The following is a 144,179-nucleotide window of genomic DNA, read 5'->3' as shown; positions in this document are numbered from 1 at the left end:
GTCTGAGTGGGGCACGATTAAATGGGGGGCGTGCCCCAGGGATCAGTGCTGGGGCCGCTCCTGTTCCTTGTTTATATAAATGATATGGCATCTAGTATTATAAGTGATTCTAAAATATTTATGTTTGCTGATGACACTAGCTTGACAGTTGTGCAACGTTTTCACTGTTTCAAATACTGCAGTGCAAGATATGAATTCATGGCGTGTAGAACACACAATTCTACAAAACCCAAAGTTTTAATTTGACAGAATGGGCATACACTTAGCGAAACTGAACCGTTCAAATTTCTACGTGTTCTGCTAAATAGTAAACTGTCGCGGAAAGCCCACGTTCTGGATCTTGTTGAAAGACTTAATGCTGTCATTTTTACTATTCGAACGGTATCTGAAGTGAGTGACAGTTCGACACGAAACGCAGTCTGCTTTGCTTAACTTCATTCGCTCATGACGTATGGAATTAGATTTTGCGATAACTCTTCCCATTCTCAAAGGATAATTTTGGCTCAGAAACGGGCGGTTCCGGGAATAAGTGGTGTAAGTTCGCGAACCTCTTGTAGACCCCTGTTCACTAGTTTGGGCATTCTCACATTTGGGTCTCAATATATATATATATATATATATATATATATATATATATATATATATATATTCTTTGCTGTGGTTTCTTGTTATCAGCTTATTCCCACGAATTAGCAGGTTTCACTCAGTTAATACTAGGCAGAAATCTAATCTGTATTTGGAACGCACGTCCTTGACTCTTGTGCAGAAAGGCGTACAGTATACTTCTGTATCCATTTTCAATTAGCTACCACAAGAATTCAAAAATCCTGTCCGTAATTCACGCGCTTTAAAATCGAAACTGAAGAGTTTCCTCATGAGTCGCTCATATTCTGTCGAGTAGTTGCTTGAAGAATTGAGCTGATTCCTGTGCCACATTGTCGATTGCGTTTGCATAAACTTACGGCTTTTATTACTTTTATGTTGTAATTTCATGTACCGACACGTTCCTATGACCTTGTAGATCTGCTCCTCAGTTTGGACCTACGGAAATAGACGTGTAAAATAAAAAAATAAAATAATCAAAGCTGTAGCACTAGCGCAGAGTTTAGCCGCAGCAGTTAGCACCAGGGGGAGATGTATTGCAGCCCCGGCTGCGATTTTTGTGGCCTACTAAATAGTTCAAATCAAATGACAAGATGCCTTCTTTCAAAGACCGCGACCAGTTTGCTTCCCCACCCTTTCCCTGTTAGAGTTTGTCATCTATATCTAATGTTCACGTCGTCTACTGGTCATTAAACTCTAATCTCTCATTTATCTTGCCGCACATGTCAGTAAACGCTAAAAAACTGTTATGCAGAAGCTACTCTCCGCAGCGTGCGACCTGAGACTGCTTGTGGACTCTATACGGTAGAAACTCGAGCCGCGTTGCCGTAGGCGCCTTGAGGGCCTCAGCGTTCCCCGGTTTCCCAGCTGAGGCAACGCCATCCGCCTGAGCTACTGGATATCCCTCAGGTGGCGCGGCCATTGGAAATCTGCGTCTTTGTAATGCGACCGCTTGCTACCTCTGGGTCATTAATCCGGTACCTCCTGCCACAGATGACACAAGACAGAGGTGAACACACACGTGTAATAACACGAGCTCCAGCGCCCACGCCCGCGTTCAAGAGGAGCGTTGCTGGCTTGACGAAATGATCCGTAATGGTTTAAACAGTACCAGAACTGCCACTTCTCGCTTCTGCGCAAACCATTTACTTCAACACCGTTTTTTTACGGTTTTACGACAACCTACATGTTGCCATTGTTCTGGGCATTTACCCCTCGTGATGCGGTGCGTTTTGTTCGACAAGTATGTACGCTAATGCCTATATTCACGAATTCTACATTTATCTGGCTTAGAGTTTGCGTCTAAAACGGGCTATTTTCTGGGAAGGAACAGGGTGTTTGATAAAGAAACTACATTAAACTGTTTAGCTCGCGAATTTACATACAATCCGAAAGTTTAATTTGAAAACGAATTTCCTACGACAGTCCATGGCTTCCACTCAGTAAAGCGCGTCTCATAAAGTGACAAAGAGAGTGCCAAATGAGAAATAGACTGCGGAAACGACTGGAAGGGATATTCCTTCAAAGCCTGAAATGACAATGAAGAGCCATCGGAGGAGGAGGAGGACGGCCTGTGGGGATAAAGTGGGATGGTGAGGGTGGATGGAGATGGTAGGGACGTGGGCCTCCACGGCCTCAGACGAACTCTACTGGAGCCCCAGCAGAGCGCTCGCGCTGCCGTTAAATCCGCGCCGTCAAAGATGAGCAGAAGACAGAGAAGCATCAAAGTCGACGCAAAGATCAAAATGACGATCGATGGAAACTGGCGCCAGAAACGCACCAGATAACAGATGTTATCTTTGTTTTCTTCAGTGTGAATATGGTAATTTTTTTCGGCAGAGTAGCTGATCATAATATATCAAATTCAATAATATACCTCTCTTGTGGATCTTACAATAAAGTGCAGTGTAAAAGTGCAATGAATGTGACACTGCTTCTGCTGTAGTTGCCACCGATTCATTGACGGGCCGCGTGAGAGTTACTGTCCTGTTCCTCTCCACAGTGGGCGTAACAGCACGTATTGCTTGTCTCGGCCTAGCTAGTTTGCGTGGAGAATGATGTGAACCTACGGATGTATTACAATAGAAGCCAGTAAATAACAGCCAGCAAGTTCAGTGTTCATCTGGCGGAAAGCAACTGAATAGCACACAATACGACAACCGTTGCCGTTGTTTTGACAGGAGTGCGCTCCAAATGGAAAACATTGCCCGTTTAATCGGGACTCCGAGTCACTCTGCCGTGGACGTAACGTTTGCATCGTGAGACTCAAGCAGTGCACCTGGAGACCATGATATTTCGCATGGACAGATGACGAGGTCTGTTCATCCATACGCGCACAGTTTCAGACTGATGTCTGAGTTCGATTAACTGAACCCCTCATCGATCGTTATGCTTAACCAAAGTAATCATTGTTATTCACTGCCATATTGGCCGGAATTTGAGCCCAAAAATACTGTGCAATTAGAATGTCACTGATTCAGTGTCAGTGTGATTTCAGTAACTATCCTTCTTCGCTTATGGTTATGGAAATACGGTTCTGCCTAGAGCAAACAGAAATGTTAAAATACCCGAATAAGAATAGTGAAGTTTCTAACAACCCTACCACAACAAAGGTCAAAAATTAATTATGATTGTAGTGTTGCTCATGCTGCTAAATATTGCATTTTCGGGCAACAACAAAGTTATATTATGTGGCAGGTGTCATTAGAGCACAGTTAATAAAGTCTTTTCTTGAAATAATGGATAAACTAGGCACTCATCTTTTCGTGTTTCCCACGCTGGTTCCGTTGTGAACTCATGGCTCAATCGTCGAAAATCTAGGTAGTGATGATTCTAAGCTCGGATGCAAAGAGGCCTAGGTGTTATTCTGCGATATTCAAAAGTTTTATACATGTGTTTCATAAACCATTCTTGAAGATTAAACTTTTGCAAGTTAGGACAATGGTGATGTAAAAAAGTAATCAGCACTCCGAATTTAAGTTAAAATTCTTTTACTTTTGTTGCAATGTCACGTAACTCGTTCCAAAACATCACCTTATAGTGCTGTCAATATCTCACATTAACGTACTTGAAAATATCTTCCTCACTGTTAAAGTTCACATTTCATAAACATGACGACCCAAGCTTGACTCTCTAATAACGGCTTACGCGTCCAAAAATCAGAGTTACAAGTACGTCAAAGATCATAGTGACAAAAGAAAGAATACACATAAGAATAATATCATTGCAATATATACATATCGATGTATCGAAGTACCTCTACATTAATGAAATCAGATCTGAATGTTGTCACAGAAATATGTTAACTATTTTACAGAAACACAGTAATGCTAGTATCGAGAGGTTGAGGTGAGTTGACGTAATGGTTACGTAATTCAAGTACCATTACAAGTTCCACCATCGTCCGTGGGTTTCATTTTTTTCTGTCAAATGACACATAAAGAAACTTTGCATGATAATACACACAGTTTTCAGATGCGGCAGTCATTATTATCATTAGAAATTTATCACTTGATATCATAAACTGATGATTATGTGGTTGCCTGACATCTTCCCTTCCGTACAACTGATATATTGTTCTTATTGGTCGTCTCCAACTGATCAGGGTTTTTCAATATCATTCTATGTACATTTCACAAAACGTACACCTAAAGTGAAACTATTGCAATTTCCCTAATTTAGTAACATTACCTTATAGTACTGTCAATATCTCACATTATGTTGTCAAGGGGATTTTATTTTTTATTTTTTAACAGTTATTTGTTCGTTCAAAGCCATCGATTTAGAATGTTTTGTGGCAATACACTAATTATGAATGAGCTTTCTAAACTGGAGAATAGGGTGGAGGGTATGTAAACTGTGCTTCTAAGAAGCCCTGTGTCTCTTGTAAGTAGGCTGTTTAGGTTTTTATATTGGTAACGCCACGTAGCGCTCTGTATGAAAATCACTGGCTGTGCTGTGTGCAGTCTGTGGCTGGTTGGCATTGTTGGAATATTCGCCATTGTAGTGTTTGGCAGCTGGATGTGAACAGCGCGTAGCGTTGCGCAGTTGGAGGTGTGTCGCCAGCAGTGGTGGATGTGGAGAGAGGGATGGCAGGGTTTCGAGAGCGGACGATCTGGACGTGCGTCCGTCAGAGAGAGTAAATTTGTAAGACTGGATGTCATGGACTTTTGAGCACCATTAAGGTAAATATATTGTTTGTTCTCTATCAAAATCTTTCATTTGCTAACTATGCCTATCAGTAGTTAGTGCCTTCAGTAGTTAATATCTTTTATTTGGTTGGCAGCATTGGCGCTCGATGTATGGCAGTAGTTCGAGTAACGAAGATTTTTGTGAGGTAACTGATTCATGAAAGGTATAGTTCATTGTTAGTCAGGGCCATTCTTTTGTAAGGATTATTGAAAGTCAGATCGCGTTGCGCTAAAAATATTGTGTGTCAGTTTCGTGATGATCAGAATAAGTAAAGAGAGAAATGTCTGAGTACATCCAATTTTGCTCAGCTGTTTCTAAATCAAATAACGTAAGGGGTTTACCAGCACAGTAATTCAATAATTTTTCAAAGGGGATGTTTCACTCTGTTTATGAGATAATCAGCTGTTCCGTGATCTTTTTTTATGTGTCCTGGACGGAAATTTCGAATTTTGTAATGCGTGTGTGTGTGTGGGGGGGGGGGGGGGGGGAAGGGGGTGTGGCGGGAGGGAGAAGTGCGTATTATATGCTTCGATAGTGTTATGATAGTTCTTTAGATCTATGAACGGGGATACATAACGGAGTGCTTGCTATTCATTCATTATTTATTTTCCCTTTTGCTGTGGCTTCTTGTGTATGGTAACTTTCTTCTGTTACAAGTTAATGTGGAGGGCAGTTGTTGTAACTAAGAACTTTTACGTCGGTGATTGTGTCTATTCTTCTATGGATCATATCTGTAAGATCCTTTGCAAAGGTAGAGTGACTTCTCCCATTCTTAAAAAATGGTTCAAATAGCTCTGAGCAGTATGGGACTTAACTTCTAAGGTCATCAGTCACCTAGAACTTAGAACAACTTAAACTTAACTCACCTAAGGACATCACACACATCCATGCCCGAGGCAGGATTCGAACCTGTGACCGAAGCGGTCACGCGGTTCCAGACTGTAGCGCTTAGAACCGCACGGCACCCCGCCCGGCCTCCTATTCTTGAGTGTCCTTCTTTGTTCATTGCACCTAAGACTGAAATTCCTGTCTGTCTCGCGTAAACTGGGCTGCAGTCACGATATTTGCTTCCATACCAGTGCAGAAAATCTTACACTGGCCAGATGTGTCGCGCTGTTAAGGATAGATGCCCTGAACATAGACGTCGCACCAGACTGGGTCAGCCAGAAAAGTCTGATGTGGCTGAACATTGTCTTAACACGAGACACAGCATGAACTACGGAGAGACAAAAATGCTTTCGTCCGCCTCCAAGGTCTGGGACTCGTCATTAGAGATGCAGTCGAAACACGAGTACGGTATAAGTAATTACGTGATCAATAGAGAACCAGGATTTCAAGTCAGCAAGGCATGGGAATCAGCACTGGCGGTACCAGGCATCGCCGGTCACAGACGAATGAATCCGAGTCAACACAAACGGAGAATCAGAGTCCGCACAGTTAAACTGGACGCCAACGCACTGCCCTCGCGCGTGCTGGGCCGCTATTTGCGGGCGCGCTTTTCTCGCATCGCGAACGCGAACACCGTGGCCCGTTTCTCCGGCAGGGGGCACTGGATGTCGCCATGCTCTATACTCTGTGTATGGTGACGTTATAGCCCCACCCCTTGGCGCCTGCTCTTTTCTAGCGAGTCAGCGTATATGTTGTCAAGCCATTGCAGCAACACGTCTCCAAATGCAACACCGCCGCTGGTCACGATTGCAGTACCTACCGTCGCCTCAAGAAATTCCCTCTCTCCTTCCTCGCCGCCCTTGCCACCCTGTACAACACTATCCTCTTCACTGTGTTCTACCCTGACCTGTGAAAGGCTTCACACGTCCTGTTGTTCCTTAAACCTAGCAAACCCCCTTCCTATACATCCCCTACCACCCCATCTGCCTCACCTCCAAGTTTAGTAAGGTCTTCGAGTCCATCCTCTCCCACCGTATCCACCACCTCCTCAATCAACACCACTTCCTCCCTCTTACCCAGTGTGGTTTCTGGCCTTTCTTCACCGCTGACGACCAGCTCCTTAACCTCTCCCATCTTCTCTCCATCCAATTTAACTCCCGTCGCTCTACTATTTTTGCTTCCCTTGACCTACAGAACGCCTATGACTGTGTATGATATTCTGGGCTCCTTTTCAAGCTCCAAGCCTACGCCTTTCCTATCAACTTTATTTGTCTCACTGCCTCCTTCCTCTCCCGACCTCCTTCCTATGTCACCATTCATAATAACAATTACAGTACCTTCTACTGTACCACAGGTGTGCCCCAGGGTTCTGTCCTTTCTCCTACATCTCCTGTACACTGCTGATGTGCCCAAACCACCCCCACCCGTCCATCTACTTCAATATCCTGATGACACCGGCTTCCTTGCTCTCTTGGTGCAAACAGTGGCTCCTTTGAATCAATTCTTCAAAACCCTGGCAATAATTATAGGACATACCACCCACTCCTTCTGGCTCCATGATCACCATCAATGACCACCCTATCCAACGTACCCCCACTTGAAATACCTTGCCCTCACCCTTGACCACCACCTCACATGGATGCCCTATTTCCTTACCATCCAGTGCATAACCCACAGTACACTCCACATCCTGAATCTGCTGTCAAGGCAGACATCGGGATTGTGCCTTCCACCATGCTACATATCTACAAATCCTTTATCCATCCCATCCTTTGTTACACCAGTGTTGCATGGATCTCTGCCCCTCCTAAATTCTATAAAGCCCTCCAAATCCTTGAACGCCATGTGCTCCCCCTCACTTTCTCCTGTCCCCCATGAGGATCCTCTACGACCTCATCCCCTTCCCATATTTCCTCCTTTTCCTTAAACACATCTGTATCCTCTATACTTCTCACCACCTGGTGTCTTCATTCTTCTACACTTCTCGCCTGATCCAGCATCTTTACTGTGTGTTCCCCCATCGCTCCAACTCCATTCCCTCCACCACCTATCCCAAAGGAACTTCCAACATCTCCCTGTAGGATACAGGCTTTGCCCTGATATTTGTCCTTCCTTCTTACTCTAACCCTCCTCTTCCAATTCCCCTCATCCCTTGCGTTCCGTCTCTTTCCCTCCGCCCTCTGGTGTTTCCTCCCTTCTCACCCCTCTCCTCCTCAAATCTCCTTTCCCAGTCCTTACGCTCCCTCCCCATCTCCTACGCCTTGGTGTGCTACTGATTCCACCACTTTCCCCCCTTCCTTCCCCTCCCTCCTCTCTCAACCCCCCTCCCCATCTCTCTTTCCTCTCTCCCTCTTCTCCAACCTCCCCCCCCCCCTTGATAGGTCTTTCAAATTTCACTTCAATTACTTTCTCATGTTTTCATGCTGGCTGTATATGTAACATTAGTGCAGTGTGTGTTCATTGTCTTCATCACATACTATGAACGCCAGTTTTAACTGTGCTATTCGTGCCGCCAGTGTCTTGGTGCTCCGTCTTCATCAAGATCCATTTTAACTATATGTGGAATTCATGTAAATGTGCCACGTCCAACTACTCCTTTTTTATATATTTTAACTCCATTTGCTTCCTCCTTCTGATGTGTACATTTTACCTTTTGTCCCCATATTCGTACATGTAATGTTTCCCAGTGGTATTTTATGTAATCTCTTTGCTGAAGAGCGGCGAATTGTGTCGCTGCCAGCCCACCCCTGCCGCATGGGGCAAGGGAATGACGCGACGCCCGTGAAGCAAAGAAGCAATATTCATCTCCTTTTCGATTCATCACATGCATGCATGTGATGGAATTCACAGATGATGAAACATCTGTTAGACAATTAATATGTAACATAGAGCCAAACATGTATAATAAATTCATCCAAAACCTTAAACAACCAAAGTTGTCATTGACTTGACAAAGTTACCAATAAAAAAGGAAAATGAATTAACATTTAAAGTTACAGGAAGCGAATTATGAAACAGAAAAGCATATACCCGACAAAGACAATCAGAAAAAATTAATCCCTTTACGATAAATCACAAACTGAAGAACACCAACGCAATAGCAGTAATTTCTGATAAGAGCAATAGGGTCATTCCATGCCAAAATACTTTCGGAGATACAGTCACTTGTTTAAGAGCAGAGCACAGCTTTCTATACTGCTTCCTTGAATTTTCAGCAACTTTGAGATGAGATATATCTGTAAGTATATGCATGAAAGAAACAAAACTTGGCCATATTATACAACGTTTAGAGCTCTCTAAAGTAAAATATTAAGAAAATGATTTCTGAGCAATTTTCATATAGATAATTTGAAGCAGAGTTGGGCCAAAAAATAGCTGTTTAAAAAAGATGCGAAATCTAGTTTTTTATATCTCCAAAAGTAATTGTGGGATGTACATGAAACTTTGCACACCATAACTCACCAACACAAGGTCTTACAACATAAAATTTCATTCTCCTATTGCTTTCCATTATTTCACAAATCTAGGGTGAAGTTGACGATTTTTCAAAAAGTTCTAAAAATGGGTATTTTTGGTCAAATTTTTCAAAAAAGTGTTTTCTCCAAGCTCTTCTAAACTATGGTCATTAGAAAGAGCATATTCTAAACTATCTAGAAAAGTGGATTTGGTCTTGCAATGCAAGCATATAAAGCCCTAAAATGTAGCATCATCAAAGAGGCGCACTGGAAGTTTGAACACATTTTTCTGGCATTCAAATTATACCTGAAATCTTTTATTTTGTCTTATACCTGTTTATTAATGTCTGGGATAAGTGAAATAAGAAGTTCTGATGAATAGGACCTAGCTTAAGTCCGAATAGCAAAAGAATAAGAATAGAAACAATGTTATTTCTTAATTGTCACCTCCCCCCCCCCTCTCTCTCTCTCTCTCTCTCTCTCTCTCTCTCTCTCCCTCTCTCTCTCTCTCTCTCTCTCTCTCTCTCTCTCTCTCCCTCTCTCCCTCTCTCTCTCACACACACACACACACACACACACATACACATACACTTATTATTAAGAATGAATGTAAATCGTAAAATTTATTTGCATAATCATCTAATTATTAGTTGCCTCTTAAATGAACAACACCAGCTTACTGATGGAAAAGAAGTGTATAAATGAGTTGCTGTGGTCCATGGTGGCTTAACCACTGCTAGTTTCATTTCACCTGAGATAACCGGCATTCCCATTGCCATAGGGGTCACGCCCGATAGCTTAGCAACAACATCCATCCACGGGTGGGTTTCTTTACCACAGGATCCCAAGCCTGATAAGGGTTTCCTTACACAGGTTCCCAAGCCCGACAGTAAAATTATTTAAGGGCCTTGTGTAAAATTAGAGGGCACTCTTGGGTTTCTTAGATTGTTTCCTCTAACCTATTTCAATTTTTGATATGCTACATTAATTTTCTGATGAATATCAAGAGGAAGGGTGTATTGCTGGCCAGACGAATTTACTGATGGAGCTGGAATAACTGCAATAATGTGGTGTTCCGGAACCCAGCACTTTTCACTTCTTGGTGGCCAAAAATTGAATTTTGCTGGACCATGTGGGTGCATAAAGTTTATTAATGCATCCCTTTGCTCTGTTGAGGTCTCACAGATATTCCCAATACACCACACGTTTTCATAGATGCATGCAAAATATTGTCCTGGTTGGAGAGCAGACATTAATATGCCTCTTTCATTACTGTGATCCATTTTAGCTAGAAAAGATGAACAATCATTTGAAACTCTGCTGACCTGAATTGTTGTTTCATCAATAGGTAAAGAGTGATGATTTTCTCTTGTGCCTGCTACAGTTTGTCCAAGTTTAAACCTCTCTTCTTTTGACACAATAGTTTTTTCAATTTCGTCTTTACTGACGAAAATAAATTTAATTCCGATAATGTTTTCGGAGCAGAAGTGAAACAAATCTAGGGGAGTAAGTATTTGTCCATTAAGTGGCCGTTGCAAGCTTGCTCTTGCTGCTAACAGCTTTGTTGTACCTCTAATTCCATCACAAGGTGATTTCCCGTGACTAGTAGCAAAAATATTACATTTGGCTGTCATTCCAAAATCACTCTTATGATAGCAGAAATTTAGGAAATTCTTGAAATTTTTATATTGAGCACTGGAGCCATCACTGAGATAATGAATGGGGGATATCTGTGCAAACTGTGTTTTTATATATTTGATGAGCTCCTTGATAAAAACGTGAACTGTAATAGAGTCATGCCATAAACAATCACTGATAATGCAAAAACTTAAAGATGCTACTTTCTCATTTTGACGAAAGTAGATAACAAATGGATGAACTGTTGCTTGACTATTGTCCCACTGGAAGCCTTGCACAGCATCCTGAATGATAAAAAAACAATTTTCTGCAAAATCCATTAGGACAACAAGCTCTTCGTCTTTCAACTGACATTTAAGGCCTTTTAGATGCAAGATTTGATGCTTGGCAATGTAATGATGGCATGACAGACTCCATATTTTATTTTTTACATCTTCAATAAATTCATCCACTACCATTTGCTTCGCGTCCAGTCTGGCCCGACCGATATGTATCCATTGCTTAATCACAATAACTTCCTGTGGCTCATGATCTAGGAAATACCTGGCAATTTCAGATGCTATAGCTTCGGGCCCAGGACACCTTTCACTGTTTAGAGTTGAAACTGCAAACTGCCTTGCTGAGAATCTCCTTATAATTTTCATGTATACCAGCTCCACTAAGCATAAGCTTAACATTTTGGTGAATTGCACAGACGCAAACTGCATGCATTCCAGCTGATCCTACAGTTACACACCATTTGAGTCTAAGTTCACAAAACATAGAGAACCCTATTTCTGGAATATTTATATTCTTACAGATAACATACGTTTCCTGTAAATTGCAAAGTAACAATCTTTTCCGCATGTATGTCTTTCTATCTAAAAGTCTAACTGAAATACTATCTTTTTTTCAAGGGTACACCCTACTATACTCATCATCTTCAAAAAAATTTCGCACTCTACTAGCAACTTCTGGTGGTAATTTCCTGCTTTGCCTATTTTCAGGAAGTGCCAGAATACCCTTCTCTGCCTTAAGCTTCCGAACATTCTTCACCATTCTTTCGGACACGCCAAACTGAGCTGCTGTTTGTCTGACTGTCCTACGTACAGGTGCCAAGGTTAAAATTTGCATCTGTTCTTTATGAATTGCATTCTGCATCTTGGTTTTCAGTTCAGTCAGCAAATGTGCATAGTCAGCACAGTTTCCACATTCCTTAATTTCACTAGCATCTTCAATTTGTCGGTTTACTCCCATTGCATTTACAATTCTGTTTTTAATCACTTTTTGAGCCTTTTGAATTATCTTCTTCACATATTGGGGCTTATCTCTGTAGCTTACAGTTCTTATTCAGGGGTGAAATACCGATAGACGATAAGCTACTACTTAATTCTTCTTTTGGTGTCAAGTCCTCATCAGAATGTGATGATGAGGCTGATAAAACTTCGTCCAAGTGTTTATTTAAGGTAGTCCTGCACGCCGGACAAATTTTCTGACCCGTCTTTATGTTATTAACACATTGCTTCTTCAACATATCGGAAGCCTTATTAGCTGTTTCAGTATCAAGAGCGCGAATTCCTGCCTTAACATTATGAGTCACCTTCCCAAATGGATTGCAGCATTTCTTTGGTAACCTCTCATATTGTGTCAAATACAGGGCTTCAAGGTGTAGGCAAACTTGAGAGGAATTCTCCAGCTTTGCTTCAGAACGTCGGATCAACAACTCTTTTTCCTCATCACTAAAATCCGCAAACCATTTTGGCAAAGAAAGTGACATGACACTTTGTTCCACTATCTCCTTGCCCAATTGAGCAGGAAGGTATGCTGTACCCTACTGCATCCATCTCTAATCAGTAACTGATTAATATATTTGGCCTCTAAGTGCAAATTATAGTCTGCTTAAATTTCAGACAAATTGCTACTGAATGAAATTATACACAATGTATAATACCAATGAAAAAATCTAATAAGAGATATATACACAATGTATAATACCAATGAAAAAATCTAATAAGAGATATATATAAAAGACACAATCAAAACAATTTTTTTAAAATTAGATTACAAACTTTGATGGTCTTATGAATCACTTAACAAGCCACACTCAGTCAAGAGAACCCACTCACTATGCTGCAAACACACCATTGAAATACTGATTGTTCAAGCAAGGCTAACAATAATGAAACAATCTGATTGTTAAAGTAATTGTTGCCATTATATTTTCTATAAACAGTGGATCTTCTGAATTTTCTCTGTGAAACTAGTGTTTACGTATTTACCAAGGTAGTAGGCTATATTTAAGTGTGATTAAATACAAAATTAAAACTCTTAGATGTTTAACCAACCAATTTCACATGTTTCCCTAATAACTTTAAGACAAAAATTCACAGGTTACAACACCTAGGTATTAAAATGTCTGCAATATTGATTGGAAAATTTACATCACTTGATACATGATTCAAGCAAACTGATTCTTTTTTGGAAAAATGTTTTATACAATTGAATCCAAAAATTAGGTCTTCATTTTCCACTTGTAAATATTTACAATTTTGAGAACTACAAAAAATATGAAGCTATGATCTCTCTCTCTCACTTTTTTTTTTTTTTTTTTTTTTTTTTTTTTTACAAAAGAGATGAGTTTTACGCAGATGAACACTTACGATAAAAGCAGAAGGGCTATTTCTCATAGTTTTCAAGTTTTTTCTGACAGCCTCATTGCCTATTTACCAGATCTTTTTATTTCAATTATTCAAGGCACTAATAAACATTTATTAGGCGTAATAAAAGGTTTCAGGTATAATTGGAGTGCCAGAAAAATGTGTTCAAACTTCCAGTGCGCCTCTTTGATGATGCTACTTTTTAGGGCCTTATATGCTTGCATTGCAAAACCAAATCCACTTTTATAGATAGTTTAGAATATGCTCTTTCTAATGACCATAGTTTAGAAGAGTTTGGAGAAAACACTTTTTTGAAAAATTTGACCAAAAATACCCATTTTTAGAACTTTTTGAAAAATCATCAACTTCACCCTAGATTTGTGAAATAATGGAAAGCAATAGGAGAATAAAATTTTATATTGTAAGACCTTGTGTTGGTGAGTTATGGTGTGCAGTGTTTCATGTACATCCCACAATTACTTTTGGAGATATATAAAACTAAATTTCGCATCTTTTTTAAACAGCTATTTTTTGGCCCAATTTTGCTTCAAATTATCTATATGAAAATTGCTCAGAAATCATTTTCTTAATATTTTACTTTAAAGAGCTCTAATAGTTGTATAAGATAGCCAAGGTTTGTTTCTTTCATGCAAATACTTACAGAGATATCTCATCTCAAAGTTGCTGAAAATTCAAGGATGCACTATTGGAAGCTGTGCTATGCTTTCAAACGAGTGATTATATCTCTGCAAGTATTGAATTTCTGGAACTAAAGCTTTACCAGTGTTCATTGAGAACATGTGTGAATGTTCATACAAAATTTCATCAAAATCCATGATGGTCATGTGGGAACATTTCTCGATATTAGACCACTTGGCACGGAATGGCCCAATAGCATACATAAATAAAGTTAAAAACCTTCTCGAAGCCGATGACATTGCAAAATTACCAAATAATCCCACCAACAAATACATAGTGCAGAAGAAATGCTTTAAAAATAGTCCCACTACTCAAACAGACTTTGAAAAAAATCCAATTTCATCATGAAGCCAAGAACACCAACGCTATAAGTTCAACCGAAGATACACTTTATTGTGAACTGTATCATTAGCCTAAATTTGCTAAAAGCAAAAATCCCAACACATTACTGACGATAATATACACGCACAATAAAAAATTCAGAATAAACTAAAGTGGAACATTTGTTTTGTAAATAAAACTGCCTTTTCGTGCTGCTAATTAATTTATTTATTCCATATTCGTTGCACCTTATCTTGTTCTAAGGCATCGTCAGTGGGATCTATAACGATATAGTTTTGTTAGTTTTAGATTATTAAACAGTTCACGTCACATTATTTTGCAAAAAAGGAATTACTTACGATTTGCTGATCTGCGTTTCCTCACATCTGACCTCGAGGTCGCACTACCACTTTCATTACTACCTTATAAGCACAACTTTGCGTTCGGACCTTCTTCACACTGTTCACCATGTTTCTAATTCCTTTTTGTGGTGTACTATTGTTCTTTTGCGACTCGATATAACTATTTCACCGGATATTGCTTTCCACAACGTAAATTTGCGACTCCATTAGTGTTTCCTCCTCTTTGACATGTTTACCTACTTGTTGCCAACCTAACGAAGTAGGAAGTATATGTTCAAGGCGAACTTCTATTCATGATGTTTCTGCTGTGTGTGTGTGTGTGTGTGTGTGTGTGTGTGTGTGTGTGTGGTTTTGAAGGCTTTTTTGTGTGTAGATTTGTATATAATTGTCTGTTGTGTATGCAATATTTATTCCCCGTCTTTTGAAAAACCGACAGAAAACAGATATGTACCAGAAAGTAGGTATGTATCAAGTACAGTGTAACTCTTGTGAAGGCAAATACGTGGACAAACAGGTAGAACATTTGATGTCCGGTACAAAGAACACATGAGAACCTGGAAGTATGGGAGAAAGCACTCCATATTTGCACAACACCTGAGAGAACATGACCACAAACTAACCACTACAGAAGATGACATGAAAATAATTAGAATCAACAATAAAAACACCTCCTAACGCTGCAAGAAAATTACCACATACAGAAAACCAAAGCAGAAAGGAAAACCCTGTTGAATGACCAAGTATCCATGCCAAGCAATTAATTATTTATACTAATAGATAAAATAACAGAATATCGCTACCAGAGTGGATTAATATACTACTACTGTCCTATATAATAATAATAATACCATCCAGAATCTTTACACTCACTTATCCATGAACCCCTCCATACAATATAGAAACGAAAAGTCAGATCGGCTGCCATCAAGGCTTTCAAACACTCGCTAACAGCTTAACAGCCAGTAAAACCCCATACAATTCAAACGACCAACCTCCCCCCCCCCCCCCCCAAGAAAAACCTTCGTCGGCTCTCGCCCTCTCTCTCTCTCTCTCTCTCTCTCTCTCTCTCTCTCTCTCTCTCTCTCTCTCTCTCATACACACACACACACACACACACACGACATAAACATCATGAATAGAAATCACTCTTGAACATATACTTCGTTAGGTTAGCAACAAATGGGTAAACATGCCAAAGAGGAGGAAACACGTAATGGTGTCGCAATATATACGTTATGAAAAGCAGTGTCCGACGAAATAGTTATATCTGGTGGCAAAAGAACAATAGTATACCACAAAAAAGAATGAGAAACATGGTGAACGGTGTGAAGAAGGTCAGAACGCAAAGCTGTGCTTATATGACAGTAATGAAAGTGGTAGTGCGACCTCCAGATGAGATGAGAGGAAACGCAGATCAGCAAATCGTAAGTAATTCCTGTTTTGCAAAATTTCGCGAGGTGAACTGTTTAATAATCTAAAACTAACAAAACTGTATCGTTATAGATCCCCCTGATGATGCCTTGGAACAGGAGAAGGCGAAACGCGAATGGAATAAATAAATTAAGTAGCAGCATGAAAAGGCAGTTCTATTTGCAGGCCAAGTACTTATATCCTTGCTGTGGAGGATGGCCACATAAACAAACCTGTTAATGTAGAAAATTCGCAAATACTACAAAGAACCGCAAAATTCGTTCCTTTTTATATCACAAACTTATAAACAAACCTCCTAAAATACAAAAACATGCCTGGCGCAGGAATTTGCAATGCAATAGCTCTCCTCAAACAAACTCTGCCCCAAACCATTACGAACTTAGTCAAGAAACTTATGCTCAATACAGTGGTATGGCGATGGGCAACAGCATAGTTGGCACAATTGTAGACATCTTCCTTAACACACTCAAAGAAAAAGTTTTCAATTCTAAATCGTCACTCCTAAACAAAATCATATACTACTATAAATATGTCGACGACTAGTTAGACCTCCAACTGATCCTTCAAGCACTAAATAACTTGCAGCCAAAAATGGCATTTTGCCAGGGAAACAGAAACAAATAAGCAAACAAATCTATAAACTTCCTAGACTTGAAAATTAACAACAGTAGCAACAAAGATACGTTTCAAATTTATAGAAAACCAACTACAACAGACACCATAATCAGCGGCAACTCTCGCAATCCAAAATCCCAAAAATACACCCACTTCCACTAAATGCCTAATGGTATTGCAAATTTCCCGCTGGAAAAACCAACCGTACAGAAAGAAATAACTGTACTCCAGTCCATAGCCTACAACAACAATGGAACCCAAACATAGTACAAAAATTACATAAAGTAAAAGCAGAACTGACAAAGAACCGGTATACAGTATTGTAGCACTAATAAGACAAACCCCAACCAAACAAGAAATCACATACGAACCAGGAATCTATAAAGGAAAATTGTCAAATAAGGTGAAAAATATACTAAACAAAATACCTGTAAATCTAGCATTCAGGACTAGCGACAACCTAAACAAGAAACTTCACTGTGAAAGAACCGAAACATCAGAAAACATTAATCCAGGCATATGCAAAATTACATGTGACGAAATTTTAACTTCATATTTAGAGAACACGACAGAGACAGTGATAGCAATCGATCGAGTCTTTTAATGCATTTAAAAACCAAAACCATAAAGTCGACAAGCTCGAAACTGCACTTCAAATCTTACACAGAATAGGAATAGGACTTGCCAGGAACGTACCGGAAGAAATGGAAATTTATGCGTGACATGTTAAATGAACTGACCGACTTCAAATAGAAATATTACATAGAGAATTTTATTGCCATTCTGGAACATGACGACAGATAAAATATAAACAGTGACAGATTACACAAACATTTCAATTATTTACAAAATAAACAACACCGCTGACTATCTATAACCGCTTTTTAAACACACAGCATCATTCAGAACTGTCAACTAGCTGTCAGTTTACTACGTAACTTTATTTTACCATCATAAAAACAGCGACAGTTGACAAAAGGATTCGTCAGTGATGTAATATGCAAGTCCCGGACAGCTAGACGTAAGTATTTACGTGCAAGTAACACCATATACAAGTATCGTAAAAATTAATGAAATTTACCAACTGTGATATTCGCAGATGTACTTGGCAATGGCAGTACCTCCGAAACAGGCCTATTGTACGAAATATAATAAAGTTATTAGCAGCTAACTTTGATTGTGTCAATCTTGTGTGTTAGCATTGTACATAGGTCCTCTCTCGAGCAGATTTACTTGTTGTTGAATGAATGTGTGCAAGTAAAGTTGGTTAATCATTTAGGGGGGTTTGTTTGCTACTGTTTCTATCAGTAACTAGTTTGTCTCTTTCCTGATGTCTGCGTAGTTTTTTTTTTTTTTTTTTTTTTTTTGCTGTTTCTCCCCATTTCTTTCGCTTAGTTTTGTATGTTGTTATACATCATTCTCCGTTTCCTGTATCCAGTATACCAAAAACCTTCATTATGCAGACTGCCCTCCGTTAGCTGTCTGCCTCCCATGGCACACCTTTCCCCAATCTTCTGGTCCACGTTCTTCGACTTCTGCTAATTCATGTTGCTGTTATTGCCGTATAGCTGTCAACCGTTTTTGTTTGCCTTGGTTCCTATACTGAGGAGCGTTAATATGTCTCTTATGTCTTTGACTTTAGCATCTTTGCGTAAGTGGCTACAAAATGCTACCCATCTCTGTTTATTCTTCAAAACATACTTGTAAAGGGACTGGTTTCCACGATATCATCTTAATTCGTTTCTCCTTGCCTCAAATGCTGCTGAACATTCTACACCCCACTAGCTGATAGGATTTGTCATTGGTTTCTTCAGTATTACAGGATTTGTCTTCGGTTTCTTCAGTATGCCAGGATTTGTCTTTGGTTTCTTCAGTATCATCTTCATGGTGATCGTTTCGAACACAGTTTTGATTATTAGTTTCATAAACAGTATCTAATCATTCTTAGCGTTGTAGCATATTCGTATGCCAGAAAGTGGATCCTAAGTCTATGTCACTTCTTGCAATTGCACTTCTCTAATCTTCCATTTCTCCCTTACCTCTGCTTCATTGTCTGTCAGTGCAGTTACACCTACTTTAATTTCAAACAGGGAGGTGATACATGTTTCTTTGGTATGAGTCAAATGCCTTTCGGAAGTCAGAAAATGCTGCATCTTCTTGATTCTATAGATTCATGGCTTTCAGGATGTCAAGCGACAGAAGCGCAGACTTTTTTCGGAATCAGTGCTGGCTGATACGGAGCAGAAATATCTTTAAAATACTTTCTCCTCCTCAACAAAAGATCGATGTAAATAAGACTGGACGGTAGTTTTGTGCATTACTTCCGCTGTACATTCTTTAGACAGCTGTGACCTGCGCTTATTTCCTATAACTGGCCACAGATTTTGTTCCTTCGATCTGCGATGTATTGTGGTTAAAACGGGAGTTAACTCAGCAGCAGATACCTTATATAATATAACAGGGACCACAACGAGATAAGATTGTGAAGTCACGTGTCTTTATGTTTGTACGAGATATCATTAAGCTAGCCAGTTTTGTTCAAGTGCGTCATGCAAAACTCGCCTTATGAATTTCGAATGGATTGATTAGTGCGACTTAAATATGTAATGCTGAGATTATTTATTTGCGGTATAGTGGAGTTAGCTGTATAATCGTAAAAATCGAAACCAACAAAGTAAACTGATGGTTTAATCATGGCCTCGAAAACTAATTTCTGCAAAATAGAAGACTGAATACTTTCTAGTGAGATCTGCATGTTGCGAAAGGACAATAATGAAAACAGTGTTTCAGCAACAAAAGGGAATGGTGTCTTTATGTCACCACATGTTCACTATTAGGATTCGTCGTATTGCACAACTCACATTCAAATTATAGCTGCGAGAAAATGGGCCGGCCGCTGTGGCCGAGCGGTTCTAGTCTGGAACCACGCGACCGCTCCGGTCGCAGGTTCGAATCCTGCCTCGGGCATGGATGTGTGTGATGTCCTTAGGTTAGTTAGGTTTAAGAAGTTCTAAGTTATGGGGGCTGATGACCTCAGATGTTAAGTCCCATAGTGCTCAGATCCATTTGAACCATTTTTTGGGAGAAAACGTTCGACAACCAAAATGTGGTGTGTAAAAACTAAATCGTTGTATAGATTGATACCTTGAAACACACCTGTTGTAACTGACAATTTGAAAGTCTTTACAACACAACTTTTAATTACATGAGTCTACATGAAAATGACTGAATAACATCGAAAAGCCACAATCACAAAACCAGTAAGAATTTCCTACTAGAGGTAACAAAAAATAACTTCTACGTTTCCCACAAGAGTCCGTGGTAACACACATACACTTAATTCCAAGTCCTATTTCGATGGCGAAGACGTAGTCTTCTATAGCGACATGTTTGGGGTCGGTATTCAGCTTAAACTGACGCCCGGTGCTGGTTCTAGCCTTTAAACAGTATTGGCCAGATGTTGGTGTAGTAATACTTCGTGCAGGCCATCTCGAACTCCCACTGCAGGAAGTAGTAGCAGAATGTCTGTTTCCAAAACAGCCGATGTTTATCATTGCTTACGCCTTTGGCATAGACAACCTCGGTCCTGTGAGGTGTTACATGTGTTGCCGCCGGCGTAACAATACCATCAACAAATCATTGCAGAAAACCATCAGAAATCACAACTATAAACTATAGGTAAAGTCTGACTCATCCTTTCCAGTCAGAAGAAACAAATTCAAGTAAGCACTGCGTCTGCTGTAAATCTTCAATTCCCTTAGTCATTGCATACTTTTCACTTTATATATGCATACGTTTCTCCCTTAATGGCACTGAAGTTGTGTTTAGGTATTCAGAAAGGATTTACACACCACCCTCGGTGGCCCATCACCGGCAAGGGCGAGGTGGTGGCCCATAATTCATGCAGCCTGGCCGTTTCGCCGAGAGCAGGAGCAGAGCTAGAGAGCACAAGTGTACGGCATCTGCTGCATGATTCATCATGATTACACGCAAACACACCCACACCCACAAACACACACACACACTCACACACACACAGAGCCAGAAATTTAAACTTGGGTACTTTTTTTTGTAGTATATTACTTTTTGGTTGCGGAAAACTGATACAAAAGGTGACAGAGTATATTTACTTTCACACTTAATGCTTGCGTATACTCAAGCAAATATATTAAGAAAATAATAGAAGGAAAAAACATTCATTTTAATTAGTTGACAGATCTGACTGTTCTGCTCCAAAAGCAAAGATTTGCGACGCATTACAGTAAGAAGCTAGTACCGTCACAACACATGTACTACTGTCTAGTGCGACATTATATGGCTTGAAGATGTAGAACAACAACTGGAAAGCTGTGGGGACATTTGGAGTAACGCAGCAAAACAGAAACATATTTTCATACGGAAAGCACAAATCAGGGAATGTGAGTGCCATATAGATCAACTGTAGGTGCCGGCCGGAGTGGCCGAGCGGTTCTAGGCGCTACAGTCTGGAACCGCGCGACTACTAAAGTCGCAGGTTCGAATTCTGCCTCGGGCATGGATGTGTGTGATGTCCTTTGGTTAGTTAGGTTTAAGTAGTTCTAAGTTGTAGGGGACTGATGACCTCAGAAGTTAAGTCCCATAGTCCTCAGAGACAGTAGGCTGATTTGTTAGCTACAGTGGACTTCTCGCTGATGCCAATAAACTGTGAGTCCTACTACCAAGTATTGACCGCAAATTAAAACATTTCCATGTAACTCAATGCCAGGCTTACCATTATGTAGTATAATTTTCACAATAATAATTAGATTTGTCTTTACAGATGATCGTCGTGGCCTAGAGACATTTTGCGGTGTTATAGAACATCAGCACTATATGTTTCCATTGATTAATATGAACAGGTTCTACCAAGTAACGACAAAAGACTCCACAAACAAACACGTGTGCAATTGTAAATATCAGATCTGATAAATGCAATAGCATGGACTGCGGGGGTTATTAAAATACAGTAATTTCAAATCCGGACAAATACTCGTACACTGAGCTCTTCTGTGCAATTATTGCCCATAGGTAACGTCTGTAGCAATTTCAGGAAACATGTGGAATGGTTTTCAGTTTCTTTCAAAATGGTTCAAATGGCTATGAGCACTATGGGACGCAACAGCTGAGGTCGTAAGTCCCCTAGAACGTAGAACTACTTAAACCTTACTAACCTAAGGACATCACACACATCCATGCCTGAGGCAGGATTCGAACCTACGACCGTAGCAGTCGCGCGGTTCCGGACTGAAGCGCTTAGAACCGCTCGGCCACCATAGCCGGCTTTTCAGTTTCGTAATAAACGTCCGTACCCCCTGTTTTAGCATTAAATTCATGCACACCAGAGTCAATCGAATCACTTGACTAATATTTCTGTACATTGACCTTAATCATAATTACATCATATTTATTTGTTCTTTTTCACCTACGTTCTCTCTCCTCTGTACATCCCGTCAATTTGCTTCAACATTGTTCCTTCACATTATTTTCCTGTCCTACTGATACTCTTTCACAGCATCACACATCTTTGACAATTCAGTCGTAAACTTGTCTATTGCCATCTCCTCATTAACTTTGTCATTAATTTATGCATTCTACCTTCACCTCTTCCTTTCGTACATCACATTTCTATCGTAAAGGATATACTTCTTAATTTGGATGTGCTTGTATCTTCTCAAGTGTGGGGCCAGACTTTCATTTCTGGAAATCGATATGGACGCCGAGTGTATGAGACCATGCGTTGCTTAGGACAGAGCCGATAGCACCGGCCTCGTGGCCTCAAGTAGGTTCCGCCCTCGCATCAAGAGGGTCAGAATGGCATGGCAGACACCTCTGCACCGATACTGTTGCTCGCACTGTTCCCTTTACAAGGAACAGTTTACGTTTCTTAACGTTACTGGCACGCTGTTGTGCCTGCTGAAGATGGTGCCACTTATGACGTCTTGAGACAGCAATAGACTCTCTCTGCTCTGTATCTTACCGTGGCAGTATACACAGAGCTTTGTATACAAGCTGGGAACATTGAGTCTGTCTTTATTTTGTGCTTCATGTTAGGAACTGTACTAATTATTAAACGACTATTTCCTTTGTCAAATAACATTATTGATAAGGTATCTCATTTTCTATTTACTAGGTCTCTCCTCCCTGATGTTTATCGATGCGTAATAACGGGAGACCTCCTCCCTACCCCTTCTGTCTGCTCTACCTATCCCATACGTTTATTACTGTTTCCTTGACGGAGCCTTTCATTCTACACTTATAGCTCATACTATTAACATAATATCTATCTACTTCTCCTACCTTTTCAATAATTCTTCGAATCCTTAACTATTCGGTAACATACGCCACGTTTTTAAGCCATTTACGTTCCCTGTCACCCAGTCTATAACAGTGTAGTCGTGAGTGTTTTAATTTCTTTGTTGGCTCCATACAGCCCGCTACATATTGTTAGTGAGGGCTTACCAATATGAGCTGCAACATTCATCACATCAGACTGTCTTGTTTTTGAGGACTACATCTTCAATAACCATCAACTACATTCCTGAGATGTGTCATATTTTTTCGGACAACCTGATTACTCCTCTACACTACCTCCTCGCAGCACACAGACTGTATACTCCTTCTTTCATCTGTTTATCTGTCAATTAGTCCACCAAATCTATTCATCAACCCCTTAGTGAAAGGCGGTCTTCCTTTCGAGGCAAGACTCAGACAATTGAAATTATTTGCTCTGACTTCTGTTTTTACTCTCTTACTATTACCTTATATCTGTGTTTCGTGTTTGTTACGTCACTGCTGCATAGTTTTCTCACCATCATGTATTATGTGACTCTAATATTACGGTGGTCCTTCAGTAAGTAATGCAACACATTTGTTTCTTGGCCAGTTTCGGTTGAAAAAATATGCAGTTTGTTATGGGACATCGTATAATACTCCTGCTTCATCCCCCATAGTTTCATGTAGTTACGATAGTTGGTGGCGCTACACGTAGCATTAAAAAGCCGTCTGTAACGGTGGTGCGATCGAAGCAGAGATTTGTCATTGACTTTCTCTTTCCGGAAAACCAAAATGTCGCAGATATTCGTAGGCGTTTGCAGAATTTGTATTCAGATTATGTAAAAGTGAATGGAATGATGTACAAACTGGCCATGAGACTGGAAACAGACATATGGTCATTAACGGAAAAAAGCCGCCCATACTGTCGCAGGCCAGCACCCAGCAGTATGATAGAAGCAGTGATGTAACTTCCTGAAAACCATCTGAAGATGAACCTGAAAAGATTCGACAACCGGTTCATGGCATTATGGAAAACTATTCAAAAAGTGAATGGTGGCAGTTTTATGTACTTACATTGAGTTAACATTCACAGGCTTTAGAATGTCCGTAATGGATAAGCATAACAGGCATGGAACACCAACCCAGAAAGGGGTGTCCAGCATTTGCACAACACAATGCATGCACGTTTGCATGCTTGCATTCAACAGTCTGCCATCTGATAAATGTACCAGCATTTCGCATTTTCAGTGTCGTATCTCGCACTCACATTAACCTGTGATCTTGAAATGTTTTTTCTTTTCTTTTTGAGTCCAGCCTGCGGACTGGTTTGATGCGGCCTGCCACGAACTTCTCTCGTGTGCCAACCTCTTCATTTCAGAGTATCACTTGGAACCTCAATAGTTTTTGCCCTCTACAGCTCCCTCTAGTACCATGGAAATCAGTCCCTGATGCCTTAACAGATGTCCTATCATCATGTCCCTTTTCCTTGCAGGTGTTTTCCACATACTCCTTTCATCTCCAATTCTTCACAGATCCTCCTCATTCCTCACGTTATCAGCCCATCTAGTTTTCAACATTCATCTACAACACCACTTCTCAAACGCTTCGATTCTCTTCTGTTCCGATTTTCCCACAGTCCATGTTTCACTACCATACAATGCTAGTAGTTGGGCAAGGCATTTCTGCCCCAAAGTACCGTTATCCAAGATGGCGGAAGGGTGGCGTCACACCAGGGGTGGCGTCAGCTCAGGGGTGGTGTCTACCCAAAGCACCTTTACCCAAGTTGGCGGCCGTCACATCAGCTGATGACGCAATTGACGTCACTCAAGATGGCTGCCATCACATTAGCTGATGACGCCAATACCGTCATCCAAGATGGTGGGAAAGAGTCACGCAACCGTTCTGGGATGTTTCAGTTTTGTAGGGAGGATAGGTCAATTGGGCAATCTCTACTAACATAAGAAAATGGCGTGAGAGAAAGGCCCGTTTGGCTGCCTCCACTAACCCTAGTCACTCGACTGCCACTTCCTCCTAGGAACTGGTGGGAAAGGGACTGTGGCTAAATAAATAGTTCAAAAACTAAGTAAAGTACACTCCCTCCTCTCTCCAGCAGCCCAGAACAGGCTGATTCCCTTTTCACACCAATTTTCCCTCCCCTCCAGACTGCTGGCAGGGTGGGTGTTTTGTATCAGCATAATAAATAAACTAGGTGACATCTATCCCTAAATAAATTGTTAAAGAAATAAATAAAGTACACTCATTCCTCTCTCCAGCAGCCCAGATCACTCTGATTCCATTTGCCGGCAGTTTTCCCCCTGGAGACAGCCGGTGGAATGAGGAGGCTGGGGGGGGGGGGGGGGACATGCCGCTAAGGAAAACACCTGATGCCATCATGCTCCTATGAACTGAGCTGCACAATCACGTGACCTGTCGAGGCACCCTGTAGCGGTGAACTCATGAACTAGGTCAGTCCTTTGGTCTGGTGGATTGGAGGTTGTTGTCTCGTGTGTGGTGAGAGTTTATACGTAGGTTTTATAAATGACTGACAATTCCAGCAGAGACAGATGTTTCCATTTGTTGTGTAATTCATCTTTAATGCAAAGCCTTTATTTAGAGGACTGTGTTCTTCCTCTTCATATGTTGAAGCATTAATGCTTGCTTCGATTCTTCATGCAGTGAGATGTGGATGTACTCCTCAACTGAATGGGTGCATGTAATACATCTAATGGAACCCCCCCCCCCCCCCCTGTCTGGCACCAACATCTCGCTAATTGAACACTGAGAGCTCAACAAAACACCGAACTAATACTGTAGGTAGATAATAAATTTAAACAAATTTATACAAATTTAGAAAACTTTATGCAAATTTAAACAACTTATATTATAATTGAATGGCATCATGACCAGCCTCCAGTGGGGACAGCACCATACTGTTTCCTCTCACCTGCAGGAGTAAGTTCCTAGAGTAAATTGCGAAATTCCCGCCCATTCTCCAAGAGGACGACGTGGTGAATAGACTTGGTGGTGGTACTGCCTCTAATTGTTTAAATAAAGACTTATATCCTGCACAAAATGCTCAAATGTGTGTGAAATCTTACGGGACTGAACTGCTAAAGTCATCAGTCCCTAAGCTTACACACTACTTAAGCTAAATTATCCTGAGGACGAACACACACACACATGCCGGAGGGAGGACTCAAACCTCCGCCGAGACTAGTTGCACAGTACATGATTGCAGCGCCCTAGACCGCTCGGCTAATCCCGCACGGCTTATGTCCAGCACAGGCCGAGTCATTTTCTCACCAATTCCTAGGAACTGGCGGCGATCGGTTGACTAAGGTTAGTGGAGGTAACGCAACTGTCCTTCCTGCCCCGCCATTTTGTTATATTAGTAGAGACAGCCCAATTGACCTATGTTCCCTACTAAATTCAAACTTCCAGCCACCTTGGATAATGGTACTTTGGGGTGACACTCCCCTGGGTTACACTACCTCTGGAGTTAAGCCCACCTTTTGCTATCATAGATACTAGTACTCTGGGGCAGAAACTGTTTTGCCCCACTACTAATGCTATGCTCCAAACGTATATTCTCAGAAATTTCTTTCTCAAATTCAGTGCTATGTTTAATACTAGAAGACTTATCTTGGCCAGGAATGCCCTCTTTGCCAGTGCAGGTCTGCTTTTCATGTCCACCTTGTTCCATCTATCATTGGTTATTTTGCTGCCTAGGTAGCAGGATTCCTTAACTTCGTAACCATCAATCCTGATGTTAAGTTTCTCGCTCTTCTCATATCTGCTACTTCTCATTACTTTCGTCTTTCTTCGATTTACTCTCAATCCGCATTCTGTACTCATTAGGCTGTCCACCCCATTCAGCAGATCATGTAATTTTTCACGTACGCTCAGGATTGCCATGTCATCATCGAATCGTATCATTGATATCCTTTCACCTTGAATTTTATTTCCACTCCTCAACCTTTCCTTTATTTCCATCATTGCTTCTTCGACGAACATATTGAGCAGCTGAGGGGAAAGACTACATACATGTCTTACATCCTTTTTAATGCGAGCATTTCGTTCTTGGTCGTCCACTCTTATTATTCCCTCTTGGATCTTCTACATCTTGCATATGACCCGTCTCTCCCTATAACTTACCCGTACTTTTCTCAGAATTTCGAACATCTTGCACCATTTTACATTGTCAAACACTTTTTCTAGGTCGACAAAACCTATGAACGTGTTTTGATTTTTCTTTAGTCTTGCTTCCATTACGAACCGCAGGGTCAGAATTGCCTCTCGAGTGTCTTTACCTTTTCTAAAAACCAAACTTATCATTTTCGTCATCTAACACATCCTCAATTTTCTTTTCCATTCTTCTGTATGTCATTCTTGTCAGCAACTTGGACGCATCAGCTGTTAAACTGATTGTGCGATAATTCTCGCACTTGTCAGCTCTTACAGTCTTCAGAATTGTATGGATGATATTTTTCCGAAAGTTAGACTCATACATTCTATATCCCATTGTGAATAGTCGTTTTGTTGCCACTTCCCCTAATGATTTTAGAAATTCTGATGGAATTTTATTGATCCCTTCTTCTTTATTTGATCTTAACTCCTCCCAAGCTCTCTTAAATTCTGATTCTAACACTGGATTTCCAATCTCTTCTAAATCGTCTCCTGTTTCTTCTTCTATCACATCAGACAAATGTTCCCCCTCATAGAGGCCTTCAATGTACTCTTTCCACCTATTCGCTCTCTCCTTTGCATTTAACAATGGAATTCCGGTAACACTCTTAATGTTGCCACCCTTGCTTTTAATTTCACCGAAGGTTCTTTTGACTTCCCTATATGCTGAGTCAGTCCTTCAAACTATCATTTCTTTTTCGATTTCTTCACATTTTTCATGCAGCCATTTCGTCTTAGCTTCCCTGCACTTCCTGTTTATTTTATTCCTCAGCGACTTGTATTTCTGTATTCCTGAATTTCACTCAACATTCTTGTACTTCCTCCTTTCATCGATCACCTAAAGTTTTTCTTCTGTTCTCCATGGTTTCGTTGCAGTTACCTTCTTTGAACCTATTTTTTTTTCTTTCTAGCTTCTGTGACTGCTCTTTCTAGAGATGTCCACTCCTCTTCAACTGTAGTGCCTACTGGACTATTCCTTATCGCTGTATCTACCGCCCTAAAGAACTTCAAGTGCATCTCGTCATTCCTTAGTACTTCTGTATCCCACTTCTTTGCGTATCGACTCTTGCGGACTAATCTCTTAATCTTCAGTCTCCTCTTCATCACTGCTACATTATGATCTGAGTATATATCTGCTCCTGGGTACGCCTTACAATCCAGCATCTGATTTCTGAATCTCTGTCTGACCATGATGTAATCTAACTGAAATCTTCCCGTATCACCTGGCCTTTTCCAAGTATACCTTCTCCTCTCGGGATTCTTGAACAAAGTATTCGCTGTTACTAGCTGAAATTTATCACCGAACTCAATTAGTCTTTCTCCTCTCTCATTCCTTGTACCAAGCCCATTTTCTCCTGTAACCTTTCCTCTAATCCTTTCCCTACAACTGTAGTCCAGTCCCCCATGACTATTAGATTTTCATCTCCCTTTGCCTACTACGTTACCCTTTCAGTATTCTCGTATACTTTCTCTACCTCTTCATCTTCAGCCTGCGACGTCGGCATGTATATCTGAACTTTCGTTGTCGGTGTTGGTTTGCTGTCGATTCTGATAAGAATACCCCTATCACTGAACTGTTACAGTAACGCACTTTCCTCCCTAGCTTCCTATTCATAACGAATCCTACTCCCGTTATACCATTTCCTGCTGCTGTGATATTACTCTATACGCATCTGACCAGAAATCCTTGTGTTCTTTCCATTTCACTTCAATGACCCATACTATATAGAATGAGCCTTTGCATTTGCCTTTTCAGATTTCTTAGCTTCCCTACCACATTCAAGCTTCTGAGGTTCCACTCCCCGACTCATAGAATACTATCCTTTCGTTGATTATTCAGTCATTTTCTCATGGTCACCTCCCCCTTGGCAGTCCCCTCCCGGAGATCCGAAAGGGGGAGTATTCAGGAATCTTTTGCCAATGGGGATATCATAATGATCCTTCTCAATTACAGGCCACATGTCCTGTGGATACACGATATGTTCTTTAATGTAGTGACTTCTATTGCCTTCTGCATCCTCATGCCATTGATCATTACTGATTCTTCCGCCTTTAGGGGCAGTTTCCAACCCCTAGGACAAGACAGTGCCCTGAATCTCCGTCCGCTCCTCCGCCCTCTTTGAAAAGGCCGTTGGCAGGATGAGGGTGACTTCTTACATACAAGTCTTCGACCACCAATGCTGATCATTATCATGTGTCAAAGACCCTACCTCTTTTTTTTCATTTTGTTCGATGCTGTTCGTTCCATATTGTCTATGCGGACGTCACGTGACACCCGTGGAAGTTCATCGTTAAGTCCTTTACTCAGTTTTTTGTTACGCAGAACAGCCAATCCTCTGACCGACGCGGTGAGCTACCGTGCCGGCGTGTATGTGTCGAGTCAGTTGGTCTAGCAGTAAGGCTCGTGCCTGGAAACTGAGAGGTCGTGGAATCGAATGACGCGGGGGTCAGTGATTTTCCAGTCTTTGTTTTAAGCTAGACTTCACCTCTCAACGTTGTAAAGAGTCATCAGAGACATCACGTGGTTCGGATGCCACGTCACGAGTAAACAGTAGTTTCCCTTTTCACGTTTGGATAGCTGGTGTACGTTAGAGACACGCAAATCGTCGAAGTGGCTTCCAATAGAAAGAACTGGACCAGGTCAATGAGCCACACGAAGCTGTTGTTGTTGTCCATATACGAGGGTCGTCCACAGAATAAGTTCCATTTCTGTTTCTATCCTCGGCAACATTACGATCGCAGTTCCGAGCATGCACGGCAGTTACTCAGACTCAAGGAGAAAACATGTACGCCATTTTCAGATCGCTGCTGCCGACGTGTGCTTTGTAGTGCCTCTTTATAACGTCAGCCGTAATTGAAAATGCCGCCGCGTGTGAAATCAGATCTGTAATTGGTATTCTAAACGCAAAGAAACTTAAACACAAGGAAATTCATCGACAAATCTGCGAGGTTTGCGGTCAGAATGCTATGAGTGATTCAATGGTGAAAAGACAGGTCGAAGGACATGATCAAGCGCATGATGAAGAATGAAGTGGACGCCCGTCTGTGGTTACTGATGAACTGGTTCACACAATTGAAGAGAAGATTAAGCACAACCGCAAGTTTACACTTAGTGCCCTTGCTGTGGAAGTTCCACAAATCTCACAATCACTAATTCACGAAATTGTTACTGAAGAACTGAAATTTCGAAAACTTTGCTGACGTTGTGTACCCAAAATTCTTACTGAAGAACACAAAAAACAACGGATGGGTAGCGTACTTCGGTTCTTGACACACTACAGTGAAGAAGGCGATGATTTTCCTTCTCGGATAGTCACGGGGGGTGAAACTTTGGTATCGTACGGCACCCCTGAAACAAAACGGCAATCAATGGAATGGAGGCGCACTTCATCCCCTACGAAGGTTAAGTCTAAGCAAATCTTGACACCTCGAAAAGTCATGTGCACCGTTTTTTGGGACAGAAAAGGCATTTTGCTGGTTGATTTCTTACCACGAGGCCGAACAATCAATGCACATGGTTACTGCGAGAGCATTAAGAAATTGCGCCGCACAAGACAGAACAAGCGCCGAGCATTGCTGTCAAAAGGTGTTGTTTTCTTTTTCACGATAATGTCCGACCTCACACGGCGAATGTGACCAAACAACTCTTACGGGAATTTCACTGGGACGCGTTTGATCATCCTCCGTACAGCCGGGTCCTCGCTCCTAGCGACTTTCATCTCTTCTTACACCTAAAATCAGTCCTTCAACTATGATGACGAGCTGAAAGAACATGTTACCACATGGTTGAATACACAGGCGGCAACCTTCTGTGAAGAAGGCATACAAAAACATGTGCCACGTTATGACAAGTGCCTACAAAATTTCGGAAGCTAGGGAGAAAAGTAGTTTAGCAGTTGCAGATTTTTGTATAATAAATATTTTTTTCTGTATCTGTACACGTTTGTTTTATATAACCAAACGGAACTTACTTCGCAATCGTCCTCTTTTTTAAACTGTAACCAGTGTTTGATATGTCACAAGGTGTGATTGCTAAGTGACTACCGTAGATGTTTCAGTTATTTCAGTTTGCAATCAGACCTTCCGTTTATTTTACAGCTACATGTAATATCACCGGTTTGCAGTTATTCTCTCCAGCACCATTACTGAAATAATCTTGACAGATAATCTTGACGTAAAGCCTTTGATTAGTTCAATATCTTCTGCTGATGGGTCGTATTTCCCATGTAATCAATAGAAACACAAAAATGGCCATAATATTTTCTAAACGAATTTAAAAATGAAATCTAGATGTATGAACATCGTCTTGAATGTACAAAGATTCTACACAGTATCTAATTGCTGTTTATCTAAGAAACAGCATTAACAATGGACAAGCAAACGGTGAAAGACGCGGATAAATGTAAATATCATTGATGTGATGTTGGCTGCCGTGGAGGGAAAGGTCAGTCAGGTGACTTGAGAGACTCTGGTGAGCATAAATTTAATGCGAAACCAGAGGATAAGGTTGTTTAGTATGAAACAGGAGAGCATTCAACATCAACAATGGTTCATTCTACACAGAATTTAAATGTCATTCCTGACCGCCTAACAGAGTACCACAAAGAGTATTGAAGGACCATCTGTACGGAACTGCTTGCGAGTGACAATTTTTTGTGGAAATCGTCAGGAGCGAAGAAACATGGGTTCATCACATTGAACAGGAAACAAAACCGTAATCCATGGAGTGAAGTAAAACCACATCTCCTCAGAAGAAAAAGTTCAAAACCGCACCTTCTGCCGATGAAATCACGACGACGTTCTTCTGGGACTCTGAAAGCGTTATTCTGTTTGATGTCGTCCCTCGTGGTGCAATGATTAACTTTAAAGTATATTACGTTGCCCACAGGAAACTGAAGAAACGACATCAGCGTGTTCGTCGCCACAAAAAGAAAACGAACTTCTCCTACTCAATGACAATGCAAGGTCTCATACAAGTCTGCACATCCGAGGGGATCTCTCTTTGGTACGGAGAAATGAAGATGGCACATTAGGTCACGCAGTATACCGTAAACCGACACACACGGACTTATACTTACAGGCCACCAGTTGTCACCATCCTTCTCAACGAAGTGGCGTACTTAGGACGTTGGTTCACAGGGCTCGAGCCATATCGGACTCAGACAGCTTATCTAATGAGCTACTCCATCTGCGTACCACTTTCCGACAAAATGGATATTCCGAACGGGATATTCGCCGTGACCTACACCCGAAGCGGGTTACTCAACGTGAGGAACTGGAAGAAGGCTAAGAACAAAGGGGAATGGTCATCAGGTCATACATCGGCGGTGTCTCTTCAAAAATAGGAAGATTATTGAAGAGGCATGAAGTTAAATGTGTCTTTCGTCCCCCGGCAAAACTCAGAGCTCTCTTGGGCTCATCTAAGGACAGCCTTGCCCAAAGAAGATCCGGTATTTGCGAGATTCCTTGTACCTGCGGTATGTCGTACATCGGACAAACTTGTCGCACTGTAGAAGAGAGATGTACTGAACACCGACGCTACACTCGTCTGAAGCAACCAGAGAAGTCTGCAGTGGTCGAGCATTGTCCCAGTACAGGCCATTCTATGAATTATCAACACATCAAAATTGTCGCGTCGACGAGTTCGTACTGGGACAGTGTTATTAAGGAAGCAGTGGAAATAGAGACACGGGCTTTCAGCTCAGTACAGCTTGGGACCCAACAGTGGCCATATTGATGTCGCATCGAGCAGAGAGGAGTACTATCGGTCATACGACGGATGACGATTCGCCAGCAACATAAATATTCTGTTGACAACGGGAGGATAGTCACGCGCCTACGCGGACGCGCATCTTTGCTTGCGGCTTCAGACAGAGGTCGCTGGGGCGGCCGATGGCAGCGCAGAGCAGCAGCGGCAGACTCCGCGCGTGCCCCGACGTCTTTCGTTCTTCATCTTGTAGGTAGCGTAGCTGTCCTTCCAGCTATCGGTTGATATCGTCGCTATTGGCCATTGAATTTGACGACTTCCAAGCATGCGCACTTCCTGCCTAAGATTGACATAAATAGGGGGCTCTAGTCATGCCTTATCCATCTCTCCACTGGATTGTACCCCGACCTGTGGAAGACTTCCCGTGTCCTGCTGTTCCCTAAACCTAACAAACCCCCTCCGATACCTCTTCCTATCGTCCAATCTGCCTCACCTCCGTGTTCAGTAAGGTCTTCGAGGCCATCCTCTCTCGCCGTATTCACCGCCACCTTAACCAGCATCGCCTCCTTCCTCTTACCCAGTGTGGCTTCCGGCCTTCCTTCTCCGCCGACGACCAGCTCCTTAATCTTACCAATCTTCTTTCCCTCCAACTTAACTCCCGTCGCTCCGCTATTTTTGTTTCCCTTGATCTCCAGAACGCCTATGACCGTGTCTGCCATCCTGGGCTCCTCTTCAAACTCCAGACCTATGCTCTCCCCATCAACTTCGTCCGTCTCGTTGCTTCCTTCCTCTCCCATCGTCCCTGCTATGTGACTATCCACAATTCCAACTCCCGTACTTTCTACCCCTCTGCTGGCGTGCACCAAGGTTCTGTCCTTTCCCCTGTCCTCTATCTCCTGTTCACTGCTGATATGCCCAAACCTCCCCCTCCTGTTCATCTTCACCAGTTCGCTGATGACACCGCCTCCCTAGCCCTTTATCCTACCCTTTAACGGTCCCAACGTACCCTCCAAACCAACCTTGACCAATTCACCGCTTGATGCAACCAGTGGTTCCTCTGTGTTATTCCCATCCAGTTGCCGCGCTTTTACAGTTGTGTCCCACCCTCTCTCCATCTCCACACCCTCCGTCTCCTTTCCCAACACCACTTCCACAGTCTACCCTTCCCGGATGATGAGCTTCGCCCTGACATCTACCCTTCCTACCAACTCTAACCCCATCTTCCTGCCTCCTACTCAGGGCTCCCTCTCCTCTCCCTCCCTCCTCCTGAGCGGCTTCCCCCTCCTACTCCCCCTCCATCTCTTGTGCCTCCTTTCAGTGTCTCAGCGCTCCCTCCTGCCCTGTCTTCCCTCTTCCTCTCCCACCCCACGTGTCTCCTGCTTCCTCATGAACCCACTGATGCCCCTCCTCTCTTCATGCCGCCACTTCCCCAGCTGTCCCATGCTCTCTCCTCCTTTTCCATCCTCTCTGACTTTTCCCTCGGCAGGTCCCACCTGGCAGTTTTATTTTTCGTCGTGCATGCCAATTCAGCGTCTTCTCTGTGTTTTAAGAATCGCCAACTGTGTTTTTTCTGGTAACTTTTTTAACTGTCCCAGATGAACGTCTCCATGTCAGTGTATTTTTACCTCCATTTTCTCCCCTTACTCTGTTTTGTGTTCCCCTGTTATGAATAAAAACTCTGTACTCCAGGGGGGAGGCAAGTGCTCCCCTCTTGGCGCCTTCCATCTTCAGTCACCTATGCTACTAATTTTCAATTTTTTAAACAACCATATACCAAGCACAGTGAACGGTGAACGAGTACAAATGAACGGTTCCCAAAAAAGAGCGATCACCAGTGAACTAGTTCTCAAGAATGAACGACTTTGCGCATCTATAGTGGAACGGCCACATTTACTGGGGGATTAACTGGAAGATTCTTCTGGAAGTTTGGTTCAGTCCACGATGAAGATAAGTTATTAAACTGACTAGTACTTGAGTATTGCTTCCCAGGGTGGGACCATTACGAGGAAGATACAGGAATGAAGGAAAACAGAAATGAGAGCAAGAGTAGAAAGAGGGAAAATGTCACGAAGATGGTCCTGCACCGCAAGCTGAAGACGCAACAAGGGAGACATTGTGAGTCATGGAGACGTTTCCTGATATACTTACGAGACGCTACGTTTATCTCGTGATAAGACCATAAGGTTAGATCAAAGAGCTTTAAGCTCGCCCGGGGGCTCATTAGGTGTCGACCTTTCAGCACTCCTTTCGCAACTGCATCAGAAATGGCAGAAGTAATCGTGCACCGTGAGGGTGGTTGCGGACCATAGATGTAGATGTAGATTTATTTCACTGTTATATTTCATATTACCCGCATCGTGAAACCTTAGGTAAATACATTTTGTAGTCCATAGCTCGTACTGAATATATTGTCCGCTCAAAAATATTTATAAGCTACAATTTTTATACCACAAGACATGTGATATTATTTACATAAAAATGTGCGAAAAAAATTTCTATAGTACTTTACAGTAATATTTAAATTTACATTCTGGATGAAAAATTCCAAAATACATGTGTATACTCTATAACACTCCAGTTGCTATTTAAATAAGAAAAGCAAATACGTATCAACATTCATTGCTGCTTCCGTGATAACAACAGCCTATTTTCATTACTGCATTGTTACAGTTTTGTGTGTAAGCATTTCTGCGGACTTTATTACATGTTTTAGAAATTAATTTTTAGTACCGAACGACAATACCTACGACGATGTCATCAGAGCTGAACATAGAGTAAATATCTCTGGAGTGAGCATTGCGTTCTGCGCATGTTGTCAACATTAAACCAGGATTGTCACGCGTTTTCGGGACTTCGCTGTGCGTGTGTGCTTTCTGCAGCGTTTGAAGTTTATAATATCAAGAGTTTTTTTTGTGTTGTTGATAGAGTAACAACGAGGGTGCATTACTGTTGTTGCTACGGATGCAAAGAAAAATATGTGAAAGGAGGGATAGTAACTTTTCATGGGTACATACCATGTAGCTCTAATTATAGTTATCATATTAGTAAGCGACACTGTAAATGCTTAAAAATTTCGAGACGCCTTATAATTAAGGCTTGATTCAGTAGACCTATTTTTCTACGGTTTTATGACTATAAAACAGATATCGGCTCGTACAAAAGCTTACAAACAATCGCTTCCTCTCGTAAATTTGCTAGTGGAACAGGAAAGGGAAAGGTTAGTTGTTTCAGTAAGTACTATCCTCCATGCATTTATCAGTGACTTGTCGATTATGTATATACATTACTCAGTGTACTATTTATTTAATAAACGGGGGGCAAGTACTTCAAATGCGTTAAAAATATCCCTCAAAGTGCCACCAGTAAGAAAAATTGTGCTTTAGGTCGCAAAAACGATTATCACTGCAAAAATGTACGTCAGGCTCTGTAACACTATAAAGTGCCGTATCATAGTGAAAACTACCAAAAATCGAGTGCATCTGAACTATGACACCTATCGCAAAGAAGCAGAATGTAACATCACTTGCCCTTAAAAGTTACGTAGCTGGTTTATTCCCGGTATCAAATGGATACTGTTAAAATGTCTGCGCAACATATAAAAATAATCCACGACACGTACGAAAAGAATCCGTCTGTACTAGGGATGTAGTGACGTTCTAAATATACAGGGCGCTATACGGACAAACACACGATGTCCCGAGATCACGTGACCAGGCCGGCAATGTATGTTGACAACACAAAATCTGTTCTGCGCATGTGAATGCTCACTCCAGAGATATTTACTCTATGGAGCTGAAACACGATCTGTGATTGGACAAAGATGTTGCAGGAAATCGATCGTGTTCTTTCCACGGGAAACGCCCTAGCATTTGTCTCAACGAAAATCGTGGTTAAGATAAAGCTAACCGCCGGATGCAGTGCTTCCGTTGCACCACCGGTCGATGTTAATTTCAGTGCCCCTATCATTCCCTCGGCGATTAGTTCTTACTTGCTGTTTAGCTGCGAACAACTCTGTGAGGAAGAGATGCGGTATTCGCAGGCCGGTTTGCGCCAATGACATTTGGTTAGCCAGTTGATCAGCTGAGCTCCCTGTACTACTAATCGCCTAACGGTCACCCGATCCCACGGGCAGGTTGCTTGACTAACGGCTAACAACAGCAACAAATTTTATTTCGTATAATCATTGACAGAATTTAAAAATTTAAAATGCTGTCGTTACTTATTCATAAAGAAGTATAATTCTACGTTAAACGATTAACACAGTAAGACATGTATTACAATTAGAAATTCTGTATGTACTTGAGGGAGCGTGCAAATCGTATAGGCGATATTTATCCAATATTTGAGCATGAGAGAAGTTACCCAACTCTAAAAGTCTTTGCATATGATTTCAAGCCTTTTAGAAATTTCTGCTTGCTAACACCCAGCACAGAATACTGAAACGAAAAAAGGTTTTGTAGTTTACTATATTGTCGCAGTTTATGCAGTGAAAGTTCAACATCAAGAGTGACGGTTTCATTTATTATTTCTTTACTACTAACTTTCTTCAACACTCATTTTTGGGAAATATCCACATATGTCAATGAATATACCTACAAAATTACGCAGCTGTACGACACGTAATTCATAAGTTATGACACAACAAACATTGAGATGTGTAAGAAACTAGCTTTTCGTGAAACGGAGCGCAATTCTTTGAAGAGTCGGGTTCTAAGTTACTGCTAGCTATTGAAATCTACTTCCTCTCTTTAATTTCTGTTTGACTGGTGAAAAATTTCTTCGTTTCGGTGCCATTAAATCTACACACTTTCAATATGTAAGAGTTAATTGTAATTACCTTTAGTGCACTAACGGGAGACACGATTAATATTGGTACATGCTACAAACGTAATCATAAAAGTGCGTAAAAACGCAGCGCATACATTTGCTGCTCTGTATGAAACGATGGTCCATTGATTCTTCTAACGGAAAACTATATCTTCCGTCTCAATGACAGGAAAAATGTGGTTATTGTACTATACAGCTCTAACAATCTGATGACTATTACCAAAGGATATTGAAGTAATAAACAGCGATACTAAGTCTTTAATTTCAGAAATCCAATTTTAGTATGAACATGACAACACACATACGTGTTTCTCAAATCTGAAGATTAATATGACCAGAATGTACTTGTTAATTTACAGACTTTAGTAGCGTTGACTGAATAACTCTGAAAAATATATATCACTGAAGTTTATGTTTCAGTCATCGTAAAGAAAATCTTTGCTTGACCTCAAACAGTAAATACTCTGCCTCACACCAAAGGAGCGGGAATAAAAACGTTGTTTAGCATTACGTTACTGTCATTACTGATAAATTCGTCGTAGGAAATCATATGTGTTTTAACAATGGCCTCGGAGGTACGTATTATTTAATTAGAGTTCTAATACAGACATTTAACGAGCGAGTAATCTGTCTTAGTTAAAAATAATCGTTAAAGAGGTATTCGTTGTTCTATTTATCCGTATGTCATTTTACGGCACAATCTGCGAAGGCATGTATTATATTTTTATTTAACCATTGTTAACTTCGTTGACTGTTGAATTTATTGTGACATTTATTAGGGCAGACAAGATACGAATAAGCAGCTACCTCTGTACTAGTCCATAAGAAGTTAGTAATAATCGAAAAAATGAAATGCATGTCAAGAATTCGTTTTCGTAAAATGGTTTTACTTTTAAAGCAGTCAACATGAAAGTAGAATAGAGAGTAATTCGAGATTATCGCCCGTAAATACAATTCTGAAACACATGGCATGGTGTCTAGCGTACGCCACATGATATTTAACGGTCAGTTTTGTTTCACAGTGCTGTTTTTATTGCTTTCTCTGACAGTTGTCCTTAATATAAACATTGAATGAAGAGAATGCTACACGCTTGCTTGGTTCCGAATTATTTTCTAAGCAGCAGGTGTAATAGACAGCTCACGAGTTCCCATAAATGGAAATTTTCAATTAACCCATCTTCCTCAGAAGGACAAGAAATAAATTTCACATCAGCAATCAGTCAGTAAAGCTATCTCCACGTGAAATGTGTAGGCAACGATCTGCACGTCCATATGTAAAAGTTAAGGCCCCCAGAATCAGGGGCTTGTCACATCAGTAAAAACAATCTCATAAAATACCAGACCATATAAGAGCTACGTGCCGACGTACAGACAGTCGGTGACACATTTCATGTGGAGATAGGTTTACTTACTGATTGCTAATGTGAAGTTTGTTTCTTGTCCTTCTGAGGAACACGGGTTTAAACCTGTTGTAACCACGGAAAAGGTTAACTGGAAACCTCCATTCTTTGCAACTGGTTGGCTGTCTATTACACCTGCTGTTCTGTAATCGTTGCCGCAGTGCAGCCATGTTCAAAATATGATTTTAGAAGTTTGAATTTCCTACACTTGACATTACGCCACCCTTGTGACAGCTAATTACAATGTATTTTAACCTGATTTATGACGTATTAGCCAGAAATTAATAGGCAACAATACCAATATTACTACCGTATACAACAGTGTCTTACATTACAGTTGGTAACAGTCATGCTTGACTAAATGCCAAAAATTTGAAAATAACAAAACTGCAGAAGTTTTGATCTTTTGTCACAGTCCTTGGTGGGTAAGGATGATCGATTTGGTAATTTCAAAGAATGATTGCCTATCGAAGTCGCGGGGTCCAAACGATACATATAGAATGTGCGATTGTAAATCGATCATGCGACTGGTGGTGGGCGTTATGATCAATTATGTGTGATCATCATTTTTATCTGTTTTCCGTCCTTCCCTTAGTTACTCAAATTTACATACCTCTACGAATTATTTATTAGTCGCTAGGGAAACTCAGACGATTTATGTCGGTAGTGAGTGGGATGTCTGGTGTTCTTGACGTTTCTTCGGCGAATTCTCACACGTAGAAAAATCTAATTCCGTGCTTATACAGCGTAGAAAATTGTTACACATTTTGTCGCAAATATGAAGTACTACCGGACGAGGAAAGGAGAGACCGCGTATACTGTGGTGATGCGAAGTCTGTTAAACATTGTAAGAAGAGTTTCGATGCTGAAATACCGTTACAATTTCACTGCGGACAGTGCGGAAAACGAACCGAGTATCAGGGAGAATACATGGTACGACTCTTCCAAATTATCCATCCAGACCCGCGTGAGTCTTCTATCTTGCTGGATTCGAGACTGCACATTGCAAGTAACAGCATCGGAAACTGACTTATCTGCTACAACCGTGTGCGACTATTTCGGGTTTTTCCGAGAAGTGTGTTATGTGGTAGTGACTAAAGACAGTGTACCTATTGGTGGACCGAGTGAAGTTGTTGAATGGGACGAATCTCACATAGCAAGGAGGAAGAAGCAGAGAGGACGACCTTCAAAGCGCGAAATTGATCATATTTGGGTATTCGGTGGATTAGATCGGGAGTCCCGGAAGTGTTTCGTTGTCACAGTATTGTCCACAGACGAGGTAACTTTAGTGCGTCTGATAAAGCACTTCATACTGCCTTGTAGTAAAATCATTACAGTCAGGTTTCAGTCCTGCAAGACACTAAAAGCAGAAGGATTCGACCACGAGTTCGTCAACCACTCTGTAGAGTTCGTGACTTCGGATGCTCCCAGCACACGCAGAACATCGAGCGGCTGTGGAAACCTGTGAAGTCTTCCATTAATGAGAACGACGTCCAGGACAAACAGATGAACGATACTTGTTTCAATACCTCTATTCCCACAACTTGCGTTTGCAGGGAAAACCAGGCTATGGCAAAAAGGGAATTTGTTTCCGTAGCGTACTCTTCACATGGGCTTTCACATGACGACAACACCGAGGACAAGTAAGGTAAGTCGTCTCCTTTGTAATTGCAAGTATTTTTGTTACACTCTTCTTTTGTCGTTGCTGTAGTGACCACCGTAAACATACTCATAACGCCCGCCACCAGAGTCGCATGATCGATTTACAATAGAACGTTCGATATGTATCTTTTGGACCCCACGACATCGAAAGTAAATCAGACGGAAATTACCATCGATATTGTACTTAAAGTTTAGATTTCATGCTAATCGGCATAATTAATTTTGAACTGTTTAAAGCAATATGTTCTTTTTAAACCACCTTCGTTTTACAGATTTTTTCACGTTTAATTTCATCAGAGGTCAAGTTCATCAAATTATTATCAGATGCCTTTCTGGTGATTCATACACATGGTTCACACGGTAATCCATAGGCCTTCGCGGTTGACATAAGCACTGGTAATTTCCATTATGTATTCCGATATTCACCTTTAATGAAAGAAACTGTATTTCTCACTACTCAGCATAATTATAGAGTCCAACTGCGTCGACAGTGACACACACAGACGCTACTTCGATCATACACACTCGTTTAGTAACGCAATTTCCACAACGTCTACCTTCTAACTGCGCAAGAATATCACTCACCCAACACCCTCGACGTTCCAAACTCGCTAATCAGTCTTAATACCCACCCGTGCCAGTGCGTAACGAATAACACCGTGTCAGGGGTCGTAGAGCTCCTACAAATTCAGTTTCTGTGCCCTTCTTCTTCCATAAATGTTAATTAAGTCCAAAAATCTGTTATAAAAATGATCGCAATTGATATTTCTTCTCATCTTAGAAACATTATACGCAATATTATGAGCACTATATTAGCCGTTTGGAAAGGTTTCCAAATCGAAATCCATCACATATTTTATAATTACTAAGTTGGAGCTGTATGAAAACTATGCCGGGATTAGGAACTTAGAGAAAGCTGCAAAATGTAACACTCACATCAACTGACGTCGGAGTGAATTGTGGTAAGTGGTGGAAATAATTACTTTTCACAAATGTTGTATGTAAGAGTCAACAGTTAACGGAATTTGAATTTTGTAATTTTATGAGGTGGTTATAAACTAGGCACAACTTCGTAGTACACGTTATTGAAAATACAATGATATTGCTAACAATGTGCTAAAAGATATTTTCAGGTTATGGACACCACTTACAAATCAGTGCCCTCTTAAAAGTATGTATTGAGTGTAAGTCAACAACAATTAATGATTTATTATTGATGTAGATAGCAGTACCTCAAATTGGGCAGTTCCGTGTATTCACTGCACCTTACAGTGTAAAACATGCCTCGTCACCCCATAGAATATAGCCCTCCACATGTCACCAACTTCTATCCGTACCAGAAAACGACGAGCAAATTTAGAACGTTGCTGCAGATCATAAGGTCTCCGTTGCTGCACAGTCTGGATATTTACAGATACCAGTTGAAAATAGACAGTACTTTCCGTACTATTGACCATGGGATAGACAATTTTTGTGACGTTGCACGAGCTCCTGCACTACCTGGGGTACGCGTTGCATGGTCAGTTACAGCAACATTCTCTCCCAGGTGCCACACCAAGCGCATCAGTGTTTCCTAATATCATTATGATATTCTTTAAACTACTTAATGGAATCGGTTCTCTCCTCAGACCTTTCAGTCGGCGATACTCTCTAAATGCAGCCGTTCACATTAAAACTGTTTCATTAACAGCGCACGGTCTCTCATGTCGATCCATACGCTTCACTGACGTTATGGCTCCTCAGATGACAACATGGATGTCAAGCCGTTGGAAAAACACCTGTAAAGCGCCAGATTTGCACCTGTTGGACAAAACTGGAACTATTTTTCTCCATAGCTAATCGATTCTGCGTTAAAGCATTAGCGTGTCTGCCATATGATAATTAAAGCCTATCTCCGTGAGGAGCTCAGTCTCCGGCCATCTTCTTTTCTTCTACTTCTTTCTGTCTGGTGTTCGTCTGTACTCTTCTGTTCTGTAGTGTTCGTTGCCTAATTTGTGTTCTTTAGCACCTGGGGGGGGGGGAGGGGGCAGTCTCCTTCCCCTTGGGGTTTTATCTGCTCTGCGACTTTGTCTCGCTTGTTTTTGGAATGGGGGACTGATGACCTTAGCTGTTTAGTCCCCCTTAAACATCCCAACAACCACCACCACCATTTGACATGAGCTTCCTTTCGCCTAAGGAGGTCATTATGCGACCAATAGGTCATAAGGATGCTAGTCCTCGGTAGTATAGTGGTTAGTATCCCCGCCTGTCACGCGGGAGACCGGGGTTCGATGGTTCAATTCCTGGCCGGTGAAGCCTCCCCCTCCCTCCCCCCCCCCTCCACATGAACCATGGATCTCGCCGTTGGTGGGGAGGCTTCCGTGCCTCAGTGATGCAGATAGCCGTACCGTAGATACAACGACGACGGAAGGGTATCTGTTGAGAGGCCAGACAAACGTGTGGTTCTTGAAGAGAGCAGTAGCCTTTTTAGTAGTTGCAGGGGCAACGATCTGGATGACTGACTGATCTGGCCTTGTAACATTAATCAAAACGGCTTTCCTGTGCTGTTACTACGAACGGCTGAAAGCATGGGGAAACTAAAACTGTAATTTTTCCCGAGGGCATGCTGCTTTACTGTGTGGTTAAATGATGAAGGCGTCGTCTTGGGTAAAATATTCCAGCGGTAAAATAGTCGGATCTCCGGGCGGGGACTACTCTGGAGAACGTCGTTATCAGGAGAAAGAAAACTGGCGTTCTACGGATCGGAACGTGGAATTCAGTTATTTCATCCCTGGATGTCTCGCTGCTCTTTTCACAAAATACTTAATGCAGATTGTTTTTTGCTTTTTCTTACTTGTAGCGTTTTTCTTCTTTCTTCTGGGATGATCAGGTGCTGCGTATTTCAGAATGAATGCACCGTGAATCATCTTTTTAGGAACCTGCAAAACACTTCACGGAAGTGCTTTTTATCACGTAGGGATAAGAGATTGCACTAGAAAGCTTCTGTTTTATGATTACACGCTGGAGCTCTAGGACTGCTTCGTTGCTGAGTGCCTACAGTAAAGAATAAAAATACAATCAGAATATAAAGAAACATGCAGTGTAGTAATCATAAGTGAACAGGTCAAAAAATACAACAGTACAAAATACCTGGCAGTTACCTTTCCATTTGTTTTTTTTTGTATTCTGTCCATTTCGTGGTATCACGGATTCTCTTCTTTCCACGTCCTTGCTATACCTCTGACACGTCTTATACCTGAGATTCTATGTTATAAGCTCAGGATAACACACCAAGTCAGTTTGATAAAGGATAGACAATTGAGGATATGGCACAAATGCAGCATAATAATATGACACTGAGCTAATGCGGCATTGTTAACGTTCCCTCCAGTGAAAAGCGCGTAATAAAGGTGTAATGTTACAAACTTCTGTAAAATAAATATCACGTATCTTGTAGGAAGGTGACAAAATGTCGGGTTCTGGAAAACTACATGCTATCGTCGTCCACAATGCAAATGTAAATATCTTACTTTGAAAATAACTCGATATGTTGAGTTTTGGAAGGTCCTCTTACGAGAATATGTAGAGCTCTAGAAATAACTGAATTTCAGTGTTCATTTTATATGAGAGAAGAAGGGTTTTGGAGAGTACACTGGTGTTTTTTAGACTGTTTCAAGATAAAGAAACAGGAAATGGTCGTACCTCGTTTTACCTCGTTTTCGAGTCAAAATGTCAGATGATTTTGGGAACTATACACCTTATATATTAGCGTACAGCACCGTCATTTGAAAGTTAATAATGACGCTTTCAAAAGTTTCCAGGACATAACGAAACACAGGACAAAAACATCACTGACATACGAGCAAAAAGAACTGCAAAATGTGATATTGAAAGAAAAGTTGGCAACGATAAGTCCCGGAAGAAGGAAAACTGATCCGAGTCAACATAGTGGTCTTATGGCCAAAACTAAAAGAAGAGGGGGAAGCACATTACATATGTCCATGTATTACAGAAGACGTTGTCTGTACCTTTATTAGGCAATCAAAGTTTCCCCTTTGAGAAAAGGGAAAATTTCACTCAGTTGCTATTAGAGTGTGCGACAAAATCATCTGGCGGATTTTAACTAACAGTATCTTGACTGTTACAAAACATTTAATAACTTTGTGATACAACATATGAGGGTGTATATGACACTATAAATTCGCATGAAAGAAACCTATAAAGTCTTAGGCTACGATAACGACGTCATCTAAGTAGCGTAAATTTCTCGCTATTCACTCAAGTGTCGTTCTGAACCTGGCGAAACACGCTCCCTGAACCTGGCGAAACACGCTCCGACACCTGATCTGACGGAGATTTCCTTGCGAATGACCGATTTAGATGTGCCAGGTGTAGATAACTGGTATATGTTAATCCTGTATTTAAGAGAGGCAAAAACATGTGGTAAAAGCAATGTGCCTGTTAGGAGTATTTAGGCGACCATTGAATTAAATCATCACAGAATTAACCACGTTGTTGGCTGTGTAAACATTTGCCCCGTCATTCAGTTGCAATTTAGAATTCTTATTCGTAGTTCAGGCACTAATAAAGTTTCCGCCTTTGACAGACAACGCTTTGCAGTCTCCATGACCATGTGTCCGCCATTCCCCTCAAAGAATTAAGGCACATTTACACTCACAATTCAACATCACACTGTCGCTGGGAAGGGCCACACTGATTAGGCAAAGCGTTGTGACCACTTACCTAGTAGCGCGCTGGTCAACCTTTGGGACCCAGGAGTCTGTGTGGCTGTGTCTAAGATTCAACGAGTTCTTGGTAGGTTTGGGGAGGTATGTGGGATCAGATCCCTGCGCACAATTTCCTCAAATTGTAGGCTGGCCTACTGCTTGGTTGGGTTCCAGAAGTGTCCTACGGGGTTCAGACAAAAATGGTTCAAATGGCTCTGAGCACTATGGGACTTAACTTCTAAGGTCCTCAGTCCCCTACAACTTAGAGTTCAGACAGTCGAACTTGGTAGTCAAGACATAAAGCTCTCGTGCCCACTGGAACCGCAATTGACGATTCGTTGGCTCAGTATAGGAACACATAGCGGTCGTCAGCTGCAGGGGTTCACGTTTAACACGGGCGCTGAACTGTGTGCTACGAAGCAAAGCACTTGTGTCTGCACCAGTTTGATGCTATGTCGTCAGTTCCGTCACATATCGCACAGAGCGATCAAGCCTCCGACGAACACTTTCTTTGATGAGCCGTGAACGTCCGTCATTTTGTGGCCTGCTCGTAGTTCCACTGCCCTGCAGGCACTTTTCGCAGATGCTCACGACAGTATGTGTATTGTGTATTAAACCAGGGACCTAGAAAATACGGAGAGACTTCGGCCCGCCGTAATGCTCAGTGGTTCACAACCCACAACAGGCGACAGCAGTCCACCCACCTCACCGCCGCCCAACATCGAACCCAGGGTTACTGTGTGGTTCGGCCCCCCGTGGATTCACCCCCCCTCCCCCCCCCCCTCCCCTCCACAGGAACGTAGGAACGTCTCAAGGTTGCTACATAGAAGGTAGGGCCAATGCGTTCGGCGACGATCGGGCGCTTCCTTGTGACGTCACTGTCGAGAAGCGTCAGCAGCGCGAGACGTTCGCATACGGCACTATTGCGCTTAAACTAACATTAATTTACGAAAAGTGAAGGGCAATATAATGAATTATGGATTCGATCGAAGCTTACCAATACAGGGACTGAATGTCTTATATTGCCTCTCTGGTAATGACAAAAGTAAAACTACAGATTTGTGGCTCCTCCTCAATTTATATTCTATTACTCAATATTTTTTGTTAGATAACAACAATCTGGTATGCTTCAGTAACTTTTTATATATTTTACAATTTTTAATAGTACTGGAAACGCAACAATTACAAGAGCTTTCAGTTTACTAAACACATTTTGTGCATCACAGTCGGCAATAGTGTGTACCATCTTATTCATGCAGGTATTAAGCAGCAACCGTACGTCTAGTTAGTTGAGACATTACTACACATAATGATGCAGAAGCCCGGTTTAATGAACTCACATTCAAAAATTTTAAGAAGAATTTAAATACCATAATCAGATCTGGAGGGGACTGGAGAAGCTCTCCACCTGTGTGCTGCCTTCTGCTGCTGCTGTTTGGCCCTCTGTGCCTTTGCAGATGTGTTGAAGTGCCTTATCCGGATGAAGGTTCAGGTTTTAGCGTATACTGTGATGACCTCTTGAGGAATAGTTGGAAACTTCCCAATTAAAAGTCTCGTCAGGTTTCTGATCACATTTCCGTCTTTACACAGAGTGCTGCCATGAAAATTTAAAAAAAAGCACCTCTAACTGTTTAAAAAAATCAAACCACACATCTGAAGGGATGATTAAGCCACCACGAGACAGTTTCTCAATCCACTCAGAATTTGCGTGGTATTTCGACACTTCGAGTGTCTTACCACTAGGATGACCAAGTGATTTGTCAATGGAGACTCATCTGGAGGCAATATATCCAGCGATGTAGCGGAGACCTTCTAGAGAACACTCTGAATCTTCTATCAAAGGTGGAACAATTAAGTCATGTAGTGTAATGTCCCTCATTTGTTGATCACCTTCTATCATTGACAACGTTTCCTCAAAGCCCGGCACAAGTCCTGTAAACAGGTTGGAAGTCAAATAATTTGTATCAGTTTCCGCTGAGACTGGACAAGAACTGCGTAACTGAATGTCAGCAATACTTTTGTTCATAACTAAAATACGCAAACGGCTTTTAAATTCCACTGGCAAGGGATGATCATAGGCTCTGCCAATTGCTCTTATCTGGGAAAATAAATTTTCAAGGCAGTCTTGGTTGAACCTTGAGGTCAATACATACTTCGAACCGTAGTCATGTTTTAAATCCGAAAAACAACCCAGCAGTGACCGAATCGAGGTGAGTAATCCCTTTTGGAAAGGAAGTAAAGTTTTATGATTTCCCACTCTCATTTTTTCACAGACGGAGTAGAATCTGCGAAGAGCTTCCTACTACGTCTCCTTACACAATCCAAAAGCACATGAAATTGGTCGTTTGCCGACAGGTACCCTCGAATTCATAACATCGAAAGTGTCGTTCACCAATTTGAAGAATTCTGCCGTGTCTTTTTCTTCAGGCATTACAAAAGAAATTGCTTCTGATACAGTGTTGGAAAAGAGTTGGCAAGCAAGATGATCGCGCTGTCGATCTCTTCCACAAACTGTCAGATGATGAGCAGTAAGCTTAGGGCACAGTTTCAGTTCTCCATTATCTTTCGACACTAGCTGCTCGATTACGCGCTTTGTTATCGTTCTTCCGTCACTTAATGAGAAACCATCATCTAAAAGGTAGTTTCTGAGAAGTTTACCATATGTCTTACATCAGCAAATACCCAAACACGTTTCGTTTCATCATCTGGGTTGGTGAAGAACGTGTTTGTGTAGTCGGTGTGGAATTCCTTCCACACTTTCCCATTTTTACCCCCCCCCCCCCCAAATCAGACACTGTACCAACTACGACAGATCCCACTTTCTGCGTCTCTCTGACGATACTAATCAGTGAATCCCGATTCATCGTAGTATCAAAGTTATAATATACGGGCTGCTTCCAGGTTCCACACAAATCACGTGCCATAACAACCTGTACCTGGCTATGTGATCCGTATATGGTGTCAGTTTCTTGGTCGTAGCATATGTGACTGTCCACATTCATTTCGTCAAAGCTTAACACACACAGCTTCTCTGCTTGACTGAAGTTTGTTGCTTGCTTATTCATTAAGTACAATACATCAGTCAAAATTCCAAGAACACAACGAAAGGAATTGAATATCCATCGTTTTAACGTAGAAAATCCAGGTAATGGTATTCCCATTATATTTCTTAAATAAATATAAGTTTTTCTGGACAGAGAGCGCAGAAGCAAGGCTTTGCTTATATCTTCCTGGGTCCAATGGATACTCTTCTTTGATTTCAGAAGACATTCAATTTGTGCGTTCTTAAACACTTTTTTTTAAACTTGGTGTACTTTAGTTGTCACTTTTGTACTTCGTTGATACTGAAGGCTTTGGCATAGTTTTCTCTGTCTGCTTAATGCATGATCCAGTGATTTGTTTCTCGTTCTCATCGTGTTGTTTTTATCTATCAAACGCTTATTTTTTTCTGTCTGTAGCGATAATTCCTTATGAAGCCTCTTCATTTCATCCTCGATGCGGCCTTTTTCAGTTTCTGTGCTTTGATCCACTTTTTTTTTTCTTTGGTGACAGAGAAGCTAGTCTGTTAAGTGCACGTTTACGTGTTTCGCTATCTTTCATTCTGTCATTTCTTTCTTGGACAGAAGACGAAGCAGCGGCAGCTGCTGCAGATGTGGCTTTAATGAGGTGCAATGAAGGAACTGCAGTCGGCTTTAAGACCTTCTTTGGTTAAAGTTTCATTAATTCAGCTTGGAGATCCCGTAAATAATTGTCTTCTTTAAAATGTATGCTACAGATAGTAGCATTTTTAATGAAAACTATCACTTCTTCTACAGAGCTGAACCCACCGAGCACATGTTTCAGGATCTTTCGGAAACTTATGATAGGAAATACTACTCCCTTTACTCTTCTGATTACAGTTTTCACACGGAGCCACGGCACAATTCGGCATTGTTAAAGTGTCGCAGAAAGAATAAACTCGATTCAACACGATAACAAACAGCAACAACACAAAACTTATTTTCTTCAACACATAAGAAAGCGCGCGCGAACTGAGCGAAGTTTCTCGACGCTGACGTCATGCGCAGTACGGCGAAAACTCTGTTCTGCGCACGCATTATGGGCCCCCCCTGGGAACGTCTCACGTGTAACGACACATGTTTGCGTGGCAGAGTAATGATGGTGTACGTGGAGACAGTGTTTGCGCAGCAATCGCCGACACCATGTAACTGAGGCGGTATAAGGGGAACCAGCCCGCATTCGCCGAGGTAGATGGAAAACCGCCTTAAAAACCATCCACAGGCTGGCCGGCACACCGGACCTCGACACTAATCCGCCGGACGGATTCGTGTTGGGGACCGGCGCGCCTTCCCTCTCGGGAAGCAGCGCGCTAGACCGCGCGACTGTCCGGGCGGTGCCACAGTCTGGAACCGCACGGCCGCTGCGGTCGCAGGTTCGAATCCTACCTCGGGCATGGATGTGTGTGATGTCCTTAGGTTAGTTAGGTTTAAGTAGTTCTAAGTCCTAGGGGACTGATGACCTCAGAAGTTAAGTCCCGTAGTGCCTAGGGCCATTTGAACCATTTTTTGCCCGGGTGGGCTCACGACGGTATGATTCGGACAGCCAATTAACTTCGCCGTTTCTGAGTAGTTCGCACTCAGTCGCATGGTCATAAGATTCTACCCTTTGTCGGAGTCGCATATGCCAATGTCTTTTCCGCGCCTGCGGCCTCTGTCGTCGTTAAAATGATTCCCCAGACACTACAATACACGTTTCCTTATGAGCAATTCTTAGCTCGGTAGTGGGCAGGTTTAGCGTCAAGCGCTATTCCTGCAAATCGTGGTTTTGAGAGAACTGACTGATTTGGACAACCTGTCGGATGCTTTGCATCCATTGACTGTTACGAGTTTTTAGGCTCGCAACACGTCAGGCCAACGTGTCGTTGGGCTGCGGTGGATTGAATGGCCCACTGCCTGAATGAGCCAGTTCTGAGACGCTCGGTTTGTTGATAGAAATTTCTTGCTGTTTGACGAAAACGGTCCCTGAGAAGAGGGATTCCAGTCTGTTCGTGTAACTGGGAAGTCGGGTAACGCCATGGCAGTCCAAGGGCGAGCCGAAGGGCGCGGTTCTGCACCCTCTAGAGCTCAGCAACTTGTGTATCGGCAGCATTCCCCCACGCCACGGCAGCAAATTACAGCACTGGACGAACCACTACTAGGTACATGGTGATGCCATGGCGACGGGGAAGCGTCGACGTCGGGTTGAGGAGAGGTTACAGGACATGAAGACGCCCTCCAGCTCTACACTTTAACTCCTGAGTGTGGGGACGCCACGTTAGCCTCTGGTCGGGGGTGACCCCGAGGTATTTAGCGGTTCTACTCCACGGGACGGGGCCTCCTGCGATGGTGACGGGCTCTAAAACTGGTGGTAGCAGTCTTTTCGTGAATATTACTGCTGGGCTCTTGGCAGTATTAAATTTAAGCCGCCATTTCGTGGACCACGTCCCTAATGCTTCTCGCCCTAATTGCAGACGACGTCGCATTTCAAACACGTTCATTCTCCGAATGAGTAGCACACATTGTCGTCGGCATTAAGCGCCAACGACACCCGCGCCACCCGCGTAGCATCTGCAATGTAAAGGGAGTCTAGTAGGGATCCCAGTGTGGACCCCTGTGGCATCCCAGCCTGAATGGGTCATTGCGTCGACAATCCGGCGTCCAGGCCCACGTGGAAAGTTCGATTTTCGAGGTAGGACTTAAGTAGCACCCCGTGTGACGTCGGGACCCCGTGCATAAAAAGTTTATACACGAGGCCGCCATACCACACACAGAGTCGATGCCCTAGAAACGTCCTGGAGTACCCCCCAAAGGTATTCCCAGGTCTCCAGGGCTCACATGGTCTCCTCCACAAGTCGCATGAGTTGATGCCCTATGGAATGACCCTTGCGAAAACCGAACTGCTCATCGGGTAGCAGACGTTCGGCTCCCACGTGCCTGAGGAGCCGTTTGGCGTATAAACGCTCAAATACTTTCGAGAGCGACGGCAGAAGACTAACAGGGCGGTAGTTCGCCGCCAGACGAGGGTCCTTGTTTGCCTTGGGGACTGCTACCACTTCCTCGTATTTCCACACCGTAGGATAGATCCCCGTGCGCAACGCTAGAGAATACCGACGATACCTTCGTCCCCTCCAGCCTTTTTCGGGCAGAGCGACCGCATTTGCAAGGCTCCTTCTTCCACCGAAATGGGTTCAATGTCGTCTCCATCTTCCCTGGCAGCCAGGAAGGTGGGTAGTTGCGCTTCGACTAGGCGAAGTGGTCGTCATCCACATCTTCCGTAGGCGTGAAAGGCGCCCCAAAGTGGTGTGCCAACACATTCGCCTTTTCATCGGGGTGGCTACTGACGTCTCGTCCTACCTGAGTAGGCCGAACGCGTCGCCGACGTCTCAGGAATGATTTGGCAACACGCGATGCATTGCCATCCACAGGATCCAGTGTTGCCACCAGATCTGCCCATTCCCTATTTCGGTGTGCCTCAACCGTGGCCTCGATCTCGCGGCGCATACGGTTTAGGCGAGCTTTGGTGCGTGGCTGACGACTAAGTTGCCACTCACGGATGAGTCGATTCTCCTCCCGAATCGTCTCCCTAATTTCCGGCGGAAGGCGACGGGAGTTGACGGGTGGATGTTGTGGGGGAGGCGGAGAAGCTGCCTCCGCGGCTAAGAGTAGTTGTCGAGTAAGAAACTGCAGGGCAGTGTCAGTGCCAACCACAGCAGGGTCTGGGACGTCGACGAAGAGAGAGAGGACCTCCGCTTGGTAACGCTCGCGGTCCACGCGTTTCAAGTTAGGGCGACGCGGCGGAAGGGCAGCACCAACGATGTCCACGTCGAAGATCACTCGTACGTGATCTGACGACAGCGCAAAACTTGTCGAGGCAGAGATGTGCTGCTCAATATCCTTAATAAGGGAAACGTCCAGGACATCAGATAAGTGGTGCACAGGAAAGATCGTGTGATCAAATCGTCCAAGCGCAATGACACCATTTCTCTGGACAGCCCGGAGTAGGCTTCGGCTCGTCTGTGTTCGAATTATATTGGCTGCTGCACACCGCGTCATGTGACCACGCACACCGCGTCATGTGACCACGACGTCACCAACTGGCTTTTAGTCACAGGTGTCACAGCATTTTGGGCCACCGGTGAGTGCACTTATATGACCAACAGTGAAGATTGTGGCTCTCAAAGTAACTAGATGAGCTTCATCGTACATCGTGAAAACCAGTTCATCTGTCATCACTTGTAGTACTTGTTCTGAAACTGATACCTCTAGTATTGGGCCTTAAGTCGTCAGACTACTGTGATTTTATAATGGTGAAAGTGTAAATTATACCCAGGTATTCACGTTACCCTGCGATAATGGCAGCAGTATGATCACGATGTGGCCGGTGCGGACTCCTCACTCTCCGTCGCACTTCTTACGTCGGATTTCATTATGTTGTGAATGACAGTGAACGGCCAGTTGATACTCATTTCATAGTAGAACCTATTTCTCTGCAGTTTTTCACCCTCGTCAAAAACTGTATTTCGGGTTGAAAAACTGCCTCCTCGATCCACGTTGAAGTGCTGCGGGAATAGTCGTTTAGTTGAAACTTAGGAATCGTGCTTTCTGAAAAATGTTTCCAGGAGAGGTGCACGACGTTAGCTCCACAGTTATCCTACGTGTATTGTTTAGCTAATACAGCTTCACTATGGAGCAAAGAATATGATGTGTAATATGTAGGCTACTATAAATTAATAATTAACTGATATTATTTTCTTTTGCACCCTGTAATTCAGCACTGTGCATATTCGAATTCACACTCGCAGTCGTTCATAATATCAACTCCATTATATCCTAGCAGCAGCAGTGGTTCTCGCAATGTGAGTGGTTCAAGTTAATGGAGGCCAATATAATCGTTGTATGTACAGAAATGTCTGAAACATCGTATCAAGCTATGTTCAACATTTTAAAGAACGCTTTACACAACATATGTATTTTGGATCAAGTCAGATTTTATTTCGCTGCAATAATCCAGTTTCCTGCTAAACATTCACTGTAATAAGCGCATTCTGTACAATGAATGTACACATAGAGTTTGTTATTGTTCTTTTTTCGGACAAAAATTTGTTATTGGCTATCTAAACTGAGAATCGAATCGATGACAATAGTGATCATCATCTAGACTTTCCAATGGTGTTGCAGTCTGTTCAACAGATAATGTGGCTACATATTTAAAACAACACCGTTTTTTATCTTTTCCCAATAGCAAATAGGTAATGGTAGTTTTTACAATTCATCCAAACCGTACTGTGATTCTTCCTTTAGTAATTCGCCCCAACCCCACCCCAACGAACGAAATTATTGTTTAAGTTTTAATGTTTTGTTGGGTATTATTACAATAATGTATGTATGAATCGACGCATGTTATACATCTTCTCGTAAACCACTGGAGCTATTTCAACCAAACTTGTACACCTATTACTTTATTTCTGGAGGTCGGCCCGAATGGCCGAGCGGTTCTAGGCGCTACAGTCTGGAACCGCGAGACCGCTACGGTCGCAGGTTCGAATCCTGCCTTGGACATGTATGTGTGTGATGTCCTTAGGTTAGTTATGTTTAAGTAGTTCTAAGTTCTAGGGGACTGAGACCTCAGAAGTTAAGTCCCATAGTGCTCAGAGCAATTTTTTATTTCTGGAAACAGTTGCTGTGGGGTTAATTATCATCTACCTAGCAAAGGGTTGGGGTAAAAGAACAGGCAGTTTCTCAGAATGAGAATACTTAATGACCTGCAATAAAATTTACACATAATTTCAAAATTTTATGAAAGTTTTTCTCGCTGACAACCCCTACAAAAAGATGAAAGTAAAATAGTTTGTCGCTTACTACCTTTTCGCTCTTCGTGTTTTAATTTGTTCATGTTTTTATTTATTACTTCCTTACTACTAACTGTGTTCGCGACATATGATGTAGACAGTATTCACATATATCACCGACAGTACCAACAAAATTGTGTCGTTATAGACACTGAGAGGCGCGAGAAACTACCACTTCAGGAATGACCTTTTAATTTACTGCCTACCCTATTTGCAAGACATTTCGCAAACTGTATCCGCGTATGTCGCTGAATGTACAGCCAAAGTTAATATCTTTGTGCGGCACATATTTCAGGAGATGCGACGTCATAAACATTGAGCTCCGTGAAAATGAAACTGCAGGGCTCAATCCGCTAGAGATACAGCTGAAATATATGTACAAATACTTGTGAAATATAATTGACTGTGCGTACGCGGCCAAAGCTACGGCCGAAAAGGTTATTCTAACCAACTGGAACGATGATATCGTCGAAATTTGGTACACACATTAGTTACCAACCGCAAAGAAATATTGTGGGGGTAAGATCCACCAGCCTTCAAACGTGTTGTGGGCGATAACGTGGAAAGAAAGTGGGAGGAGAAGGTGAACAGACAGAGGGGGGAGAACGACATGGATGGAGAGGGGGAGGGGAAAATGGACAGAGTAAGGTAAGAGGAGGAGATGCACAGAGAGACGGCCATCAGGAGATGAGCAGAGAGGGTTAGAGGAGGTGGACAGAGAGGAGTGGAAGGAGGAGATGAATAGGGTTAGGGGGAAGGGGGACTGATAGAACAGTGGTATAAACAAATACCTGTGGAACTCCGGGTACTTAGCTAGTCAGCGTAACCCTAAGCCAGTTTCGTAGCGTCGAATTGTTCAAGTTATGAAGGCAAAGTACCATATTCTTCAGATAACTCAGTACCTGCTTTTACTGTTTTTGAGTTCTTTCCAACAATTTAAGTCTTGATATGGCAGCATTCTGAGGTCTACCTTGTCTGAAATAACGTACACTCTCTTATTTGGCCTTTCTTATACGTTTCCTCTGTGCCTGCAACATACTATCGTATTGTCATAATTTGACCTCTGTTTTTAATTACCGTTGACAGTGTGGCGTTAGGAATGGCAAACTATTTGCAGATTTTAAGTTTTGTTCTCTATTTTCTACTAACTGCCTGCAGTTCCATATGCGTTGTAATGGGAATGACGGTATATTTTCTACCCTATTTCTTTATTGGCAAAAATGACCTAGGCAGAATGTGATACAGGAATTAAAAAACTTTTGTGATGGATTCGATACATCGGGCTGAAAATCATTTCAGAAGAGCCACTGAAGTATGAGATTATGGAATCTGCATTATTTAAGATCTACTACTGTCACAGAATCGGAAAATGTGGCCGCGCGGTTAGAGGCGCTATGTGACGGATTTCGCGGCCTCTCCCGCTGGAGGTTCGAGTCCTCCCTCGGGCATGGGTGTGTGTGTTGTTCTTAGCATAAGTTAGTTTAAGTAGTGTGTAAGTCTATGGACCAGTGACCTCAGCACTTTGGTCCCTAAGCAATTCACACACATTTCAACATTTTACATGCTATATAGTTTGCAAAGTCCATGGTTCAACACTCATCATATCGCAATTTTATTTGGTGTGTTTTCACAGTCTCGTAGAATTATTTTAAAGGTTTTCATGTTCTCCATTCACCGCACGTTTGTTAAAATTCCACGACTGCAATTTCAACCTTTCGGTCATTTTCAAGTGGGTAACATCCACAGGCAATACATACACAAGGCTAAACATACCACTATCATCAGCATAGTGCAAATTAATTTGGACAATGCGATTATACTTCAACAGTGCATGTTTTTAATTAGTATATGTATAATACAGTTAGTAGCTTACCGAATATTAACAATTGTTGTGTTCTATTGCTTCAATGAGCTGACATGTCTGAGCAAATGTTTCGAGTTCGTTGTCATGAAACCTTACTTTTATCACATGTACTAACATTCATTCTTTCGTTAAACAGTGCATTTTACCAAGACAACTTATGACACTACCACACAAATTCTTCGTGGGATTTAAGTATGGCGAATTACTGGGCTACTGAAGTACATTAATGTTGTTTTGTTCTATGACCGTCTTGAGTGCTTGAGAAGTGTGGCACGGAGCCAGATCATGTTGAAATGTTCCTCCACCACTCCAAAGATCTGTCGGCATGGCACAAACCCGCGCCCAAGGATTTACATGTATTTCGGTGAATTCAACATGCTATTAACTGGAACTAGCGCTCCACGGCTACTTGTAGTGAAGGAATCCCAAAACGTCTTTGGGAGGGTGTTTTACTGTCTGTTTAAGAGGCACAGCTTTCATTGCCTTATGGGTGCTTCGCCTTACATCCCTTGATATGTATCTTTGAACAATAAAATGTAACTCATCAATGAAAATTATAAATTTCTTGTTATTGGTGGTCCAATATTTAGAAAATAGGGCTTCTAGGTCATCTCCCCTTCTTACAGCATTGCCAATTTTCTATAGTGATAATTTCAAATGTTCGTAAAAATTAAAACAAAATATATTGGGCAACTCTATTTTTAGTCTAGAATGTGATGGAGTACTTTCCAAAAGACAGTTCTCACTAGCTGCTAGGAAAAAAATGAAAACTAACGTTACAAGAAATTTTGGAGGAAAACAATTTTTTACTTCAACCTATGGTAGTAACAGAATCACTAATGTAATAGGACTGAAAAAAATTGTTGACATCCTCAAAGTTTACAGATACATATGCTGCGTCTTTTATTTCAGAAACATAAAAGTATTCTGAGATAAAAAAAAATATTATAAGAGGTGTGAAACTGTGCCGACTGCGTAGCGAAAAATGAAGTTGCTGATGAATTTTCGCTCTGTAGGACTGCGAAGAAACTTCCCGCGAGAAAGTTGTTACGAAAACTACAAAAATATTTTTGGTAACATTTCAGACATCATTATTGTATCGTATCACGTACAGAGGCAAATTACTTCCGCGATATTCCGTGCGCAGCAGCACGCGAGTCGTTGTAGGCCGTCGCCAAGAGTTTTGTTCGGACGGCTCGCTTTAATATGGCCGAGAATATTCCCTACTCCCCGTAAATATTTTGCTGGCTGCTAATACATATTCTTCGTCATTGCATCCATCACTCAAAACACCAATATACTCTACGCAAAAGTAATTATAGTTATGTTGGTTTCAATATTTTCACTGAAGTCGAGCAAAATATTTGTTCGAAAGGTTTTGTGAAACCCAAGTTTTATCCAAATTTGCTGTAAGCCTATTATTCTCAGCACGCAATACGTGCTTGGTACACAAAAACTTCGTTCTTACTACTGCAGCGTCCCTGTCTTGTGTTACAAATTTCGTCCTTCACTACAGTTTCTGAATTAAAAATCAAGTGGGTGGAGAAGACAGTGCATTGAAGTGACTGGCCAGAATAATCAATTTTATCAGGGACGTTACCCTGTATTTCTCTAGCCATCGTATACTGTCCTCTGCCATACTAAAGTAATACAATTCTACGATCTAGCTTTTTGTAAAAGTCGTCAAATATCATAAATTTCTATGCGCTTTTCAGAGAATCTTCTTAAAAACTTCTTTATTCATTTCTCAATGGTAATTGGATTGGCAAGAACTTTTTCCACGACGAAAAACAAGTTTGTCGTCTGGTATGAAGTCTGTCGTTAATGATCCAGCGTGGGGAATGGTTAATCGGCCACCTTGATTGAGGACAAGTTATTCTCTCACCTATTTTTCGTATACAGAAAATTATTAAAGATTTTGTTACAACCTTACGCACCTTGAGCGAGACTCTAGAAAGTTACTGACATGAGCAGACCTTGATGGAGCCTCGTAGGGCACTAAAAGCATGAGGTATTTTTATGATTCTTAGCTTGCAGAAATGGCATGTTGGAAGTTGAAAGCAATTGGCGGCGAGCCCATCCCTCAGTATATCTTGCTGGACAGTCACAGCCATTCAGGGCAGACAGAGCAGCCTCTACCTGAGACAGGTCTCCAGTAGAACAGTGCTGAGCTACCTGCCATGGCACCAGTGGAAGGCTGGGCTGGGGGCAACGGACTGAAGGGATGTGTCTGCACGGTGAAGTCATAAACTGGGTATCATACGCAGAGCCATGCGTAATAAAAGTTCAAAAGTTTTCGAAAACATCTTCCATCTTCCAAAAACTTAAAAAAGCCAGCAGCTGGCAGTTTTCTTTTTTTTTTTTTTTTTCAGAGATGCAGGTTTCAAAACTCTTGCGCCGGTTCGACATGAGTTAGTGCTGTCGTGTAGGAGGGGAGATTTGGCGCCTCTAAAGCCCTGTGATTGGCTCATGGCGGCGTGAAGGAAGTGTCGTTCGTGCACTTTGCAGGAAAATGGAATTTTGTTTGTCTGGAGAAGTGCGATGAACTCGGGTTCTGGACATTAGTCTGGAAGTATCTTCTGGTCGAAGCTCTAGCATGTGTGGTTGGTGCTTGGGACCTGCCCTGAGACTGACTTCACTTGCAAGTAGTTAGACTGGAGAACTCATGGCGAAGTTCTTACTGTACCAATGTCTGACTGTACCAATGTCTCAGACTACTCATTTGCCGAGGGCACACTTATTCGTTTTTGATTTACTACTCTCGACGTTTGGTATCTTTGTGCGCTCTGTCGTATAAGTGAGCCAAATTGGTCCTTGGTATGACCAGCGAATGGGTGTGTCACACACTGAAATCTACCATGATTTCAGGGCTCTGGTAGAGAGTGAATTGCGATCCGTCTGCCTGACAGCTAGACCGTGAGATTTTTGCATTTCTTTCGTGGCTGCGGTCGATTCACAGGTGCCGCCTCCGCGTCCCGCCACCGCCGTGCACTTCTCCCCTTCTGCAATTTACATCGCCGCACAAAGCAAACAGGGTAACGTATTGCTGCTCCGACCTTGTCAGGGCGTACAGATCTCAATCGCCACTTGCTCTCTGCTGCACCTACATTAAGAAACTTATGTAGATTATCAATCAAAGTCCGCTCAGCGTGAGATCAATTCAGACTGCGTTATCCACAATTTTGGGGCCAGAGTACTTGACCCACCTCTGCCACCCAGGATCCCTTGTCCATTGTTCTCTTAACCCAACTGTTAGTTGTTTACAGTATCCAATCAACAACTATAATTTATGACTGCTTTTTCTTTTAAAAAGATAAATGTTGTTAGTAAATTTTACTACATTCTCCATCATTTTATATAGTAAGCACCAGGTGTAACTTTCATTGTGGCGTCTCATGCCAGGATAACTTTCATTGTGGCGTCCCATGTCAGGATAACTTTCAACCTCTAATAGTAGGCACTTTCAAACCGCCGTTTCATTTGGAATAGTGCTATATATACTAATTAATGTGGTTCTGTGAAACGCAACTTTCATCCAAGTACACTACAGGCCTGGTGTCTTCAGCGTGCAAGAAGTGCTTTGTACCCAAAAACTGTGCTCTTGCTGCTGCAATGTCTCTGTGTCCCATTAAGAATTGCCGTCTCTCTTTACACTTTTTGAATCAGAAACCAAGGGAGCGGAGAAGACGAAGAACGGAGGGCTCTGAGCCCGAGTAATTAATTTTTTCACTTAAGTCATCCGCTGGATACTCTTCCTGTTGTAATGTCCAAGTATAGTTCTACGCACGAGCTCTACGTTAAAATCTTGAAAATCGGTTGATTTCCGTGCACGTTCGTATCCCGTTCTTGGAGAATCGAAGCACTCATTCATGTCTGGAGAGTCTGTCAATGACACAAATTTGCCAATATGGCCTAAGTTGACTTGGCGACACTACACGCTTTAGCTGTAAGTTTATGAATTTGCGCAAAATTTATTATCCGCTTCTTCATTGTAGACCAGATCAGTAAAAATTTGAGTACATTCAATACGATAATTTTCGATTGTTTACGAATGTCTTTCCATCCTTTACGCACACCGACCGGAGGAGTACCGCAAGTAGGCCGTTGCTCCTGCATTGCTGTTCGCCACCGAACACACGTCAAAGCACCTTTCTAAAGACTGTGTGACGCTGAGATCAGACATGATCACTCGATATAGCACGGTAACACTGAGCTTTCAGCTGCTCTGGCCTACCACCCCGCTAACGGTACCTGCATGGCAACAAAGTCGAGAGGCGGGCAAATCACTGCTGGCGGCAGGCAGTGGCCGTGACCTTGAGGACTACTTCCGTGCCGGCCACTTTTTTCTTTTCCTAAGACGTTTAGTAAAGTCTGGTTGACTTCGGGTTCCCATTGCCATAATATTAGCACCTAAGAGTAGACTTATCTATGCTAGCAATGGTCGTGTATCAGGACGCAGGCGTGCATCTTAGTGTAGTCTTTGGAGATGGCGATGCCAACTTGAAATGCAAGCGTATATTCAGCACCGCCCAAACACATCGTATCTACGACAAAATGGAACGAGCTTTTCTTCGTGAGCGAATTCATACAACAGAGAGAAGAGACTTGGCAAGAACGGACGAGGAGCCTTAGGACATTTTCTACCAACTAAGTAGAAGAAGACCGAAGATTATGAGCAGAAGGTCCGAGACCTATTAAATTCGACGACGTACCGAAAACTAAGCACAGATCCGACGCAGCGTATCAGACGGAATAAGAATCGGTTAATTAAGGGGTCTTCTCTGCCGGCGGCCATACTGAGAAACCTGCGCAACACAGAAGCTCTACCACCTCAGCTGTATAGATTGACTAAGACCCATAAGAATAACGTTCCACTAAGACCTTCTGTTGGCGCTCCTGGCTCACCGACGTATAAACTGTCAAAATATTTAGCCTCTCTGCTCCAGCTGCGCGTGGGGAAGGGTGACACATACAAGAGCGACTCAGGATATTTAACTGAGAAGCCGAAGAAAATAAAACTTGCAGCAAATGACACCCTGGTCAGCTCTGAAGTTGTTACTTTATGTACGAAAGTGCCACTCAATGACTCTCTTGTGCACATCACTTCCATTTTCCCTCGACACAAAAAAAAAACTTAGAATCACTTAAACCTAACTAACCTAAGGACATCACACACGTCCATGCCCGAGGCAGGATTCGAACCTGCGACCGTAGCGGTCGCGCGGTTCCAGACTGTAGTGCCTAGAACCTCTCGGCCACTCCGGCTGGCCTCAAGACGACACAAAGCTCTCTTTAGCATGTCTCACCACGAACTGTTTCTCGTGGAATGGCAACTTCCACGAACAACTGGAAGGCGTCGCCGTGGGTAGTACTCTCAGTGAACTGGTGGCCAACTTCTTCAAGGAACATTTCGAAACACAAGCACTGGACTAGGAACGTTGTAAACCTAAGGTGTGGTAGAGATACGACGATAATACTTTCGTTGTGTGGAGCCATGGTGAGAAACAGCTCGGTGACTTCCTAAGACACTTGAACAGTCTCCATGGCGACATAAAATTTACCATGGAAATAGGAAAGGACAAAAATCTATCATATCTAGATGTGCTGTCACAAGGGATAATGAAAACCAGGTACACAGTGTGTAGCGAAAATCAACACACACGGACCTATAACTGCACAAACTACCTTATCACCACCCGAGCCAGAAGAGGGGCATGATTAATACGCTCGTAACGCGAGCAAGACGAATATGTGAGCCACATCACCTCAGACGTGAAATACAACACTTGGAAAGTGTTTAAAGGAGCAATGGGTACTCGACAAGTTATATTAGAAGTATAACGGGGCCAAACACGCGGCGAAGTGACAAATCAGAAAAAGATATGTCGGGTACGGCCTTTCTGCCGTACATTCCCAGAGTTACGGACAGAATCGGCCGTATATTGCGCAAACACTTCGTACAAATTATTTACAAACCGACAAAGAAGATGGAAGCGTGTCTCAGATCGGCAAAGGGACCCACTTGTAACGTCGGGAATACACCGCATATCATACACATGTTGTAAAATGTATGCCGGAATAACTGGACGATCAATCAACACCAGGACCAGAGAACATAAGCGACATTGCAGGTTGGGGCAGGTGGAGAAATCGGCCGTGGCAGAGCAGGCGCTGTGTGAGACCGACCACGTAGTAAAATTCGCCGACACGAAGGTCTGGCTGTAGAGAAGAATTATCACATCCGCTTGTTCAGAGAAGCTATTGAAATACAAATACACGGGAATAGCTTCAATAACAAAGAAAAAAGTCTCAAGGTAAACGGATCCTGGCTTCCCGTGCTGCAGCGAACGACCGTCGCAGGTAGCAAGAGAACCGCATCGGAAATGAGCCTGGAGAAGCCCTCGGACGTTGGCCACGGGTTACATACAGTCTGCGGCCGCACGCTCGTCTCCAGCCCATCACCATCGATACAGGGTTAATCTTTGACATTGCCAGCCACTTGTGATGGCGAAACGTCAGAAAAATCATCAGACGAACTTCGCCGAGGAATCCGAGAAGAAGCCAACAGGCAGTTTGTCAACCTCTGTTTAATCTGTTAAGGGTTCGATTGTTATTAAGCCAGTGCCTTGTTTGAATTCCAGACAAAATTTGAAAATTAATAGTAAGTTACAACCTTTTACTAATTCGTATCTTCAAATAACCTTGAAAGAAGGTGTTGTTTCTTGAGGTTTCGTTTTTGGCTGGCTGGCTCTGAGCACTATGGGACTTAACATCCGTGGTCATCAGTCCCCTAGAACTTAGAACTACTTAAACTGAACTAACCTAAGGACATCACACACATTCATGCCCGAGGCAGGATTCGAACCTGCGACCGTAGCGGTCACACGGTTCCAGACTGAAGCGCCTAGAACCGCACGGCCACACCGGCCGGCGATTTCGTTTTTGCTAGACGTTATTTCTCATACTTAGGCCCTAGCAGATCTAATTACGTGCAACGCCGAAAGACTGAATAGAAATATCTCTGATGAGCTATAAATTTCATGTTTACCGTTCCGAGTTTCTTATACTTAAATCGCGTTGGTACATCAAGTGAATGTCCGACCTGCAGCAACAGGAGTAACTACCTCGCAACAGCTGATTCAGAGATATTACGAAAGTTCACTAATCTGTCACTATCTACTGAAGTAACATAAACCTATCAGCATTTTCTCTTTTAAAGATCAAGTTATTCATCAAAATATGAATTATCAGTATACTGTAAGTTTTAGATGTTAATCATCAGATTTTAATAAATTTGAGTTGCTCGTATTTATTTTCAGAAGTTGTCAGGAAGTACTAAACTCTAAGAAAAAAATTGACGTAGCACGAAGAAATTATCAGAATAGGATGGAAATCAGTAGATGTGATATATATGTATAAACACACAAATGATTAATATTTCAGAAAAATAGGATGATTTAGTCCAAAGAAAGAGCTTCACAAATTGAGCAAGTCAACAACATTTTGGTCTACCGCTGGCTCTTATTCAAACAGTTACTGGGCTTGGCATGGATTGATACAGTCGTTGGGTGTCTTACTAAAGGTTATTGTGCCAAATTCTGTCCAGTTCGTGCGTTAGATCGTCAAATTGGTAATAAATGTACTGTCGATTGCGAACATGAAGTGTTTCAAACTGATCTTGTACTTGTAAACTCACACTTCATTTTCAGATTTTAAAAGTTATGTTAGATTAAGTTGTTTTTAAGTCTACAAAGGCAAAGAATGACAGAGGCCACATAGCAGTTCTGAGAATGTTGCTTTTGACTAGAAAGTACATGTATTCCCATTACAATTTCAAGAAGAAAAGGGATCTAAGCCGGGGGAAACTGGGATGTGTTGGATAAATTCATTTATTTCTGAAGACAGCATAGATGTAAAACGATGAAGTCTAAATCGAGTAATACTTGCCTCATCTAATACGCTACACGTGTATCTTGGGTCCTGCCAAATGGCGATCATCTCAGGGAGCTCAGTCTTCGTTACTTGGGTGTGGGTTCGGAAAACCATAGGTTTTCAATGTGGGGGCTAGTGCGCAACACCAGACACCTGTACCTGTGAACTCTGGGTGTTCTGCGGCGATGGAACGTTGCGTGTCACAGGAAACGGGAACCTAAGATTAGCCCCATGGCCTCGAGATTAGTCCATACCTCTGTAAGATGAGGGCACAACCGCAAGGAGCCCTACACGGCGACGTGGTGATGGTCTGTTGAGGCAGTACAGTGATTAGTGAGTAGCGTATGGCATAGCTGCTGCACGGTTGTATGGGCACTCTGGCTCTGGATCTCAGCTTGGTTAAATGTGGGCGCTTTTCTCGTAGCGCCTCGCCGTTAAAAGGTGGCAAACATCTCTCTTACATAAATGCTGTGCAGTAAATCAGGTATTCTGTTGCTTGATATCAACAACCGAGGCAGTAAAAGAGCTCGACAGTCAAGCAGTGCAGAGCAATAAACGGCAGATAACAGCAAATGTCGGTAGTAATGGATAAGACTGTAGCAAAATACTGTACGTTGGTTTTCATGAAATGAAATGAAGGCAGTTTCGAGATGGTGTATCCGTCTTCATTGCTGGCCATTACAAATGACGTCGACATTTAACAAAAGTCATACTGGCATGAGTCCTGCTATATTGTCGATCTATCCATTGAGTAGGATTTGAGAGCAGCCGAGAACCATAACTGACGCTTCCACATTTTGTGCATAAAGAAGAATGGCTTGTCGAGTTTCAGATTCAGAAATCGTATCTGACTGTTGTTTTTTCCTGAAAAGATTATTTTATGCCACGTTTAAGAAGGTGAAACATCTGTCAGCACCCGTCAGAAGTCAACAGCGGCTGGGTTCTGGTTAGCAGAGAGCAGCTATCGGTTTTCGAGGCTGCAGCTAGCGCTGTTTGGGATCCTGCGACTGTGATGTGAACACGGAATGGATGAGTTCAGGAGGTCCATACTCAGTGCCATATAGGATCTCACTCGCCCCACGGATTTAGAGCCCAAGAGAACAGACATACTGTGCGCTTAGTTTTGCGGGATCATACATTTATGCCCCCACCTTGAGTCAAGAAAGAGACTACTTTGGTGCAAGAGAAAAATCGACATGGATAGCAGGACAACGTCTCGAGCACCATGGAGAATCATGACGACCAACTCTATTAAGACTTCCATAGATGGGCCAAGAGAAAGGTCTGCGTTAACAGTGGTGCGCCCAACGACAACGATGGACGCAGAAATTTAGTACACCTGCGGGAGCAACAAGGGGCCTCGGTGGTCCAGTGTGTAGAGCGCTAGGTTCCGGCACTGCATGTGTGGCGCGCACTGCCACATGGGAGCTCCCAGGATGGCTCAGCTCCATTCGGCCTGCTATGAAACTAGGACAAGTGGAGAAGGCGGACGGGTGATGGGCCCACCACCCTCCCCCTTTTATCACCGTTTCGAACGAAAGGTTGCATTTTTCCTGCTGTCAGGCACCACATTACCTGTTCAGACAAGTCACAGTTTCTTGTACAGCATCACGTTGGACGTGATCTTGAGTGGAGGTTTCGAGGAGAGCGAACGTTGCCAGACTGGTTTCGTTATTATCATGTAGGTCCTACACCCTGAAAGGGGTGCGTTTGGATACGCAACACGATCACCACTGGTTCGCGTAGCCAGTTATGCCCTACATTCTAGGTCCCCGTGATGTTACTTTCCGGTGAAATAACACAAGACTGCTTGTTGCACGTATCGTCTCGACCTGCCTCAGAACAGGCGGTGTGCCAAGGGCAGCATGTTCTCCAGCTCTCCAGCTAACTAATAACAGGCTCCAATTCATTGCCGAGAGAAAGGCGCACTGCCACTCACCAGCTACCGCGACTTGTCAGCTCCTACACAGACTTATAGCAGGGTCTGTGATGCAAGTTCTAGTCCAATCAAAGCTAGTCGGCTTCCCAGACGTCTTTTCTGCCATAAGAAATCTGTGACGCTCAACCTGTGAGACAGCTTCTGGACTGACTGCAGGAATAATGCAACCTTTCGTTCCCTGCGGCACTAAGAGGGGGGATGGTGGTGGATCTATCATCCGTCCGCCTATTCCACGTGACTTACGTTTCACACCAGGTTGAATGGACCTGGGCCATACTGGAAGGGCTGACACAAGGAAAAATCCCCACTCCCATGTGGGAGTCAGCGCGACACATGCAGTGTCGAAACCTGCCGCTCTACACACTGGACCACCTCTGCCAGTTCTTGCTGCCGTAGGCGTACTAAATTTCTCTCGTACGTGGACCAAAATCATCTAGAAATGTAGTTAAGAATGTGAGAGATCAAAATTAGTGCATAACAACAAAAATCCGCTATTCTCCACTTCATCATACATAAGAATAGTAAATAAAGCCTGTAATGTTGTACAGAACGACCACACAACCACAAAAGAATGAAAGGGGCCTGTTTTTACTACATTTCATATTATTTCTAGTCTCATACTTGGTTATCTCCTACTGAAAGTCTAACAGATGCTGTTTCCGCTGATAATTGAGCATTTGACGAATGACTGGGAAAAGGGTACAACGTAGCAATCGTGTTTTATTCCTTTTCGAATCAACAACTTCAGCCGTTTCCCTAACACGACTTGAATAATTTCTGTGAGATGTGGATGAGCGGTCTGAAGTGTAGCGGCGAAGCTCGGAGAAGCTTTTACTTCCTAGAAGTACCACTAAATGTCGGATCAAAAAGCTTGTCCATTTTATATCGAGAAAATAAGAGGAACACACATAACATCGTTGGGGAATTGGAAGGTATGAGGGTCATTAAGCAGTTTCCCGATTCAGAGCAGACACTAAACGGGCAACTGGAGGTAGATCATCGTAGCATTCTAGATTGATTTTTTTAAAAAAGTACAAATATCAGTTAATATTGTCTCTACCTACGCTTGATGACCTCTTTAGTAATGGACCAATGACTCCCTATTTTTAGTGCTTAGCGCTCTTGGTTCGGAATTCAGTATACATAATTATATTTAAAACATAAAACATAAATAAAGTCGTTTTATCCAGGACTGTACTATTTAAGCACCATGTTACAGTTGTTCACTAAAATGTTCAGTTACATGCTTTGTTTACTTGTCATTTATATCTTACATTATCCTCAACTACGCTTGCCTGAAATTGCAATTTATACGTTTATATTCTGATAATGATTTCTACCAGTACTGTTCTTATAAGGTGCCTAATTAACAGATGACAAATTGCATTACTTTCCGCTCTTGGTTCTTTGACACTTGTAACTGTTGTATTGTTCTATTAAGTATAGAATCCAAATATTTTGTCCACGAATGTGACCACGCCACGCGAATTTCTATAGGACACACTGTAATAGTGCGTATGCGTAGAACCGATTTCCGACACCGACACAGATTATCGCTCAGTTCATAGTAGCCCGCCTGTATTTATGGTATGTCATTTACACACAAATTTCTACATCAGTTGCCGCCTTTTATTACTAAGTCGGCTCTTCCCAGCTTTTCACTAAATTTTTGGCACTATAGATGGACTGTGCCCCTATATCTAATGTTTAACCAGTTACGTTCGGTCTTGTGTCATCCGTCCGGATTCATAGTTGGTGTCTTTAATTTTTAATTTTTGACTGTGTGTTCTAACTAGTTACTGGTCTTTCATCGCATTCATTTGGGAAAATATTTCTTGACCTTCCTTCCATCTTTTAAAAAGTTTTAATAAATGTTTTTTTGAGACGCTTGAGGAACAATGGAACCATACTTTCCACCTACCTGACGACCCACTAATTGCGTCATTTATTCGTAGACAAGGATTATTCTGTGCCTCCCGTGTTGCATTTATTGATTGTAACTATAACTGGACCACAATTCTAGGGAACGCTTTTTCTAATGTAACTGATCTGACCTGATTATGTGGCTTCTGGGTGACGAAACCGGTCGTTAAATACAGTTAGGTAACAAAAGTCATGGGCCACCTCGTAATATCGTGTCACGCCTCCTTTTGCCCGGCATAGTGCAACAACTCGACGTGGCATGGGTTCAACAAGTCGTTGGAAGTTCCCTGCAGAAATATTGAGCCATGCTGCCTCCAAAGCCGCCTAAAACTGCGAAAGTGTTGCCGGTGCAGGATTTTGTGCACGAACTGACCTCTCGACTACGTCCCAGAAAAATGTTCGGTGGGATTCATGGCGGGCGATCTGGGTGGCCAAATTATTCTCTCGAACTGTCCAGAATCGTGTTCAAACCAATCGCGAACAATTTGGGCCAGTACAACGACCGAGTTATAAAACTGCTGCGGAAGCAAAGGAAACTTCACAGCAAACATAAACATAGCCAAAGCCTTGCAGGCAAACAAAAATTACGCGAAGCGAAATGTAGTGTGAAGAGGGCTATGCGAGAGGCGCTCAATGAATTTGAGAGTAAAGTTCTATGTACTGATTGGCAGAAAATCCTAAGAAATTTTGGTCTGATGTCAAAGCGGTAGGTGGATCCAAACAAAATGTCCAGACACTCTGTGACCAAAATGGTACAGTAACAGAGGATGCCAGACTAAAGACTGGAATGCTAAATGTCTTTTTCCAAAACTGTTTCACAGAGGAAGACTGCACTGTAGTTCCTTCTCTAGATTGTCGCACAGATGACAAAATGGTAGATATCAAAATAGACGACAGAGGGATAGAGAAACAACTAAAATCGCTCAAAAGAGGAAATGCCGCTCGACCTGATGGGATACCAGTTCGATTTTACACAGAGTACGCGAAGGAACTTGCCCCCCTTCTTGCAGCGGTGTACCGTAGGTCTCTGGAAGAGCGTAGCGTTCCAAAGGATTGGAAAAGGGCACAGGTCATCCCCGTTTTCAAGAAGGGACGTCGAACAGATGTGCCGAACTATAGACCTATATCTCTAACGTCGATCAGCTGTAGAATTTTGGAACACGTATTATGTTCTAGTATAATGACTTTTCTGGGGACTAGAAATCTACTCTGTAGGAATCAGCATGGGTTTCGAAAAAGACGGTCGTGTGAAACCCAGCTCGCGCTATTCGTCCACGAGACTCAGAGGGCCATAGACACGGGTTCACAGGTAGACGCCGTGTTTCTTGACTACCGCAAGGCGTTCGATACAGTTTCCCACAGTCGTTTAATGAACAAAATAAGAGCATATGGACTATCATACCAATTGTGTGATTGGATTGGAGAGTTCCTAGATAACAGAACGCAGCATGTCATTCTCAATGGAGAGAAGTCTTCCGAAGTAAGAGTGATTTTAGGTGTGCCGCAAGGGAGTATCGTAGGACCATTGCTATTCACAATATACCTAAATGACCTTGTGGATGGCATCGGAAGTTCACTGAGGCTTTTTGCGGATGATCCTGTGGTATATCGAGAGATTGTAACAATGGAAAATTGTACTGAAATGCAGGAGGATCTGCAGCGAATTGACGCATGGTGCAGGGAATGGCAATTGAGTCTCAATGTAGATAAGTGTAATGTGCTGCGAATACATAGAAAGAAAAATCCCTTATCATTTAGCTACAATATAGCAGGTCAGCAACTGGAAGCAGTTAATTCCATATATTATCTGGGAGTACGCATTAGGAGTGATTTAAAGTGGAATGATCATATAAAGTTGATCGTCGGTAAAGCAGATGCCAGACTGAGATTCATTGGAAGAATCCTAAGGAAATGCAATCCGAAAACAAAGGAAGTAGGTTACAGTACGCTTGTTCGCCCACTGCTTGAATACTGCTCAGCAGTGTGGGATCCGTAGCAGATAGGGTTGATAGAAGAGATAGAGAAGATCTAACGGAGAGCAGCGCGCTTCGTTACAGGATCATTTAGTAATCGCGAAAACGTTACGGAGAAGATAGATAAACTCCAGTGGAAGACTCTGCAGTAGAGACGCTCAGTAGCTCACTACAGGCTTTTGTTGAAGTTTCGAGAACATACCTTCACCGAAGAGTCAAACAGTATATTGCTCCCTCCTACGTATATCTCGCGAAGAGACGATGAGGATAAAATCAGAGAGATTAGAGACCACACAGAAGCATACCGACAGTCCTTCTTTCCACGAACAATACGAGACTGGAATAGAAGGGAGAACCGATAGAGGTACTCAAGGTACCCTCCGCCACACACCCTCAGGTGGGTTGTGGAGTATGGTTGTAGATGTAGATGTAGATGTAGACATGGCACATTGCCATCCATATAAAAATCCATCGTTGTCCTGGAACATGAGCTGCAGATGGTGTCCAGTAGCCGAAAATAACCATTTAGTGTGCAGTTCAGTTGGACCAAAGGACCCAGTAAATTCCACGTAAACACAGCCCACGTCAGGACCACTTTGCACAGTGCCTTGTCGATAACTTGGGTCCATGGTTTCATGGGGCCTGTGCCACACTCGAACGCTACCGTCAGTTCTTACCAGCTGAAAGCGCAACTCAGCCAACTAGCCCACGGTGTTCCAGTCGTTTAGGGTCTAACCGATACGGTCACGAGCCCAGGAGAGCCGCTGCACGTAATGTTGTGCTGTCAGCAGAACCACCCGCATCGTTCGTCTGCTGCCACAGCCCATTACCGCCAAATTTCGCAACTCTGTCCTATCGGATGCGTTTGTCACATGATTTACATTGATTTCTGCGTTTTTTCACGAAGTGTTACTCGTTATCAGTGATAACGTCGCTGCTCTCGGTCGTTAAGTGAAGGCCGTCGGCCACTGCGTTGTCCGTGGTGAGAGGTAACACCTGAAATTTGGTATTCTCGGCACATTCTTGATGCTGTGGATCTCGGAGTATTGATTTCACTAACGATTTTCGAAATGGTATGTCCCATGCGTCTAGCTCCAACCGTCATTTGGAGTTCAAAATCTGTTGAGTTCCGTCGTGCGGCCTTAATTACGTCGGAAACCTTTTCACATGAATCATCTGAGTACAACTGACGCCTCCGCCAATGCACCAATGCACTGCCACTATGTACCATGTGTATGAGATACTACCGCCATCTATAAATGCGTATATCGCTATCCTATGAGTATCATCATGTCAGTGTAAATTATTCACAAGAGCTGGTAAGCGGTTACTATTCAAGATGAAATTATACACTGAGGAGCCAAAGAATTATGACCACCGGTTTAATACCTCGTTTGTTCGTTTTTAGAACGAAATATATCACGCATCAGGTATGCAACAGTTTTTAGGTGAGCTTGTGCAGGTATGTGCATAAGATGTCAACGTAAAAGTCATGAAATCCGCATAAATAACGGGCTGTTGATTTCCGTATGCGGTGATGGCGCCCGATAGCGACCAAGATGGGTTACATGGGATTTACATCAGGCGAAATCGATCGCCCAGACATCGACGTGAGTTCACTATAATACTCCTCAAATCACTGTAGGACGGTTCTGGCTCCGAGTCACGGACAATTATACTGCTGAAAGATGACGTCACCGACGGAAAAGACATTAAACATGAAGGGATACAGGTGGTTCGCAGCTGTCAGACTATCTTCGATTACTATCACAGGTCCCATGCAAGCGCAGCAGAATGTCTCCCATAGCATAATACCGCTCCCACTAGCCTGCGTTCGTGGCGCGCTGCATGTTTTTCGAGCCGCTGTTCACGTCGATGACAGCGTTTGTGGCGACGACCATCGATCTAGTGTAGCAAACATGTCATTCACTCGAACAGCCGACACGTTTCCATTGACTAACAATCGAATCCCGATTGACTAGTGACCACTGCAGTCACAATTGACGATGTCGTTGGAGGCGGTATGGTGCGGAACTCCATGTTCAGCAACGCACGATGAACGGTTTGCCCCAAAACACTTCTGCGTGCGCCAGAATTGTGCTCTTTCGGCAGAGATGTCACATATGACCATGTCTCCTACTTTACAGAGCAGAGAAGCCTTCGAACACGACATTGTGTGAAGAGTCGTGGCGTCCAACCATTTAGCGCCAAGTAGTAGTATCACTCTCCTTCTACCTCTTGTCGCAGGTGCTCACGACAGAGCAGAAGAACATTCGACCAGCTTCGCCATTTTCGAAATACTCATTTACAGGCTCTGAATAATAATGATCTGCCCTTTGACAAAGTCATTTATCTCAATGGATTTACCCATTTGTAGTAGGTATCTTCGCAAGGGTGATCCCGTGTTCATGTCTGCTCCGCTTACATTCTTTTGTTACCGCGCCACGTGCCATCAACGTCACGGCGGACAGTGATCATTATGTTTTGGCTTATGAGTGTAAATGTCACAAAAATTGTCAAAGGAGGAAGCGCCTATGTAAAACTTTTAGAATGAGCCATTCAGATAGAACGTATTAGACATTTTTCCACTATGATAAAACATTAAGAGGAACCTGTATCTCGTATTTTTAGAGCTGTTTTGAGCTGTGGTAAAGAGACGCTAAATCGTGAAATCGAGGTAGTGCATAGAAGGTGAGATGTACATTATACTATTGCGAATTTTCGTGCACGACGTACTAACTGCCAGTAAAACTCTGATGAGTGAAAAAGAGGTGTAAGTGAATTTATGAATTGTAACGTATAAAACATGTGTCGTGACCATCATTTCCCTTCTGTACGAGACCATAAGATTTGTTATGAAAATTACCTACGGGAATTAACGCAACGAATTACGGTAGTAAGCAGCCAGTTGCTAGGAAGACGTAGCCCCGTACAATGAAGAGTTTAGCTCGCATCTCCAACCGGTTCGGATTGTCAGCGACTACAGCATTGTCTTGGGGACTTCCACAAGGCAGACAATACTACAAGTACTTTCAGAGCAGAGCTCATTTTGTACGTCATCAGCACATTAAATGAAATAAAAATTAGCGTCACTGCCTGAGTCATATTCAGCCACAAGTGGAGTACTTTCTAACGTAGCAGTCTGTTCTAACAATTATGGTTTGATAATTCTCATATGAAGTTTCTGATAACCTAGAAGCTTCACTAGCACTTAACAGACAGGAACTAAACGTAAATTAAACATCGCGAATTCCGAAGTTCTGCTTAGAAACTTCATTCCACCTCTTACTGATGTTTTAGTTTCTCTCTATGTTGATACAGCCATTCATCAGACAAAGCAATATCAGTGATTACATGTAATCATAACGAGTAAATGATACTACTTGTTATTTTGATTATTGCGGATTAAACGGCTGTTTAGTTTCATTGCGACGCATTTCAGGCAATACAGCCAAAACTCTCAGCGTTTTCTATTCCCTTTTACGTGGCTGATTACAGCTGTTTCTCCCTTCATGACAGCAGAGGTAGAAATTGAATTTGCGTAGCACACAATTACCGGGTCCATTGCTTTGCGACTTTTTGATTCAACTTCACTTTCTAAGTTCGATACATTATATCATTCGTACCTTTATGGGTAGTTCCATTTAAAGTATTCTTAAGAAAAATTGTTTTTAAGTTCATAATGGTAAAGAGAATAACATGTATAGGCTCCTAATGTTCCCAGTATAACCAGAGATGATGCTGGAAAATAAAAAGAAGTGAGCCGCAGCTGGCAAATGAGCTTGCCATTTTCACAGAAAAAAACAATCATAGCTGCCACTGAAGATAAGGGCCATCCAAATAACTCCTCCTGCTTATACTGTACATATATATGACACCTGGTCGCGTTAGGTGTTTCTGTATGTTATTCGTAGCTATTCTTTTGACCCAAATGATAGTGACAGAAACACGAACAAAATTCATTAGGCTATGCTTTAGGTATTTCGGCTACCAGTCAACGTGGTAGCAGCTGGCAATGCTACGTCTTCGAAGAGCGAGCTTCTCAAGTGCCAGCCAGTTCAGTACCTCGGCTGAGCTAATGTCTTCTCCCTGTCGCTAGCCTAACGGAGAACTGTCAACGTTGTAGAATACGTTTGGCAACTGTGTGACCGTCGATCTACTTCGTCGAAGGTTCGGAGTTGTCGTACTGACAAATAACCTGAATCATTTTCGACTAATGTATAACACTGGGTTGTTGAACTTGTTATTTGATTCCAAGAAGGCTGCTCCATACAAAACGTATAACTAATCTCTTTCTTAATATTACGAATTCTCTCTATTAACAATCACTGTAGCGATGAAGCAGACTCCTAGCAGTACAGTAGCTCTAGTTGAATGGTAATGTGGCTTCTTTGTGAAAGAAAAAATACATTAGCTCTAGGATCTGATGTCGCTACAAACTTAAACATTTTGTGTGTTTATTACTTCAAACCCACGCCTGGTCATCCAGATTTAGGTTCTCTGTGATTTCGCTAAATCTCTCCACGCAAATGCAGGATAGTTCCTTTGAAATCGCACAACCTACTTCCTTCCACATCCATTATACAATCCGAGATTGTGCTCCGTCGATGTCGACGCGACGTTAAACTCAACCTTCCTCCCTTCCTTCTTTTGTTTTTTACTTCTTCCCACACAGAGCGAAAAGCTTCCAGACCGAAAACCAGTAAGGGAATCTTAGCTTCACCATCCTAAGTCTCATTGGAATCTCAGATTAGTACCTTCAAGATCTAAAGGTGACAATTTCAAGAAACTGTGACATTGCGTCATATTTATAACCTACATTTATCCCCTTATGCTGACATACTTCTTAGTTTTATTAATTTACTATTTTAATGGTTATATGTGGCACTGAACAATTTATTTATTTGGTTTCTTTTAGAGTCTAATTTCACTCCAGGTTTGCATATTTTCGTGGTAATCCCGAAATGATTCTTGTGTAGAGCACAGGACTACACGTTGGCACCAGCCATACTAGGGTCAAAAGTGCGCACTATCTTGCTAATGAGGCTCTTACTACAAATACTTTTTATGTTATTAAATCGTACTTTTGTCGTTAGGGTGTCCTGGTAAGTTAAAATGAATGTGAGGCATTGGGAACCGTAAGGGCTAAAGCACGCCGTCGTCGATGCTGAGACTGTAGCGTGTTCTCATGCTACGTACATCTGTTGGACCTGTAGTGAGCCAGGTTTATTTGTGCTGTAGGCCCATTGTACTTGTGTATGTATTCATGAAAAGCTGTCTCACCGGTTAGTCCTTTGTTCTCTTTAGTATGGTGCTAATGATGGTGAACGTGAAGCCCTTGTCATTCTCGGTCCCTTCTTTCCATTACAACATGCATATTCTTATACTGTTTTCTGTTAGTTTATTGAATTTAATAGAAAAAACATAAGAGAGAAATTAGTCATCAACAATTTGACGATGCACAGGCAGTTTTTTGGTTCCACGGATTCCACGTCTGTAGAAAAGCTATAGGATCTGATATGAAGATGTCGTCGGTCCAAGTTTAAAGTGAATCTTTGATTGTTAGATAAGGAGTAAAATGTAAATGTCGTATGACTAGGGCCTCCCGTCGGTTACACTGTTCGCCGGGTGCAAGTCTTTCGATTTGACGTTACTTCGTCGACTTGCGCGTCGATGGAGATGAAATGATGATGGTTAGGACAACACAACACCCAGTCCCTGAGCGGAGAAAATCTCCGACCCAGCCGGGAATCGAACCCGGGCCTCTTGGTATGACATTCTGCCTCGCTGACCACTCAGATATCGGGAGCGGACAGGCAAGGAGTGACAGGAAACGTCTGAGGCCGCTTAATGAGTGGACCAAATGCGGTAGGGATTGCTTTCCAGCCAAACACCTGTATAGTTCCTTTTGTGAAATCTGCATAGTGCAGACAAGCGTTTTTGTACCGTAGCAATGCTTTTAGGTGTTTCCTTGGTTACTGTTCGTATGCTGCGACCGCAATGCATCTCAGTTGTTGGCAACAGATGCCAACTGCGATGGACGCTTCCCTGGGATGCAGTTCTTAATACAAAACACTCTCTTTGTGCTAGCAGACTCAAATTTAGTACTCATGCTGGCCTTTCATTCAGATATTTTATGTTAGGATCAACAGTTACTTTTTGTTTATTAAGTTAACGCAGAGTGCTTGAAATCCCCGTCTGACCGCCCGATTCAGATTTTCGGTTATTTCCTTGAATCGATTAAGAAAAATACTGACATCTTTGAAAAGAGTCGATTTTCTTCCCGAAACATCCCAGTCTGCTTCTTTTGTAACGATCTCGTAGTTGACGGGGTATCTAACATTAAGCCACCTAAATTTCATTTCCCACAACACTTCCCGCTGAATGCAAGTGCCTCATGGAGGTTACCGGCTCCCAGCTCATCACAGTTGCCAGACGTCGGGTGGACCAAAATGGTAAACTATAAAACTATCGTTAATCGAAGCCCGGTGGTCTTTAAAGTTGTGGGGAATGATTTACATCGAAACGAACCTACTTCAAATCGGTAATCTGTTTTCTGAGCTGATTTCTACTGTGCATTTACTCTATACACGACAGAAATATTCCCAGTTGCCTGGGCTATATGCTACCTCCTCTCCATTAAATCCAAAGAGAACAACGCCATACCAATTATGTGACCATAAGTGACGTGCAAAATGGTTCAAATGGCTCTGAGCACTATGGGACTCAACTGCTGAGGGCGTAAGTCCCCTAGAACTTAGAACTACTTAAACCTAACTAACCTAGGGACAACACACACATCCATGCCCGAGGCAGGATTCGAACCTTCGACCGTAGCGGTCGCGCGGTTCCAGACTGTAGCGCCAGAACCGCTCGGCCACCAGCGGCCGGCAATAAGTGACGTTTAAACAATTAAATAAGAGAATGAAATCGTTGTCTGGCGTTTGAGTTTACACTGCGCCAGGTTTATCACTAGACCATAAAATGCATACACCATCAGAGAATCAGAAGTGGAAAGCAACACTTTCTGCAAAAGTTTCTGCATCCTATAGTGTTGCACGTTCTTATGTGACTTTACTTCAGTGATTAGAAAATCAAGTGGGTATCCAAAGCAGCTAGTGAATATCGATGCAGACGAACAAGGAAATGGTGGCCGAGCGGTTCTGGGCGTTATAGTCTGGAACCGCGCGACCGCTGCGGTCGCAGGTTCGAATCCTGCCTCGGGCATGGATGTGTGTGATGTCCTTAGGTTAGGTTTAAGTAGTTCTAAGTTCTAGGGGACTGATGACCATTGCAGTTAAGTCCCATAGTGCTCAGAGCCATTAGAACAAGGAAATGAATGTATCGGAAAGGTTGAAATCAAGCTCCAGGGAATCGAAACTCTCATCCAGTGTGGAACATCCTTTATGTACTACAAAATAATGAAGTAGCACTCTGTGGTGTTTGTTGGTCTGTTGGTATGATTTTAGCTTTGTGTGCATAAGTTGTGGCTTGATTCACACATGAGGCAACCATTTTTAACAAACACGGATAGATTCTCTTCACCTCTGGTTACCACAGTTGAACAATATAGGGTTGCACCTCAGTTCTAAATCGACATCAAGCATGACGTACCTTCGTTCCCTACTGGAGAAGTGTGGCTTAGGTTGGACCATGACAGAGGCAGTAGGCGCGGAAAGTTGAAACTGTCAGCAGTAAACTTTCTTATACGACAAATATTATTATATTAATGAGACAATAGTCGTGTAACGTAACAGGGCACCTATATCTAATTGTTTTTGAACTTGAGGTGTTGAAAATATTGGTGTGGACTGGAAACTGGACTTAGCTTTCCGCTTTCGCTGTGTTTGACCCTTCTGAGATGATACTTCTGCATAGCACAGTTGTTTATCAAAGATTCCAAACTCCTCAAGGTCTCCATGAAATGCGTCTGTCTGGGTTCGAATCGTCGTTCAGCACAAAATTTTTCGTCATGGTATTTCAAGCTATAGCATGCACACAGCAAACTACAGGTTAAAAATAATTTCAATTTCTGAGACATCTTCGTGCTTTATCATCAATAACGAATGGTGACGGTTTCAACTCCCAGTGAGATACCGAATTTTTCGTCATACCATTTCAGGTTAAAAAATGCCGCCCCTAGCTACTGGTGAAAGATAATTCGATAGTCAACGTCTCTTCGTGGGTAGTCAGCAACGATGGTTTCTGTAGCGATTGATTACCTGTCTGCATAGAACTTTTCGTAACGTTATTATCTGTTCAGACATATGCATATCTCTGTACTGTGAAATATACCGATATTTAACAAATATTCATTATTATGACATAATAACGGTAGGTGCTGGGGTCGAATCCCGGTAAACCAAAAGACTTTCATCTTGTCATTTCTGTTCCCGTCATCTTGCAAGTGGTGACGAATTGTGCTTACTTGACATTCCGGTTAGGTGCGGGGTTCGAATTCCTGTCCAACACATATCTTTATGCCCCATCATTTCACGTGAATCATGTTCAGACTGTGTTACTTGTGAGTCGAATTCTATCTAAGATGTTTAGGGGTTAGTCAGAATGATTGATATCTCATTTATCGAAGTCCCGTGTTTGAGTCCAGTACAAAAGTTTTTGTCATGGAATTTGAGGGCTGAAATCTGTTGTTTGAAATTTTATTTATTCTAGTAGACTTGGTTTACGAACTTTAAAGGCCGTGTCATCTTTAATAATATATATTCTATTATCTGCATTAACCTAATATTACTTTGAATTTCTATCGTTCGTCACGGAGAACAGTTTTTCTAGTGGTCTCTTAAAGTAACCATTTTGTTTACTGAACCGATTGTACCGAAAAGAAAGCAGAGGAAGTAAGACAGTTACGTTATGTGTTGCGTACAAATCAGATGGATCGCACTTCAGGTCGTTTGGATACTTTTGAGAATGACAATTCAATTTTTTTCTCGTAGCATTTGTCAGTGGAGTCTGTAGAACGTCTCCGTGAAGCTCTCGCGCCGATTAAACGATCGCCTAGCAAGGTTCATAATTAGTTCAACCTGACTGGGTCAAAGAGTCGCGGGAAACACTGATGAGTAAGGTCGGCAATTATTTTCTAAGTTTCATCCTTCGTGGTATAATTACATTTACTTTAAGATGTTTCAGTAAATCTCATACTGATATCTGCTTTTCCCAGAGTTTCTTTTACGTGTTCACTCTATTCTACCTTACTCCAGACGATTAGACCTCATTTTACGATTGTTATTGTCTCCACTGATTTGCCGCCAATAGTATATTGAAACTGTAGTAGATTTCTTCACCTAGTTACGGGAAATACGTTACATTTACTTGCGTCGAGGGTCAACAGCCAATGCCTGCTCCCACCACCGATGCTCTGCTGACATTCCTGCAATGTTTTAGAGCTTTCTACCACCGCTATCTTCTTATAGACAACTGCATCGTGTGTGAAGAGCGTTACAGAGCTTCCAACGTTATGAAAGACGAGGAAGATTAAGGTGTAGCGTCTCGTCGACATCGAGGTCTTTGGAGACAAATCAGACGTTATCCACATTATTTATGTACAGTGTGAACGAGAACTCCGACCACACAATTAAGAAGTGGTGATCTGAACCAAAAGAAGGAAATAAATTTGGTCAACGTGGTCTCTGAAATGCACACCGGAAGAGCTATGAGCACTTGTTCATCGTCGTTGCTGTGAACCGCGTCTCTTCTACTGAACAGATCCTCATAGCTGTAAACGTATGCCCTTTCATGCCAATGTTTACTGGCCATTCTTTCTCGATGTGGTTCATACTACCTCCTCCCAGAATACGGAAAGCAAAGAAATTGCAAGAGAAGATATTTGTCTCACAATAGCGAACATTTTCAAGTGCTTATAGCACTTAATGTATTCACTTTGGAGTCCACGTATACTCGGCAGTTTTTTCTTGATTAGAACCCTACCACCACCTCTGATAGTGGAGTTGTGATTCATATTGTACATATTGTAAACGTTAACGGTGCATACGTCGTTGGTGGACTCCCAAAAATTCTTTTCCATCTGTGGATTTAATTTCATTAAATGCGAGGTGTTGAGTTCTGTCTGCAAGAAGGTTCCGAATACGATCACAAATCTGGTCAGATACTGGGTAAGAGCGTATTTTGTTCACTGAACGACATTGTGGAACTACACTGAAGGGCTAAAGAAACTGATACAACTACCTAATATCGTATGGAGCCCCCACGAGCACTCAGAAGTTCCCCAACACGACGTAGCATGGACTCGACAAATGTCTGAAGTAGTGTTGGCGGAAATTGACACCATGAATCCAGCAGGGCTGTCCATAAATTCGTAACAGTACAAGGGGTGGACATCTCTTCTGGACAGCATGTTACAAGGCATCCCAGATATGCTCAATAACGTTCTTGTGTGGCGAGTGTTTAACCTCAGAAAAGTGTTCCTGGAGCCACTCTGTAGCACTTTTGGACGTGTGGGATGTCGCATTGTCCTGCTGTAATTGCCCAAGTCCGTCGGAATACACAATGGACATGAATGGCTGCTGGTGATCAGACAGGATGCTTACGAACGTGTCACCTGTCGGAGTCTTATCTAGAAGTATCAGGAGTCCCATATCACTCCAACTGCATACGCCAAACACCATTACAGAGCCTCCACCAGCTTGGACAGTCATATGCTGACATGCAGGGTCCATGGATTCATGAGGTTGTCTCCACACCCGTACACGTCCATCCGCTCGATACAATTTGTAGCGAGACTGTTCCGACAAGACAAATGTTTCCAGTCATCAACAGTCCAATGTCGGTACTGATGGGCCCAGGCGAAGCGTAAAGCTTTGTGTCGTGTAGTCATCAAGGGTACACAAGTGGGCCTTCGCCTGCCAACGCCGATATCGATGATGTTTCGTTGAATGGTTCGCACACTGACATTTGGTGATGGCCTAGCACTAAAATCTGCAGCAATTTGCGGAAGGGTTGCACTTGTGTCATGTTCAACGATTCTCTTCAGTCGGCGTTGATCCCGTTCTTGCTGGATCGGATCTTTTTCCGGCCGCAGCGATATCGGAGATTTGATGTTTTACCAATTTTCCTGCTATTTACGGTAAATTCGTGAAATGGTCGTAAGGGAAAATCCCCACATCATTGTTACCTCGGAGATGCTATGTATCATCGCTCGTGCGCCGCTCTATAATATGACGTTCAAATTCACTTAAATCTTGATAAATTGCCATTGTAGCAGCAGGAATCGAACTAACAACTGCTCCAGACACTTGTTGTCTTATACAGGCGGTGCCGATCGCAGAGCCGCGTTCTACCATTTTACATATCTCTGTTTTTTGAATACTCGTATCAATACCAGTTTCTTTGGCACTTCGGTGTATGTCAAGGTACACTACTGGCCATTAACATTGCTGCACCACGAAGATGACGTGCTGCAGACGCGAAATTTAACCGACAGGAAGAAGATGCTGTGATATGCAGATGATTAGCTTTTCAGAGCATTCACACAAGGTAGGCGTCGGTGGCGACACCTACAACGTGCTGACACGAGGAAAGTTTCCAACCGATTTCTCATACACAAACAGCAGTTGACCGGCGTTACCAGGTGTAACGTTGTTCTAATGCCTCGTGTAAGGAGGAGAAATGCGTACCATGACGTTTCCAACTTTGATAAAGGTCGGATTGTAGCCTATCGCGATTGCGGTTAATCGTATCGGGACATTGCTGCTCGCGTTGGTCGAGGTGCAATGACTGCTAGCAGATTATGGAGTCGGTGGGCTCAGGAGGGTAATACGGAACGCCGTGCTGGATCCCAACGGCCTCGTATCACTAGCAGTCGAGATGACAGGCATCTCATTCGCATGGCTGTAACGGATCGTGCAGCCACGTCTCGATCCCTGAGCCAACAGATGGGAACGTTTGCAAGACAACAACCATCTGCACGAGCAGTTCGACGACGTTTGCAGCAGCATGGACCATCAGCTCGAAGACCATGGCTGCGGTTACCCTTGACGCTGCATCACAGACAGGAGCGCCTGCGATGGTGTACTCAACGACGACCCTTGGTGCACGAACGGCAAAACGTCAATTATTCGGATAAATCCACGTTCTGTTTACAGCATCGTGATGGTCGCATCCGTGTTTGGCGACGTCTCTGTGAACGCACATTGGAAGCGAGTATTCGTCACCGCCATACTGGCGTATCACCCGGCGTGATGGTATGGGGTGCCATTGGTTACACGTCTCGTTCACCTATTGTTCGCACTGACGGCGCTTTGAACAGTGGACGTTACATTTCAGATGTGTTACGACCCGTGGCTCTACCCTTCATTCGATGTCTGCGAAACTCTACATTTCAGCAGGATAATACACGACCGCGTGTTGGAGGTCCTGTACGGGCCTTTCTGGACACAGAAAATGTTCAACAGCTGCCCTGGCCAGCACATTCTCCAGATCGCTCACCAACTGAAAACGTCTGGTCAATTGTGGCAGAGCAACTGGCTCGTCACAATACGCCAGTCACTACTCTTGATGAACTGTGGTATCGTGTTGAAGCTGCATGGGCAGCTGTACCTGTACACGCCATCCAAGCTCGGTAATAGGCCAGAGGTGGTCGTTCTGGGTACTGATTTCTCAGGAACTATGCACCCAAACTGCGTTAGAATGTAATCACATGTCAGTTCTAGTATAATATATTTGACCAATGAATACCCGTTTATCATCTGCATTTCTTCTGGGTGTAGCAGTTTTAATGGCCCGTAGTGCCATAGGACAGTGTGGGCCTCTCGGGCACTTAGAGAGTTTCGCCGTCGCACCTGTGATGGAGGCGTGGACGGTGGTGTGTGTACGCAGGACTCGGAGCCGCAGCGGGTGCTGTCAGGAGAGTCGCTGGAGAGCTGGGACATGAAGCGGCACGCGTCCAGCGCCTTCAAGCAGCAGCGGCTGCCCGCCTGGAGCCCCGTGCTGTCGCCGGCCACCGTGCTGCCCGTCTTCCTCGTCACCGGCGCCTTCCTCATACCCGCCGGCGTCGCGCTGCTCTTCCTCAGCGAGACGGTCAGCCCAGCAGCAGGCAGTAAATTACTTGCTGCCCACAGTCCCGACCATGTCTCAACCGGTTCAGTGCGATGTATTCCATTCCATAAAGCGACAACAGTCCATCCTTTCAAATGAAATTTCCTCTCACGGCCGTGTAACCCTCCCACTGGCATGACGGCGTCTCATTAATCCTCTTCTCTTCCCCTGTTCTGATCGTATCTTGTATACAGCGCGTGTTTTTTAAATAAGTACCGTTTCGAAATTAAAAAAAGACGTGCTTAGATATCTCAGTAATAGTAAATAAGTTATACAAAACTGCAACCAGTCACTTTTTTGCATAATTATGCTTTATTCCATGAACCGGTTTTCCAACCTTTTCAGGTTCGTCTTCAGATGGTTTCAGGAAGTTACATCATTATTGCTAGCATAATGCTGGGTGCTGGCTCTATGACAAAAAGATGGAACACACTTTAATGTATCGCCATGATTATAGCTTATCTGTCGATATGGATCTAAATTTAGTTTCTTTAGTTTTTTATTGTCATGAAAGGAGGGTATAAAATGAACATCAACAAAAGCAAAACGAGGATAGTGGAATGTAGTCGAATTAAGTCGGGTGATGCTGAGGGAATTGGATTAGGAAATGAGACGTTTAAAGTAGTGAAGGAGTTTTGCTATCTGGGGAGCAAAATAACTGATGATGGTCGAAGTAGAGAGGACATAAAATGTAGACTGGCAATGGCAAGGAAAGCGTTTCTGAAGAAGAGAAATTTGTTAACATCGAGTATAGATTTCAGGAATCGTTTCTGAAAGTATTTGTATGGAGCGTAGCCATATATGGAAGTGAAACATGGACGATAACTAGTTTGCACAAGAAGAGAATACAACCTTTTGAAATGCGCTGCTACAGAAGAATGCTGAAGATTAGATGGGTAGATAATGTAACTAATGAGGAGGTATTGAATAGGATTGCGGGAGAAGAGAAGTTTGCGGCACAACTTCACTAGAAATGAGGGATCGGTTGGTAAGACATGTTCTGAGGCATCAATTTAGTATTGCAGGGCAATGTGGAGGGTAAAAACCATTGAGGGAGACCAAGAGATGAATACACCAAGCAGATTCAGAAGGATGTAGGTTGCAGTAGGTACTGGGAGATGAAGAAGCTTGCACAGGATAGAGTAGCATGGAGAGCTGCATCAAACCAGTCTCAGGACTGAAGACCACAACAACAACTAGTTTTTTACTTACTGCGACAGTATAGGCTGCTTTTTTCGGTTAGCGTCCATCTGTCTGCCTCCATTTCGATGTCCAGTTGTTGTATCACTACACACACTTCCACTCAAACTATATTAGTTACACTCTGACAGCGAGACTTTTCCAGCATCCAGCATGCGCTTTACAACTGTTGCTTGTAACAAAGATCTTGACAGAAAGATATGGCATAGGCTTACTTTGCACAGAGGTGTAATTTGTTCTTCCTTACGTATATTAAGGACGATATAAGAGCAAATATTTTAATCAGACTGGCGATAACAGGAGAGTACAAAATAAAATAATAAATAAATAATAAATACACTACTACAAGAACAAACTTCAGGTGATCTGATACTTTATTTCTATTTGTATATTACGTATAATACAGGCTGTTAACAGCATTTTTCCTTTTTTTATGTGATTGGCATTAACATGGATATCTATGAATCAATGCTACAGAGTTATTGTATCTGCAGTGAGATGCAGCTGTCTGTTAGACTAGGACCTTTATATATAAATTTCAATTAATAACTAACCTTCAGATGAACTGTTGACTTATTTCTGTTGTTATGTTAACGTGATTTGGGGTGTTAGCAAGAGTAGCTTCTGTTTATTGTAGCTAAAGGTATATGTATAAAAGTTATAGTGACTGTAATGGACTAAAGCTGTTTGTATGGCTGTACACTTTATATTTAAAAACCATGAACAAAAGTTCTTTAACTGTTGACTTATTTTTATTCTAACATTAAAGTGATTTGGAATATTGGTAAAGGCAGCTTCTCAATAATTTTATTTTTACATGAAAGCCTGTACCTTAATCTACTTTTGTACATAATTTCCGTCAATATTTAGGCACTTGTCATAACGTTGTACCAGTTTTTGAATACCCTCCTCATAGAAGTCTGCCGCCTGACTTGTTAACCACTGCATCACCACTGTTTTGACTTCGTCATCGTCTTGAAGACGCTGACCGCCCAGGTGTTTCTTCAAGTGCAGGAACAGATGGTAGTCACTGGGCGCAAGGCCGGGGCTCTACGGAGGATGATCTAGAGTTTCTCATCGAAAAGATGTGATGAGCTCTTTGGTCGCCACATGCGGACGGGCATTGTCTTGCAGCAAAATGATGCCCTTGCTCAACTTCCATGGACTGTTGCTTTGATTCTGGCGTGACGTAGATCACCCATGTTTCATCGCCCGTAACAATTTGGCTTAAGAAATCATCACCGTCTTTGTCGTACCGCTCAAGGAAATACAATGCACTGTCTAAACGTTTGGTGTTGTGCACATCCGTCAATATTTTCGGTACCCTACGTGCACACAATTTTCGGTAATACAAGTGCTCGGCCACAACGCCGTACAAAACACTGCGAGAAACATTAGGAAAGTCATTCCTCAAGGAGGAAATCGTAAAGCGTCTGTTTTTCTCTCACCTTATTGTCCACTTCCTGCACCAAACTTTCATTAGCGACCAAAGGACGCCTACTCCTTTGTTCATCATGCTCATTTGTGCGGCCATCTTTAAATGCTGTCACCCACTTTCTTACATGTTTTCTCCGTAAACTGCACAGATATCACGAAGAATATCGATTGCTTTTAGGCCTTTAGCAATAAGAAATCTTATAACAGCCCGTACTTCACAGTCGGCGGGACTCACGATTATCGGAGGCATCTTAAACACTCAGTACACAACGTAAACAAGGAAGAATCAGACTGTAATGGCGTCAATGCGTAGATTAACGTACAGGCTTTCACGAAACAATAAAATTAGTGACATATCTTAACACGCCTTTTTTTAAATTTCAGAACGGTACTTAAAAAACACGCCTCGTATTTTTACATTTTATCATGGAGAAGGATATCTTTGGTTACAGTTTCCTACAATCATCGTTTTTACGTACGTGGGTATTTTTATCTCATCCAGTATTAACGTAACAAGAACAAAGTCTTACCCAAATATATTATAGTGCTTGCCTACCGAGCGAATGACATTATTCAACAACGTATTAAATATTTTAAGCTGGAGCATGTCATTTGTTCTTAATGTAATAGGATAAAATATTGACCTCTAAGAAATAATTATTTTAAATACACAAAACTACAAATTGGTATATATACTCGGTTCAGTGTTGCAATAAGTTATTAATTAAAATAATAAAATTTATTTTCACCTTTTATTTGGAATACTGTCGAAGTACAGTGCGCCTAAAATAGAAATTACAAGTAATTCAACACATAAAATAAAAATCAGTATTCATTCCACAGTGTATTCGACAATTTTTAGTTTTGTCTCGCATAGAGGTCATTACATATTAATTACTTAGTTAAAGTTTCATTCCAATATCTATTAAAATTTTTGACTTATTAAATTTCAAAATACTAGTAAAAATTACAAGTCTTCACGTGCAGGTCCCTTTTAACATCAATGATATAAATCAGTAACATTGTCAAAAATTTCGATGTTTTGAAATAACGATGTTTTTGGCCATCCCTGGTTACGATTCCTCTGATGGTGGTTGGAGAGAAGTTGAGACAAACCAAACAATGATATATTTAACATATCTGTGCAGTTCTCTCTGAACGCTTTTGCAACACTGACACAGGTATTTGTACGGACGTCCATTTAGGGTGGCAATAGATCCGGTGTCATGTTTCGTTGCTGGAACCGAGCCATTTAATAGAACGCGGATTATCATTGAGTCTCACTTTGGTCAAGTATTCTGAAGCAGCCTACAACCTACTTTCCCATCGTGGTTCAAATGGTTCAAATGGCTCTGAGCACTATGGGACTCAACTGCTGGGGTCATTAGTCCCCTAGAACTTAGAACTAGTTAAACCTAACTAACCTAAGGACATCACAAACATCTATGCCCGAGGCAGGATTCGAAACTGCGACCGTAGCGGTCTTGCGGTTCCAGACTGCAGCGCCTTTAACCGCACGCCCACTTCGGCCGGCTTTTTCCCATCGTGCTGACAGTGTGTAGCACGCACACGGAGGAGCGGTAAGAGAGTAGACAGTTTGCTTACCTTTGTAACGTATGCTATCGGAAGATGACTCACTGGCTCACATTCTGTAGCTGTGCTTGTGGATGTTACCGTCAGCAAGGTATGCGACGTGCAGACAAGTCAAACGTGGCTCCTCATTGCTCGTCTTACTCTCTCCCTCTCTCTCTCTCTCTCTCTCTCTCTCTCTCTCTCTCTCTCACTATGATGTTAACGCCTTAGTGCCTTACTATATGCATCCTTTGATGGATCGATATATTTGTTAACCAGCGAAATATGACGTTCAGTACTGCTGCTCTCCCTTCCTCTGATTTCAGTTCAGTTTGTATTTTTGCTTGACAAAATGTACATCTTCAGTGCACAGTATTTTTTGGTTATCGAGTTAAGTGTGAGCGCAAGCCAATGGTACATTGTACGGCTCCCCATTTTACCACAACCCCCATGATTAACGTACACTAATAAGTTTAACGATTAACTGCTTAATTTACCTGTGTACATAGGATCGAGTGCGATATCTGCGATGCGACTTGGAACGGGTTTCATTTGTTCGTGAATGAAGTTCAGATGTTCAAATCTTCATCTACGAACTTACTTTTCTCTCATATTGACGATATTTTCGCTAGTGTGTCGTCTGAAGCCACGCGAAAACTTAATCCCTCTCTGACACCAAAGATACTTCCTGAAAACTGTTTATCTAAGCTTCCTGGATATGATGGTGGGTTTTTTGCAATACCATCACTCAAACGCTGTGAAGAATTAACGTAGACAACAGAAAACAGACAGCAATGCACACTCAGCAGTTCTCATAGTGTAGAAAACATGCTAGAAGAAACCATTCATATCAGTCGTCAGTGTATCTTCGATATCATATTCGGAATTATTGATTCCCCTGTTTTCCTGCGTGCAAGGTACACCCTGCGTCTGCCACCGAAAACACTGGTTTTTTTTTGTCTATGGGTGGCCTACATTTAACTCATTTAGATTGAAAATGCTGCTTTCCAGCTGTTAACTTTACTCATTATTGTAAGTGATGCTGGGCGATATACTATTGAATTTAGCATCTACATCTACATTTATACTCCGCAAGCCACCCAACGGTGTGTGGCAGACGGCACTTTACGTGCCACTGTCATTACCTCCCTTTCCTGTTCCAGTCACGTATGGTTCGCGGGAAGAACGACTGCCGGAAAGACTCCGTGTGCGCTCGAATCTCTATAATTTTGCATTCGCGATCTCCTCGGGAGGTATAAGTAGGGGGAAGCAATATATTCGATACCTCATCCAGAAACGCACTCTCTCTAAAGCTGGACAGCAAGCTACACCGCGGTGCAGAGCACCTCTCTTGCAGAGTCTGCCACTTGAGTTTGCTAAACATCTCCGTAGCGCCATCACGCTTACGAATAACCCTGTGACGAAACGCGCCGCTCTTCTTTGGGTCTTCTCTATCTCTTCTGTCAACCCGACCTGGTACGGATCCCACACCGATGAGCAATACTCAAGTATAGGTCGAACGAGTGTCTTGTAAGTCACCTCCTTTGTTGATGGACTACATTTTCTAAGGACTCTCCCAATGAATCTCAACCAGGTATCCGCCTTACCAAAAATTAATTTTATATGATCATTCCACTTCAAATCGTTCCGTACGCATACTCCCAGATATTTTACAGAAGTAACTGCTACCAGTGTTTGTTCCGCTATCATATAATCACACAATAATGGATCCTTCGTATATGTATTCGCAATACATTACATTTGTCTATGTTAAGGATCAGCTGCCACTCCCTGCACCAAGAGCCTATCCGCTGCAGATCTTCCTGCATTTCGCTGCAATTTTGTAATGCTTCAACTTCTCTGTATACTACATCATCCGCGAAAAGCCGCATGGAACTTCCGACACTATCTACTAGGTCATTTATATATATTGTGAAAAGCAATGGTCCCATAACACTCCCCTGTGGCACGCCAGAGGTTACTTTAATGTGTAGACGTCTCTCCATTGAGAACAACATGCTGTGTTCTGTTTGCTAAAAACTCTTCAATCCAGCCACACAGCTGGTCTGACATTCCGTAGGCTCTTACTTTGTTTATCAGGCGACAGTGCGGAACAGTGTCGAACGCTTTCCGGAAGTCAAGGAAAATGGCATCTACCCGGGAGCCTGTATCTAATATTTTCTGGGTCTCATGAACAAATAAAGCTAGTTTGGAATTACACGATCGCTGTTTCGGGAATCCTTGTTAATTCCTACAGAGTAGATTCTGGGTTTCCAGAAATGACATGATACGCGAGCAAAAAACATGTTCTAAAATTCTACATCAGATCGATGTCAGAGATATAGGCGTATAGTTTTGCGCATCTGCTCGACGACCCTTCTTGAAAACTGGAACTACCTGTGTTGTTTCCCAATCATTTGGAACCTTACGTTCGTCTAGAGACTTGCGGTACACGGCTGTTAGAACGGAGGCAAGTTCTTCCGCGTAATCTGTGTAGAATCGAATTGGTATCACGTCAGATCCAGTGGACTTTCCTCTGTTGAATGATTTGAGTTGCTTTTCTATTCCTTGGGCACTTATTTCGATGTCAGCCATTTTTTCGTTCGTGCGAGGATTTAGAGAAGGAACTGCAGTGCGGTCTTCCTCTGTGAAACAGCTTTGGAAAAAGGTGTTTAGTATTTCAGCTTTACGCGTGTCATCCTCTGTTTAAATGCCATCATCATCCCGAAGTGACTGTATATGCTGTTTCGAGCCACTTACTGATTTAACGTAAGACCAGAACTTCCTAGAATTTTCTGTCAAGTCGGTTCATGGTTCATAGAATTTTACTTTCGAATTCACTGAACGCTTCACGCACAGCCCTCCTTACGCTAACTTTGACATCGTTTAGCTTCTGTTTGTCTGAGAGGTTTTGGCTGTGTTTAAATTTGCAGTAAAGCTCTCTTTGCTTTCGCAGTATTTTCCTAACTTTGTTGTTGAACCACGGTGGGTTTTTCCCGTCCCTCACAGTTTTACTCGGCACGTACCTGTCTAAAACGCATTTTACGATTGCCTTGAACTTTTTCCATAAACACTCAACATTGTCAGTGTCGGATCAGAAATTTTCGTTTTGCTCTGTTACGTAGTCTGAAATCTTGCTAAACAGATAAACCTTCCTCCCTTTTTTTGTGTTCCTATTTACTTCCATATTCAGGGATGCTGCAACGGCCTTATGATCACTGATTCCCTGTTCTGCGCTTACAGAGACGAAAAGTTAGGGTCTGTTTGTTATCAGTAGGTCCAAGATGTTATCTCCGCTGTACAACATTATCGTTAAACAATTGAGCATTGATATTAACTGATACAATTAAAAAACAAACAAACTGTGTGCCGTTACGCAATAACGGAATGAATGATAGATACCCAGCTCTGCCTGTACGGCCTGTTTGCAAGGAGCGACTGTCAGCTCTGCTTGAACGCTACTGCCTCCAAGCCCGGTCGCTCCACAACGGTTACAACTGTATTCTGTGTTGCCTGCGCACAGTCAATCCAGAGTTCGTATACAGGGTCTTACAATAAGGTACGGCCAAACTTTCAGGAAACATTCCTCACACACAAATAAAGAAAAGATGTTATGTGGACATGTGTCCGGAAACGCTTAATTTCCATGTTAGAGCTCATTTTAGTTTCGTCAGTATGTACTGTACTTCCTCAATTCACCACCAGTTGGCCCAATTGAAGGAAGGTAATGTTGACTTCGGTACTTGTGTTGACATGCGACTCATTGCTCTACAGTACTAGTATCAAGCACATCAGTACGTAGCGTCAACAGGTTAGTGTTCATCATGAACGTGGTTTTGCAGTCAGTGCAATGTTTACAAATGCGGAGTTGGCAGATGCCCATTTGATGTATGGATTAGCACGGGGCAATAGCCGTGGCGCGGTACGTTTGTATCGAGACAGATTTCCAGAACGAAGGTGTCCCGACAGGAAGACGTTCGAAGCAATTGATCGGCGTCTTAGGGAGCACGGAATATTCCAGGCTATGACTCGCGACTGGGGAAGACCTAGAACGACGAGGACACCTTCAATGGACGAGGCAATTCTTCGTGCAGTTGACGATAACCCCAGTTTCAGCGTCACAGAAGTTGCTGCTGTACAAGTTAACGTTGATCACGTCACTGTATGGAGAGTGCTACGGGAGAACCAGTTGTTTCCGTACCATGTACAGCGTGTGCAGGCACTATCAGCAGCTGATTGACCTCCACGGGTACACTTCTGCGAATGGTTCATCAAACAATGTGTCAATCCTCATTCAAGTGCAAATGTTCTCTTTACGGATGAGACTTCATTCCAACGCGATCAAATTGTAAGTTTTCACAATCAACATGTGTGGGCTGACGAGAATCCGCACGCAATTGTGCAATCACGTCATCGACACAGATTTTCTGTGAACGTTTCGGCAGGCATTGTTGGTGATGTCTTGATTTGGCCCCATGTTCTTCCACCTACGCTCAATGGAGCACGTTATCATGATTTCATACGGGATACTCTGCCTGTGCTGCTAGAACATGTGCCTTTACAAGTACGACACAACATGTGGTTCACGCACGATGGAGCTCCTGCACATTTCAGTCGAAGTGTTCGTACGCTTCTCATCAACGGGTTCGGTGACCGATGGATTGGCAGAGGCGGACCAATTCCATGGCCTTCACGCTCTCCTGACCTCAACCCTCTTGACTTTCATTTATGGGGGCATTTGAAAGCTCTTGTCTAAAAGCTCTTGTCTACGCAACCCCGGTACCAAATGTAGAGACTCTTCGTGCTCGTATTGTGGACTGCTGTGATACAATACGCCATTCTTCAGGGCTGCATGAGCGCATCAGGGATTCCATGCGACGGAGGGTGGATGCGTGTATCCTCGCTAACGAAGGACATTTTGAACATTTCCTGTAACAAAGTGTTTGAAGTCACGCTGGTACGTTCTGTTGCTGTGTGTTTCCATTTCATGATTAATGTGATTTGAAGGGAAGTAATAAAATGAGCTCTAACATGGAAAGTAAGCGTTTCCGGACACATGTCCACATAACATATTTTCTTTCTTTGTGTGTGAGGAATGTTTCCTAGAAGTTTGGCCGTACCTTTTTGTAACACCCTGTATAAAGGGTATTGTTTCCTTACACTCGGTCTCGTCACACTGTTGCTTTGGCACAGCATTCATCATAGGACATTTTAAACATAAAGAGGGAAAGTTAACTGCTAAAGAAATATAGGAAGGAAAGCTAACAGCTATAGAAATATAGGCGGGATTCCAATCGACAGAGGGTGGATGCATGTATCCTCGCTAACGGAGGACATTTTGAACATTTCCTGTAACAAAGTGTTTAAAGTCACGCTGGTACGTTCTGTTGCTGTGTGTTTCCATTCCATGATTAATGTGATTTGAAGGGAAGTAATAAAATGAGCTCTTACATGGAAAGTAAGCGTTTCCGGACACATGTCCACATAACATATTTTCTTTCTCTGTGTGTGAGGAATGTTTCCTAGAAGTTTGGCCGTACCTTTTTGTAACACCCTGTATAAAGGGTATTGTTTCCTTACACTCGGTCTCGTCACACTGTTGCTTTGGTACAGCATTCATCATAGGACATTTTAAACATAAAGATGGAAAGCTAACAGCTAAAGAAATATAGGCGCCCTACTGTACAGTTTTCAATTTCAAAACGAAATTAGAAGTCTAATGTCCTTTCGACGTCGTCGGCTTCAGAAACATACCTAATGGTTAGTCAAGGAAGGGAGTGACAATATTTGTTGTTCGTGTGGCAGAATCACCATGTGCTTGATTTGAATTTGTTTATGCACCGAACCAACACCAGTTTGAAAGACGCTCTGCTAGAAAGTGAATCTAGGGCCTTGATGCCAGCAACGCCCATTGCGGTTCGCGTTATTGAGTTGGTAACAAGCACAACGTAAGCTTCTGTTTTCCTCTGGTTTTAGTTGGTGACTCTTAAAATATTTGGCCGTTTGCTGCGCATATATATTTCTTACTGTGTGGTTAACAAGAGCTATTTTATTTCTACATAGGTTGGAGAGCACCGGATAGCCTACACCTACTGTCCTCAGTACTTTCAAGAAAACAGGACTTTCGGCGAGAGGAACTGTGCTGTAGTAATAGCAGAAACCAACGAGACTTGCCACTGCGCTTATAACTTCAGCCTGAAACGATCATACAGAGGTAAGTGAAGAATAAATAACCTAAGAGCCAGCTCCATCGATGAACCTTCTCGCTCACCAACAACGTCATCGTCATATAATAATGTCAAATGTTTAAACAAAACACTGGTAGCTACTAAGGAGAGTCAGTTAATGTTGCTATCAGTTTCGGTTGCATAGATCACTCACAGACGCAGACTAAATCATCTTAGCCTCTGAGTACATCAACGGTCATGTTGTCGGAAATGACAGTTTACTTTCGAATTAGTCACTACAAGGTCAAATCTGGCATCAATATTTTTATCCTCGATAATAGAATTTTATTTCTCCAAGCCTTACGATTACGAGACATCAACGCCAGCTCGTATCATAAACTCACCCAGTCCCAAAGGCAAGTATGCACACTAACACGAAAGCCTGCCAGAACCCACCTCTGTGCTTGCTGCGTCTTGAAGGACAGGAGGTCGCTAGTTCTGCCATCGTGACTCCTGAACTGGCTGAGGTACGCTCTGGTGGCCGGGGGTGACGTGGGGTTGGGGGGGGGGGGGGGGGAGGTCCGCAATGTCCAGTGTCCAGCTCCAACCACAGTCTAACGTAACAGTCGCGACAGTCATTGCTGCCAAAGTTCTTACCGTCTGACAGATGGAGCGACACTAGCGCCCCACGCGGCGAGTAAGGTGATCGTCAGAGGCGTCGTAAGCATAATGTTTGTTTTGTATCCATTTCCTACGTAATTTACGAAATATTTGAGTTATTTTTGTGCCTCCAAGGGCTAGTGTAGTAACACAAGGCATATATGTTTCTAAAAATGATTCTAAAATAAGCGCAAGTATAGACAAAAACCACGAATCGAGTGGCAAGCTACAACACATTCGTGAAGAAACACTTGTGACGTTGGATAGAAATACAGCTTACCACTTTGATATCAGAAGAATATAAACTCACATATTCATACGTAAGAAGCACAGACATGTACCTATACATGCAAAAGCGATCGACAGCTCATTTATCGTTCTGTAGGCCTACTGTGTTTGTCATTGTCGTCGCCTGTTGCCACAAGTACCAGCTTCATCTTTATATTATTCTAAGTGCGACAAGCAACTGCCAAATAGAGGGAGAAATATGTTGAAAACATTATAATGAGCTGATTATATTACATTTCACGCAAAACCAAATATCTGAATAATTTTCAAACAATCTGTCAGTGAACAAGGTGCTAACAAAATAATGTCATCACACGAAGGAAGCAAGGAAAATCATGTGACTAACAACAGAAGTGAATGAAATACATACCAAACATTACGCTTTTCTATGACACGAATAACTGCACTTAATCTAACCACTTCATCGTCAAAGCAGGCCTGTGTTAACGATTCACACGTATCTGGCGCTCATACATGGAGAGTTGAACTAGCTACTTCTGTGTCACAGGACCGTTTTACAGCTTTAGATGGATTGCCGAATCTTTGTTGCAGTTTCCTCTTCATCGTCAGTTGAGGTGGCTTATTTGGGATGTCAAACAGTGGGGTACTGCATTCCACACGAGTTTATTATTGTCTGCGTTCATGAACTGGTTTTGTTCGAAATGTACCGAACAAAACCTAATATTATTATACAGGTAAACTGGGTCTTTTTTCATTAGGTCTTCTCGTCTGCTATTAACTAGCCATTTTCTGCTTCTAAAACGATACATTAATCATTAACACACAAGTAGTTTGCAAGTGAATTCTGACAATACAGTTCAGTAACATGATGGCATATACCTCTCAGGATCCTTAGGAATTCTAAAAAAGACAGCTGTGGTGTCTTCTTCCTGTTGTTGCTGCAATTTATTGCGCTACAAACGCTCCCACTTGTAAAAACCACTGTACAATTCAAAATAAACAACCACTACCAGCTTTTACGATCGCGGCGAACTCACACTTTAACTTACTGGCCGCTTGGGACGATGCTAGCGTGGTAGTCAACAAAATCGAGGCGAAGTGCTGCGATTATTATGTTAGGCTGTGGTGCTACTGCCTCTGCCTATGGCGATCATTCCATTGGTGTGAGCCTTAATTCGAAGATGTAGGGCGTTGTAGAGGTGGCGATTACGTACACTGCAGACCAAACAAGGTTTTACAATTGGAAACATCGGTTGTCTTCTTCGATGGAACTGGTACTGACACCAGGAAAAGCAGTCGCTTTCAACGGTGAGCATATGACAGTCATCTGTCCTTCTAATGCTCGTTGTGTCCAGTCTAGGTTGTCAGCCGAAAAAACAACCCATGGCGGTATTGGTGGCGTATCATGTTGAAGACTGCTTCCTCTACTGAGGCATTCGTGTTGCAGGTGGAGAAGAGTCTGGGGTAGCCGTTCTTTTCAGCTTTGTTCATTTGCCAGTGTTCCCCTCTAGGTGATCCAAAAGACTGTACGACCATCTTACATTGCTACAGATAAGACAACTGCTTTCAGTGTTTTGTTATAAGTCCTCATCATTCCTTCAACTTAACCATTCAATTGATAGTGGAATGTGACTGGTAATAAATGTGTAACAGCCTGTTTCATGCAAGAACAGAGAGTACAGTTAAGGTTAACTGAAAACAACTACAGAAGCCTATTGTGCATGTAAATCCCAATGTGGAAAAAATTTGCCTCATCGGCCAAACATGTATTACCCACCCACTCCTGTGCAGGGCCGCGCTGGATTAGCCGAGCGGTCTGACGCGCTGCAGCCGTGGACTGTGCGGCTGGTCCCGGAGGAGGTTCGAATCCTCCCTCGGGCATGGGTATGTGTGTTTGCCTTAGGATATTTAGGTTAAGTAGTGTGTAAGATTAGGGACTGATGACCTTAGCAGTTAAGTCCCATAAGACTTCACACACCTCTTTTCTTTTTTTTTTCTCTCTCTCTCTCTCTCTGCAAGTTCAAGTAGGAATCTGTGATGATGAGACACACAAAACTAAGAAATGGACTAGCAAAATCAAAATAGCCTGAGTCCCACAGGTTTGCTTGGGACACAATGATGAAAAAAATTGTGAGTGTACCTATTACTGATGGGGTCAATCAGAGCACACCTAGGCGAGATACTTAATGATCCAGTCTATAGCTGGCTACTTTCTTTTCTCTTTAGGTTTTTAAGTTTCCTGTACGGGGAAGTGCCACGATCTTGTGGCGCAATCTATTTGGGTACAACACGAATTTTGCCCTGTCCGCAAAAACAGAACTTCCTCTTGAAGGGTTCGGTGGAGCATTATGGTGATGCATGCTCTTAACACAAGGACTTTCCAAAATGCCTGATAATATAGCTAACCTATTTCTGTGTATTTCAGAACTTCGTAGAGATTGCATCCTTTCGGGATTTATGCAAAAGTGTTGAGAGCGATGAGAGGCGTTAATTGAGAATGACAAACTCTGTGAGGAAACTTTCACGACAGGCTTGGTTAATTAGTAAGACACCCAATAAATATATACAAAAGAAAACGTTGACATCTTTAAATAAGGGATATCCCGTCTGCTACTGATGATCTCAAGTCGAACAAAAACAGCCATGTATTGTGGTCTGTTACAAGATGAAATGGCATCCTAACTGTATAGACTAAAGGAAGAGCCTCTTTCGAGAACTGAGGGTGGTTCAGTTGGGCAGAATTAAATGTGACACTGTAGAGGGTGGTCCGTCAGATGCGTACTGCAGAGACATTGAAGATTCATGGAGGTATCCAAGATCTCATCTTCAGTTGTTTATGCCAACTAGGCAGCTATCAATCCATCAAGGAGATCTAGTGCTCGTTAAGTGGTGAGTTCTATTTTGCTTGGCAGGCTCATTGTCGTCTGTACTTTCCAGTATGGTTAGTCCCCTGCGGTCTCAACCAATAGCTCACAAGTCAGCACATGATTTGTACCAACTGTCTCAGCCTCTGTCACGGAAGAGACCCTTGGTTTGATACACGAAAGATGTGAAAGATGTATTAGTCCAACGACCTATGATAAAAAATGTCCCACTTCTGAAAGTGGTGCTCTCCACTGTGTCTAAAATTTTGGCCTCACAACTGACCAAATGTTGCATAGTAGCTACGAATATTATTGAAATAATTCTTTGATTTCTCTTGATTCTTGGAACATTTGAAGTGTCTTTGATAAAAGGCATTAAAAAATTTTCTGGTAATGCTGACGTATTAACTTTTTACATATGACCAGTCAACGTTAATGCCACTGTATCAAATACAGTTGCCTCTGATGTGAAACAATTTGCATTATAAAATCTGTGATGTAAATTCATCAAACAACAATTATAACTGTCAAAATCGTCCCAAATTACTTTCAGTGTACAAATAAATGTATTGTTCAATAAAATAGTTGTTTACTTGTTGGAAATCTTAATGTGTGAAAGAGGAGGTCTCATCTGAGTTACGAAAGTGAAAGATTCTACTTCTTACAACTCTTAACAGCTATGTACACAAATGATTTCTTTCTTTTTGAATATCTATCGCAAAGTGCCTTTCGAATTATATAACTTTTATTGGTCTCATTGTATAATTAATATTAAAAATCGGTACTTCAATTTTCGTCTTTACACATTAATATTATGATGATTGTCGCCCCACAACCCTATTGTGTTCCTGGAAATCACAATTAATGCCTGATCTCTCTTTCTGTAATGATTTGGAATAATAAGCCATAGCATGATATTCATTAGGAAAACCTTAAGAATTCATATTCCAAATCATATGAAACGACATATATAAGCATTTATCATCATGAAAATTTAGTATGTAAAGAAAAACATCTGGAATCGAAGTAACTTCTTCTCTTCAACACCCACAGCCAGAAACAATACTAGCACGACTATCTACATTTATTACCTCCATACGTAGTGATCAACACATAAATAGAGCAAAAATATTCCTCACAACTTGCAATTGTCATAAATAAAAGAATAAGTTTCAGTGCTTATAAACAATACACAAACTGAATCTTTGCATTTTTGTGCACTCGTTCAGCATCTACAATGCCTACACAAACAGTAGTTCCAAGGCGCAACCTTAGTGCCTACAAGACACACTAAAAACTAAAAAAAACGGATCTACCATATAGAGGTATCTCTGGGGACACACAAACAAGATGAAATAGGAGGACATCGCCATCCACATTACAAATAACCTAATCACAATCAGATAAGGAGCTCCACTGACCAACAACATAAAGCATGAAATTGACAAGCAGTTTCATATCAGACAGTTCACTGAAAAATGATAATACAAGTATGTAAATATGCAATGATGTGTGCTTAAACCAGGCAACTAGAACATCAAATATGAAATACCACTGTACAATCATTAACTTCAGAATATATTAGTATCCATCATTAAAACATGAAATTCCTATTGTAGAAACAGTTTATCATTGGAAAACAAAACAATAAAACTTTTCGAAGAAAAAAATTCCCTTTTACCACTCATATCCATAAGTATGTTTCAAGATGGCTGGTTGACTCATTGATGTATAGGGATGAGAAAGAAATAGATTCAACATTTTCTCTCTAATGGACAGATTGCATTGACTTACTACGATTTATCTCATACCATCCTCTTGTTTAATTATTCCTGTGGTGACTGCACTTAATCTCTTGTCAAATCCTCTATGTTTGTTCAGAATAAGTGCAATGTGGCTTCACTCTGAAAAAGAGACTCATTAATTTCTCTTCCAAACATTTAGTCACTCACAAACTCAGACACTCGTTACTGCTTAATAAGATTTATTCATGTATACTTGACTTGCAGTAATCACTCTGTATTCTCCTATCAGATAAGCACATGGCTCCCATGCATTTTGCAACAGAAATACTTCAATACCTTTCAGATACCAACATAAACAAATCATCAGTTTGACACTATGTTGTATTGTTCCTGGCACCAGAAAATACGGTACTACATTATTAATATCTTCATATTCTCAACAGATCTAAGTACTGTGTAATGTTTTGGACTAATACCCAACTTCTATCAAGAACCACTGCAGGATCCATCAGCTACTAAAATCTCCATTGAGTGGAGAAACTATCAGACCTCACAAACTCCTTATTAGTTCACATAACAGCACAAAATCGCCAAAATGTATTATTTGACCCTCTTTTTTGGAGGGAATTCACAACTACAAAAAAATTCTATACAAATAACATCTTTACAGAATTTAATACAGCTACAAACAAAACAGCCACGTCACTTAATAGTTATGACACGAAATAAGCACATTTGGTTCCCTATACTGATCACAGCACATCAAAACCATAGTACTGCTAAAAACTCACTAACTGTATTCTGCTTGTTCTTGAGTGTGAGGAACTGGAATTTTGTGCCTTGCCTTCTGCCAGTTTTGATTCACATCATTCAAGTGGAGAAACACGACAGAATACTTACAAAGCCATCACTTCGAAATATTGCAATTTTTAAACAGAATATTTCATCTGTATCAAAAATTTTATCACACAAGGAAAAATTAATTATTACATGACATTCATCTGGACCAGGGTTTACAAAATCTTTAACCTATTACAAAATACTATCAAAAACCATCTCAAAATGTGCAAGAAAATTAATGGCAATACTTTCAAGCCCACCTATGCTACATCTACATCTACATCTACATGCATACTCCGCAAGCCACCTGACGGTATGTGGCGGAGTGTGCTTTGAGTACCTCTATCGGTTCTCCCTTCTATTCCAGTCTCGTATTGTTCGTGGAAAGAAAGATTGTCGGTATGCCCCTGTGTGGGCTCTAATCTCCCTGATTTTGTCCTCCTGGTCTCTTCGCGAGATATACGTAGGAGGGAGCAATATAGTGTTTGACTCTTCGGTGAAGGTATGTTCTCGAAACTTCAACAAAAGCCTGTAGTGAGCTACTGAGCGTCTCTACTGCAGAGTCTTCCACTGGAGTTTATCTATCTTCTCCGTAACGTTTTCGCGATTACTAAATGATCCTGTAACGAAGCGCGCTGCTCTCCGTTAGATCTTCTCTATCTCTTCTATCAACCCTATCTGCTACGGATCCCACACTGCTGAGCAGTATTCAAGCAGTGGGCGAACAAGCGTACTGTAACCTACTTCCTTTGTTTTCGGATTGCATTTCCTTAGAATTCTTCCTATGAATCTCAGTCTGGCATCTGCTTTACCGACAATCAACTTTATATGATCATTCCATTTTAAATCACTCCTAATGACTACTCCCAGATAATTTATGGAATTAACTGCTTCCAGTTGCTGACCTGCTATATTGTAGCTAAATGATAAAGGATCTTTCTTTCTGTGTATTCGCAGAACATTACACTTGTCTACATTGAGATTCAGTTGCCATTTCCTGCACCATGCGTCAGTTCGTTGCAGATCCTCCTGCATTTGAGTACAATTTTCCATTGTTACAACCTCTCGATATATTACAGAATCATCCGCAAAAAGCCTCAGTGAACTTCCGATGTTATCCACAAGGTCATTTATGGATACTGTGAATAGCAACGGTCCTACGACACTCCCCTGCGGCACACCTGAAATCATTCTTACTTTGGAAGACTTCTCTCCATTGAGAATGACATGCTGCGTTCTGTTATCTAGGAACCCTTCAATCCAATCACACAATTGGTCTGATAGTCCATATGCTGTTACTTTGTTTATTGAACTACTGTGGGGAACTGTATCGAACGCCTTGCGGAAGTCAAGAAACACGGCATTTACCCAGGAACCCGTGTCTATGGCCCTCTGAGCCTCCTGGACGAATATGCTACCTAATATTTTATACAGTCCGTAATTTATTACTATTATTATCTATTTTATGGCCTTCAGTGGGCCACCTTACTCTATTAACAAAGGTTTATACAGGTTGTTATTCAGTAATACAATTCACTTCAACAACACAATAGTTATACTAGGATTATTATAATTTATTATTATATGAAGAGTGATTTGCTCTTATGACCTGACCAATGCGTCTTCATTCCTTCAGATATTTTCTATCTTTCCATCTCTGAGATCAGTCTTCCTGTAATTATTTTCTTCATCTTCGACTGTAACTCGGTTTGTGTGTCTCTATTTTGTTTTTTCAGGGCATCTAGTGTAAATTGAAGTTCTCTTACATTTTACCTAATTTCTGTGAACTCATACTACTCCTCAGTTTTTTATATTATTCGATTATTAATTCTGTGTTCTGGTGTTGTCATCAGATGTCCAAAGAATTAGATGCATTTCTTCATCATCATGCTGATTACTGGCTCTCTCTTTTTGTATATTGTTTAATTTGAAGCTGTTCTCCAATGCAATTTACTTGATATTATTTATTTATGTCCTAATTCTTCTTCTTTCTGGGTTCAGTATTTTCTCAATTTCAGATGTATTAGTTGTTGTGAAGGTGCTTTCAGCTATTGGTTAGGAGAGCAGGGTCATCAGCAAATCCCAAGCGGTTTAGACTTATTAATTTGACGCATTTGTATTCATTATGTGTTTCTGTTATTCTTGTTCAATTTTCACATAATGTATTCCAGTGCACAGTTGATCAGTAATGCTTATAGGCAGTCACCTTGTCTTAGTTTGTTTTTATAAGGCATTGGTCAGAAATTTTTTCCTCGAAACTTCACTTTTGGTTTGGTATTTATTACAGTAAGTTCTATTACTTTACATACTTTTGAATGCAGTCCTACATTCCTTAAGAATTTTAATGCTGAAGTTCCATGGGGAAAATCGTATGCGCACTTAAAGTCTACAAATGTATTGCCAGATGTCTGTTCCCTTTACTGTAGTATTCTGTAATGAATTTTAAACAACTATGTCCTCTGTTCAGGTATTCCATAGTCTGAAGCTTCCCTGGTATTCCCACAGTTTCTGTTCTAGTCGTTTCCTAATTCTTCCATATAGAATCTTGGATAAAATCTTGTATGTGCTGTCTAGGAGAGAGATTCCTCTCTACTTATCCAGATTACTCTTAAACCAGTTCTTCTGTAGTGTGTGGATGATGGCCACGATCCAATGTTTGGGGAATTATTGTGTTAAATTTTTATGTTATCCAAATTTTTTTTAGACCCGTGTGCAAGGAGATCTTGATTGTGTCACTTGAATATTTCGACATTTCAACAAAAACGCGATCTTCTACACATGCATCGTAACTTTCTCCTTCTTTAAATGGCTTTTCTACTTCTTGGAATGTTCTAGATTCTTATTTTTTGGATTTGGCTTTTATTCGTGTATTTGTGATGATTTGTAAGAGTTTTTATGGGTTCTTCGCTTTTCAAAAGCAGATGCTTTTACCATGATAGCAGCATTATCTTCATTACTGTGTCCCATTCTTACATCTTCATCTTTCATTATTAGCGTATGGACTCATACTGTTGTTTCCCTAAGATTTTTAGGAGTTGATGGAATTAGTTTTGTGTCAGTTATCTTCTATAGAGATTTATGAGAACTCTTGTTTCTCCTAAAGTTTTGTGTAAATTTTTTCCTTCCATTTTTGAGGTTGATGGTATTTTCTTCTTGTTGTGTTTTTCAAACTTTAACCATGATTGGTGTACTTCTCCATGAAATTTGTTGAATTATGGTCTAACCATGTATGTTTTCTTTGCGGATTCAAGGCAGCACGATTCTCATCTTGTTTGGAGAATTGCTAATTTAATGATTTATGTTATTTGTTGGTACTTGTCACTTTAAAAGGTCTGAATGGGGTCATACCTCCTTTTTGTTTTATTAATTGTTCCATTCTTCAAAACCAAAGAATTATGAGATGTGCCTGCTAGTGGAGACCGATTTATGTCACTGGGGGAAGTTGAAAATTTGTGCCAGATCAGGATTCGGTGCCCGGTTTCCTGCTTACTAGGCAGAAGCTCTGACCTCGGACCATTCGCACGCAGCAGGAGACATGGATTCGAATTTCAGTGTGGCACAAATTTTCAACTTTTCCCATGCATGTAAATAAATGCCCACTAGCATTCATTGATAATGGATGCAGGATCAAAATGGTGTCTGTTCTTTCATACATGTCTGAAATAACAGACACCACATACATTTTCTATTCTTTTCCTTTAACCGAGTGAATCTGATTTTAATTTAAATTGTGTAATGGTTTGAACTTGTGATTACTGCTTTGAGTACATTAACATTGTAGATTCCCTTATGAAAGTTTTGTTTACACACACATGGTCTAGCTGACACCCCTCTTCCTCCAGTCTGGATCTTTCCGTTATCTCTTTTTTCTCACCATCAACTCACCTACAGCATGCCTGGTCTCAAGTTTTGATTTGTCAAAACAGAACCTAATTTGTTTGCAGTCCATTGATTCAATCCTGGAGCAGGCCCAACCTCACTTACATCAATAAGTATTTCTTCATCACCATTCTTCTGACGCATAATTTTCAATACGATAGGGTCCACAGCTGCGATGCATTATTTGAATGATTCCTTGAAGCATTCAGCTGCCATTTTCTTTATTTCCTGTACGATTGTACAATTTCGGTCTTACGAGCAACGACATACATTACGTAATCTGTTTCCAAAAAATCATACGTAAAATACTTGCAAATGGCCTAAGGCCGAAATTGTGCAATCGTACAGGAAATAATGGGAATAGCAGGTGAAGGCTTCAAGGAATCATTCAAAAAATTCTTGTGATGATCTCTCACCACATTACAAGTTTAATTCTTTCACATCACTGGGTAATTCAACATCAACTACATCCAATAACTCTTGGTTGACCTGTACCATGTGATCATCAGGTAAAGGCACAATCTCCTCCTGAACAGCTGTGACCTCTAATTCACAAGCACAGCCTGTCACTATGCCATCTGAGCTTTGTTCAGCACTATCGGCGAGAAGGTCTGCAGCAGTAACAAGTCCAACTTATGGAATGACCACGTTCACCTTATAAAGCCTCGGACTTCGAAGCATAGCTAAGCTGGGGGTTAAACCTTGGTTCAGGTTCGTTGTTGGTGTACCAGAGGGAGAAATGTGCATTTATAATGTAGGGGATGCCGGCGGAACAGAAAAAAAACTCTTCGTAATCTCGTTTAACGTCATTTCTCTCTCTGTACCAAAGCAGTCCTCTTGCTGATATCCAGAGAGCTGTTTGGTTACCAGGCAGACTCCCCATCGCACCACCCTCAGATTTAGTGGTATAATGGCCCACTGGACAGCCCGCCAAAAACTGAACACAGACCAAGCATAAAAACAGGAAGAAGGGTGTACTGAACTGTGAAACAAGCAGTAACAGTGATCGGCCCAAGCTCAGGACGTGCAACATCGAGCGACTTCCAAGAACCATGGCGTCGTGGTTGTGCGGTCACGGTGTTGAACTTTAAAGTGGGAGATCTAAGTTCAAACGTCCATTACGGCCCATGTTTTTCACAAATTTGTGGACTGTCTGTCTGTTCATTGACGAGTCTGTTTTACTTCTGTAGTCCTAGTAATTGTCATACTGTACATCGGATATACAAGGGTAGACAAAATAATGGGAACAGTGGTAGCAATGGAATGCTTGTGTTTGAGGTCAACAACGCAGATTAGCATGTGTCGTCCTGGACTGTGCGTGTTAAGTTCGGACTAGGCATCAGAGCAGATTGTTTACGAGTAGCGCACACTTCGTATTTGCATTCAGAGGCCGAGGTCGACGTGCAGTGAAAGACCTAACAGAGTTCCAAAGAGGGCAGATTTGACGGGTCCGATTACCTAGAGCATCAGTAACCAAGAAAGCCATCTTCTCGAAACTGTTTCAACAGTCACGACAGCCTACACAAAACATGGAAAAACATTATCGTGTAAACGTAATAGTGGGCGCAAATCAAAACTAAATGACAGAAATCGTCGTACGATAACCCGAATTGTGTCAGAACAATACAAATTTACGATGACTAAAGTGACTGCACAGCTCAATAGCCATCTTCGAGTCCCCGTATCTACCGACACTGTCCACCGAGAACTGTATAAAGCGAATATTCATGGACGAGCTGCTATACCGAAACCATTAGTGACGACAGCCAACGCTAAGAAGCCTAAAACATCGTGTCAGGAGGATAAAATCTGGCTGGTCGGTGGAAACACATCGACGAGTCACCTTTTTCGTTATTTCCAACATCGGGCTTGGTCTACGTCAGGAGAACGCCAAAAGAAGCTTACAATCCTGATTGCTTGATTCCAACGGTTAATCATGGAGGTGGAAGTGTGATCGTGTGGACAGCCATATCATGGTATTCTGCTGGTCCCATCATTGCTCTCAAAACCCGTGTCACAGCCAACGATGATGTGAACAGTTTAGGTGACCAGGTGCATCCCATGATTCAAATGTTGTTCCCAACAATGATGCCATATTTCAAGACAATAATGAATCCATTCACACTGCCAGGACAGTACAATCGTGGTATGAGGAGCATGCAACTGCACTGCAGCGTCTTCCCTGTCCAGCACAGTCCCTGGACTTAAACATTATCAAACCCTTGTAGTTGGTACTGGAGAGCGGACTCCGGAACAGATCCGCCCCCGTCGTCAGTACTGATCAAAGAGTGGCATGACATTCCACTGAAGACTATGTAATCATTATATCCCAGTATTCCAAGAAGGATCGCAGCTGTATTGCGGGCAAATGGGGTCAGACCCCTTACCGATAAACCCGAGTAAGTACAGGTGTTCACTTCATTTCGACTAAACCCTGTAGAATATGTTACCGTCGTAAGTAAATGTGATGAATAGTGAACGCAGGCGAGATACCACAACAAACTTTCACATAAATGAGAAAAGGAAATACGCGGACTTGAACCATGTTACAACAAAGGAATTCAAAAGTCAAAACTTTCACAACGGAACTCAAGAGTCATAACGTGTGGCACTTGTGTATAACAAGTAGGTCGCTTTCTTACACCTCGTTGTTGCCAACTGACGTTACACCAGGACACAGACACAAATATGAATACAGCGGACAGACACCTCAATTACCGAACGGACAGTTCATAATTCTGTGAAAAACAAATTGGGGCACTTTCGCAGTCCAACTCCGTGACCACATAACCACGACGCCGTAGCTACGCAACTACGCTCGATGCTACACATCTTGAGGTTGGACCCTTCACTGTTTCTATTTTGCTTATTTTTTCCTCAGTTCAGTACACCTTATTCCTATGTGCATGCTTGATCTGAGTTCAGTTTTTGACGAGCCCACCACCGAGCCATCTTACGACTATACCTGACGGTAGCACTGTGGGAAGTTTTCCTTGTTAGTAATTTCTATCCTATCAATTCGCTTCTGCCTTTCCATCGAAGAATTCAGCATTCATCAGTTTAATCTGGAAAGCAAATCTATTTTAATGTCGTACCTCCCTTAAAAGCTCAGAAAATGATCAATAGTTCTCTTCGTCACACTAGAATTGCAATGCACTGCAGTCAGATGGCAGCAGCTAGACCTTGTAGAACCTTTTACTAAAGGACAGCATCCACATAGAATAAGTTCAGCGTGTTTCATATAAAGAGTCCGGTACACAGTAACGAACCGACCCGCCTCCATCAGTGGCCAGACACGCGCGGTCCTTTTTCCTTAAGCGACGCGACACGGCTTGTCCCCGAACTCACGTAACATGTAAAGAAAACGTTAATGCGCTTAATCTGTTTGAAGCAAAAACAACAACATAAAAAAGAAATACTTTACTCGTTCACAAAATCAACTCAAAACTTGGATACTGCGGAAAACGCTAACGCAGGGTTCCAATATAATTTTTCGGTCATTACAACCAGGAAGCTGCCTGGTAGAATTTTGCACGGACCATAACTTAGTCATACCTAACATTTGGTCTAAAAATCATGAAAGAAAGTTGTATACGTGGAAGAGGCCTGGAGACGCTGCAAGGTTTCAGATAGATTATATAATGGTAAGATAGACATTTAGGAACCAGGTTTTAAATTGTAAGACATTTCCAGGGGCAGATGTGGACTCTGACCACAATATACTGGTTATGAACTATAGATGAAAACTGAATAAACTGTGAAAAGGTGGAAATTTAAGGAGATGGGATCTGGATAAACTGAAAGAACCAGAGGTTGTCGAGAGTTTCGGGGAGTGCATAAAGGAACGATTGCCAAGACCGGGGGAAAGAAGTACAGAAGAAGAAGAATGGGTAGCTCTGAGAGATGAAAATGTAAAGGCAGCAGAGAATCAAGAAGGTTAAGAGAGGAGGGCTAGTTGAAATCCTTGGGTAACAGAAGAGATCTTGAACTAAAGTGACGAAAGGAGAAAATATGACAATGCTGTAAATGAAATGAGCAAAAAGGAATACAAACGTCTCCAAAATGAGATCGACTGGAAGTACAAAATGGCTAAGCAGAGATGGCTAGAGCACATATGCAAGGTTGTAGAGGCTTATCGCACTAGAGGTAAGATAGATACTGCCTACAGGAAAATTAAAGAGACCTTTGGAGAAAAGAGAACCACTTGTATGAATATCAAGTGCTCAGATGGAAACCCAGTTCTAAGCAAAGAAGGGGAAGCAGAAAGGTGGAAGGGAGTATATAGAGCCTATACAAGGGCGATATATTTGTGGGCGATATTATGGCAATGGAAGAGGACATAGATGAAGATGAAATGGGAGATACGACACCGGGTAAAGAATTTGACAGAGCGCTGATAGACCGCAGTCCAAACAATGCCCCAGGAGTAGACAACATTCCATTAGAGCTACTGGTAAACTTGGGGGAGCCAGCCTTGACAAAACTCTACCATCTGGTGAGCAAGATGTATGAGACAGGCGAAATACCCTCAGACTTCAAGAAGAATATAATAATTTCAATACCAAAGAAAACACGTGTCGACAGGTGTGACAATTACCGAACTATCAGTTTAATAAGTCACGGGTAGCAGTGGTTCGGAAGGGAGTGAGGCAGAGTTGTAGCCTATCCCCAGTGTTATTCAATCTGTATATTGAGCAAGCAGTAAAGAAAACAAAAGAAAAATTTGGACTAAGAATTAAAATCCAGGACAAGAAATAAAAACTTTCATGTTTGCCGATGACATTGTAATTCTGTCAGAGACAGCTAAAGGCTTGAAGGAGTAGTTGAACGGAATAGTGTCTTGAAAGGAGGATATAAGATAAACATCAATAAAATCAAAAGGAAGATAATGGAATTTAGTCTACTTAAATCAGATGATGCTGAGGGAATTAGATTAGGAAATGAGACACTTAAAGCAGTAGACGACTTTTGCTATTTGGGGAGAAAAATAACTCATGATGGTCGAAGTAGAGAGAATATAAAATGTAGACTGGCAATGGCAAGGAAAGCGTTTTTGAAGATGAGAAATTTGTTACGATCGAGTATAGATTTAAGTGTCAGGAAGGCTTTTCTGAAAGTATTTGTATGGATCGTGGCCACGTATCGAAGTGAAACTTGGACGATAATTAGTTTAGACAAGAAGAGAATAGAAGCTTTCGAAATGTGGTGATACAGAAGAATGCTGATGATTAGATGGGTAGATTACATAGCTAATGAGGAGGTAGTGAATAGAATTGAGGAGAAGAGAAATTTGTGGCACAACTTGAATAGTATGGCAATGACGAATACACGCTTCCAATGTGCGTTCACCGCGATGTCGTCAAACACGGATGCGGCCATCATGATGCTGTAATCAGAACCTGGATTCATGCGAAAAAATGACGTTTTGCCATTCGTGCACCAAGGTTCGTCGTTGAGTACACCATCGCAGGCGCTCCCGCCTGTGATGCAGCGTCAAGGGTAACCGCAGCCATAGTTTCTGAGTTGATAGTCTATGCTGCTGCAAACGTCGTCGAACAGTTCGTGCAGATGGTTGTTGTCTTGCAAACGTCCCCATCTTATTGACCCAGGGATCGAGACGTGGCTGCACGATCCGTTACAGCCACACGTATAAGACGCCTGTCATCTTGACCGCTTGTGATACGAGGCCATTGGGATCCAGCACGGGGTTCCGTATTACCCTCCTGAACCCACCGATTCCATATTCTGCTAACAGTCATTGGATCTCGACCAACTCGAGCAGCAACGTCGCGTTACGATAAACCGCAATCGCGATAGGCTACAATTCGACCTTCATCAAAGTCGGAAACGTGATGGTACGCAATTCTCCTCCTTACACGAGGCATCACAACAACGTTTTCACTAGACAACGACTGTCAACTGCTGTTTGTGTATGAGAAATCGGTTGGAAACTTTCCTCATGTCAGCACGTTGTAGATGTCGCCACCGGCGCCAACCTTGTGTGAATGCTCTGAAAAGCTAAAGTTGCATATCACAGCATCTTCCTCCTGTCGATTAAATTTCGCGTCTGTAGCACGTCATCTTCGTGGTGCAGCAATTTTAATGCCCGGTAGTGTATACTGTGCGACTGAGTGTTAGGGTCTTTTGTTTTTACTGTCCTCTCGAGTTTCTATTCGATGTTGTATAAACGAAGGACTAACGAGTGTTTATTGTGTTGAACTATGCAAGAACAGAACCGTATGTGGAATGTCGGCTTGTTTTTCATACGAAAATTTCCTGGTTTTCATGTTCCGAATGATTCGACGAGACGCAGATTAGTGACGAAATATCAAGATAATGGATCTGCGTTACACAAACGAAGGCGTAGGGAACCTAGCGTTTTAACCGAAAATAAATTAGATGGGATAGGGGAGGCCATGGAAAGAAGTCCGACAAAATCTCTGCGCCGTTTGGAGCCTCGGACGGGTGTGTCAAGACCATCTGATTACGGAGCTGTTCACAAACTGAAATTGAATCCATATAATTTGATGGTAGTGCACCAACTGACGAACTCAGATACTTTTGCTGGGCGTCATTATTGCAAGTGGCTGTTATAGTCTGTGATCGATGGGGAAGTTGGTCGTGAGATGCTTTTTTTCCTGATGAAGCATGGCTGCTTTTGTCAGGGTACGTGAATTCTCAGAACAGTCGTCGCAGGAGCTCCGAAAATCCTCATGAATTACATCAACAGCCTCTGTATTATATGAAATACGGAGTGTGGTGCGCAATTAGCGTAAGACGAATAACTGGCCCCATCTTTTCCTCAAAATAATATGTTTTGGTTCAAATGGCTCAGAGCACTATGGGCCTTAACGGCTGAGGTCATCAGTCCCCTAGAACTTAGAACTAATTAAACCTAACTAACCTAAGGACTTCACACTCATCCATACCCGAGGCAGGATTCGAACCTGCGACAGTAGCGGTCGCGCGGTTCCAGACTGTAGCGCCTAGAAACTGTCGGCCACTCTGGCCGGCAATATGTTTTGACAGGTACGTGAATAATAGAGTGCATCTTATTTTTCGAGAACTAACACCTAACTAAAAGATACACGGTTATTTCAAGCAGATCAGTGCAAGATAACGCATCACCAGTGCTTCTATGACAGCAATAGGAAGTGATGTAGATAATGGAGTAGTTGACTGGCCATCTGATTCTCCACATCTAAATCCGTGTGATTTTTATCTTCGGGAAATGTTGACAGACAAGTGTATGCAAACAGTCCCCACAGGATTGAAGTGTTGGAAGACAGGGTTCGGCTAGTCACTTCCCAGATTTCGGCAGCGAAAACTCGTCGAGTGCTCGCTAATGTGTTGAGGAGATGTCAGGCTGTTCTTACGACAGAGAGACATCATTTTGAGCACCTGCTACAAATAAAGGTAGACTTAAGTTTATCATATGGCAACGTTGTTTGTGCTTAACTCAGGGGAGGCGACTACTGGCAGGTCAGTGACGGAGAGCTGGGCGCGGCGGCGGCCGGAGGATGCGGTGGCGGCGTCGGCGGCCGTGCGTTCGAGCCGCGGACCCCACCCGGGCGTCTTTCGTGAGACATCCTGTAGTTCGAGAGTAAAAGTTTAAGTCCCAGATTTGTGCAGCGCGCGACAAAACGCACCTAATTTTACAAGACGGAAATTTAAGCGATAAATCGTCAGCAAAAAGTGAATGACACAAACGGTCGTGGCAAAGAGTCAAATCCTAATCGCTATTTCATCCTTTAAGTAAGGCTTGGCTCGTCCCTAAGTAACACAGTGGCATACACACACATAAGAAGAAATGCAATAAATACACAAAGGAAAATGCGCTGACATCTTATTTCAAACACAAATCATAAAAGTGGGAAACAAATAATACATTTTGTATTCTAAAGATAATATTTGCTTGCTACCTTCTAAAGCTAACCACGGAATTACAAGCATTCTTTGCGCTTTCATGTAAACATGCTGTTATTGGGAATGTGATTTATAGAGAAGTCTTTGGCTTTGTTTCGCGCATGGCAATCGTTTTGTACACTGACAGAGTTGTCAGTATTTGGCATGTACTGGGTTTCTCTCGTTAATCCCAGTTTGTTTAAAAGTCTTTCATCTGATAAGAATAAGACACCCATGTGTAGGTTATTGTTCATGACACGAATAAATTCCTTCGTTATGATACTTCATACTAAAAATTTTCACATTTCTGCTGACGAGACAAGTGTCGTCGATATGGCATAGCCATGCAATCTCTTACACGATACAAATAATATTATCTTGTTAATTTATGACAACACGAAATAGTGTAAGATAAAAAACAATAAAATATGCAGACACCTACATACACGACAATATAATTATAAAAGACCAGGTTACCGACGAAGTTTTCAAAATGCATAAACGTACGTAGATCTTTTGACATCGCGGTGATGGTACAATCCATTGATTCTGTTTGTGTTTGGACATGCCAGCAAATATGATTCTTCATGAGGTATTTTGGCTATTTTAAATGGACCGTTATACATTGTTTGCCATTTCTCGTTTTTGAGTTTAAGCAAAGATGGTTTTGTGCGGCTTCTGCGAAATCCCAGGCAATCATCTTTTGTATTTCCCATTTAATTGCTTCCCTCTTCGACCAAGGAATGGGATAAGTTTGACGTAAAAATGTTCGATTTCGCGCAACATTCATCTTGTGACATATCCTTTTATGACTCCAGGTTTACAAGGAAACACGTTTACAATAGATGATAATAAATCAGACAGCTCATGTTTCTGCTATTCACTAAGGTATTCTGATTCTCGTGCCTTAGCGAATATCTTGTTAATATCAGATAAATCATCATTTACGTGATTAGATATGGGCTTGCCATTTTCTTAGTCTATAAGATGATTTTCTTTGACCTTACCTCCAACATTAATTTGGCGGGTTCCACTCTGGAGGTCATGCTTTCCATTCCCCCAATAATTAGGGTTGCCCCTGACTCTAGTTTTGGTTTTGGTTTTGCCACCAGTATCCCTGATCTTCGCGAGTGTCTGTTATCCTGATACTCGGAGTGGTATCTGTTGTTATTGTGTACTAATTGTTGCAATTATTTCGATCACAAATCCGGAACCGTTCTGGTTTTGTGCGTGCGTGCTGTCATTCCTGCTGCCAGCACGGGTGCCACCGTTGCCTTGTCCAGCGTGATTCCTACAATTGTTGTTGTGGTTCGTGTTATGTAGCGGCCCATCACTGCGGTTGCCGTTCATACTTTTCACGTCTTCTTTTATTAAATCAAGCGGAGCCACTACAGATTAAAAGTTTTCCAAAGTGTCTTCGGGCGCTTATATTAGGTTTACCGGAATATTGATTGGTAGTTTGTCTTTGAAAACTCGTATTGCATCTTTGTCTGATATGGGACTGTCCCAATCACGTGTCTTTCCCACGTACTTCTCAAAATATTTTCCTTGCTTGGCACTATCAGCCTCCGGATTGAATACTTCACGTCATAGACGTGCTTAAGTATGTGGTGACCAGAATTTGTTTAAGAATGCCTGTTCAAACTTGTTCATACGTCGAACAAGATTCTGCCGTTGCCGCGTCCCATAGCAAGGATTCGCCCTGTATGTACGAGGCGGCAAACTGTATCTTCTGTCGTTCATTCCACGTCTTTGGCATTATGCCCTTAACATAGCGTATGAAAGTCACCGGATGTGGAACCATTTTTTCTCGGATAAACACCTGAAACTGCCTATGCCTAAGAAGGCTTTCTTCCAAAAGCACGACTACTAATGTTGACGCTTCGCCCACAGAATCGTAACTGCATCCTGCACATGTACCATAAGATCCTACTTCATCTTGTACTTGTGGAATGTTTACAGCGTTAGATTCCTGTACGTTTGCGGTATGTGCATGGGCGTCTGTATTGTGTCACGCGGCGTATTAGCAACTCTTTCGATCTAGTGTTTAAAGTCGGTTACTTGAGCATTAACACTGCTCCGCCATCGGGGTAAACCTTCTGCAAAAATTTTGCGCATTTCACCAATTTCTGTGCGAATAATTTCGCCTGCAGTTCCTGGTTCGGACACGACTTCCGCTCTTATGGCTTGCACCACAGCACGTATTTCTTGTTCGGCCTTTCTCGTTATTTCGGTATCGTTTTTAGAAATTCATTCCTGAAATGCTTTATCAAATTTTTCTCCTTGAGCAGTCAGATCCTTTGTCACGTTCTGAGTCTGCTCAAGAGACAACTTATATACCCCCCCCCCCCCCCCCTCTAGTGAGGTTCGCGACTTTAGTTTCTATTTGGGAATCCTAGTGTTTCATTTTTGTGACATCATCTGTTAATTTATTTCCCATACTGAATATATCGCTATACTCTTAGTCAGACTTGAAATTTCTGTTTTTATTTCCTCCAGTGTCGTAGTAATCCGTGTATTTATATCTCCCACTACGACATCGAATTTTGTATCCAATCTTATCCACTGAAGTTAAACGATTGCGATATTTTGCTGTTATAAATTTTCAAATTGTTCTCTGAATTTATTTTCAATGATCTGATTATGATTTTTGGCAATATCTAAATTTTGTTCCTTCACAATCTGCGTGAAGCTCGTGTAATTCGTGCAATCAAATCGTCTAATGGACAAGCTGACTCTACAGGCGGCATCACCGGTTCCCAAATTTACGACTGTATATCCACACTATCAAACAAGGCATTTCAATTTCCTTCTCCAGATTCTGATATTTTTGTATCGGAATCTCCTTCTGCTCACTCGGCTCAGCTGCACTGTTGTCATCGACTGGAATCTGGTTTTGTCATAAGTGGTTTGCATCCATACTCTCAGGCTTTCCGATTTTTGTCATATTCACACTATAAACCACAGAAGTTCAAATTGTTTACACAAATCGAAACAGTTACACACCTATAGAAACAACGAACAAATACATAAGCACAGCGCAAAAATAATTTAGAACTGCGTAACACAAAATGGATGCCTAATTATAGAAAAAGAACAGTGCCTAACTCTCCAACTAGCCGACACGCTGTACAAGAGCACCCATTTTGGCAACGTGTGGTATAACAATGCTTTGTAAGAAAATCTTGTCCATGAACGGTAATGAAAGTAATTCTTTAAAGATCTTACATTTAGTGAGAAAGAAGTTACCGAAATGCAAAGGCGGACTAGCAATACTGGCGTCCCTTACCGTTTTTAGAGCACGGGGTGTGAGGACTGGAATGATTTTCTGGATTCTCGGATATGCCCCGGTTAGAATTCAACTTCCATCCGTACGCAGTATCTCCAGATTTATAGATTAGTTCTCAAAAAATTGTTCAAATGGCTCTGAGCACTATGGGACTTAACATCTGAGGTCATCAGTCCCTTAGAACTTAGAACAACTTAAACCTATCTAACCTAAGGGCACCACACACATCCATGACCGAGGCAGGATTCGAACCTGTGACCGTAGCGGCCGCGTGGTTCCAGACTGAAGTGCCTAGAACCACTCGGCCACTGCGGCCGGCGATTAGTTCTCCTCCAACAGACTGGATACATTAAAAAGATAACAAACATATGCAATTCATGTACAACAATTTTTCCGCGCCCCACGTTGGAAGCCAAACTCACTCGTCTGCTCACGCAAGATTACGAAAAGTATGCTAATTTGACTTTAAATGAAATTTGACATTAATCACCGGAAAGAAAACTGTTAAAATTAACTGGAGCAGAAGACCATCGTTGATGGTCGATGCATCTTTGTTATTGGCCAAGTTGACTTTAAGAAATATGACACATAGTTTAGAAATACCACCACCAGATTCGCAGGGCCTGTATCTGTTTTTTCGGGGTGAAATGGAATATTAGCACGGAAAATGTGGCCAGCTCATTTAAGGTTCCGCGCTTGCATTCAAGTTTGCAAAACGCTTCGTGATGTTCGGCAGTTAATCTCAGGCACGTTATAGCCAGTTGCAAATGAACTGACGGCAAAATACTAATTGTATTCGGCCATTGTGCCTCCGTGCCACAATCCATCAAACTCTGTTGGTAATTGTCTGTACCAATAAACCTTTAAAACATTGCATATATCACAATTTCATTAGATATCCATTAGGAGAACTGTTAAAAGGAGACCTAAGTAATTTACGTTAATTTAATTGCAAACAGTTTAAAGCTAATACGAGAAAATTACATCATATTCTTCCACACAAAAGGGTTAATTAATAATGCGGAACGAAGTAGCTATAGTGCGTCCTATCAGTATGAAGACTAACAGGCACGAGAGAGAGAAAGAGAGAGAGAGAGAGAGATCCGAGCACTTAGTTTCTAAAACAAATAAACGTATTACAATCGATCGCAATCAGCCACAGGCTAACTGCCGATGTATCTTTGAAATATTATTTGTGAAATAATAATGACATTTCACAAAATTAATTTACATAAGTTATTTACAGTAAGGCTTGAAGCTATTTCATTTATAAATTGCCTTCAAGGCTTTGACACATAAATTCAGAACTGTTTATATTCGTTTTAGTTCAGTTAAAATGACATATTTTTGCCTGTACAGTTGTTTATACAACATGTTTGAGTATTTAAAATTGTTTGTACACAGAAACTACTGTTTCAGAACATTCACATAACGTCAATTAAAATATATTTATACAAGCACATATATAGGTAAATGAAACATTATAGTCTATTAGTTACACGAATCGAAAAAGTGCCGTTATATTACCGTACGTTCAAGACTTGACTAATATTGCCGAACGATAGTCTAGTGCACATGTTTCATGTGTTGTGCTGTTGTAATGTATGAAGATCAGCGTAGAACGTGTGCCGCGTGTAAGGCTCCTGTAAGTACGAGCTGGCGCATCCGCTATTTTGTATCTCAGAGCTCTGAAGCGTAAACGTTCTGCGATGCTATCGGATTTGCGTCAAGGCACTTTAGCACGAAATTATGGGTGGCTGTGCTGCCATAAAATGTTCTAACCATTCTATAAGTGGATTTAGAATGGTTCGTTTGGAAATTTTTGGGAATTTGTGGTAAGATCTTATGGTACCAAACTGCTGAGGTCGTCGGTCACTAAACTTACACACTACTTAATCTAACTTAAACTAACTTAGGCTAAGGACAACACACACATACATGCCCGAGGGAGGACTCGAACCTCCGACGGAGGGAGCCGCGTGTACCGTTCAAGGCGCCTGAGACCGCGCGTCTACGCCAAGCGGCTGTGGTTCGTTTCCCAGAAGATTCGGAGAAAAGAAAAAAAAATGGACTGTTGACTGTCGTCACGAAAACTGGGAACCCGGAAGGAGCGCATAGTTATGTATTGTGAGTAAATAATATTTATTATGACCTGAAGCGGTATTTAATAGTAAAAATCGTATGTGATATTCGAATGTAGGTTTTTGTTTAGCTGTTTTGAAAGTACTGCCTCTTATCAGGAGTTACTATATTTGCTACAATTTGTTTTAGGGTGATAACATGTAGAAAGTGAAAAATATTGTGTAGAGCAACGTATAGCAGCATGTATCTGTGAGCGTAAGGTAAATAATGGTACTTTTATCATTGTATATCGGTAACGGTCCCCACTGGGAAATTTTCAGCTGTTTCTCAAAAAACTGGATTCCTTATTGTGCTATCGGTCAGATAGAGGGAAGCAAATTTCAATGTAGATTTTTTGAATGAGTCTGATAGAAAGAATGACTTTCACGTATTACTTGGTTCTTTCACCTTAACATCAGTTATTCACTTTCCTACTCAGGTAGTACAGGAGAGCATCACACTGATATATTATGTTTACAATAGACCAAGACAAATTTAATCAAATAAAAACTTTTCCTGTTAAGAATGGTCTTTGTGATTACGATGCACAGCTAGTTACAGTATATTACATAGCTCCATACAATAATGCAAAACAGTCCTCCAAAATAGTGCGTTCAATTAATGATTTAACAATTGCAAATTTTAAGGAAAACATACAACAGTTAGACTGGGATGAGGTGTACAGGGAACATAACGCTAATTTAAAATTTAACTTGTTTCAGGATACCTTTGTGAGTATATTTGAAAACAGCTTCCCTAAGAAAACAGTGAAACATAATTATAAGTAACGATCTAAAAAGTCTTGGCTTACTAAATGAATGATAATATCTTACCACCAGAAAAGAGAAACGTATCTTTTAGCTAGGAGGAGTAAAGATCCACAAACAGTCAAACATTGTAAAAACTACAACACTGTATTAAGAAAAGTTATTAAAAAATCGAGAAGTATGTGCATTACGTCTGAAATTGGCACCTTTGATAACAAAATTAAAACGATCAGGAATACTGTTAAAAGGGAACCAGGAGAACCGAGAGAACAGGAGGACTGTATTTCTGTCAAACTCAATGAAAAGTTTGTTAACAAAAAGTCACAGGCAGAAAATATTTTTACTAATCATATTTAACTGTTATAGAGAAAACAGGATCCAGTTGTTCACTACAAAATGCAAGGCTATATTTGAAGGAGGCAGTACTTATGCAATTTGATAAAACTGAAATTCAACCTATATCTCCTATTGAAATTAGGAGAATAATAAATTCACTCAAACGTAAAAGCTCACATGGAATTGATGACATTTCACATAGAGTACTAAAAGTTTGTTCCCAAGAGATAAGTGGGATTCTCAGCCAGTGTAGTAGCTAACTGAAACAGGGCATTTTTCCATAATATGCTATTGTTAAATCATTGCATAAAAAGGGGGATATGTCTGATGCTAACAACTACCACCCAGTCTCACTTCTGACAACTTTATCCAGAATTCTTGAAAAAGTAATGTATTCAAGAGTAGCTTCATATATTTTAAAAATGAACTACTAACAAAATGCCGATTTGGATTTCAAAAAGGCGTCTCAACAGAAAATGGTATCTATATATGCTTTCACTGATCAAATATTAAATGCTCTTAATAACCGGACATCACCCACTGGTATTTCTTTGTGATCTCTCAAAGGCTTTTAACTGCGTGAAGCATGAAATTCTTCTAGATAAGCTTATGTATTGTGGGAAGAGTGGGTCAGTGCACAAATTGTTTACTTCATATTTAACTGGAAGAATGCAGAAGGTTGAAATTAACAGTACAATAGTCAGCCCATTGTCAACCTTAGCCATTTTCCATATTTACACATAACTTGTGATTTACCTTGGAGAAGGAATTGTGTAGTGTGTAAGTGTTAAGTGTATTTTTGTGTGTCCTGGAAATTTAACGAAGCAAGCCTTCCTTCTATTAGAAGTGGCGTATTTGGTAAGTTTCGTATTTATACTTGGTTCCTGCGCAAATATGCACTTTAGCTGCAGCCGCGCCAACTCGTATTTATAGAAGCCTGGTACATGATTTAATAAACGTCGTTATCGAATATTTAATGTGAATTTCGCGAAGAAAATAAAACATAAACACAGTACGCGACTCTATCACAGAAATATACATGTTTATTGCACCTTTGTTCCTCATTCGGACAGCAAATAAAAGCAGCAATAAGCAAATGAAACGCGAGATTTTTGTGTGTAATCCACATATCGATGTAAACATGAGCGAAATGGACGCTCAAAATTGTACTATTTAAGGCTTTACGCACGACACTTCTAAAATATTTCAGAAAACTTGAACAAAACACCACAGTTCTCCTAAGCTACGTGCTATGTTTAGCATTCGTTGGGTATGGTTTTGCGCGTCGTACGCTACACTAAAGTTTCACCTCATTCTCCATCCCTGTGATACGTACGGGATTCTTACCCAAAAGAAACATTTTCTAGACTGTAAGTAATATGTGTCCCAAATTTGGTTGAAATCGATCCATTTATTTAGGAAAAGATGTGGAACATACATAAATACGTTAATATGTACATCCATTCATTTTCATGATATGTATGGATTAGTCATGCTGCCTATCTTTCTTTCTAAGAGTTTTGAAGCTAAATGTTGAATTGTTATCTGGAATAATCGCACCTGCCTGTAAGAAATGTTGTTGTCTCTACTGCTTGTTTGCACAACAGCTGACATTAATCACACTGCCTTTCATCGCGTATCTGGTACTGTCTCAATTGAAATTGTCTGCTGAAGCAAGTTAGCCTGGTAGGGCACACCGGAAACACTATTGTCTCACAAGGGAGTGGTAGAACCTGACGTGTCTAAACCAACCATGAAATTTTTTATGCAGACGGAATACAAGGGAAAAAATTTAGTTTCAAAAATTTAGCTGCTTAGATCCACTATAGGTATTTTTTAAAACTGTTGGACTTACTTCTTTTTGTCACACGAAGAACCGCAGACGACAGGGGCTTGTACAGCCCTTCCTGCCTACCGCGCTAACGGCCATGGGAAGAGACCATACATAGTACTGTTAGTGCTAACACCGGAGTGAGACGAACGAACGTGAAGCACCTAAACCACACAAAAAAGTCACGTTTCATTGTTGTTTTGAATAAGAGGCAGTTCGCATCGATAACTAAACCGTTGCATACGGAATTCTTATAAGTGTGAACAGCGGAAAAAAGTAAATCAGGCAAGCTTCTGATATGAGGCCTACATGACTTTAATTTATTGAAATGAAGTATTTCTTACAACACGTAACTTCGTAACAATTTCTGAAGCATATTTCTTATGATAATTTTTCAATATTGTATCCGGCCGTTGTGGCCGAGCGGTTCTACGCGCTTCAGTCCGGAATCGCGCTGCTGCTACAGTTGTAGTTTCGAATCCTGCCTCGGGCATGGATGTGTGTGATGTCCTTAGGTTAGTTAGGTTTAAGTAGTTCTAAGTCTAGGGGACTGATAACCTCAGACGGTAAGTCCCGTAGTGCTTAGAGCAATCTGAACCAGTTTTTGAATAATGTGTATTTTAGTGACAATGAAACAATTATTTGTTTATTCCCCATAGTCGTCACAGTAAAGCAAAGTGTCCTTTGAACGACGAAAATAACCATTACCCTTACATCAGACACACCTGAAGAAAGAAAAATTAATGCTTTCAGGCACGTCACAGTAATTACTAGTTTTATTTACACAGAATTACTCAGGATTAAGAAATGTTCCTGGCCATTGTTCTACTAATTTTTCTGCATATCGGGCATACTTAAGCAATTCATAAAATTTGCCAATGCAAACTGATAATGCACAAAATGACTGCAGTTTAATAATACTATTCTCCTAATAAATCTCAAGTGACACAGACTGTCGGAATTTATACTGTCCGACAAATTCCTTAAAAAATATTGATAACTTGAAATTTCTGTATCGAGAGTCACACTGGCTGTTCCAGGTGCAATAAAAAATGTCGGCAATTCTTTCATCGTCCTCCTGAACGGCAGAGGTATCGTTAAGTCCTCGCCAAGACTCCAAGAAAGGAGTGAATTAATCCCTGGCTGTGTTTAGAAACCGTTTCGCATTATTCTTTCCTATGATTGCTGATTTTGATAGGTTGACTACAAAATTTTTACCACTAAACACTCCTTTCTTTTGTCCTAATGTGCCTCGCGGTCCCCGAAGACAGATATAAAGCTGTGGATACGGTAATTCACTCATAATTATCACTGTCATTGTTGTACATGTATGTGTCGTAGCAGTAATCCATTGCACAACAGGCTCTGCATTTTTTCGGCGCGAAATGATGAAGTGCGGTTTACTCGCATTTCTTTTATTGAGTCACATTAGACAGCAGATGCGAGGATAACGGCAAGCTTCATCTTCATGACAGCTACCAATTAATGACACCACCTTTACACTTTTACTTGGAGTAAACTTCGTAGTTTTGTTACTTTCATTCATGTCACGGCACTTATCAGTAACATCGATTGTTAGCTAATATTAGCTATGGCTCTCACCCACTGGTACAGATACTGTCTGTTTTCAAGAAGATGAACTGATAATTATCCGTAAGAAACTACGCTCAGGGGCCTGCAAGTTTCAAGTTATTCTGACGCATTACCTGCTAGAGTTCTGCGATTGTAATTATTCTGCCACAGCCAGACACTCATTAGCGACACATCGCCATGTTGAATACACACAGTCCCATAAAATGTGTAAAGACTAAAAGTAGTGCCAACTGATGCGTTAGAGCGTAGCCAACACCCGCAGGTTACGTCACAGTACTAACGAATGGTAGCAAAGTGACGTGCGGAGCAGCATGGACCACTGTTACTAAGGAATGGGAAATTCAGAAGAATTCTTGTGTTCAGCGGTTCACAATTACCTATTACATGGCAAAGGGAACTAAATAGTGATAACTAAGTTCCATCGTAAGAATGTCCATTCTTGTGAGCGAAGGTCTAGGGGGCTACGGCCTTTCATTTATATAAGAACATAAAACACCTGCAGCCGTCCTTAATTGTATGGATATCAGTTTCGCCGCTTCAGTGCACCATATTCTGGCCTTTGTTAATGCTGAAGAGCTTAACGCCATCCGTATACACGATGCATCAGTGGTCAACAGAACTGGTTTACGCAAACGACCTGTAACTGTGATGTTGTTTCTCTAATCATCAACTGTCAACTCATAGACGGTGCATCAGTGGCCGACATACACTACTGGCCATTTAAATTGCTACACCAAGAAGAAATGCAGATGATAAACGGGTATTCATTGGACAAATGTATTATACTAGAACTGACATGTGATTACATTTTGACGGATTTTGGGTGCATCGATCCTGAGATATCAGTACCCAGAACAACCACCTCTGGCCGTAATAACGGCATTGATACGCCTCGGCTAGATGGCGTGTACAGGTACAGCTGCCCATGCAGCTTCAACATGGTACCACAGCTCATCATGAGTAGTGACTGGCGTATTGTGACGAGCCAGTTGCTCGGCCACCATTGACCAGACGTTTTCAGTTGTTGAGAGATCTGAAGAATGTACTGGCTAGGGCAGCAGTCGAACATTTTCTGTATCCAGATAGGCCCGCAAAGGACCTACAACAAGTGGTCGTGCATTATCCTGCTGAAATGCAGTACTGATTTCTCAGGAGCTATGAACCCAAAATGCGTGAAAATGTAACCACATGTCAGTTCTAGTGTAATATATTTGTCCAATGAATACCCGTTTGTCATCTGCATTTCTTCTTGGTGTAGCAATTTAAATGGCCAGTAGTGTATGTTGGCCACAGGCATCGAATGAAGCGTAGAGCCACGGGTCGTAACACATCTGAAATGTAACGTCCACTGTTCAAAGTGCCGTCAATGCGAACAAGAGGTGACCGAGACGTATAACCAAAGGCACCCTATACCGTCACGCCGGGTGATACGCCAGTATGGCGATGACGAATACACGCTTCCAATGTGCGTTCACTGCGATGTCGCCAAACACGGTTGCAACCGTCATGATGGTGTAAACAGAATCTCGATTCATCCGAATAATTGACGTTTTGCCATTTGTGCACCCAGGTTCGTCGTTGAGTGCACCATCACAGGCGCTCCTGTCTGTGGTGATGCAGCGTCAAGGTTAACCTCAGCCATGGTCTCCGAGCTGATAGTCCATGCTGCTGCGAACATCGTCGAACTGTTCGTGCAGATGGTTGTTGTCTTGCAAACGTCCCCATCTGTTGACTCAGGGATCGAGGCGTTGTTGCACGACCGTTACAGCCATGTGGATAAGATACCTGTCATCTCGACTGCTAGTGATACGAGGCCGTTGGGATCCAGCTCGGCGTTCCTTATTACACTCCTGAACCCACCAATTCCATATTCTGCTAACAGTCATTGGATCTCGACCAACCCGAGCAGCAGTGTCGAGATACGATAAACCGCAATAGCGATAGGCTACAATCCGACTTTTATCAAAGTCGGAAACGTGATGGTACGTAATTCTCTTCCTTACACAAGGCATCACAACAACGTTTCACCAGGCAACGCCGGTCAGCTGTTGTTTGTGTGTGAGAAATCGGTTGGAAATTTTCCTCATGTCAGCACGTTTTAGGTGTCGCCACCGGCGCCAACCGTGTGTGAATGCTCTGAAAAGCTAATAATTTGCATATCACAGCATTTTGTTCCTGTCGGTTAAATTTCGCGTCTGTAGCACGTCATATTCGTGGTGTATGAATTTTAATGGCCAGTAGTGTTAGTGGTATACGCAGGCTACGTGTAAAAAACTGTGATGGGGGTCTCCAACTATCAACTGCATACCGACGACGTTCACCCATTCAGTGTCAGGTAAGGCGTGAAGATGCTGCATAGAAGCGCCGAAACTGGTAGCCATAAAATAAATGAGATCGTAAGGACGGCTATAGGTGTTTCATTTTATTAGGAAAAATAGCTCGGGCTGAAACTTTTCTCTGTATTAAGCTGCATATTGAAATTCATTTAACATGCCTGCCTGCACAGGGAGTGGGCCTACTTTGTGTGTTTAAAACGAAGTTTAGCCTCACCACTTTCAACATTACGCAAAAACGTGAACAGCTGACCGATCCATTGCGTTCAGGGGAAACGCTTGAGGTAAGCACTTCGGCTTAACATAACTTTCGCCTGCCGAGTCATTGCTCTGAGACAGAGATAATCTGTGTCCTTGTGACAAATTCAACCACTTTTTTTTATTTATTTGAGTCATTTCGAGGCATCTTTCAGGACTTTGTATCACAACAGTTTTCATGGACTCTATGGTACAATAATTTGTCTAGATAGTTCCATACAGTGTGTTACAAAAAGGTACGGCCAAACTTTCAGGAAGCATTCCTCACAGACAAATAAAGAAGAGATGTTATGTGGACATGTGTCCGGAAACACTTAATTTCCATGTTAGAGCTCATTTTAGTTTCGTCAGTATGTACTGTACTCGCGACTGGGGAAGACCTAGAACGACGAGAACACCTGCAATGGACGAGGCAATTCTTCATACAGTTGACGATAACCCTAATGTCAGCGTTAGAGAAGTTGCTGCCGTACAAGGTAACGTTGACCACGTCACTGTATGGAGAGTGCTACGGGAGAACCAGTTGTTTCCGTACCATGCACAGCGTGTGCAGGCACTATCAGCAGCTGATTGGCCTCCACGGGTACACTTCTGCGAATGGTTCATCCAACAATGTGTCAATCCTCATTTCAGTGCAAATGTTATCTTTACGGATGAGGCTTCATTCCAACGTGAACAAATTGTAAATTTTCACAATCAACATATGTGGGCTGACGAGAATTCGCACGCAATTGTGCAATCACGTCATCAACACAGATTTTCTGTGAACGTTTGGGCAGGCATTGTTGGTGATGTCTTGATTGGGCCCCATGTTCTTGCACCTACGCTCAATGGAGCACGTTATCATGATTTAATACGGAATACTCTACCTGTGCTGCTAGAACATGTGCCTTTACAAGTACGACACAACATGTAGTTCATGCACGATGGAGCTCCTGCACATTTCAGTCGAAGTGTTCGTACGCTTCTCAACAACAGATTCGGTAACCGACGGACTGGGAGAGGCGGACCAATTCCATGGCCTCCACGCTCTCCTGACCTCAACCCTCTTGACTTTCTTTTATGGGGGCATTTGAAAGCTCTTGTCTACGCAACCCCGGTACCAAATGTAGAGACTCTTTGTGCTCGTACTGTCGACGGCTGTGATACAACACGCCATTCTCCAGGGCTGCATGAGCGCACCAGGGATTCCATGCGACGGAGGGTGGGTGTATCCTCGCTAACGGACGACGTTTTGAACGTTTCCTGTAACAAAGTGTTTGAAGTCACACTGGTACGTTCTGTTGCTGTGTGTTTCCATTCCATGATTAATGTGATTTGAAGAGATGTAATAAAATGAGCTGTAACATGGAAAGTAAGCGTTTCCGGACACATGTCCACAAAACATATTTTCTTTCTTTGTGTGTGAGGAATGCTTCCTGAAAGGTTGGCCGTACCTTTTTGTAACACCCTGTATAATAATAAGAGACTTTTCTGTACAATTCCATATTTCAATAAACTTTTCCCCATTCTCTCTGCGTATCTACGAGGACCTTGGCGTCCTGTCAAACTAAGTTGCTATACAGGTTAATGTTATCCGGCTGTTGTTGTTTTGCGACTGAATTTCAGGGCGTAATCATTAGTTTCGGGCTCGCGCGTACATGCACATAAACCGATCTCAGTTCAAGATATGCGCTTATTCCACCTTATTTCCTCATTTACTCTTGTTGCAGCTCCCGTATTCATCTACTACCAGCTGAGTAACTACTACCAGAACCACCGGCGCTACGTGAACTCGCGTGACGACTACCAGCTGCGGGGAAAACTCTACGACCGCGTCTCCAGCTACTGTGCGCCCTACGACTACGACGATGAGGGCCGACCTATAGGTGAGTGAGTGCGAGCGGCGAGGCGAGGGAGGCGGGCCATGGCTTCGCGACTATAAGAAAGACATCGGGCGGATTCGTTTTTTGTTTTTTTTTTTTTTCTTTTCCTTTTCCCCCAGACACTGTGTGAAACTAAATTCTGTTGACACTGTTTTGCGGTGTTCGAATATGTTAACTATACACTTCGATCTCGACATCCTTTGTCATCTCATTTTAATGATTTCTTTTAAAAGCAGATATTGTCGACGTATGTTAGGGATACCAACTCATGACTCTTCCGTCTGAGAGCAGCGATCTTGCAGCCACAGAGTAGCATGAACAAAGTTTACAATGAAATATGACTGCGATAAAAGAAAGAAATTCACGCAGTCAGTCAATGGAGATCAGCCTAATGCAGTAACTAAATAGCCAAACATCACCATGAACAATCCGTACGAGAAGTTTGTTGGTATATCTCGCTTCCCCTTTTATACAACGCTAAGGATTCAAAATGCAGTCGCTTTTGTCGAATTCCCATGTGATATATTACCTTCTAAGTTGCCAGTATCTCAAAATTTTTACTACCTTTATTTCATTTAACGTTTACCATACACCACTTATCAAAATTTTCGGGCCTAATCACGCTGCATGAAGTCGAATGTTGTATTTCTTCGGGTGATGTACCAATCGAAACGAAACCACAATATCCATCTTTCTACAATGAGCCGCTCTTTACATGCTCAGAGTTTGTCGAAGCCTAAGGCGCAAGTTAACAGTAGACGATTCTCTTAGACCCATTGGACAAAATTGTCACGGTTTTATTACTAATACCTTCATTCATTACTAGACGTCTATAATTCGTACACATTATTGCTCAGAGTCAAGAGGCATGAAAGGGAAGCACTGGTTGGGAAGGGAGTGAGACAGGGTTAAAACCTCTCCCCGATGTTATTCAATCTGTATATTGTGCAGGCAGTAAAAGAAACAAAAGGAAAATTCGGGGTAGGTATTAAAATCCATGGAGAAGAAATAAAAACTTTGAGGTTCGCTGATGACATTGTGATTTTGTCAGAGACAGCAAATGACTTGGAAGAGCAGTTGAAAGGAATGGATAGTGTCTTGAAAGGAGGATATAAGATGAACATCAACAAAAGCAAAACGAGGATAATGGAATGTAGTTGAATTAAGTCGGGTGATGCTGAGGGAATTAGATTAGGAAATGACACACTTAAAGTAGTAAAGGAGTTTTGCTATTTGGGGAGCAAAGTAACTGATAATGGTCCAAGTAGAGAAGATATAAAATGTAGACTGGCAATGGCAAGGAAAGCGTTTCTGAAAACGAGGAATTTGTTAACATCGAGTATAGATTTAAGTATCAGGAAGTCGTTTCTGAAAGTATTTGTATGGAGTGTAGCCATGTACTGAAGTGAAACGTGGACGATAAGTAGTTTGGGCAAGAAGAGAATAGAAGCTTTCGAAATGTGGTGCTACAGAAGAATGCTGAAAATTATAAGAGTAGATCACATAACTAATGAGGAGGTATTGAATAGGATTGGGGAGAAGAGGATTTGTGGCACAACCTGACTAGAAGAAGGGATCGGTTGGTAGGACATGTTGTGAGGCATCGAGGGATCACCAATTTAGTGTTGGAGGGCAGCGTGGAGGGTAAAAATCGTAGAGGGAGACCAAGAGATGAATACACTAAGCAGATTCAGAAGGATGTAGGTTGCAATAGGTACTGGGAGATGATGAAGCTTGCACAGGATAGAGTAGCATGGAGAGCTGCATCAAACCAGTCTCAGGACTGAAGACCACAACAACAACATTGCTCCAGGGATGTCTGGGATGGAACCTGAGTGCAGCATGTGAGATAAAAGAGCGCTCGCTACAAAGTGGTCTTGAAAAACTGATTACGTTTCATTTAATCACCTTACATAGGGCATCCACAATTTTTTTTTTCCTGTTGTAATATTAGTATTATCTGATCCTGAATCAGCAGTACGTCAACAAAGACTGGTATATCTCTCCGCCAGATCATGTTTCGCCACTGCCAGGACCCCGCCAGAGTGTATCTGCCTCTCCTTGAGGTTAATATGAAAATTTCTTCTAGTTTTACACCACTGTTATTCAGTTTCCAAATAGTTCTTCTGTAGTAAATCGATCACACGCCAGTTGTTGAATATCATTTGCTAATGTGGTTTCTTGCAAACGTGAAGTTACATTACTTAACGTAGTCTGTATTTTATGGTCTGAACTGCGCATTAAATTAGAAACAAATTTATATGCGTGCAGAAACAAATGCAGTGTAAACTAATCCTCTACCTATCAGGAAACTCGTAACATCACAAAGCTGTGGCGAGACGATGAATCTCCATTGGCTCATTGGTTTCCTGGTAACTAAATACTGCGAAACCATTTCACTTCTAGAGCTATGTCGTTAGTACCCATGTCGTCATACATACTGTGGTACACCGTATGTATGTTACTTTTTTTCAAGAACATATATGGAATAAGTGTATCACGGGACATTTTAGCAAGTGCCTCACTTCTTAGATATCACGAGAGGTTGTCCAGAAAGTAAGTTCCGATCGGTCGCGAAATGGTCACCACTGGGAAAATCAGGTAAAGCTTTCCACAAATGTGTCAGGCAGTGTCTCTAGTTTTCCCGTCGATCGTGTCGCGTCGCTCTTTTCAGTTTTGAGTGAACAGTGAGCATATAAAGATGCGTAGGGAATATTGTCTCCCGCCAAGAATGAGGGCCTGCTTAGAGATTTCGCCTGTGTCATGCAGCTCACATGACACAACTGTCGACCAGTTCCTTCTTCATGCCAATTCTCGGCCGCACGCTTCAGGGGCAATGAAGACGCCCCTGCAGCGTTTCCAATGAGAAGTGTTTGATCACCCACAATACAGTCCGTAATTGGCACTCCCTGAGTCTCATCTCTGCTCACAAGAACCGCTGGCTACGAAGACAAAAATTTCCACGGACAACGAGCTGCAGACCAGTGCAGATAACTGGCCGAAAGCACAGGCAGCTGCTTTATATGACGAAGATATTGGAAAGCTGATACAAAACTACGACAAAACACGAAGTTGGTTCGGCGACTATGTAGAGAAGTCTGTTCTGGTTTCCATTGTGGTTTCCATTTCGCGACCGATCGGAACTTACTTTCTGGACAACCCTTGTATTGGCAGAACACCAACAGGGAATGAGGGTACACGGAGCAAATGGTTCTTCCTATGGTAAAATCATGTCTCAAAGGTCTGAAAGAAGTTATCGACGCATTAAGCACAGTCATCAAAACATGCACATACAAAAATAGACGTTGTCAACACCTGGCTATAGCGCGTTTGTCCACTTTTGGATCCCTCAAAGCTGCGATTCTACAACCCATGGGTTTGACAAGTCATTAGCACGTTTACGGCGGTATGTGACCCAGTTGTCAACGTACAGGTCACGCGTTTCCCGTAAATTACGGGCTGGTGGCCTGTGGGTGTGGAAATGGCACGCGGTAGCGTCGCAGATGTCTGGGGGTTCAGATTAGGTAAATATGCTGTCGTAGACACCAAAGTGAGATCACAATCATGCTTCTCAAACCACCATTGCGCGATTCCTTGATTGTAATTCCAATGAACTATGCCCTCACCACCCGGCAGGACAACCATGAATGAATGCAGGTGGTCCACAACAGCGTTCATATAGTCGATAGCTGTCAAGATAACTTCAATAACTGCGACGGGTCCCATGGAAGCCCACTGACACGAAAATAATTCCATACGCTGATCTGAACCTCGTTGCCTCTGCCAAAACGCTGCATTTATAGCAGCGGTTCATTTGAGCGAAGAGATGATAATCAGAGGGAACCAAGTCCAGTTTGTATGGTGGCTGATCAAACACTTCCCATCGAAAACCCTGTACTAGCGTCTTCGTTGCATCTGCACTATGCGGCCGAGATTCGTCACGAAGAAAGAAACGCATGACATTTACGGTGGGTGTGTTTAATGAAATCAGGTGAAACCTCTTAATAAGACTTCACATCAATAGGGGATACTATTGTTCTAGCGAACTTTACGTCCCCCCTGTGAGCTCAGAACTGAAACCTGGGTTGTGACGCTCTAGTCCAGCATACTAGAGACACTGCGCAACACATCTTCAGTAAGCTTCACTGGAAGTTCATTGCGGTTTTAATTCCACGGTCGATCAAATGTTGAAAGAAAATAGCTCTTGCATAAAAAATAGATTACTCATCTTCGATTATTAGTTGGTTGTATCAAGGTATTAACTTTTCGCAGTTTTTTCTACTTTGATAAGCTTCAGCGTAAATACTTGCCACCCTTTTCTTACTCTACACTGAGAAAAAAGCTTCCGGTTGACGAACATCACCATAAATTGCTGAGATGGCTCACTGGAATCTTTGGCATCTTACTCGATTTCCAGATTACAGTCTTATGTGCAATAAAATACAACCCTGATAAGTTTTAACATCCCCTTCTAGCGGGTCCAAGTCGGCGATAATCGAATACTGTCATGGGCGATCAAAAAGTTTCCGTTCGAAGTACAGAATAGATATACCAAAGAGGGTGTTGATGGAGATGATGGAGAGGGTTTTAAGGGCGCACGAAGGCAAGGTCTTCATCGGCCACTCAGTAACAGATTGAGATGGGTGTCAAGGAAAGACTCAGAACAGTAAGATAAAACAGAACGTAAAACACAGGTAACAAGCTTGGAAAAATATGTGCCTACCTACACCGAAACGTCGAACGAAGCATGCCGTCAGCAGTAAAACATGGACAACACAGGAAGAAAGTGGTAGAGAGACCTAAAACAGTACAGCAGATGGAAGTGTCTGGCTGACCGCAAGGAAAAAAGGGAGGAGCCAGCCACTTTGCAATACACTAAAACCTCCAGCCTACAAGTTTAGGCCAGAGTCCAGACACATCACAAAACTTTAAAACCCTAGAACACACGTCTCAGCATTAGCTAAAACACAGGGCAGATCCCCATCAACTTGTGCTTCGGCCCTTGCATCACGGTATAGAATGCAGTCTGTTAAAATGTGCCGGACAGAGATGTGCACACCACAAGCATCACAAAACGGGGGATCCTCCCGCTGTAATAGAAAGCTATGTGTGAGAGGACAGTGAGAAATCGCAATGAGTACAGGCGTAACGACCCTACCGACGCACCATGTAGATAAAAGACGTTCCGTGAAACATCTTATCCTCTTGCGTGAAGACGTACGTAACTGCCTGTTGCACATTCTCGTCCGACAGGAATCGTCGACCCTTTGCAGTCATTTTCTACAGACCGAAGGCGTTTTAGTTGCAGAACGTGAGACCAGGACTATTGATCGGGTGCTCCAGTGTCTCCCTCTGGCGTAACCTCTGCATCGCGACGTCTGCGATGTGGGGACGTGTGCTATCAGCAGCATTCCTAGTAGAGGAGCGCCGTTTGACAACCGTGGTTTCCGACAGACATGCTGCTACGTACACATTCTTCATTCCCTGCTACATGTCTAACGGTGTCTGTCCTTCGACACCCAAGGAAAGAATAACAGCACGTTGGTCCTGTTTGGTCGCATTTGGTAATAACATCGCCATAGTTCACGTTGCCGCATTTACCGCATGCATGTCGAAAAGACATAACTGGCACACTAATCCCTTGCCCAGACGTCGGTGCTTACAGACCCGCATCGGAGTCGCGTTACGTTTTACATACGTTGCAGTAACGCCACCACTCGAATTCTTTTCGATCACCCCTTATACTTCGACGTTGGAGAGCACACATTTGCAGCAGAATATGACTCGATACCGACCATTAGCTGACTACTCGGCTTTACAGATTTACTTTCATTTACACTCCTGGAAATTGAAATCAGAACACCGTGAATTCATTGTCCCAGGAAGGGGAAACTTTATTGACACATTCCTGGGGTCAGATACATCACATGATCACACTGACAGAACCACAGGCACATAGACACAGGCAACAGAGCATGCACAATGTCGGCACTAGTACAGTGTATATCCACCTTTCGCAGCAATGCAGGCTGCTATTCTCCCATGGAGACGATCGTAGAGATGCTGGATGTAGTCCTGTGGAACGGCTTGCCATGCCATTTCCACCTGGCGCCTCAGTTGGACCAGCGTTCGTGCTGGACGTGCAGACCGCGTGAGACGACGCTTCATCTAGTCACAAACATGCTCAATGGGGGACAGATCCGGAGATCTTGCTGGCCAGGGTAGTTGACTTACACCTTCTAGAGCACGTTGGGTGGCACGGGATACATGCGGACGTGCATTGTCCTGTTGGAACAGCAAGTTTCCTTGCCGGTCTAGGAATGGTAGAACGATGGGTTCGATGACTGTTTGGACGTACCGTGCACTATTCAGTGTCCCCTCGACGATCACCAGTGGTGTACGGCCAGTGTAGGAGATCGCTGCCCACACCATGATGCCGGGTGTTGGCCCTGTGTGCCTCGGTCGTATGCAGTCCTGATTGTGGCGCTCACCTGCACGGCGCCAAACACGCATACGACCATCATTGGCACCAAGGCAGAAGCGACCCTCATCGCTGAAGACAACACGTCTCCATTCGTCCCTCCATTCACGCCTGTCGCGACACCACTGGAGGCGGGCTGCACGATGTTGGGGCGTGAGCGGAAGACGGCCTAACGGTGTGCGGGACCATAGCCCAGCTTCATGGAGACGGTTGCGAATGGTCCTCACCGATACCCCAGGAGCAACAGTGTCCCTAATTTGCTGGGAAGTGGCGGTGCGGTCCCCTACGGCACTGTGTAGGATCCTACGGTCTTGGCGTGCATCCGTGCGTCGCTGCGGTCCAGTCCCAGGTCGACGGGCACGTGCACCTTCCGCCGACCAATGGCGACAACATCGATGTACTGTGGAGACCTCACGCCCCACGTGTTGAGCAATTCGGCGGTACGTGCACCCGGCCTCCCGCATGCCCACTATACGCCCTCGCTCAAAGTCCGTCAACTGCACATACGGTTCACGTCCACGCTGTCGCGGCATGCTACCAGTGTTAAAGACTGCGATGGAGCTCCGTATGCCACGGCAAACTGGCTGACACTGACGGCGGCGGTGCACAAATGCTGCGCAGCTAGCGCCATTCGACGGCCAACACCGCGGTTCCTGGTGTGTCCGCTGTGCCGTGCGTGTGATCATTGCTTGTACAGCCCTCTCGCAGTGTCCGGTGCAAGTATGGTGGGTCTGACACACTGGTGTCAATGTGTTCTTTTTTCCATTTCCAGGAGTGTATGTGGGAACCATTCAGTCTTAGAGAGAGCGCTATTGAAACAGAGATTAGTGAAATAAGGGTGGAGATGAGCAGTCCAATCACATAGACAGTCGCCACATCCTGTGACATTCTTCACTTGCACTGTCGAAAAACATGACGTTACGAGACTACCTTTACAGAGGGGGATAATGTGATATGGAAATCAATTACTATTTTCTGAAACAAGCTTGAGCTCCATCAATTGCCAAACCTCGATACTGTTGCACCTCATAGTTAAGACTTCCATCGTGCGTCTTGCTACTTTTAAGGACTCTGTCTACATTATTGTTTCTGCAATCTGCGTATCAATGTTGCCAGCTACTAATAAACATTTCCTATGTTTCTACCGGTCACAACATGGTAATCCGCCCGGAGTCTTGTTAGCCACGCGGTCTAGGGCACCTTGCCAAGGTTCGCGCGGCTCCCCCCGTTGGAGGTTCGAGTCCTCCCTGGGGCATGGGTGCGTGTGTGTTGTCCTTAGCGTAAGTTAGTTTAAGTTAGATTAAGTAGTGCATAAGCCTAGGGACCTATGAACTCAACAGTTTGGTCCCATAGGATCTTACCACAAATTTCCCAAAATTTCTCTTTAAACACGTCCAATTTTTTGATGTTTTCCAAAATCGTATGCATAGATAGTATCGTTATTAAGATTTAAACTGGCATAGTAGTCACCGAGCTCGGCTTGTAGTTAGTCGCTATTAGGTTCGAGCTATGCATTTTGTTTCGCTCCATGAGTACAGTTATCCAGGAGGTCTTGTAATAAGTCGCTAAGGACATACTATCGTCTTCGAGCAATGCTTATCGTTTCTGTCCAAAATATGAAGTTAAAAATGTTCCTTAACGCCGTGAAACAAAAATTTAGGCGTTTATACCATGTTACTCGAGTAGCAAATGAGAAGTTACTGTTTCACAGATAATCTCTTACCCTAAGATGGTTTGGTAAATGCCTTCCGGAGATTACGCTGTGGAACTAAACATGAGAAAACGACCTCATCTAACGATATCACCCACCATTTTCAGGGGAATCTAGGTGCTTAACACACATACTTGTAGCCGTATGTTCTTCTGGAATAGGCGCGGCCTATAAGCAATGTTTCATACCTACCTGCAAAAGGCAGACTGAATGCGATTGTCCCATGACTGACTAGTTGCGTCTTTCTACCGAGACAGTGTCTGAAACTCGTTAACCTGCAAGCAGCGTCCTGGTAATGTCAGTTATCAGTCAGGGGCTTGGGACGGCTGGTGCAAAGTTCAAGCGCAGATCGCTGACACGAACTGTGTTTAGCCAACGTTTTATGAGGACGAATTCATGAACAAATTTAAACGAAAAAAAAATATGGTGTACGTCTGTAGATGTTAATATAATTTTCTAGCACTATTTTAATCAAAATTTTGGGTACACAAAAAAACAGAAATGTTTACAGGAAACTGAGAGCAGTAATATATCTGAATAAGTGTGGATTTAGGGTTTGACGTAGAGAAAAAGTGAATTTCTGATAGGTGGAAAAGGGATAGTTTTAAAACGAGTTATTTACTGTTTTCTGACGAGCTATTGAGACTGGTATGGCTTAAAATGGATAAAAATACTTGAACAAATAGCAGAAAAATGCGGGATATTAAACTCCCGTAATAATAAGAAATAAATTATTACTACACACAAGGTGATGCGATCAAAATCAGTCAAGAAATGTCGGAAAAATCGCTAGAATATTCATCAAGGGAAGAGAAAAAGAGCTTATCAGGACCAGATTACAGGATATGAACTTCGTTTTTCAATCCATAAGCCGAAAATTAAAAGATGTGATGAACTTTTGTTGATAAGAAGCGGTAACTTCTGATCGAAAAAGAAGCTTAGTGGATAAATGGCAGACTAAAGATGGCAAGGTCTGGCGTTCGTCTCATTCTTACCGGGATGTTCTTTTCCGTCACTTATTGCTTTTATTTATCCTCTGGCAACGATTTGATACTTCCAAAATCAGAAGCTGCACCGCCGATCGGGGTTTGCGTTATATTGTAGGTTCATATAAGACTGTCTATGCACGTTGGATCAATGGTAGAATAAAACAAGGTGATACTATCCTCAACAGTGTCATGCCAAAGTCGTCGCTGCGGCATTCACATGAAAGTATCTTCATTTTTTTGGAGGAAAGTGAGATGAAATTTGTAATTACAGTGTTGATAATCTTATTCAGTTATACATTCGTGCCAGGCAGACCATCTAAATGGACTTATTTATTTATTTCGTTAGTTAGTTAGTTAGTCACACATACCGTATATCATCTGAACGATTCTTTTATCGAAATGCTGTGAAATGAGTCATTTAACGAGATATATATACAGGATTAATGTTAACATTAATGAATACATTACACTGAGTAGGTGATCACAGTGACGGGATATCGCTTAATATTGTGTCGGACCTCCGATTACTCGGCGCAGTGCAACGACTCGACGCTGCGTGGAGTCTCGATTATGTCCCATAAATTTCGATGGGATCCATGTGAGGCGATCTGGGTGCCCAAATCATTCGCTCTAACTGTCCAGAATGTTCTTCAAACCAATCGAGAACAATTATGGCCCTGTGACCTGTCTAAGTAGGCTGTTAAGGTTTTAGTGTTGGTAACCCCACGTAGCGCTCTATATGAAAATCACTGACTGTGCTGTGTGAAGTCTGTGTCTGATTTGCATTGTTGGATTATTTGCTATTGTAGTGTTGAAATGTATTTAAACCGACAAACTCTGAGAGGTTGCAGTGGACATCAAAACAAATATTTATCCCTCATCTCAATTTTTTCCTATCAAGATTATTTAAACCGGTGGAGGGCAAATTACGCTCTTTAGTTGTTAGAGGCCGTATTATGATCTTCAGTTCTTAGAGGGCGTATTACGGTCTTCAGTTGTAGGCAACTGCTGTCCACCAATGTAATAGTGCATTTTCTCTGTTTACTAATGGAGCGATACACCTGGAGTGAGTACAATGATATGGTTGGTGCGTACTGCGTAGCGCACCACAACGGACGAGCTGCACAGCGGGTTTATCAACAACAACAATAACCCCCAGGCTGTGGCTAAGCCATGTCACCGCAATATCCTTTCTTTCAGGAGTGCTAGTCTTGCAAGGTTCGCAGGAGAGCTTCTGTGAAGTTTGGAAGGTAGGAGACGAGGTACTGGCGGAATTAAACCTGTGAGGACGAGACGTGAGTCGTGCCTGGGTAGCTCAGTTGGTAGAGCACTTGCCCGCGAAAGGCAAAGGTCCCGAGTTCGAGTCTCGGTCCGGCACACAGTTTTAATCTGCCAGGAAGTTTCAACAATATCCTAGTCGCCGTATCCCGGATCATACGATCTTTGCTGCTGTGTACCAACGTCTGCTGGAGACCGGGTCATTTAGCAGATTACCTGGACAGGGACACCGTCGCACGGTAAGAACGCTGCAATTTGAGGAAGCTGTCTTGCAGCATGTGGAGCGGGATGTTTCAATCAGCACTCGTGCAATTGCACGTAAAATGGGACCGAATCAGACGAATGTAAGAACAGTCCTTCGAGAGCAATTGTTACGTCCATTTCACTTACAGTGTGTCCACAACCTGGAATCAGTTGATTATCCACCCAGAGCACAGTTCCTCTACCGGTTTAAATACTTCTCATAGGAGAAAATGACATTAGGGAAAAATATTTGTTTTGATGTCCCCTACAACTTCGCAGAGTTTGTCGGTTTAAATACTTTTCACCCTGTAGATATGAATACTTTTGAATATTATTAAGGTTTGTTCTACATCAAAATCTTTCATTTGCTAACTATGCCTATCAGTAGTTAGTGCCTTCAGTAGTTAGAATCATCTATTTAGCTGGCAGTATTGGCGCTCGCTGTATTGCAGTAGTTCGAGTAACGAAGATTTTTGTGAGGTAAGTGATTCATGAAAGGTATAGGTTATTGTTAGTCAGGGCCATTCGTTTGTAGGGATTATTGAAAGTCAGATAGCGTTGCGCTAAAAATATTGCGTGTCAGTTTAGTGTTGATCGGAGTAAGTAAAGAGAGAATAGTCTGAGTACGTTCAGTTCCGCTGAGCTGTTTGAAAATCAAATAACGTAAGAGGTTTATCAGCACAGTAATTCACTAATTTTTCGAAGGGGATGTTACACCTGGCGGGTCGTTATCCATAAAAACTCCATCACTATTTGGCTACGTGAAGTCAATGAATAGCTGCAAATGGTCTTCAAGCAGCCGAATATAACCATTTCCAGTCAGTGATAGATTCACTTGGACCAGTGTCCCCAGTCAATTCCACGTAAACACAGACCACGCCGTTATGGAGAAACCTTGCCCAGCGCCTTGATTTCTTTGGGTCAACGGCTTTGTGGGGTGTGCGCCACACTCAGCTAAAATCACCTGTTACCAACTGAAATTGGGACTTACCTGACCAGTCCACGGTTTTACAGTCGCCTACGGTCCCACTTACATGGTCACGAACCCAGTAGAGGCGCTGCAGGCAGTGTCGCGCTGTTAGTGAAGCAGCCACGCCGGTCGTCTTGCTGCCATAACCCATTAACGCCAAACTTCGCCGCACTATCCAAACGGATACGTTCGTTGTATGTCCCACAATGATTTCTCTGGATATTTCATGCAATTTTGCTTGTCCTGTTAGCACTGAAAACTGCACGAAACGCTGCTGCTCTGCTTTCTCCCTAGTGAGAGGTAATGCCTGGAATTTGGTGTTTTCGGCGCACTCTTGACACTGTAGATCTCAGAATACTGAATCCCCTAACAAATTCCGCAATGGAAAGTCCCATGCTACCATTCGACATTAACAATCTGTTAGTTCCAGTCGTACGGCTATAATCATATTGAAAAGCTTTTCATGTGATTCACCTGAGTACAAATGACAGCTCCACCAATACACTGCCGTTTTATATGCTGTGTACGCTGTACTACCACTATTTGTACATGTGCATATTGCTATCCCATAACGTTTGTCATCTCAGTGTTGATTTTAGGTCTACTCATGCAACTAACACATAAAACTAGCTTTTTTTTAGTTTTTTTTAACTGGTTGCCAGATTTAAAATAAAAATTCTACTATGGGCAAGGAGTTTTACATGTTATATTTAAAACTTGCTTAGCTTGAAAAGTTGGTTTTTACCTGTGAGACATTTGGCATTATCGAGCAAATGATCAAAAAATTTTGCTGCTGCATACTGAAATCCTTTCGGAGTCCCTGGAAGCTTCAGTAAAGGATAATTAAGGCCATTTTTTCCCAAATGCTATAGCTATGGACATCACTGTTCTTCTCGAATTGTGATATAAAGTATTTCATTGTCTAAAATATGTATTGTCATGGTACATTTCAATTACGTAACTATTTGAATAGGTACCTACATGACGACCGCGGACTAACGTCACATATTTTTCTGACTGCTCCATTTTTCTGTTGTCAGTATTTTCTTTCTAAGTGAGGAGGTGCCTCATAAAACTGTGCCGTAAGCATTACTGAGTGGAGAAATGCAAAATATGGTCGGCGGCTGTTTTCAAGATTAGCAGTTATACAAAGTGCAAAAGTACCTAATCTTAATTCTTTGCGATGCTTAGTGCTGTGCTTCTTCCAGTTCAGGTTTTCATCAATATGTACAGCCGAAACTCTGGAGCGTTCTGTCCTGTTTAATGATTCCTGCTCACATACTACATCAACTGTTGGTATGTCTTTGTTTGCTGTACAGAACTGTATATAGTTAAATTTAGGGAAAGTCTGTTTTCAGGACGACACTTTCTTTGATGAAATTACTATCAGTTTCTTCTATTGCTTTCCTTCAAATGGAATTCCTTACAACGTTGGTATTACATTCTGATCTTGAATGTTAAGTGGAAAGTAATTCATACAGCTGAGGAATAGGAGTACAAACAAAATTGAACCCTACGGGGTACCCTTTGTCGTGTCTCTCAGATCACTAAAATTTTCTGGCCTTCCACCACTGTTTTAATTATTCAGCTCAATATTTTGCATTCTGTTTGATAAGTATTATTCCAACCAGTTTTGTGTAGAGCCATCAGTTCATAAAACTTATGTTTTTATAAAATAGTAGGATGATGTACAGAATGAGACACCTTGGAAAGATAGCATAAAATACAAATTTGCAATATTTCGTTATTTAAGGCTTGTAATACTTGGTGGGTGAATGTATAAATAGCATTTTCAGTCTAGCAACCCTTCTGGAACCCAAACTGTGATATATGTAAACTGTTTCTACTTAGATGTGAGACTCTCTTGAGTTCATTACTTTTTCACATATTTTGAAAAAAAAAACACCAGTAGGAAATTGGATTATAACTGTTTAAGTATTTTTTGTAAACTTTCTCATACAGAAGTTTTAAGGAGTGCTTATTTTAACCTCTCTGCAAAAATTCCCTATCAGTGATACATTACATGTATCAGTAATGGCATTACTTATTAAGACAGAATAACTTTTCAGAATTCTGTCTGTAGACTGACTAGGCTAACCATATAGTATTAACCTCACTGTTTGCATTATTACTTTCTCTAAGGATGTGTATACTTCAGGACATTTTAATGACTTTTCTTAAAGTATTACAATATTCTTCGTAGAGTGTAAGTATTTTAGTCTTTAGACACATTGTCGTCTTTCTCTTACGTAAGATTTTAGTTCCCTTAGTTGTCCATGGATAGCTTATTTAATAACTTTTCATTTTTTAACGCTATATTGGATTATTTTCTGGAGAAGCTGCTTTCAAATACTGATCCAGTATTACCATGGGGGAAATTTCATTTGACATTAGCATCTCTTTCTATATATACCTAATCCGACCTCCTTTAACGTTCTCTTAAGAGACTTTACACTGTTCTTATTAACAAGCGTAATAGTTTTGTATGGACCGCCCTCAGTGCTGTACTGTGCTATATTGTCTGTTTCCATCAACTGTCCATCGTGATAAGATAGTCGAATAATGACGGGGTCACAATGTTTCAGTTTTAGCACTGTCTATAAAACGTTTGTTATTCAGGGTCCTTCTATGTTGGCGCACAAGAGCTGAAAAATTAACTACTAAAATCAGCCTGAAGCAGCTAAATAGTGATTCCATTTATGTTATCATGTTTTCAGGAATTTCCACAGAGTACCAAATCTTACTTCTTGTCTGACTAGTAGCTACAAATAACGCATTTAAATTTCTCATAAGCAGCCGAAAGTTTCCTAAAAGGGATCTGTAGACTGGTACAACTACGGTATAGCTCGCAAGCACATGATTCTAGCTTCTGATCCACCAAACCACTTCGTTTTATATGTGTGTGACTTTGTGTTCAACTTTTACGGAAGTTGGAACTCTTCTGTGTTTCATTTCAACGCTGCAGGAAGTGTTGGTAGTATAAATTCCCTGATTTTATCTTGTCCATCCCACTGGTTACATGGTATTCGGCGAGGCACAGGACATATATCATTTCAGAGTTTTACTCATCTTCTACACATGCAAGAAGCTCATCTATCTGATTTTTCAGCCACCTGATGTTCTGATGAAATAAACTACTTCTACAAAGAGGGCCGCTTGAATCTTCACAGTCAGTGCTTCCGGAATGTCTTCGAATATTTACTCAGTAATTTTTCTTTTTGCTTTTTTCCCACAATAATGAGATGAACTACACGGACTGTACTGACCAAGACATTTTACGCATCAAATCACACTATTAACGTGACATCCAACTTGAAGCGATTGCTTTATATTCAGCGATAAGTTTGCTAGTCCTTACTCTGAGGATGGACGGACAATACGCGGCCGAAATATCGGAAGGAATTTTATTTGTGCGGCTACATTTCCGAAATTTATTGGAGTATTCAGTACCCTGTGAAAAATTGAAAATGCACGACAAGTTTTTTCTTTATTCCTTGAAGTGTTTTGGGGAAAAAGCGTTAAAATCAAAGCACGAAGACCAGAAATGGATTGTAGCACCAACCACCGGAATAGAAATCCACTCGTAACCACTGCAACGTCATACTTGTATTGCAGTTAGTCGCACTTGGCACGAATTTCCCGGTCAGAGTGAAGGTAACTGCTATGTGTTGTAACTGAACATGAGACGGATATGGCACATATTTTTAAGATGTCCTTAATGTTGCTCTGTGGTTATAGTACCGACGCGAATGTTGGTCGTATTCCCATATGTACATAATACTCACTTTTTCATCTAATGTTTTGTGAATGAACAGGCAGTAGCATGTGATTTCACTGTGACTGGGACGCTCATATACTAACTTACTGTTTCAGTATGGGTTAAGTACAGAGGCAGATTTGACGATCTGAGAACGATATTGCGTGTCAGGCCGCGAGTCTGGTTCTGATCTTTGCCGGTTGTTGGTAATAAACGCCAACTAAACCATCTGACCCCTCTTTAGACCGAGTCTCTTATAATTCATACCACTGCGGCGTAGCGGTACTGACACCTCCGGGTGAACAGGTGGAGAATTGCTCATCTGATGACACGGTTTGTGCGTAGATTTAATGAAGTCCATTTACAGTCACGCCTCTGATAAGAAGAACTTGTATCAGTCATTACGAATAGTCTGGAGACGTAACTCAGTCTTATCGTATTCGACAAGACTTATATAATGCCTTATCATATATTTAACATTATTCCTGTATCATGAACACCACCGGGCTGGTCATGTGGAAAGTACTGTCTTTTGGAAATCGACAGCGCAGCTAAACACATGAAACATATTCTTACCGCCATTGAGTTTATTTATTGACATACCGAAGAACGTCCAAATCAGTGAAAATAAATATTATTATCGCCAAAATTCGTTGTATGGCATTCCTCATCTCGTTCAAGGTTTTCTTTGTGGTCAGTATGCCTTTTTACTTAGAATGTAAATTTCTTCCTATTTTTTGGACGATAACTAGTTTCTTGCATGCAGAGAGCATAAAGATTTGGAGACTCTAATCAAAATTTAATCATCTGATGACGGACAGTGTATTTTTCGGCTGTAATATATTGCTGTAACGTTCGCTATTTGTAACTTGCACAAAAACTTCAGTCATAAAAGGAAACCTTACCATGTTTTATTTCGCCGTCTCCACATTGCTCTTTGTTCAGCTCAATAACAGTCCGTGCAGAAACTACGCATTTTTAAATGTGAATATTTCGGTAGAATGAGTTAAGGGAAAATTCTGTACGTCAGTGTTATCGGCTTGCAGTTTTAACAAGTGACCGTGTATTCGACCCACATAACTTGAGAAAGACATAGGACGCTTTTACTCTGAATAACTGGTGCATTCCATTAAAACCGAGCTCGTTTCGTAGAGCCGGACGGCAGACTTGTGGCATAAATAACTTTTCTCGCAGGAAGAAATATTTCTTTACTTGAAGAGGCGTAGCGCCACGAGCTTCATATCGCAGAAAGAGGGCTTCTGTTAATCAGCGGATCAAAAGCTCAAGGAGTATTTGTTTTTTCTTATTGCAGTCGCCGTTAATAACTGCATAAAGCAGACTGCTGCCCACTTCAGTAAATGTAATTTCGCAAGAATAATATAGGAGCCCAGGGAAATTGCTTTCAGTAGTAAAATGAGACGACCGAAGGAAAAAACAAGTGTTGCTCCAGCCACAGCTTGATTAAATGGAAATAGAAAAATAAAGGTAGCAACAGTGGAGGACCGGTGAAAGGCAATTACGACCAATAGACTTCTCTAGCTCGCCGAGCACTAATAGATCATCTTAAATTATAAATTACAAATTAAATGATAAGAAAAATCTTTGGAACTATCAGTAATGTGTTCTACAGCTTGTACACTCTACCGCGTACAGTTTCGCGACAAGCATTATGTTTCCAACAGGAAGTGTGTGTGTTTATATGCCCGTGTTTATATGCCCGTGTTTGCGTGTGTGTCCGAATCTTTGGCACTTTGTTCTGCTACGGGCCTGGTTCACTGAATTTGTGTTCTAGCCCATACAATATCATGGCACATGGGTTTTGGAGCCAGTTGGCCACGATCAAAGGGCCGATAGCTTTTATTAATTAGAGTACAATTGCACATGACTGTACCACGTGAAAATTAGCAAGAAATACAGAATGTAGGAGAGATGGCACCATTTCCTCTCAAGTGTTACTCCAAGTCCTTTGCCGTCTCTGACAGATTTAAAGTGTCATCATAAAATCACAAAATTTTCTTCTCTCTAAACGTTAGTTTATTTTATGAATTTTCATTTTGTTTCTATCACAGTTTGCCAAGTGTACAGATTCACCAACTAGACGGATAAGCTATAACCGCGTCTCGGCCCTTCCCAACTACTGCTTCCCGTTCACGTCCTCCAAATGTTTCTTTAAAAGTTGGAGAAACCTTTCGCTTCCTTTATTTTATCATTTCTACCGCCAGGATTTAAAATATTTTGCTCCAGTCAGGGCTGTAAAAAAGCTTTCTCTACATCTACAAATGCTGTAAATGTAGATTGGGGTTTCCTTAAGCTATCTTCTACGTTACATGTAGGTTCCATAATGTACTTGCTGTGGCTCTATTTCTCCGATATCCGTTGATCTTCCTCGAGGTTGGCCTCTACCAGTGTTTCCATTCTTCTGTAAATCATTCTTGCCAGTATTTATCAACCATGACTTATTAGAACCATAGTTCTGTAATATTCAGTCCTATAAGTACTTGCCTGCCTTTCAAATTGAATTACTACATTCTGATTACGGGTGAAGTTGTTTCGGCTCTCTCATATATTCTGTACACACGGGGTGGTAAAATTTTGTCGTGGCTGAGTGTCCCAAGGATCTCCAGTATGTTTCG

General features: G+C 42.1%; 1 protein-coding gene and 1 non-coding gene across 2 annotated transcripts; both read left to right on the top strand.

Moving 5' to 3' along the window:
• The first annotated feature begins 38,412 nt into the window (after positions 1 to 38,412).
• On the top strand, positions 38,413 to 126,247 carry LOC124616591 (cell cycle control protein 50A-like). The gene is made up of 6 exons (XM_047144912.1): positions 38,413 to 38,424; positions 82,988 to 83,188; positions 93,479 to 93,629; positions 111,283 to 111,399; positions 125,965 to 126,120; positions 126,237 to 126,247. Exons 1-6 carry the CDS (start codon positions 38,413 to 38,415, stop codon positions 126,245 to 126,247), a joined length of 648 nt encoding a protein of 215 aa, XP_047000868.1.
• Positions 126,248 to 136,602: 10,355 nt separating this feature from the next.
• Positions 136,603 to 136,677, top strand: Trnas-cga. The gene has a single exon. It is a non-coding gene; the product is annotated as a tRNA-Ser (tRNA).
• The last annotated feature ends 7,502 nt before the right edge of the window (positions 136,678 to 144,179 follow it).

This window comes from Schistocerca americana, chromosome 5 (genome assembly GCF_021461395.2).
Source record: "Schistocerca americana isolate TAMUIC-IGC-003095 chromosome 5, iqSchAmer2.1, whole genome shotgun sequence".
In the NCBI taxonomy this organism is placed as follows: Eukaryota; Metazoa; Arthropoda; class Insecta; order Orthoptera; family Acrididae; genus Schistocerca; species Schistocerca americana.
The sequence above is the reverse complement of the archived record's forward strand: the minus strand, read 5'-3'. Positions and strand labels throughout refer to the sequence as shown.

What these genes read in the sequence shown, in the direction of transcription:
- LOC124616591 (XM_047144912.1), top strand. An exon ending in TGCTCTTCCTCAGCGAGACG is followed by an intron (nt 83,189 to 93,478) that starts GTCAGCCCAGCA and finishes ATTTCTACATAG; the next exon opens with GTTGGAGAGCACCGGATAGC. An exon ending in CCTGAAACGATCATACAGAG is followed by an intron (nt 93,630 to 111,282) that starts GTAAGTGAAGAA and finishes TGCTTAACTCAG; the next exon opens with GGGAGGCGACTACTGGCAGG.